General features: G+C 51.3%; 11 protein-coding genes and 1 long non-coding RNA gene across 35 annotated transcripts; 7 read left to right on the top strand and 5 right to left on the bottom strand.

Annotated features, from left to right (window-relative positions):
* Positions 1-14645: 14645 nt before the first annotated feature.
* On the bottom strand, positions 14646-23953 carry NFATC4 (nuclear factor of activated T cells 4). 2 transcript variants are annotated; one of them, XM_038544338.1, is made up of 10 exons: positions 23615-23953; positions 21465-22560; positions 19884-20046; positions 19090-19289; positions 18591-18763; positions 17970-18110; positions 16953-17008; positions 16554-16680; positions 15769-16350; positions 14646-15022 (listed from the first exon to the last, which is right to left on the bottom strand). In XM_038544338.1, the coding sequence occupies exons 1-10, from the start codon at positions 23712-23714 to the stop codon at positions 14955-14957; spliced, it is 2706 nt and encodes a 901-aa protein (XP_038400266.1). In that variant the 5' UTR covers positions 23715-23953; the 3' UTR covers positions 14646-14954. The 2 variants fall into 2 exon arrangements, with proteins under 2 accessions (XP_038400266.1, XP_038400267.1); XM_038544339.1 differs by having other exon boundaries at positions 16090-16350; positions 23615-23729.
* Positions 23954-52149: 28196 nt separating this feature from the next.
* Positions 52150-56457, top strand: RIPK3 (receptor interacting serine/threonine kinase 3). Of its 6 annotated transcripts, none has more exons than XM_038544332.1 (10): positions 52150-52375; positions 52537-52677; positions 52808-53117; positions 53722-53861; positions 53988-54034; positions 54227-54394; positions 54506-54573; positions 55044-55403; positions 55546-55606; positions 56143-56457. In XM_038544332.1, exons 1-10 carry the CDS (start codon positions 52356-52358, stop codon positions 56286-56288), a joined length of 1461 nt encoding a protein of 486 aa, XP_038400260.1. In that variant the 5' UTR covers positions 52150-52355; the 3' UTR covers positions 56289-56457. The 6 variants fall into 6 exon arrangements, with proteins under 6 accessions (XP_038400260.1, XP_038400263.1, XP_038400265.1 ...); XM_038544337.1 differs by having other exon boundaries at positions 52174-52375; positions 52541-52604; positions 52957-53117; XM_038544336.1 differs by having other exon boundaries at positions 52174-52375; positions 52541-52604; positions 52954-53117.
* Positions 56458-57314: 857 nt separating this feature from the next.
* Positions 57315-72992, top strand: ADCY4 (adenylate cyclase 4). 8 transcript variants are annotated; one of them, XM_038544327.1, is made up of 26 exons: positions 58042-58257; positions 59491-59688; positions 59778-59939; positions 60546-60695; positions 61140-61288; positions 61368-61479; positions 61585-61647; positions 62172-62299; positions 62448-62606; positions 62866-62998; positions 63201-63374; positions 65684-65727; positions 65889-65975; positions 66191-66260; positions 66611-66708; positions 67397-67481; positions 67595-67732; positions 68345-68455; positions 68717-68901; positions 69103-69187; positions 69619-69777; positions 71296-71442; positions 71662-71844; positions 71936-72050; positions 72370-72494; positions 72763-72992. In XM_038544327.1, the coding sequence occupies exons 1-26, from the start codon at positions 58099-58101 to the stop codon at positions 72913-72915; spliced, it is 3372 nt and encodes a 1123-aa protein (XP_038400255.1). In that variant the 5' UTR covers positions 58042-58098; the 3' UTR covers positions 72916-72992. The 8 variants fall into 8 exon arrangements, 7 of the variants coding, with proteins under 7 accessions (XP_038400259.1, XP_038400253.1, XP_038400258.1 ...); XM_038544331.1 differs by lacking the exon at positions 58042-58257 and adding an exon at positions 57315-57745 and having other exon boundaries at positions 61368-61647; XR_005363073.1 differs by having other exon boundaries at positions 58028-58257; positions 61368-61647; positions 71936-72046; positions 72763-72787.
* Positions 72993-74821: 1829 nt separating this feature from the next.
* Positions 74822-76993, bottom strand: LTB4R (leukotriene B4 receptor). 2 transcript variants are annotated; one of them, XM_038544323.1, is made up of 2 exons: positions 76840-76993; positions 74822-76220 (listed from the first exon to the last, which is right to left on the bottom strand). In XM_038544323.1, exon 2 carries the CDS (start codon positions 76162-76164, stop codon positions 75166-75168), a length of 999 nt encoding a protein of 332 aa, XP_038400251.1. In that variant the 5' UTR covers positions 76165-76220; positions 76840-76993; the 3' UTR covers positions 74822-75165. The 2 variants fall into 2 exon arrangements, with proteins under 2 accessions (XP_038400251.1, XP_038400250.1); XM_038544322.1 differs by having other exon boundaries at positions 76836-76991.
* Positions 76994-79710: 2717 nt separating this feature from the next.
* LTB4R2 (leukotriene B4 receptor 2) lies at positions 79711-83825 on the bottom strand. Of its 3 annotated transcripts, none has more exons than XM_038544319.1 (3): positions 83566-83825; positions 81157-81381; positions 79711-80839 (listed from the first exon to the last, which is right to left on the bottom strand). In XM_038544319.1, exon 3 carries the CDS (start codon positions 80827-80829, stop codon positions 79750-79752), a length of 1080 nt encoding a protein of 359 aa, XP_038400247.1. In that variant the 5' UTR covers positions 80830-80839; positions 81157-81381; positions 83566-83825; the 3' UTR covers positions 79711-79749. The 3 variants fall into 3 exon arrangements, with proteins under 3 accessions (XP_038400247.1, XP_038400248.1, XP_038400249.1); XM_038544320.1 differs by having other exon boundaries at positions 81157-81244; XM_038544321.1 differs by having other exon boundaries at positions 79711-81381.
* On the top strand, positions 83119-86010 carry CIDEB (cell death inducing DFFA like effector b). Its single transcript, XM_038544324.1, has 5 exons — positions 83119-83294; positions 83602-83746; positions 84663-84812; positions 85070-85260; positions 85423-86010. Exons 1-5 carry the CDS (start codon positions 83254-83256, stop codon positions 85559-85561), a joined length of 666 nt encoding a protein of 221 aa, XP_038400252.1. The 5' UTR covers positions 83119-83253; the 3' UTR covers positions 85562-86010.
* On the bottom strand, positions 85977-91496 carry NOP9 (NOP9 nucleolar protein). 4 transcript variants are annotated; one of them, XM_038544315.1, is made up of 10 exons: positions 91161-91496; positions 90300-90758; positions 89248-89358; positions 88888-89029; positions 88574-88766; positions 87814-87954; positions 87309-87434; positions 86916-87152; positions 86597-86702; positions 85977-86260 (listed from the first exon to the last, which is right to left on the bottom strand). In XM_038544315.1, exons 1-10 carry the CDS (start codon positions 91399-91401, stop codon positions 86103-86105), a joined length of 1914 nt encoding a protein of 637 aa, XP_038400243.1. In that variant the 5' UTR covers positions 91402-91496; the 3' UTR covers positions 85977-86102. The 4 variants fall into 4 exon arrangements, with proteins under 4 accessions (XP_038400243.1, XP_038400246.1, XP_038400245.1 ...); XM_038544318.1 differs by having other exon boundaries at positions 90300-90790; positions 91161-91293; XM_038544317.1 differs by lacking the exon at positions 87309-87434.
* A 68-nt stretch (positions 91497-91564) lies between these two features.
* Positions 91565-99303, top strand: DHRS1 (dehydrogenase/reductase 1). 3 transcript variants are annotated; one of them, XR_005363070.1, is made up of 10 exons: positions 91565-91776; positions 92238-92411; positions 93767-93910; positions 94063-94142; positions 95831-95963; positions 96267-96413; positions 96946-97015; positions 97321-97401; positions 97590-97860; positions 97986-99303. XR_005363070.1 is itself a non-coding variant. In XM_038544312.1 (10 exons), exons 2-9 carry the CDS (start codon positions 92262-92264, stop codon positions 97724-97726), a joined length of 942 nt encoding a protein of 313 aa, XP_038400240.1. In that variant the 5' UTR covers positions 91565-91776; positions 92238-92261; the 3' UTR covers positions 97727-97772; positions 97986-99303. The 3 variants fall into 3 exon arrangements, 2 of the variants coding, with proteins under 2 accessions (XP_038400240.1, XP_038400239.1); XM_038544312.1 differs by having other exon boundaries at positions 97590-97772; XM_038544311.1 differs by lacking the exon at positions 97986-99303 and having other exon boundaries at positions 97590-97984.
* Positions 97074-99837, top strand: LOC102157274 (60S ribosomal protein L27a-like). 2 transcript variants are annotated; one of them, XM_038544313.1, is made up of 3 exons: positions 97074-97401; positions 97986-98110; positions 99372-99837. In XM_038544313.1, the coding sequence occupies exons 2-3, from the start codon at positions 98058-98060 to the stop codon at positions 99802-99804; spliced, it is 486 nt and encodes a 161-aa protein (XP_038400241.1). In that variant the 5' UTR covers positions 97074-97401; positions 97986-98057; the 3' UTR covers positions 99805-99837. The 2 variants fall into 2 exon arrangements, with proteins under 2 accessions (XP_038400241.1, XP_038400242.1); XM_038544314.1 differs by lacking the exon at positions 97074-97401 and adding an exon at positions 97723-97860.
* An 11003-nt stretch (positions 99838-110840) lies between these two features.
* Positions 110841-117203, top strand: RABGGTA (Rab geranylgeranyltransferase subunit alpha). Of its 2 annotated transcripts, none has more exons than XM_038544309.1 (17): positions 110841-110973; positions 111284-111340; positions 111500-111610; positions 111980-112104; positions 112291-112478; positions 112721-112924; positions 113235-113318; positions 113406-113488; positions 113577-113678; positions 113786-113891; positions 113982-114033; positions 114200-114288; positions 114442-114530; positions 114633-114749; positions 115574-115687; positions 115957-116044; positions 116989-117203. In XM_038544309.1, exons 2-17 carry the CDS (start codon positions 111338-111340, stop codon positions 117135-117137), a joined length of 1704 nt encoding a protein of 567 aa, XP_038400237.1. In that variant the 5' UTR covers positions 110841-110973; positions 111284-111337; the 3' UTR covers positions 117138-117203. The 2 variants fall into 2 exon arrangements, with proteins under 2 accessions (XP_038400237.1, XP_038400238.1); XM_038544310.1 differs by having other exon boundaries at positions 110970-111065.
* Positions 116645-129168, bottom strand: LOC111096971. Its single transcript, XR_005363069.1, has 4 exons — positions 128914-129168; positions 120741-120960; positions 119832-120058; positions 116645-117273 (listed from the first exon to the last, which is right to left on the bottom strand). It is a non-coding gene; the product is annotated as an uncharacterized LOC111096971 (long non-coding RNA).
* On the top strand, positions 120311-132334 carry TGM1 (transglutaminase 1). Its single transcript, NM_001003079.1, has 14 exons — positions 120311-120628; positions 120761-120949; positions 121932-122180; positions 122587-122705; positions 122815-122922; positions 123356-123530; positions 123910-124048; positions 124182-124285; positions 125656-125744; positions 126248-126401; positions 126503-126784; positions 126910-127070; positions 127453-127589; positions 132106-132334. The coding sequence occupies exons 1-14, from the start codon at positions 120316-120318 to the stop codon at positions 132332-132334; spliced, it is 2448 nt and encodes an 815-aa protein (NP_001003079.1). The 5' UTR covers positions 120311-120315.
* The last annotated feature ends 1678 nt before the right edge of the window (positions 132335-134012 follow it).

Here is a 134012-nt window from a genome sequence, read left to right as displayed (position 1 = left end):
AATTTTCTTTTCTTTTTTTTTAATCTTTATTTATTTATGATAGTTACAGAGAGAGAGAGAGAGGCAGAGACATAGGCAGAGCTCCATGCACTGGGAGCCCTGCGCCACCCAGGGATCTGTTTTGTACCAAAAATTAAAAATAAATGCAAAATATCTTGCTAACCTTTGTCTTTAATTAAAAAAAAAAAAAAAGTCATCATCAAGAGTACCCCTCCTATTGGCCTGGACCTAAGGAGTCCCAGTAGTCTGCTTGCCTCTCCTGTTTATCTCCCCAAAAGGGAAACTTTCATTGGCAGGAGACCTATTGAGTGAGTAGAGGCCGGGATAAGCATTTGAGAGTGGTGGGGACTGCAAAGATTAGAGATGCAATGTCCAGTGTAAAATGGGCCAGTAGTTACTCAGCTTTAGCAGTTTGTTACCAAATCTCATTTTTCAAGAAAAAATAGCAAATCTGATCTTTATGTAAAATCTCATTTTTTTTTTCTTTATTTTTTTTTAATTTTTTTTATTTATTTATGATAGTCACAGAGAGAGAGAGGGGCAGAGACACAGGCAGAGGGAGAAGCAGGCTCCATGCACCGGGAGCCTGATGTGGGATTCGATTCCGGGTCTCCAGGATCGCGCCCTGGGCCAAAGGCAGGCGCCAAACCGCTGCGCCACCCAGGGATCCCTAAAATCTCATTTTTGTTTTTATGTCAGCACTGTGTAGACTGTAAAGCATGGACACAAATTTCTCCCATCCCTACATAGGCACCCTTTACAATGTGACCTTGCTGTTCCGCCCATCAAAGGTGAAGTCATCTTCACCTACTCACCTCTAATTCTGGCCTCGCCTTGTGTCTAGTGTTGATCAATACACTGGAAGTGTTGATCAATACAGTGGGAGTAAGGCATCTGGGTGCCTCAGTGGTTGAGCATCTGTCTTTGGCTCAGGTTGTGATCCTGGGGTCCTGGGATCGAGTCCTGCATCAGGATCCCCTCAGGGAGCCTACTTCTCCCTCTGCCTATGTCTCTGCCTCTCTCTATGTGTCTCTCATGTCCGGCATTATTTATTTATTCATGAGACACACACACACACACACACACACACACAGAGGCAGAGACACAGGCAGAGGGAGAAGCAGGGTCCATGCACGGAGCCGGATGTGGGACTCGATCCCAGGACTCCAGGATCACGCCCTGGGCCAAAGGCAAGCGCTAAACCACTGAGCCAGCCAGGGATCCCAATAAATAAAATCTTTTTTTTTTTTTTTTTAAAAAGGATGCAGTGAGAGTGACATTTGCAACACTGAGCCAAAACCTCAAGAGGCCTTGTGACTTTAGCTTTCACCCTCTAAAAATGCTAAGTAGCCCAGAATCACCCAAAGGAGGATGAGACCCCAATGGAAGAGGCCATTGGGTCAGAGAGAAGCAAATTAATCAGCCATTCTAGTTGTCCCATCTGAGGAGCCGTGGGAGTGAGGCCATCCAGGACCAACTAGCTAAACTGCCCACTGAGTGTGCCCAGATGGACCAGCAGAAGAACCACCAGAGTAAGCCACAGGATGGTGAGGGAAAGTAAATCATTATTGTTTTAAGCCACTAAGTTGGGATGGTTTATTATATAGCAAAAGAGAAGAGGCAGAAATTTTTTTTTTAAGATTTTATTTATTTATTCATGAGAGACACACAGAAAGAGAGGCAGAGACATAGGCAGAGGGAGAACCCGAACTCCCTACAGGGATTCCAATGCGGGACTGATCCCAGGAACCCGGGATCACACCCTGAGCCAAAGGGAGATGCTCAACCACTGAGCCACCAAGGCGTCCCGAAGAGGCAGAGATTATTAAAACACCACACTCACCAAACAAACTCTTCAAGTTACCATTAGTGATCTCTTACGTGTGAACCCCTGGAAGACAGGAATCAAATCTTACTGATCTTAGTATCCCCCAGTGTGTACCATTGCCTGGTACTTTCTACTAAATAAGTCCTTTGCAAAGAAATAAATGTGGCTGTATGATAGACTCCTACTGCAGCATGCTTGAGGACAGGCCTTTGTTATATATGCCTTTTAAATCCCAACAGAAAAAAAATAAATAAATCCCAACAGAGACCAACACTTTTCCCTACAGTTCCATATTCCTTGTCAAAACGGTGTTTGCTAAATAATGGATTAGTGGGGTACCTGGGTGGCTCAGCTGGTTAAGTATCTGCCTTAAGTGTCTGCCTTTAGCTCACCTGCTCAGCAGGGAGTCTGCTTCTCCCTCTCTTTGCCCTCCCCCCAGCTCCTCATGTTCTCTCTCTCTTTAATAAATAAATAAATAAATAAATAAATAAATAAATAAATAAATAAACAAACAAACAAACAAACAAATAAATAAATAAGATGGATTAGTAGTGTAAACTGCATACTAGAATGGAATTCTGGATGGTTAGTTAAAGATTAAGCCAACAAGAATTTTGGTTAAATCTCGGGAGAGCAAGAGAAGATCACTCTGACCAACTGCAACCTCAAAGAAAGGATGGGGAATCTTGATGGAGGCAGGAAACAGAAAGGAGCCAGGGCCACCCAAAACTGGGAAACTCCAAAACCAGACACGGTTATAGTTGGTAGCCAATGGGGTGACAAGTTAAGAAGTGTTGGGATTTTCAGGATGGAGAAAATAATCCAAAAACGAACTGAAACTTAATCTTCTCTGCCTTGGAAAACCTTTCATGCTCTACAGCGTCATTTCTGTTAGAGCTCATAAAGCATTCCAACATTTGGTTGAATCTAAGGACTATGGCTTTGCACAGCCAGGGTGTCACAGCTGGCCAGGTAACAAGGCAGGCCAAGGCAATGGCCCACTTTCTTCCTTGGCCCTTTGCCACCAGGAGGACAAAGAATGAAGAAGACCTCTCTCTGAGGCTGAGCAACATCCTTAAAGGACTTAAAGAATGGAGGGAAAAGGCTCAGTGGGGGCTCAAAACAAGTTCTGCCCCTCATCTCCACAATCCCCCACCTATGTACCTCTTTCCCACCCCACACCTTCAAAGGGGATGAGGACATCCTATTGTTTATTTAGCAATCCTGAGTGGGCAGTCTCCTTCTACAGGCTCCTCTGCACACTGCCATTTGCAACATAAATTCCTGGAGTGTTAGAATCAGAAGGGATTTCAGGTACCATTTGGACCAGTCCAACTCTGGCATTTTACTACTTAATAAGCAAATGATATTCAAACATAAGCATGAATCCGAAGACCTTTGATTAAAATTCTGAAGTTCAATCTCTGGGGCTGCCTGGCTGCCTCATTTGAAGGGAGTCCTGGATGTTTACCCCCCGCCTTTTTTTTAAGATTTTATTTATTTGAGAGAGAGAAGGAGAGAGAAAGAGAAAGAATAAGAACAGGGGGAAGGGCAGAGAGACAAGCAGATTCCTTACTTAGTGGAGAGCCTGGCACGGGGCTCAATCCCAAGGCCCCATCATCATGACCAGAGGCCAAAGTCAGACACTTAACCAACTGAGCCACTCAGACACCTCTTTGGATGTTTACTTTTTTTCTTTCTTTTCTCTTTTTTTTAGATTTTATTTATTCATGAGAAACACAGAGAGAGAGTAGAGACATAGGCAGAGATAGGACTTGATCCTAAGATCCAGGGATCACAACTTTAGTCAAAGGCAGCCGCTCAATCACTGAGCCACCCAGGTGCCCAGATGTTTACTTTTAATCTGATTTCACCTATGTGGGGGGATCCCTGGGTGGCTCAGCAACTGTCCCCAGGGAACTGTGACTCTAGACATTACTTAAGCCCTCTATGCCTCAGTTTCCTCATCCATGAAACAGGGATAAAATAGAAACAACTTGCCAAGATTGTTGGGAGAGGATTACATGAGATGATTCATGTAAAGGGCTTGAGGAGGTGCTCAGAGCAGAGTGAGTTCCCCTGTGACCTATTTGTGTCACTACTATTCTCAGAGCATCTCTCCTAGCCTTAGTTCGAGATTGCAGCAAACTTGGAGTTAAAATACATAAAGCACTCCCCTAATATGCATCACAAAATGGCAGTTTTTATTATTCACTGCACAAGAAGGCACAAAGAGTTATAAACACTGTTTCTGCTCTTTAGGACCTTACAATCTGGCAGGGGAAACAGGGAAAGCTCCCTAAAAATACAGTTAACAAGGCAAATCTCTGCTTACTGAGCGCCAAAGGACAGAGGATTCTGAGAAGTGGGAGGGGAGACAGTCTGCAAAGGGTGGTCTGAGAAAAGGCTCAAGAAGATCAGGCCTGGGGCATTGTTTTTCTGACCTTTCTCCTCCTCCCCTGCCCCCAGCCCACCCGCCTTCCACTTGGTTAGTGCTGCCCCCTGGTGTCAGTCACCTTCCCAGCACTCCTGGGTGATAATCTGGACACTGTTCACACTTGGGGCAGTCTGGAGGGAGAGGCAGCCATCTACCCAGGGCAGGACTTGAAGCTGTGCCAGGTTGCACTGGCAAGAAAGGAGGTCTCTCTTCTCTTCAGATTCTCCAGCCTGGGCACGGATGCAGACAGCAATTGCCTGGGTGGAAGAAAGGGGAGACCTGAGAATTATTGTCCAGTGGAAAGTGAAAGGCCTGGGCATCTGGGTGGCTCAGTGGTTGAGGGTCTGCCTTGGGCTCAGGGTATGTTCCCGGGGTCCTGGGATGGAGTCCCACATCAGGCTCCCTGCAAGGAGCCTGCTTCTCCCTCTGCCTGTGTCTCTGCCTCTTTCTCTCTCTCTCTCTGTCTTTCATGAATAAATAAATAAAATCTAAAAAAAAAAGATTACAGAATCACAAAACTTCAACAGCACTGCCCCTCCCTCTACTAGAGCTTCAATTTCTCTCCCTACCTGGCATCAATATATACATATAGCATGTGTTTGTCCTCAAAATGAAAATTCAAATCTCAACTCCTTTCAAGATTTGTGGTTAGATCTTTTGTAGAATGTTACCCAACTTAGGTTAGACTGAGGGTATGGGATTTGGGAAAGAATATCACAGAAATGATAGATGCTTCTCAATGCATCATATCAGAGGCATCCGATAGCAACGTGAATTATCCCTGATGGTGTTAACCTTGTTCATGCAGTTAAGGTGGTGTTTGCTTAGTTTCTCTGTTGTAAAGTTGCTCTTTTTCCCTTTCCATAACTCTATTTGTTAGAGCAGGTTGCTAAGTCCATGGCACATTCAAGGTAAGAGAAATTAAGTAAGGTCTCCCTCTTAAAGCAAGGGGTATCAAAGAATTGGGGATTGTATTTTTTTAAGATTGATTTTATTTATTTGTTTGTTTGTTCATTTGTTTGTTTGTTTATTTATGAGAGACATAGAGAGGCAGAGACACAGGCAGAGCGAGAAGCAGGCTCCACGCAGGCAGCCCGACGTCGGACTCCATCCCAGGTCTCCAGGACCAGGCCCTGGGCTGAAGGTGGCCCAACAGTTGAGCCACCCGGGCTGCCTGGGATTGTATTTTAAAACCCTCACAGTAATTAGTATATCTTGGTTTTTGTTTGTTTGTTTTTTTTCGGGGGGGGGTTGTCTTTATTTTTTTTAAGATTTTATTTTATTTACTCATGAGAGATACAGAGCGAGCAAGAGAGAGGCGGAGGGAAAAGCAGGCTCCACGCAGGGAGCGCGACGTGGGGCTCGATTCCCGGTCTCCAGGATCAGGCCCTGGGCTGCAGGAGGCGCTAAACCGCTGCGCCACCGGGGCTGCCCCACATCTTGGTTTTTTTAAAAATTGTTTTACAGAATGGAAAGAATAACTACCTACCTAAATTGTTTTTTCTTTTTAAGATTTTATTTATTTATTCATGAGAGACACAGAGAAAGAGTGGCAGAAATATAGCAGAGGGAGAAGCAGGCTCCATGCAGGGAGCCTGATGTGGGACTTGATTGATGCTTAACTGCTGAGGCACCCAGGCATCCCTATTTTGGAATAGATAGTTTGAAGCCTGCAGATATTATCTTATTCTTCCTTAAAGTTTTACCTATTGATTTTAGCATTCATCAGTGGATCTTGCCTTTAGGGATTATTAATGTAGCAATTATTAATGTGATGGTCTAATGGTGATTTTCTATTTCACTTATACCTTTTACATTTATTCACTGGAATTCTTCTTTATTTTTTTAAGATTTTATTTATTTAGGGCAGCCCTGGTGGTACAGTGGTTTAGCACCGCCTACAGCCCAGGGCATGATCCTGGAGACCCTGGATCGAGTCCGTCAGGCTCTCTGCATGGAGCCTGCTTCTCCCTCTGCCTGTGTCTCTGCCTCTCTCTCTCTCTGTGTCTCTATGAATAAATAAATAAAATCTTAAAAAAAAAAAAAAAGATTTTATTTATTTATTCATGAGAGACCCGGAGAGAGAGACAGAGACACAGACGGAGGGAGAAGCAGGCTCTTTGCAGGGAGCCTGATGTGGGACTCAATCCCAGGACTCAGGATCATGCCCTGAGCCAAAGGCAGATGCTCAACCACTGAGCCACCCAGGTGTACCCCCCCACACTTACTTTTCTCATATACATGTATAGTACAGTTAAATTCATATGTTACATCCTGAGACTCAATGATTTTCTTTATTTGAATACAATTAAGTTTGGTCTTTGTAGAGTTCTATGGATTTTGATAATAGGGTAGTCTTGTATTTACCACCATACCATACAGAACAATTCCATTGTACTAAAAATTCCTGTGGGCTGTGCCTTTATAGTCAACCATTCCATGTTCTCTAATCATTCTCCCTGGCAACCACTGATCTGTTTATTTCCCTATCATTTTTGCCTCTTCCAGAATGTCAAGCCTCAGTCAGAAGCCCCAGTTTCATGGTATTATGAGTTTCCCTTATTTTGGCATTAAACATTCTGCACTCACGCTTCTCATTTACTCTTCTATGTCCCTGTGAAGCAGTATGTCCCAAATTGTTTCAAGCAGATATTGGGTGAGTAAAGTGTCACTAAAATGTGAGCTCCATGAGGGTAAGGATATGTCTGCTAGGTTTGAAGTTGTATCCTTGGTGTCTTGAACAGTGCCTGGCATATAGCAGGCACCAGTAAATATTTGCTGAATGAATGAATAAATGGAGATTCATATTTGTGGTACCAGCCTCCTGGATAGCCCATATGACCCTCACCTCCTGTTGTTCCCACAGTAAGTCAGGGTTGGTCTGTATAACTACAGAGTATAATGAGATGACCGAAGCTAGCTTATGAAGTTTCCACCTTGACTTCTTAGATTGCTAATGCTGGGGAAAGCCAGCTGCCATGTCATGAGAACACCCAAGCAGCCCTGTCGAGAGGCCCATGAAATGAACTGAGACCTTCCACCAGTAGCCAACATCAACTTTCCAGCCTAACTGAATCACCTCAAAAATGGGTCCTCCCGGGCAGCCCGGGTGGCTCAGCGGGTTAGCGCCGCCTTCAGTCCAGGGTGTGATCCTGGAGACCCGGGATTGAGTCCCACCTTGGGCTCCTTGCATGGAGCCTGCTTCTCCCTCTGCCTGTGTCTCTGCCTCTGTCTCTCTCTCTCTGTGTGTCTCTCATGAGTAAATAAATAAAATCTTAAAAAAAAAAACCACTTATTTTTCTTTCCTTCTTTTTTTCTTTCTCTTTTTTTATTTTTATTTTTTTAAAAAGAAATTTATTTATTCATGAGAGAGAGAGAGACACAGAGAGAGAGAGAGAGGCACAGACACAGGCAGAGGGAGAAGCAGGCTTCATTTCATGCAGGGAGCCCGACGCAGGACTTGATCATGGGTCTCCAGGACCACACCCTGGGCTGAAGGCAGCGCTAAACCGCTGAGCCACCCAGGCTGCCCTCTCTTTTTTTTAGAGAGAGAGAGCAGGCTGGCATACAGGGTGCATGGGTGTGAGCAGGTGGGGTGGCAAGGGAGGTGGGTCAGGAGGGAGAGGGGCAGAGAGCGAGGTAGAATCCCAAGTAGGCTCCATGCCCAGCATCAGTTGCTCAACCCTGAGATCATAACCTGAGCCAAAAGTCAGAGCCAGACACCTAACCAACTGAGCTACACAGGCACCCCTCTTTCTCTCTCTCTCTTTCTTTCTTTTTAATATTTATTTATTTATCTATTTATTTTAAAGATTTTATTTATTTATTTATTCATGAGAGACACAGAGAGAGAGACAGAGACACAGGCAGAGGGAGAAGCAGGCTCCATGCAGGGAGCCTGATATGGGACTCGATCCCGGGATCACGGGATCAAACCCAGAGTCGAAGACATGTGCTCAACTGCTGAGCCACCCAGGAGTCCCAATATTTATGTATGTATGTATGTAAATCTCTACACCCAACATGGGGCTTGAAATCACAACCCTGAGATCAAAAGTCACATACTTTTCCTACTGAGCCAGCCAGGTGCCCATCCTTTTAGCCCCTTTTTAATGTTTTAGTTTCCTAGGGCTGCCATAACAAAGCACCCCAACTTAGGGGGCATAAACAATAGAAATTTATTCTCTCATAATTCAGGAGTCCAGAAGTCTGGCAGAGTTGGTTCCTTCTGGAGGCTCTGAGGGAGAATCTGTTCTAGTCCTTTATCGTAACTTCTCATGGTTGTTGGCAATCTTTGGTGTTCCTTGGCTTGTAGAAACATCATTTCAATCTCTGCCTCTGTCATTACATGTAATTCTTCTTGCCTCTCCTCTGTGTCTCTGTGTCCAAACTTCTCTTATAAAGAGAACAGTCATTGAATTTAGGGCCTATCCTATCCTTGTATGACTGTATCTTAACTTGAATACATCTGCAAAGACCCTATTCCCAAATAAGATCACATTCAAAAATACTAGAAGTTAGGACTGGAACATATCTTTTTGGGTGACCCAATCCCACCTACCACACTGAATTAATTTCTTTCTTTCTTTCTTTTTTTCTTTCTTCTTTCTTTCTTTCTTTCTTTCTTTCTTTCTTTCTTTCTTTCTTCCTTTCTTTCTTTCTTTCTTTCTTTTAAAATATTTTATTTATTTATTCATGAGAGACACACACACACAGAGAGAGAGAGAGAGGCAGAGACACAGGCAGAGAGAGAGAAGCAGGCTCCATGCAGGGAGCCTGATGTGGGACTCGATCCCAGGACCCCAGGATGGCCCTGGGCTGAAGGCAGCGCTAAACTGCTGAGCCACCTGGGCTGCCCAAAAAATAAGCTTCAAAGAGAGAACAGAAAGAGCTGAAAAGAATTACTCAGAGGAGCATAAAATGTCATGCCACCTACTCACACAACTGCCACCTTGCCCAACCTTGGCCCTCTGACTTACTGCCCTGCCAGGATCCTGCCTCACTGTAGTGTTTTTGTTGTTGTTGTTGTTTGTTTGTTTTTTTGTTTTGTTTTTGTTTTTGTTTTTTTTATGATAGGCACACAGTGAGAGAGAGAGAGAGAGAGAGAGAGGCAGAGACACAGGCAGAGGGAGAAGCAGGCTCCATGCCCCAGGAGCCCGACGTGGGATTCAATCTGGGGTCTCCAGCATCACACCCTGGGCCAAAGGCAGGCGCCAAACCGCTGCGCCACCCAGGGATCCCCTGCCTCACTGTAGTAGAGATCACTTGGAAATACACAGGTCTAACTACATCCCTCAGGGTTCAGGCCCAAGAGAGAAAAACATAGAGATGCTCCTTCTAATGCTACCCAAGTTCTGAGTGACAAATCCTCATTTCCTGACCCTGGATGCTCTTCATCCAGGATAACGGACATTGTAAATATCCATCCCTTCCAGGGGATGTCTTGTCCCCCACACCCCTGAAAAGGGACAGATTCAATAGATTCTCTCAAAACATAGTCCGCTACCATTACTCTAAGAGATACACAAACGGTGGGAAAGGACAGGTTCAGTGAGCTTTCTAAAAGATCCCAAACAAAAATAAATAAATAAATAAAAATTAAAAAAAAATAAATAAAAAAAATAAAAGATCCCAAACCCCCCAGTATGTCCCCACCATTACACAGTGTTCCTTAACCAGCTATTATAAACTTTGAGAGAAGGATCTGTGTTTGTCTCACTTATTGTTCTATCCCCGGTAGCTACCATAGAGGCTGCTGCATAGTAGGACCGTGATAAACATGTACGGATGAGGCAGCTAGAGCCCAATTAGGACTGGGACATGCTAGAGATCACACACAGAGTTGATGGCTGAGTTAGCGCTCCAGCCCAGGACCTCTTCTATCGCCTGACCCCCCAACTTAGCTGAACCTGTTTAGGTAAGCTAATCAGTAGGTAAAGCCCAAACTTGTCTTGCCTAAACTACTGCAATTCTGATCTCCCTACCATTATTTCTCCATACAGTTTTTTTTTTAAGATTTTATTTATTCAAGAGAGACACACACAGAGAGGCAGAGACACAGGCAGAGGGACAAGCAGGCCTCCTGCTAGGAGCCCGATGTGGGACTCGATCCTAGATCCCAGGATCATGCCCTGAGCTGAAGACAGACACTCAACCGCTGAGCCACCCAGGCGTCCCCTCTCTACAGTTTCTAAATCTTAAATCATTCAGGCATGAGCGCATGTACACGCACACACACACACACACACACATACACACCTGTAGACTCTCTGACCCATCAGTCCTTTGCATGACCTATTAGAGAGCATCCCTTGTCTGATTCCTTCCCACCAGTGTGGTTTTGACCTCACATTTTAACCTTCAGGCATGACCCCTTCTCATGCCTATCTTGTTTATTCAGAAAACTCCCATTCCCTCTTGAAGACCGAGCTCGGATCCCTGGGTGGCGCAGCGGTTTGGCGCCTGCCTTTGGCCCAGGGCGCGATCCTGGAGACCCGGGATCGAATCCCACATCGGGCTCCCGGTGCATGGAGCCTGCTTCTCCCTCTGCCTGTGTCTCTGCCTCTCTCTCTCTCTGTGACTATCATAAATAAATAAAAAAAAATTTAAAAAAAAAAAAAAAAGAAGACCGAGCTCAAAATCACCTGCCTTTGTAAAATGTTCTTTGACACTCTCTCTCAAGCTCAGTTCCCAGTGTTGCCATAGCAACATGCCATTTCTGCCTCTTGGACAGTTCAAATAAAATCACCTCATTCTCATCTCTGGGGAGGAAGGCTGCCCCTACTAGTGACTGGTTTATCTGCTCCTCCACAGTAAAGCCCCAGGGTGATGCCCACAGGGTTTGGCATAGAGTAGGGGCCCTGGGGGACATTGTGAGGATTTGGCTAAGTGAGCGATGAGACACTGAGGCCACTACAACAGCTCCCAAAAAAGCAGCCAAACCCCTTTTTCCCTTCCCACATCTGGAATTTCCAGGATTTTTTTTCTGTAACTTTCCTCAAGAGAACTGAGATTATCTTAGCAGCAAAACAGCCAGGTGAGGAGAGATGGGTTGCAGTGTCAAAAATGTGTGTCCCGGGGCTCAGTGGGTTAAGTGTCTGCCTTCAACTCAGGTCATGATCCTAGAATCCTGAGATCAAGCCCTACATCAGGCTCCCTGCTCAGTGGGGAGTCTGCTTCTCCCTCTTCTGCTCCCTTTGGCTATGCTCTCTCTCTTTCTGTCAAATACATAAATAAAATATTGAAAAAAAAAAAGAGTCTTAAAAAAAAATGTGTGTGCCCTTCCCCTCCCCTAAGAACACTTTTCCAGGTGACCTCACCCAGGACAGCCCAGGCAAGATCTGTAAGAAGGGGGTGGGGAGCTGTTTTAGAGTTTGAAATGGGAAGGAGCACACAAATGACTCTAGTCCTCAAGCATTCTTCTGTGAGTAATTACCTAGGGCACTCTTTAAAATGCAGATACCAGGGTACCTGGGTGAGGCAGGCGGTCCAGTCCATTAAGCATCCAACTCTTGATTTCAGCTCCTGTCATGATCTCTGGGTCCTGGAATCAGCCCAGCGTCAGGCCCCACATTTACACAGTCTGCTTGTCCCTCTCCCTCTGCTACTCCCCTGCTCTCTCACTCTCAAATAAATATATAAATAAAATGCTTTTTTTTTTTTCCAAAATGTAGATACCTGGACCCTGCCCCCAGAGAATATCATTGAGTATGTCAAAGTTTGCCTAAGAATCTGCATTAAAAACCAAAACAAGGGCATCTGGCTGGCTCAGTCAGAGTTTGCAACTCTTGATCTCAGGGTTGTGGGTTTGAGCCCCCCACATTGGGTGTAGAGATTACTCAAAAAATAGAATCTGAAAACAACAACAACAACAAAACAAAACAAAACAATTTTCCCAGTGATTCAAATGCAAGAAATCTTCAGATCACACTTTGGGAAACCCTGGCCAAGAAAATCTTTTTTGGCACCAGCTAAAGATCTGGCCTCTTCCTCTCTCTCTCTCTTTCTCTCTCTCTCTCCCTCTCTCTCAACTCCAGCCTCAGCGACCTGGATGTCTATAGGGATCCTGCGAAGAGACAATGAGGCAGACCCACATCAGGATTCCAATAGGAAGAGGGGTTAAGCCTGTAGAGTGTGGGCCCAGAGGGCAGAACAAGCCCCACAGGGAAGCAGACATCCGCTCAACCCAGGAAGACTTTCAAGGCAGGATCCACTGTATCACGCCCAGCTTCAGGCCTACCATCTAGTGGGAAAGCTCCCACCATCCTTGGATAACTCTAAATTCCCTGGCATGGATACAAGTTCCCTCAGAATCCAGCCCTGCTTACTTCTCCAATCCTTTAGTCTCCAGCTGTCAGAACTTAGTCTATATCCCATCCCCACCAAACAGAACCTCTCTTGCTCCTCCAAAATGTCAAGCCTTCAATTCCTTAGCCTTCCTTGTTTGCCTCTCTCCTCCAGGATTTGGCCCATTCTGGTAGCTCTGTCTAACCTGCCCGTCCCGATCCTGTCACCCTGGAATTAATTTCCTCTAACCCCACAGCTAGATGACATGTCCCTGATCTCTGCTCCTTCTATACCCCATATAGGGGATCCCTGGGTGGCTCAGCGGTTTAGCGCCTGCCTTTGGCCCAGGGCGCGATCCTGGAGTCCGGGGATCGAGTCCCGTGTCGGGCTCCTGGCATGGAGCCTGCTTCTCCTTCCTCCTGTGTCTCTGCCTCTCTCTCTCTCTCTATGTCTATCATAAATAAATAAATAAATCTTTTAAAAAAGAGAGAGAGAGAGAGAACTATTGTCTAAAAAAAAAAAATTATTTACTGCACCCCCCCTCCACAACAACAAGACCTGACATACTATCTGTACAAGAAATATTTACTGGGGCGCCTGGGTGGCTCAGTCAGTTGAGCAACCACCTTTTGATTTTGGCTCAGGTCATGATCTCAGGGTCATGAGACTGAGCCTTGTGTCATGTTCCACGTTTAGTGGGAGTCTGCTTGAGATTCTCTCTCTTCCCTCTCCCTCTGCCTTTCCTGCTGCTCATACTCTCTAAATTAATTAATTAATTAATTAATTTTAAAAAGTTTTTTTTTTAAAGAAATACTTATCCATGGGATCCCTGGGTGGCGCAGCGGTTTGGCGCCTGCCTTTGGCCCAGGGCGCGATCCTGGAGACCCGGGATCGAATCCCACATCGGGCTCCCAGTGCATGGAGCCTGCTTCTCCCTCTGCCTATGTCTCTGCCTCTCTCTCTCTCTCTCTCTCTCTCTCTCTGTGACTATCATAAATAAATAAAAAATTAAAAAAAAAAAAGAGACTGAATGCACCAGCCAGGCATCTTGAGCAGCAACCAGATGGAAGGGGGTGGGGAGAAGGTATCACCCTGGTTTTCTGGTCCTTCAATCCAGTGTCTGTCACACCTGCCTCTGAAAATATAGGTACTTGCCAGGCCGGACTGGACCCACTGGGCATAGAGAGGTCCCCTCAGCCTTAGGTGAGGCAAGTCTCTCAAGTACTAATTCTCTGAATATCTTTTGAGTATGGCCCCCTGCAACCAGGTCTCACCAACTTAGCCTGGTGGTACTCCATCCTTACTTCATGCCAGGCTCCAGGGGAGCAGGGCAGACAAGGTCTGAGTCTCCCCAACCCACTAGCTGATCCCATAGCCTGTCAGTTGGGGTAAACCAGGTTTCCAACCCTGGCCTGTCAGTGGTAACATGTGGGTGTACCTGCAAGAGAGGCCAGGAGATCATACAATGCCCTGAGCCAGGGCAAGTGGTAGCCAAAGCTGCTGGAGAGCTGCTCAGTTTCCAGTCTACCCCTGAAGCACAGTTCTTTTCAGGTCTTCACAGCCCCCAGAGGTGGGAGAATCCAGTGTAGATGGATCCATGCCAGCCCTCCCTCACCCCCAACCCTACTCCAAGGAGATAGGCCTGGGTGGGGCCTGAGCCCCAGGGGTCAGGGTATCTGAAGGTGCCCAGGAGTATGGTGTTCACCCTGCTAGTTGATTAACTATGTAACCCCTTTCCCTCTCTGAGCCTGGGATTTCTCCTCTACAAATGAGGGAGAGAGACTAGACTGGTGTTTCGTGATCTTGAATCAGGATTATCTGAGCAGCAGCAAGAGAAAGGAACTTGAAAACACACAAGTCCCTGGGCACCATCCCAAAGCTCCTAAAGGAATCTGAACCCACGTGGAGAAGAGGCCTCCTCCAGCCCTGGACCCCAACCTCACCCCAGCTGGGGAGTCTCTGGAGTCCCTCCAAATCTTCCCCAGCACCCCTCCACTGAGAAACTCTCTGGGATACAATCTTTAAGCCTTCTTGAGCCAGGGCTAGAGTAAGCTGCCCCATCTCTCTCTCTCCAAAAACTTCTGGAGCCTGAAGCACTAGTCAGTGAGCAGTTTATTATCCATCAAGTTGTCCCCAGCCTCCCAGCACCGTGGTCTGTACACAACTAGACACAGCCTTCACTCCAGTTTCAGTCTGTCCTTGCACCTGGCCTCGGGCCCCACTCCCATCCTAGTCCTCCATGGCAGCACCAGGCCCAAGGGCCACACCTCTGCTAGGGGAAGGGGAGAGGAAGCAAAAGCTGGAGAAAGGGGAGCCACGTTGGCCCCAAGCTTCTGGAACCACCACCCCGGGATGAAGGAAAGTGGGCAAGGCTGGGGGAAGCTGGGGTTGCCAGGCGATGCTTCAGGCAGGAGGCTCTTCTCCAGGAGGTGCAGGGAAGCCACTCAGGTCTCGGCCAATGATCTCACTCACTGTAAAGGAGGGGCAGTTGAACAATTGGGCTAGGGACTGGTTCCCTCCTTTTCCAGAGACCCCCAATCCATTCCAGGCAGGCCTCAGTCTAGGATGCCTCTAGGGTCCTCCTCCACTGGCTTCTCTTCCACTGGGCCTCAGTTCCCCCAATGTGTCTTGATATCTGGTCCCAATCAAATCTCGCTCAGTTCCATCCATGTGGGTTCCCAGGCCCCCATCCCAGCCCTTTCCTGCTGGCTTGGCCTGCAAGGTTAGGGCAGTTGCTGTCAGCAGGGCTGCAGGTGTGTGTAGTCAGGAGTAAGAAGGAGACACAAAATAACAAGGCTCCTCAACACCAATCCTGACCACAGTCACTATGTGCAAGGGAGAGCTGAGGAAGGGAAAGCATGCTTGACTGGGACCTCTGCAAGCCCCTGCCCCTCTCTGAAATTCAGTGCCTAAATCCACAAATTGAGGGAGCTATGCTAAATGAGCTGGAAAGTGCTTCTAGCCCTGAGATTTTGTGATCTGGGGCAGAGGGCAGAGGCAGAAGGGCTGGGGCAGGTTTTCCATGCACCCTTTGGAACTGAGTTTAACTGGATTCAGGTGGCCACATGCACCGAGCACTTGCCTCCTGAGACCCTCCGACTGGCCCTGAGGGACCGAGGATGCCCCATCTCTGGGAAGCCAAACTCCAGCCCTCAGCAAACATGCAGAGCAATCTCTTGCACACATTCACACTCGAAGCCCCCAGTCGCACACCCACCTTCCTCCAGCGTGATACCCTGGATAGGGACATTGTCTCGGAAGCCGCTGCCGTAGCCACCCCTGGATTTCTCCTGCTCCGGAGCCCCCTCCCCAGGGCCATAGCTTGGCCCTACCTCATTGTATCCCTCGGCAGGTGGGGGGTGAACACCACTCTGGGGAGGGAATGGGCCTTCAAGCGGTGGGGATGAAGGCAGTGGAGGCCGAAAGGGGGCTGGAGGAGGGAATGGCAGCCCCAAGGGAAATGGGGAGCCCCGTCCTCCATAGGGGTCACTAGGGAAGGGCCGGGGAAGGAAGGAAACGGGAGGTGGGCGGGCACAACCTGTGGCACCCCCGGTCTCAGGGAACATCCGCAAGCCAGGTCTGTAGGACGGTGGGGGCCCCGTCTGGGGGTACAGAGGGGGTGTGCCATAGCTGAAGCCTTCTGACAGGTAAGGAGTTTCATAAGCAGGGTCTTCATGGGGATAGGAGGGGTAAGGGGGCCTGGGTGGTGAGAAGTCCATGTCAGTGCCAAAGGGGGGGCCAGGTGCTGAAGGGAAGCTGCGGAGAGATGAGTCCGGTAAAGGCTCCTCCTTGAAGATCACTAGGCAAAAGGTAAATCAGGAGAACACGCTGGTGAGAGGGCCAACTGTCTCCCCACTACAAAACCTCCAACCATGTCTCTGTCCCCAGGCTTCAGTCCTCCTGTGGCCCCTCATGATGGGGCACTGCATGTCTCTCGCCCCTGCCTCAGCTTCCCACACCCCCACCTCCCAAACCCCTACCATGGGCCATCCTAGAGCGTACCAGGCAGGAACTTGAAACTCTGGGTAGGACTGCGCTTCCTCCGCCCATTGGAGACATAAAAGTAGACCTGGACCGGCCGGGATACCCGCTTGTTGCTGTACTCGGGGACAGTCAGGGTCAGCGTCACCTGGGAAAGAGCACAGGATGAGTCAGGGAGCCCTCAGGGATCCAGGCTCAACCCAGCCCTTCCAAGGACCCAAACTCCATCTCCTCACTTTTTTTCATTTGCGTAACATCAAATTCATTCCCTAGAGATGAGCCTGCTTCTACAGTAGCCAGGCCACCTCCTCCAGCAAAGGTAGCTTCTGGACTCCATTCCCATGGGTAAGAGACATAGTTGGGAGTTTCCTGACTTCTCCCACTACCCACCCAGGATGGGTGCCCTAGTGACATTGGTACCTCATTGCTCTGCAACCGGTTCACCGTGGCCTCCTCCTCCCATTGCAGCTTTCCATCTGTGCAGGAGGAACACAGAGCTCCAGCCCAGCTCCCAGCCCCTTCCCTCTGCCCCCCTGCCATTTCTCCTCCTGCTAGAGCAGAGGCCAGACTCAAAAGTCCCCTACGGGGCCTGGCTCACAGAGGAGCCCACTGCTTGTTTATTCAATTGGATGGAAGAGGTAGCAAACAGAAACCAAGAGACATGGCAAGGCCAGCCCAGGAACCAGAGAGAGTTCATGATGGAGACAACTCTTGAACCCTCCCATCCAGCTCCAAACATCCCCTCCCATGATAGTGCTGGGAGGAAGTTCAAGGGTAGGAAAGGGTCCTAGCTTGAAGGAAGGCAATGAGATAAGACCCCATTCTCAAGATCCAGGACCTCTGAACCTGCTTCAGTGTAGTCTCAGGGTGCTATATTGAGTGTAGGGGCTGGGGCTCCTGATGGGCAAGGTTAGGGGAGATTGGTGGTTTTACCTGGACCCCTCGGTCTTCCCTTCTCCAGCCCTGCAGCTGACCTGAGGCGCCTCACAGGCTTTGTAATCATGGCTGTGCCACCAGGGCCATAACTCAGGAGGGTTTCAGGAGTGGTGAGGGTATAAGTCCCCTCTTCCCTTCTCTTTACAGCCCATCCACATGGGAGTAAATTATGTCAAAGCTGACTCCCCTTTAATAAAACGAATGTGGATTTCTTACATTTGTTCATCATCTTGAGTATTTTTATTTATTTATTTTTTTTTAAGTAATCTCTACACCCAATGTGGGGCTGGAACTCACAACTCCGAGACTAAGAGTCACATGCTCTACTGACTGAACCAGCCAGGCGCCCCTCTCTTGAGCATTTGAGATTGCTGCTATACCCATCTCCCTATGGGAATCGGGACAATGGGAAGGGCAATCTATCTGTTCTCTGTTACAGGTAAGGCTCAGCTTGCTAGTTTAGTGACAGTGCCAGAGATCTTTCACCCCGTGGGTACTCACCAGGGCCCCTCTCAATGAACACCACCTTGGAGTCTGGCAAGAAGTTGGAGCCAGTGAGCACTAGTTCCTCTCCTCCTCTCACAGAACAGGCACTGGGGCTGTATGCCTCTACCTGGGGCAGCTCCTGGGCTGAGCGCTGGGCTGCAGAGCAGTGCAGGAAAGAAGCTGGCTGGGCTGTGTACCAGAGGACAGCCTCCTCTGCAAACCCCTCCGCCCTTGGAGTAACTGCCACAGGACCCTGGAGGAATCCTCCCCAGTAGCAGACACACAAGGAAATCAACAGTGTCCCTGGGGTCACACAGACCAGGTAAGGAACCTGGACAGAGAGAGGTGAACAAGGTCACCTAAGGCCAGAGTTACCCAAACAAGTACACAGAGCCACCCAGGGACAGATGGAGGACAAGGCCACTCTAGTCCAGCCCAGAGACAGAGTGTGCAGAGGAGATAAATTAGAACACTGCCTCCACCTCCTCCATAACAGAAATAAGTGCTGAGTCCTTTTCAGGGCTCCATGGGACAGACAGGACACAGAACACGATGCAGAAGATATAGGAAGCCAGACAGACCGGCAGAGAAGGAGTGGCAAGAGACATAGAGCTGGCACAGGGCCTCTTTGCTCACAGCATTCAATGGGCACTGATGCTGTCTGCACCGAGACGACCTTCCCGCTGCCTTGGGGCACGTGCACCCGGAAGACGAGCCGCACACGTGTGTTCTTGCGCCCAATGTCTGTCTCCCCCTTCCGCAGCTCAATGTCTGAATTCCGGAGCTTTAGGATTCCAGCACAGTCAATGCTGAAGGCAGAGAGTGGAAGGCAAGCCCTCTAGCTGAAGCCAGAAGAGTGATGCCTCCACAAGAGGGAAGCCCCCACCCTTCATCCAAAGCCCTGAATGACTTCCTCTGGGAGCCTGAGGGGAGTGATTTTTCTAATCACAGGTGGTCTGTCCAAGGTGCTCCCTAGCCCCCAAAGTCCTCTTCTAGATGGTGAGAAGCCTGCAACCTCCTCCTAGAGGTGAGGTCTAGCTCTTCTGGGAAGAGGAAGAGTGGTCCTAGCTTAGACTTCATGGAGAGGGTTGGCCCGAAAGCCTGAACACTGAGGGGAAATGAAGTGGGGACCTACTTGGCTGCCATGTTGTTCTCAGGAAGCAAGGTCATCTCCAACACTTTGGTACCACTGACAACAGCTTCATAGCTAGCCGTGGCCACCATCTTGCCGGTGATACGGTGCACCTGATAGAAGGCATGAGGCCGCAGGTTCCTTTCATCTGCAGTGCCAATGAACATCTGGAGGGTCAGTGGCTTCTCACTGTAGCCTAGGAGCTGGCAGAGGGAAGAGAGAGGCCACCCAGTTGAAATCCCCACTGTCTCATCCTCCATCCATCCCTGGGTTTTCAGTCTACCAGGGGATGAGGATGGTGAAAGATAAAGGATATCCTGAAAAGGATTGGGGGTAGGGGGTGGAGATTGGGCACCAGCTGTGGAGAAAACGTGGCCTGGAGTTCACAGTGTTATTCTTGGAATAAGGCCCAAACTGGGCTGGGCAAAGGGGAAAAATCTTCCAAGAGAGACTGGCCCAACTCAACAGACAACCTAACTCCCAGTGAACTTTGGCCTCAGCCTAACCCAGCCCCCACATCTGGCACGCCACCATTTTCCAGAGTAGACAGAAGGCTGGTGTCCCATGGGAAGAGTGATGGGGGTGGGGTGGAGGGACAGAGGAGTAGAAAGTATATCCGGGTCCTTGAAATGCACCCTTCCTGCCATAACTCCAGCCCCTCCCCCAGGCCGCCTGCAGGGTCATTGCTGAGGAGTGTGGGAAAGGGCACTGCCATGGGTCAGCCCAGCTGGAGCCCATCTGCAGGGATCTGGGACTGGAGAAGAGAAAGGCTATGGGGCCTGCCCCCTGCCCCTTACCTTGACTACAGGGTGACCACCAGGGGCAGCTTTGACAGCTCCTCGGCTGCCCTCAGTCTCATAGTGGGCCCGGTGGTGGGCTCTAGGCTGCACCTCAATCCTCAGCTCCAGCTGCTCATACTGGCTGGGCAGAGGCCAGTCCAGCGGGGGTAAGGCAGAGGTCCTGGATAGGAGAAGAGCACTGAGCATCTGCAGCCCCAGACTCCAGTCAGAGAAGCACTGCGCCCAGCTCCCTGCGATGTGAGGGAGGAGGGGGTGTGGGTGTGGGAGAGAGGAAATCACAGCAGAAATAAAACAGTCCAAAAACCCAGAAGCAACGGGAGAGAGGACACAGCCCTCTCAGGGTCCCTTGAGATGAGGGCGTGGAAGATGGCACCAGGCCTGAGAATCCCTTTTTTCCAGCTCTGAGCACAAGGTTTGGGGTGACAAGGGTTCATTCATCTGGATACAGAAGTGAACCTAGACCTAATCCTAATCCTAATCCTAATCCCCAGACCTGGATAGGAAGAGTCAAGTAAAGAAATACCACTTCAAACTAGAAAAGTCCTCAGAGGTTCATCCCTTTGTTTTTTTTTTAAATAAAGAAACTGAGGCTCAAGGAGTAGAATCCAGCAGGCCAAGCAAGCCAGTGACTGACTGAAGCCAAGATTGTTTCCAGCACCTTTTCTACTAGTTGGGCCTGGATAGGTTAGTTCCAGAAATTTGGGGGTTACAGATGGGCAATTTTCCTGCATTGAGCTTGAAGACATCCTCCAGGTGGTGGCTGGCAATGTCTGGAGACACTTTGGGTAGTCACAGCTAGAGGAAGGGTGTCACTAGTGTCTAGTAGTCAGAGGCCAGGGATGATGCTAAGTCATCTGTGACCACCACAGCCCCATACAATCATTATCTTGCTCAAAATATCAATAGTGCTGGGGGTGTGAAACCCTGCCCTACAAGAACCCAGGGGAACAGGCATTCAGGTTTTCCTCCCCAGGAAATTTTCCTGGATGGAGCCAGCTCCATCTGACATCCCAAGATTTAGGATTATTGAAGCTGGCAGGGTTCTTTGAGAGTGAAAGGAGTGCAAGAACTGCAAGAACTGCTTGTTTTCATCTGAATCCTTTGACTTGCCAGCTATTTTATTCAAATTAGCATCTATCCTTTTAATCAATAAGTCCGGGCCCTAGAAATTAAGTGAGAGAAGGGAGACTTCCTGCCACCCGGCATAAGGCTGAAATCCAGCCAAGTTCAAGCCCAGCCAGTGCCAACACAGAGCTGGGGGTGGGGGAAACACTGGAGGCACTCCTTCTTCACCTAAGTGATCCTTCTGGGTCGTGGGAGGTTTTACCTCACTGGTCCACAGGGAGTGATTGTCCTTTTGCAAATTCTGTCTGGAGGGGGTGGGGCTTTGATTTTGTCTTGTATTGTCTTTTAATTCTCCCCAAAACCGGAAAAATGGCAGCAGTCAAGCTGTCTCAGATTCTCTTTTGAAATACCAAGGGCACAGAACCAGGACCTTTCTTGAAACCCATCCCTTGACTTTCCTGCTCCCTCAATGGGATGGCTGGAGACACAGGTGGTGCCAGGCACAATCCTCACCTGAAGATGGGGCTGTGTCCCCCAATCCGGGCCTTGGACCAAGCCAGTGGGGAAGGCACTGCCAGGTAGTCCATGCCGGCCACCTCCTTCCGAGGACCCCCGGAAGGAGCCGCAGCCTCCTCAGCTCCTGACTGCAGCTTCCCATTGCACGGGGCAGGCTCCTCAGACCGAGGCAGGGCCACCGCCTGCTCGCTGGAAGTCCGCCGGGTCTTCTGCGGGATGCTCTCCGCAGGCGGGGCTCCCACGTAGTCAAAAGGACCGGGGGAGCCGGGGTCCCGAGCCAGAGGCAATGGGGGTGGTGGAGGTGGCTCGGGCCCCTCCTCCCCCAGGCTGCCGCGGCGGGACAGAGCTGGGGAGGCTGAAGACGGGGTTCCGGAGCTGGAATAGCGGCGCTTGCCACATGGAGAGGCGGGCCGTGGGGAAGCCGGGGTGGGCCCAGGAGCGCTGAGGAGCAGCCAGCTATCCTCCGGCCCCCGGCCTCCGGGGCTCGGACCGTACAGGTTCCAGGGGTCGTCGGGGGTCCATGGCCTGGGGGAGGCCCGAGGCGAGGGCAAGGGCGAGCCCAGGCCAAAGCGGGAGGCTGCCTCGTTCAGCTCGGACTCCACCTCGTCGCAGGCTGCGTACAGGGCTGCCTCGTCGGAAGCGTCGGAGAAGAAGCTCCACGAGGACAGGCTGCTGCTGCCAGGGCTGGGGCTGAAGAAGGGGCCCCCGCCCTGGCTCCCTGTCTCTCGGTAGCCCCCAAAGCCTTCCGGCGGGGGGTAATCCCTGGGGGAGCCGTCTCCCCAGGCATCCGGGTTGTCCTCCAGCGTGGCCGGCGGGTCAGGCGTGGGAGAGATGGAGGTGATGCGGATGCTGGGGCATTCGAGAACACGGCCTCCCCCCGCCCCCCCGGAAGCCCCTCCCGGCCCCCCCAGCCTCACTGACCGGGCAGGCTGGCTCTCCCAAGTGCCAGGTGAGGGGGCCGGGCGGGGTGGTGGCGAATGCATGCCAGGCCGAGGGGGTGGAGGCCGGGGAATGCCAATAGGGGCAGCGCCATAGGGAGGGGGCTCCCCCAGGGCCAGACGGCAGCATGGCGGGGCGTCCTCTGAGTCCAGTTCTGTCAAAATGGGAAGGGAGGGGGACAGAGAGAGGGATGCCACGGGAGATGGGGACAAAGAGAAGCAGGTGAGACGTCTGGGCCCCTCGAGTGACCAGCCCTCCAAGTCCTCTATGCCGCCCCCTCCTCAGCATGGGTTCCTGGGTGCCTTTCAGAGCCACGAAGACAAAAACAAAGTTGGACCTCGAGGAGTACAGGGATCCAGACGTCCCAGGCCTTGAGCCCCTGGCCCTGGGACCCGGGGTACCAGACGGGGCGGGTCTTAAGGTGAGGGAGCCGGCTGGAGAGGGGCTGGAGCTGGGCCTGGAGGCGTGTTTAGGGAGGCGCTGGGCTGGGCTGGGGGCGACTCACACATGAACCCAATTAGCAGCGGTTCCCAAACCCCCAAACGGTGCTGGCAGGAGCCCCAGTTGCCATCGCAACGGTGGCCAAGGGGGGGGGCGCCGGGGCTGCGGCGACGAGGGGAGGTGGCTCCTCCCTCGCTCCCCCCATCTGGCGGCAGGGGTGCGGCGGAGGGGATGCGGCGTGCCGGGCCCGGCCCCCGGGAGGGGGGCGCGGGCAGCGCGGATTCCGTGAGAGCCGCGGCCGCCGCCCCCGGCTCAGTCCCCGCCAGCTGCCTCTCCCTGCGGCCGGCGGGGGAGGGGGAGGGGCGCCGTGGCGGGGCCCGAGAGCTCCCCCAGCCCGCGGCGTCGGGTCCGCCGGCCCCGGGCCCGATCCGCCAGCCGCAGGCTCTGCCCCCCCCGCCCCTGACGGCGCCCGGGGCTCTCGCGGCCGCTCTGGCCGCCCGCGCCCCATCCCAGTGACAGACGGCCCAGCCGAGAGGCGGCGCGCAGCCAACGGCACCCCCGCCCCCACCCCAGTCACGACCTAAAAAGGAGAAAGTGGTGCCCGGCCCCCAGCCCCACCGCCTCAGACCCCTGAGCCCCGCGACTCCCCTCCGCCTCTCAGTCCCTCATCCTCCACCCCAGGCTCGCCGCCCTAAAATCCCCAGGCTCGGGGTCCCCGGGCCCTTCCGTCGCTGACCCCGAGACCCCCTTCCCAGCCCCGCACTAACCTTCCCCCGACCCCCCCGCGCCCAGCGGGGGGGTCTCCTTTTCCTCCCCGAACACCAGCTTAAATTCCAGCTCCTCATCCTCGCAGCTCGCTGCCCCCATGGAGCCGGCCAGAGCCCCCAGGTCCCGGTCTGGGTGGGAGGGGGGAGCTCAGGAGGCTGCCGTATCTTCACCCGTGGCTCCCTCCCTCCCCTTCTCTGAGACGCCCCCTCCTCCGCCGCTGCCTCCTCCCTCCGGACGCCCCCTCGTTATTATAGAAACTTTTCCAAACTTTTTTCCCCAAACTTCTTCAAAGCGCCCCCCCCAGCCTGTCCCTGATTGGCTGCCCGGGATGCTCCAGCCCCTCCTCCAGGGATGAGATGAGAAAACCACGCGCCCCTCGTCCTCCCCCACCCTCCCTCCCCCTGTCCTCGCTCCGGTCCCTCCCCTTAGAAAAAAGAGAGAGAGAACAAAACTGAATTGGAAAACGGTCCCTCAAGCGTGGTGCGACCTTACTGAAGCTTATTGGCCCGCACTCGCGACAATCACACCCCGCAGGGTGCACTACCACCGCGCACACCCCCAACTTGGTCTAAGTTCGGGGGCTCCGGGTCCGAGCGCCTTAAAGCGGCCACATCCGGGGCTCATCGTGTAGAGAAGCCCAGGGATACCCTTTCTTAAGTTCTAAAGAGTTGTGCAACCAGCCGCTCTCCAGGAAGGACACCTCGCCTCCCCTTTCGCTCCAGGCCTGGAGGCCCAGCGGGCTCTGGGGCTCAGAGTGGCTACGGGCTGCTCGGAAAAGGAAAAGGTCATCCCTCGCCTGAGGCCGCCCTGCGTCGGCTTTCTGGAAGCCCTGCCGAGTCAGCCCTTCCAGCCACCGTCTCTCCCCGACCCTCAAAGGTGAAGACCTTTTAGGCGTCTTGGGGCACTGTGCAAAGTCCATAGCCCCTTACTGGGCGGTGATCCAGGCCGGGCTTTACCGCTGCCCCGGTCCCAGCCACCCAGAGGGGCCATTAATTAGCCGCCACGGGAAGTCGGCTCCCTCCTCCCTAGAACTGTAGTCTGGAATGAATCTTCGATCCGATGGCATCCCGCTCCGACTAGCCTGGAAAGTCCTTGCCAGGTTTTCTAAGAGCCCGGAGCCCGGCGACCGTGCGGGCCTCGGGGTTGGACACCTGTCACCTGGGCGAGGGGAGGAAGGAAGACTTGGACTGGAGTTTCCTGGAAGGGCAGGCCTGGTGGGGCCCTGCTGAGTGAGAGAGTTGGAGCGGAGGTTCTGACTCGGAAGCCGCACCAGGGGGTGGGAGGTACCAGGTCGCCCCCCACCCCCGGCACCAACACCGGAGGGCTACTTCACACCTCCCTAACCGGCTGCAGAGGCCTTTAACCTAAATCCCTCTAGCTCAGGGCTGCGCCCCCAGCGGCGCTCCAGACCCGCAACTCAAGGGTTAAGTCCAGGCCCTCGGGTCAGACGTTTACAAACACTCGGGAGCCGGGCGGGGACCGCGCCCGTTACTCTAATGAGAAACAGGCTCTGCCGGGCCGAGAGGAAGAGGGGAAGAGGGGAAGAGGGGAAGAGGGGAAGAGGGGAGGGCTGGCCCAGCGAGCCGGAGCTTCGCAGCGGCCGAGGCGGCTCCCCTCCCTTCCCTCCCGTCCTCCCGCTGGCCCGCCCTGGGGACCCCCCCCCCCGCCCCCGGGGACCCCTGTGACGTGCGGAGCTGCTCCGGCTGGGAGCCCAGGACCGCGACGCTGGAGGGGGCGGGGATTAGAGGCCAGGCCGGCGGGGAGAGAAGAATGTTCCGAGGCCGAGCGGGGAGGCGGCCTGGTTTGATTTTTCTTTCTCCACCCCCACTTTGGTTGGTCTCCTCAGGTTACATTTCCCTTCCAGTTTCATCTCGGAAATAAAGGAAGGAGACCCACGAGGAGGGAGAGCAAGGAGCACCCTGAGACCCGCGACCAGCCTCCACCTAGGAGGAGGGTGCGGAGGCTGGAAGGGCACGCGTAGAGACCCTAATCCAGCGCCTGCTTCCCCACACGCCGCCCAGCGCCCCCCCCCCCCCCCCGCTGCACAAGCAGACGTGCACATTCTTTTCAAATGTCATATTTCCTTTGATCCTGGGCAGCGTTTCTCCATGTGTCTGGCTCAGCTCCTGCCCAGCCAGCCACCTCCCCCTCTCACCCGCCTTTGTATATTTTCCTGGAGAACCCTCCCCTCCTAGCATCTGGAAGGCCCCGAGGGCTGGCGTCGGCACACAGAGCCCTGGCGACTCGGGCCTCGCCTCCCAGTGACTCAATTTCCCCTCTGCGGGTTTTGGGCGGGGGGTAAGGAGGGGAACAGAGGGGAGAGTTGTTGAGCGCAAAAGTGGTACGAACGAGCCTGAAGACCGCGCAGAGTGCCAAGCTTCTCTCCGGGGCGGTGGAGGGGGGCATCCCCTGGAGTCTGAAAACCCTCCGATCTGTCTGGGCTGCGGCAAAGGGATGGAATTTATGACTTCTGCAACGTCCTGCCTGTGGAAAAGCGGGTATTTGTAGGTTTAGGTTGCCCTACGCTTCTGCTTCCAGGCGACCGCAAAGACCCAACCACCCTCCCTCCGGCTGTCCCAGGTTTCTCGCCCGCGGAGCCTTTGTCCTCGCTCCGCCGCCCCCTAGCGGGCAAACCTGAGCCCTGCCCTGCTATCTCACCTTGTGTTGGTGCAGCGCTCTCGGCATTCGGAGGGCTGATTCCGCGGCCTTGCTGACGGACGATATTATCTTTTTTAATACACAGATACATTCTCCTTGTAAACTATTCAAGCCATACAAAACTATATAGCAAACCGTGATAGACCACTATTTTGTATACGTTTATTAGCATATACGCACACACACCTACTCTTTTCAGGAACATGAGACCGCAGCTACAAGCATTTTCCTCCACTTGGTTTTGTTTTTTGTTTTTTGTTTTGTTTTGTTTTGTTTTTCTCCTTTACAAATGGCTTGGCGATCTTTTCCTGTCAGTACGTGTGCATCTGAAAATGGTGATAAAAGTGCCCACCTCTTTAAGGAAGGTTAGTGACAGCTAGGTCTGCGGGTCCTTTACCAGTGCAAATTCCTCCATGCCACATCTTACATAGAATCAGTCTTAGACTGGGATCCCCCCAAAAAGCTGAGCCTGAGGCCAGAATGACATGTAGGCAGTTTTTTTGTGGAAAGCAATCACAAGAGACAAGGCAGGTAGGGAATGGGAAGAGGGAAACTGGGAAGGCAGGCCCAAGGATGTGGTACTCAGCTGATCACTATCTGAGCAACTGGAGCATTGTCCCACTGGGAGCCACATAGAATGTGATTCAAGAGCCATAGAAGGGTTCCTGGGTGTCTGGGATGGAGCCCCAGAATGAGGCTCCATCCCATTCTGCCTGCCTCTCCCTCTGCTGCCCTCCCCCTGCTTTGTGCACTCTCTTTGTGTCAAATGAATACAATTTTTAATATATATTTTTTAAGATTTTATTTATGCGAGACAGAGAGCGATGGAGAGCATGAGCTGGGGGAGGGGGGAGAGGGAGACTCCCCACTGAGCAGGGAGCCCAACATGGGCCCTATACTAGGACCCTGAGATCATGACCTGAGAAGAACACAGAGCCCAACTTACTGAGCCACCCAGGTGCCCCAATAAAAATCTTAAAAAAAAAAAAAAGGCATAGAGAGGAGGGGTGCCTGGGTGGCTCAGTCAGTTAAGCCTCTGCCTTCAGCTCAGGTCAGGATCCTAGGGTGCTGGGATAGAGCTCCACACTCCCTGCTCAGCAGGGAGTCTGCTTCTCTCTCTCCCTCTGCCTTCCCCCTGCTCCTCTCTCTCTCAAATAAATATAGTTTTTAAGATTTTATTTATTTGGCAGAGAGAGAGAAAGCATGACCAGGGGAAGGAGCAGAGGGAGAGAGAGAAACAGACTCCCCACTTAACAGGGAGCCTGTCACAAGGGCTTGATCCCAGGACCTTGAGATCATGACCTGAGCCCATGACAGATGCTTAACCAATTTAGCCACCCAGATGCCCCAATAATTAAATTAATTAATTTAATTTAAAAATATTTATGAAAGAGACATAGGAATATTTATACACTCACTCTTACTCACCCCCCCCCCATGGTCAAAAGTTGCCCCTTGAGTGTTAATTCCCTCACTGTTCCAGGTTTACACACATGTCAGAAATGGTAGATGCCCCACAAGACTACAGCAAAAGAGTCCACAGGCAAAGGCAAAAGATAGGAGCTGTAGTTGGAAGCAGATACTGTCAGGTGACACCTGCAAAGAGTTGGTTGCCACAGTAACAGCAAGAGGAAAAAGATGATTGGAGAGTATATGAGTCAGCTAAGATATATCCTGTACAAGATCATTCAGTCAAACAAAAAATATGTATCAAAGCTCCTCTATGTTCGGAGGCAGTTCTAGGCATTAGGTACCTAACTTATAAACAAAGCCCCTAAGAATTGCCAATTGTCAAGCTGGAATTATATTTCTTTGCCCCCATAACTGTAAAGAAGTATCAGTTTTATTCATCCAGTATCTATCTACTTCCTTTCTATTCCCTTCATTGCCATCCCAGCCTACACGTTGGTTTTTTTCTGACTTAGACTCTCAATAACAGCATCTAAAATCAATGGTATACCTTACGTATTTGACAACTGAAGTATATCATTTTTAAAGCCCATCTCTGGGACGCCTGGGTGGCAGTGTTTGAGCATCTTCCTTTGGTTCAGGGTGTGATCCTGCAGTCCTGGGATTGAGTCCCGCATCAGGCTACCTGCCTGGAGCCTGCTCCTCCCTCTGCCTACGTCTCTGCCTTTCTCTGTGTCTCTCATGAATAAATAAATTAATTAAAAATAATAATAATAAATAAAAAAATAAAGCCCATCTTTTCTGTAACAAATATTATTTTTAGTATTAATTACTATATGAAGAGTAATCATGGCCAGAAAAGAAATATAGAGGGACGCCTGGGTGGCTCAGTGGTTGAGCGTCTGCCTTTGGCTCAGTGCATGATCCCGGGGTTCTGGGATGGAGTCCCATATAGGGCTCCCTGCATGGACCCTGCATCTCCCTCTGCCTATGTCTCTGCCTCTCTCTGCCTCTCTCTGTCTCTGATAAATAAATAAATAAATAAATAAATAAATAAATAAATAAATAAATAAATAAATCTTTTAAAAAAGAAATATAGAGTATAAATTTTCTTTTATTGACCTAATATGCTCATAGTAATGCCAGTGCTATATGCCGGTAATGTGTGCATATTTCATACCGTATATATATTACAGTACAAAAAAGGAAAAAAGCAATGGGTTAATAATCGTAATTATATACACATAGTTTTATTTTATTTTAAATAAAAAGGAAAAATATATATTTATATATTTACCTGTCATAGGAATAAATTATAACATTACAATTTCTGTTCCAGGTTTTAATTTTGCAAATTTGTCAACGACTTTGTAAAAACTGATCTTCCCATATAGACAATAGAGCCAGATTTGTTCATCCGTCTCACTCAGTGGTTGATCAAAGAAAACTTTTTAACAACTTTAAATGTTTTGAGATTTACCATAAAATTCACCCTTTGAAAGTGTACAACTCAATGGATTTCAGTATATTCACAAGGTTATGCAACCCTCACCATATACATCTAATTCCAGGACATTTTCATCACCCAAAAAAGGGTGATTAGTAGTCCTTCTCCATTCTCCCATTCCCCTAACTGCCAGAAACCTCTAACCAATATTTCCATAGATTTGCCTATTCTTGACATTTTGTATAAAGGGAATCACATAATATATCAACTTTCATGCCTGTCTTCTTTCACTTAGCGTAACGTTTTCAAGGTTCATCCATGCCATAGGTATCAGTACACCAATCCATGCCATAGGTATCAGTACATTCTTTCTTATGCCTAAATATCAATTTTAAAATTTTTTGAGATTTTTCCTTACACAAAGCAACAGATAAATAGTTAGAAAAAAATGTTATGTTGGTTATTGTTAAACCCTTTTTATTTGTATATAACTTTTCACATGTTTACAACTTCTCTCTCAATTAGATGATACATACCTGGAAGGAGCTACTAACTTTTGGGGTGATTTATTATAGAGCATGTGTTCAAGCTTGAGGTCAAGGAGCTAGGTGATGATGAGATTGGGCCCTTGTACCTGAGCTTGATGCCATGATGGGATGAGACTTGAAGATTTTAAGGGCAGGGGGCAAATATGGGAGGAATGTGAATTGCTATGACTAACAGGCCAACTATGACAGACTCTATTTTGTATTTATCCCATTCAACATACCCTCCTTACAGTGTAACTGCTAGTCTTTCCACCCAGAGATGAGAGGTCTATGTTCTCCTCCTTGATTCTGACCAGGGGCTAGTAAATGCCTTAACCAATGACATACAATAACTTTCAAGATTAGGTCATAGAAAGGATATAGGTTCTGTCTGGAGCTTGATGGCTCGCTCATTCTCTCTCTTTCTCTCTCTCTCTCTCTCTCTCTCTCTCTCTCTCTCTCTCTCTCTCAATGTTTGCCATGTTGCAAGGACACCAGAGTCACATGCAGGAGTCACATGTATGTGGTACAGCCAATTGCCCTAGCTAAAATCTCAGTCTCAACATCGACTGCTACACGTGTGATGATTCCAGCCTTCAAGTCCCCCACCAGACACTGTGGAGCAGATAGATAGGAACCTTTATCAAACATCTATTATGTGCCACACACCATGCTAAGCTCTGGGATACAGAGATTAATAGAATATAGTTGTTGACCAATTGAAGAGTTGGTAAGAGATGGTATTTAAATAACTAGGTGCATCAATTAGAATTAGGCTTGGCTACGTATACATACAGACCTGACCTATTAGTGGCTTAAATGAGATAGAAGTTTATTTTTCTCTCATATAAAAGCTCAACAGGTAGGCACTCAAAGGCTTTTTTTTTTTTTTTCTTCACTCAAGGGCTTATTATGGCAGTTCCACAACTATCTGGCTTCCAAGCTCCTTCTATCTTGCTCTTCCACCATCCCTAGCATTCCACTTCATGGAAGACCCATAAAGGATTCAGCTCAAGGTCCAGCCATCATGACCATATCTAAACCAAGAAGAAAAAAGAAGAGCAGAAGAATACACACCCTCTCTGTCCCCACACCATTTATACTTTCAATTGGTCAGAATTTAGTCATATAGCCACATATAGCTGTAAGGGAGGCTGGGAAGCATATTTGTTCCAAGTGTATTTATTCCTATGTCTAGCTAAAAATGTCATGTTCTATTACTAAGGAGAATGGGGGGCAGCCCAGGTGGCTCAGCGGTATAGCGCCGCCTTCAGCGCAGGGCATGATCCTGGAGACCTGGGATCAAGTCCCACTTGGGACTCCCCGCGTGGAGCCTGCTTCTCCCTCTGCCTGTGTCTCTGCCTCTGTGTTTGTGTGTGTCTCTCATGAATAAATAAATAAAATCTTTAAAAAAAAAAAAAAAAGAAAGAAAGAAAGAAAATGGGGAGACAGATTCCTGGGGCCAATTAGCAGGCTCTGCAACTAGAGAAATGGAATTTGGGGATTATCCATAAATTCCAATTATACATATAATCTCTTTCCTTTAATACAGGATATTTTCTTGATTTACTGCACAATTATCCACATTATGTATTATACGGAACAAGTTCATCTTATAATTAAGAAGAAACAGCTTTATGAGATTTATGGTTATCCTATTTTTAGAGTACTGTCCATGATGTTGTCTAAAGCAAGAGTCTGGGACTCCTGGCTGGCTCAGCGGTTGAACATCTGCCTTTGGCTCAGGGTATGATTCCCAGTGTGGGGATCAAGTCCCGCATCTGGCTCTCTGCAAGGAGTCTGCTTCTCTCTCTGCCTGTGTCTCTGCCTCTCTCTCTCATGAATAAATAAATAAATCTTAAAAAAAAAAAAATAAAGCCAGAGTCCTTACTCTCTAACCAGGGACACTATTCTCTTAAATCTCAGCAAGGACTTTGCTTCTCCTGAATAACCATGCAGAAAGCAAAACCGTAGACATTTAAAATGGGAGATGCTGAGCTTTTTGTGGGCTAAGCATTCACAATATAAGTTATAGACCATTATTGCAATTAATTTGATTCAATCTAAAATTATATTCTGTCAAGATTCTTAACTATAGAGAACAAACTGAGGGTTGCTGGAGGGGAGGTGGCAGGGGGATGGACTAAAATGGGTAATAGGCAGTAAGGAGGGCACTTGTTTTGATGAGTTTTTTTTTTTTTTTTTTTTAAGATTTTTATTTTAGGGATCCCTGAGTGGCGCAGCGGTTTGGCGCCTGCCTTTGGCCCAGGGCACGATCCTGGAGACCCGGGATCGAATCCCACGTCGGGCTCCCGGTGCATGGAGCCTGCTTCTCCCTCTGCCTATGTCTCTGCCTCTCTCTCTCTCTCTCTCTCTCTCTCTCTATCATAAATAAATAAATAAATAAATAAATAAATAAATAAATAAATAAATAAATAAATAAAATCTTGGAAGAATAAATAAATAAATAAGTGCAAAAATCTTGCCAGCAGGGATCCCTGGGTGGCTCAGCAGTTTAGCGCCTGCCTTCATCCTGGGGCGTGATCCTGGGGTCCTGAGATTGAGTCCCACATTGGGCTCCCTGCATGGAGCCTGCTTCTCTCTCTGCCCAGGTCTCTGCCTCTCTTTCTTTCTCTGTGTCTCTCATGAATAAATAAATAAAATTTTTTTAAAAAAAATCTTGCAAGCATAAAAAAATTTCTTAAATAAAAGTATGTTCTTCCTTTTTAAATAAATTCATGATCACAAACCTTTCATGGTCACATAGAATTCCCAGATTTTGGGATGCCTGGGTGGCTCAGCGGTTGAGCATCTGCCTTTGGCCCAGGGCGTGATCTCGGGATCTGGGATGGAGTCCTGGCATCGGGCTCCTTGTGGGGAGCCCTCTTCTCTCTTGGCCTGTGTCACTCTGACTCCCTCTCTGTGTCTCTTATGAATAAATAAATAAAATATTTTTTAAAAAAAAGAATTCCCAGATTTTTGCCTTAGAAATTTCTTGCAGTTCCTTCTGAGTATCATTCTTATTTACTTTGACATGTTACTGTTTCTCATCCTCTGGTTCATCCACGTCACAGGAAAGAAAGTAAGATATGGGGTGCAAAATGGTAAAGCACTCTCCCTTCTGCAAGAGGGACACGATGAAAAAAATATTTCAAAGACCATAGGATTGAGTTTTCCCAAGACTCCTAGTTCTTTTCTTATGTCCATATTTGGGGGGTGGGGGTTAAAGATTTTTTTTATTTTTAAGTAATCTCTACACCCAATATGGGGCTCGAACTCACCCCCAAAATCAAGGATCACATGCTCCACCAACTGAGTCAGCCAGGAGTCCCTCTTATGTCCATATTTGGATTGTCAAGACCTTGATCTTTTCCCAAAATCATCATTCTTACTTTCACTGCAGAATCTCTCTCTCTCTCTCTCTTTTTTTAAGTAGGCTCCATGCCCAGCATGGAACCCAACACTGGGCTCAAACCCACATCCTGAAATCAAGACCTGAGCAGAGATCAAGATCTGGGCAGAGATCAAGACTCTGACATTCAACTGACTGAACCACCCGGATCCCCCAATCACTGCAGAATCCTGATAAGGTAGAAAATTTATCTGCAATTCACCAACATGCAAGATCAGTTTCAGCATTCAGTTTATATTTGACATCTATAGAGAAAGATGCATACAACTGTGCTGTATTTTCTCCTGTGATTTCAGATGGGTGTTCTGTGTTCTAAGATTTTTATTCAGCTATCCAATACCATCAGAAACAAAATCAAATCCTAAAATTCCACATCCCTCATCATGTTTAACTTGTTCTATAGGAATTGCTACCTGGTCCCTTAGAATCTCATCTAGCTTGCTTTGCTAGGATATGGAAGGAGTCTCATTTCATTTTGCTCAATATTTACTTCAAATCTAGTTCCAAATGTCCCACATATTCCCTATATACAATCTTATCTACAAATCAGTGAAAAGGCTTATTGAGCAATCATTTAATTTACCATCACGGAGATACCATATTGAGGTTAAGTGCTCTTTGCACTTTGACCTGATGACTAATATCTGGTATTGTTTATCCGATACTGGAATAGATGGTTCATGAGAAACAAGATGTGGTAGACAGAATAATGGTCCCCAATTATTAGGTAAGAGTCTGAGAAAAAAATTTAACAGTCTTACAGTACTGAGAAAACAAAAATTGGAGTTCAAGACCTATCAAGAAGGAGGACCCTCACTGACACCCCAGGGTTTCAATTAGAGATACTGAAGAACTTACACCCTCACACTAAAGCTGTATAAGTAAGGGCTTCTATCAGGAGACAGAAATCACACAAGATTTTGAACCAGGAAAGTTTAATATAAAATGTCAACTAGGGATCCCTGGGTGGCGCAGTGGTTTAGCGCCTGCCTTTGGCCCAGGGCGCGATCCTGGAGACCCGGGATCGAATCCCACGTCAGGCTCCCGGTGCATGGAGCCTGCTTCTCCCTCTGCCTGTGTCTCTGCCTCTCTCTCTCTCTCTCTCTCTGTGACTATCATAAAATAAATAAAAATTAAAAAAAAATTAAAAAAAAATAAATAAAATGTCAACTATAATAGGATATTAGAGTACTGAGAGATTGGCTTGGTAAGAAGAAAAGAGAACTCTAAAGAAGACAGGAATAACAGATAGAAGAAAGAGCCATTACCTCTAAGGCTGGAATAAGTCAAGGAAGATCACCCACCCTGCCGGAAACTCCCAGGGCTGAGATTCAGACCTAACTTAAGAGAACTGTGACTCACTAGCTGGTGGAGGAGTCATTGGTGTGCTGAGATTCTATACCTTAGAACTCACTGCAAAGTTGTCCAGTCATGGTGGTGGCATGGAGCTGCTTCATCAGCTGCAATTCATTGAGAAGCCACCCAAGGAGGTGCCAGGTGAAGCTCTTGGTCACTGGGCACAGGTGCTGATTGCCTTACTCTGCAGGAGCCTGCACTAAACAAGTTGTACCTGCCACTGGAGCCTGGCCAAAGGAACACCAGAACTAGGAAAAGACCTCTTACTCCTCCAGTGTTCCTACAGCACCCTCTACTGACAATGCCTAACATTGTGCCAGCTGGCAAAAGAAATATTTACAGACTCTAACTCCAATATTGCAAAGCAGGAAGTGAAGACTGGATTTGGAACTGGGCATTCATTGATAATTGGCACAAAGGATAATTTAGAAATGGAAGAACCCAGACTAAGACTGAAGTGCAGCTTCAAATGAGCTTGACTCCATATTGGATGAAAGTGATTTTCCTCTATTCTAACTGCCTACCAGAAGTAAAAGAATCATCACTGAAGAAACCTAAAAGTATCCAGACACACAACTCTCTCTACAATTTTTCATAAAAAAATACTATCATTCAATCAAAAATTACCAGGCATGCCAGAAGATATCATTAAATGGCTGGAAACCAAGAGAAAAAAAATACTGAATAGAAACAGACCCACAGCTGAACCAGATATTAGAATTACAAGACACGGGTTTTGAAATAACTATAATAAGTTTGAGAAAACAAATGATAATATGGAAAAATTCAGTAGAAAAATGAAATCTATTAATAAAATGTAAAATCCAGAATGGAAACAACCCAAATGATCCTCTCTATATCTCACTTCCCATAGTAGCTGATCCATGCCCAAGTCCTACTTATTTTTTCCCATTCAGAAAAGTGCTTTACCTAATAATAATTATCTTTGAATATCAGTTATGTGTCAGATACAGTAATATATGCATCATTTATCATATCATCGTATATACTTCCATCTACCTGTTGACCGTAAGTAAATACTAGCTTCCCCATTTTATACATATGGAAATTTATACAGATTAAGGAGTTTTCCCAAAGACAAACAACTCTGAAATGGTGAAACTTAAATCCCCATCCAGGTCTATCAATATGTGTTTTTCCCACTACTCTACATTCCATCTCTCCTCCCTACTTCTCTGAGCAGATGGAAACTGCTTTCCTTCCTATATCTTCAACATAATGTAGTACCTATTTCCTATTTGGTTTGTTTGTTTATTTATTTATATATTTATTTAACTTTTTTATAAAACTATATCCTATCTCTGTGCGAGCCTAATCCTTCCACCTGAGCCCCTGAAATCCACCCTTAGCTACTACTCAGGATCCGTACTCCCTCTCTTAGGGCCTGTGACTCTTCCCTCTCTACTGCAACTCCCTCTTCTCCACAGCCCCAAGTCATCCCCCTTTAAAAAAAAAAAAGAGGGATCCCTGGGTGGCGCAGCGGTTTGGCGCCTGCCTTTGGCCCAGGGCGCGATCCTGGAGACCTGGGATCGAATCCCACATCAGGCATCCCGGTGCATGGAGCCTGCTTCTCCCTCTGCCTATGTCTCTGCGCCTCTCTCTCTATCATAAATAAATGAAAATTGAAAAAAAAAATTAAAAAAAAAAAACGTTTTTTAAAAAAAAAAAAGAAGAATAAAAGAGAGGAATCCCTTGATCCATCTTTTTGCTTAATCTAACATCTAATAGGCCTCTTTTCCTTCCTTTATTACCAAATTTCTCGATAGTAATCTCTGCTCTATTTCCTCAGATCCTATGCACTCATTAACTCACTCAAAATGAAACAAATCTTCTCTCACAAAAGTTACCCAAGTCCTCTGCTACCAAATCCCATGGGCTGTCTTTACCTTGTTTATCATTTCTAGCAGGTGTCTCTGGTATGCTTGTTACATCTCTGGGTTCAGCCACAGCTGTGGTGGACAGTTCATATGAGGTCAGACTCACCTTGCACTGCTAGCATCCTACCTCAAGTCTGTACCTTGATTTACATTCTGCTTCGGGGCTATATTAGTCAGGGCTTTCTAGAGAAACAGAGCCAATAGGAGTGTGTGTGTGGGGATCCCTGGGTGGCGCAGCGGTTTGGCGCCTGCCTTTGGCCCAGGGCGCGATCCTGGAGACCTGGGATCGAATCCCACGTCGGGCTCCCGGTGCATGGAGCCTGCTTCTCCCTCTGCCTGTGTCTCTGCGCCTCTCTCTCTCTGTGACTATCATAAATAAATAAAAATTAAAAAAAAAAAAAGGAGTGTGTGTGTGTGTGTGTGTGTATGTGCGCACATGTACCTGTGTGTATTTAAATATATATTTTAGAGATTTATTACAAAGTAGTGGCTCACACAATTATGGAGACTGCCAAGTCCAGAATCTGCAGTGTGAGCCTGCAGGCTGAAGACCCAGGAAAGCTGAGATCCCAGTTTCGGCCCAAAGGCCAGCAGGCAAGAGACCTAGGAATGCTGATGGTACAAATGAAGTCTGAGGGCAGTCTGCTAGATAATCCCCTCAACTGATTAGATAACACCTACCCATATTATAAAGACTGCTTTCAGGATCCCTGGGTGGCGCAGCGGTTTAGTGCCTGCCTTTGGCCCAGGGCGCGATCCTGGAAACCCTGGATCGAATCCCACGTCGGGCTCCCGGTGCATGGAGCCTGCTTCTCCTTCTGCCTGTGTCTCTGCCTCTCTCTCTCTCTCTGTGACTATCATAAATAAATAAAAATTAAAAAAAAAAAAAAGAAAAGACTGCTTTCCTCAAAATTTGCTGATTTAAAAGTTAATCTCATCCAAAAATACCCTCCAAGTTGACACATAAAAGTAACCATCACAGGTCATTATTCCATACAATGGGAGCTTGCTCACCAACCCTCTCTGCCAAATTCTGATGCAAACACAGCCAGTAAATGTAAGGGAGTCAGTGCCCCAGATGCAATCTTTGAGCAATGTCTACAGACCTTGACGGATGAATATTCCAACCCCCTCTCTTTTAGGTGGACAATCTTGGGAGGCAGTCTCTAAATTTGGAGGTTCTACTGGAATAGTGCTTCTATTGCCCACAACTACAATCTCAATAAAAAACACCCTTCTGTTGGCTTTTCCTCCTTCCCTGTCTTACTCTCTAGGTTCCCTCATTCCTGCTTCCTGTGAACCATTCCCAAAAGTCTACCTGAACCTAAAACCATGCTCAGGCTCTTTTTTGGGGATCCCCAAACTTAGATGCCTTTTCAGTAGTGGTTGACTCTGATGATTGTCTCCTGATTCTGTCCCTGCCTGGGATCCCCCACTATGCACGGTTCTTTGTCCTTTGCCCTCTTCTTTCTTCATGGGCTCTCCCTGGTTGATGCCATCCTTTTTAGGATCCCCAATCTCTGAACTTTTATTATTTTTTTAAATATTTATTTATTTATTTATTCATGATAGTCAGAAAGAGAGAGAGAGGCAGAGGGAGAAGCAGGCTCCATGCAGGGAGCCTGATGTGGGACTTGATCTCAGGACTCTAGGATCATGCCCCGGGCTAAAGGCAGGCACCAAACCGCTGAGCCACCCAGGGATCCCCTATGTGATCCATTTATATAAAATAGAAAATGTGCTGGCGTGCCTGGGTGGTGCAATTGGTTAAGCTTCTGACTCCTGGTTTTCGCTCAGGTTATGATCTCAGTCCTGAGGTCAAGCCCCACATCAGGTTCTGAATTTAGTGCAGAGTCTGCTTAAGTTTCTCTCTCTCTCTCTCAGCCTCTGCCCCTCCCTACCAGGCTCTCTCTCATATAAATAAATAAAATCTTTAAAAAAGAAAATGCTGGTTGCCTGACTGGCTCAGTTGATAGGGCATGCAGTTCTTGATCTTTGGATTGTGAGTTCAAACCCCACATTGGGCCTAGAGCTTACTTTAATACATAAATACATAAATGTAATTAAATAAATAAATGACATGAATGAATAAATAAATGAGTAGAAAACGTACACTAGTTTTAAGTGACAAAAAGGAGATGAGTGGTTGCTGGGAAATGGAGAATGTCATAGATAAATAAATGGTGTGAAAAAATAAATAAATAAATAAATAAATAAATAAATAAATAAATAGTGTGATAAATACATTCCTCATGCTAATCATGGTGATTGTTTTATGGGAATAAACATGTCAAAACTCATCACATCATACACCTTAAATATGTGCAGTTTATTGAATATCGATTCTACATAGATAAAGCTGCTAAAATATTTCTTTTTTTTGTAGAGAAAAAATTTTTATTCAAACACACAACTTAAATAATACGAAGGAACATACCCAATTACAATAAGCAAATTGGTTTTTGTAGACATGTAATATCTTTGTCAAGCTTTCTCCAGTGTGAAAATTCCATCCAAAGATAACAAATGTAGATCTGCACACATAGTACCATTCTCAAATCAATTCCATAGCATTTGGAGAGAGATGATTTCAAACATCTCTGCTACATGAAAGCAGGAACTAAATTCTTACCTATCTCTAATAAGTTTGTTTTTTTAATAATAAATTTATTTTTTATTGGTGTTCAATTTGCCAACATACAGAATAACACCCAGTGCTCATCCTGTCAAGTGCCCACCTCAGTGCCCGCCACCCAGTCACCCCCACCCCCTGCCCTGTTAAAATATTTCTTGAAACTCAATAGTCTCCCTTGATTCAAAGTCTTGCTTCCAGCTTCTATCAAAGGACCTAATTCGTTTTTTCTTTTTCTTTTTTTTTTTTTAAGATTTTACTTATTCATGAAAGACACACAGAGAGAGAAGCAGATAGAGAAGCAGGCTCCATGCAGGGAGTCCAGTGTGGGACTGGATCCCAGAACTCCAGGACCACACGCTGGGCCAAAGGCAGGGGCGCCAAACCGCTGAGCCACCCAGGGATCCCCCGAAGGACCTAGTTCTTAAAGGCAAGTAGCTAAAAGAGCAGAGATCTGGGTTTAAAACTTGCTCTGCCATAAAGCTGTTTCTGTTGTTGTGGTTGTTGTTGTGGTTGTAGATTTTATTTATTTATTTGGAGAGAGAGGGAGAGCACAGAGGCAGAATGACAGGGAGAAGCAGATTCCCTGCCGAGCAGGGAGCCAGATGTGGGGTTTGATCCCAAGACCCCCAGGATCATGATCTGGGCAGAAGGCAGATGCTTAACTGATTAAGCGCCCCAGGCACCCTGTCCTAAAGCTGTTGTATGACCTTGGGCTGGTTACTTAAATTCTCACAGCCTCTGGACAGCTTCTTTATCTGTAAAATGGGGCTAATAGTGATATGTCTCACAGATTTGTTGCCAAAATTTGAGGGAGTTAACAGAGTTCCTAGTACATCCTAATACCAGAATACAATTGGGCCCCATCTCTGAGGTAGTTAAAGTGTTTCTGCTCCCTTCCTTTCCCCTTTCCTTCCAAACAGGGAGGGATCCTAGTCATAAAGACAATCAGAGGAGAAACAATGAGGAGGAAACAGGGCAGAGGGCTTGGATTGTGTTCCCCTGAAAACAGTGCCAGAGACCAGAACTTGGGACTTCCTGCAGGGTGATCCCAGGGATCATCAGGAGGGAGCAGAAAATGTGCGTTAGAGAAGAAGAAAAGGCCAATCAACAGGTACATATTGAACTAGCTACTGATACGGAACTCAGTTCAGCAGGAGACCCTCTGCAGAACTATAGAAGGGACCTCAGAATTGACTCTCAAGGGACACCTGAGTGGCTCAGTGGTTAATGTGAAGGCCGAGAAAAATTAAGGCCATTCCACCTCAAGTTTGGCTTCAGCACAAGTACAGCCATCTTAGGCCCCTGTGAATAAGAGCTGAACTTTATAGGAAAAACAGAATGCAGAATGTCCTCAATGTCCTTGGCAGAGAATCCCATATCAGAAAGACAACAGAGCCCATGCCCTGGTAGAAAGTCCCATATTAGAAAGAGAACAGAGCTCAATGCCCTTAAGCCCCATATCAGAATGTAAACAAGAACTTGAGAAATTCCTCCACCCCTTCAGAAAATCCCCTAGACCAGCCTATAAAAAACCCAGCTGTAACCCACTTCCGGGTCCAAGTCCCTGCCCCGCTGTGTCGGGTGTACTTGGACCCAAGCTCGAGCTTGCTAATAAACCCTCGTGCGCTTGCATCGGTGTTGGCTCCTTGGTGGTTTCTCAGATTTGCAATCTTGGGCACAACAGTTGAGCGGCTGCCTTCTGCTCAGGTCGTGATCTTGGGGTCCTGGGATGGGGTCCCGAATCGGGCTCCCTGCAGGGAACCTGCTTCTCCCTCTGCCTATGTCTCTGCCTCTCTGTGTGTTTCTCATGAATAAATAAGTAAAATCTTTAAAAAATAAAAATAAATTGAACCTCAAAGGACAGGAGGCTGGGGCCCTGGCCCACAATTCTCTACTGTGTGAGCATTGTCCTCAGCATTAGCTCCTCTCTTCTCACCACACTTCTATTAACTGAGGCAGAGACAGGCCTGTTGCATAAGGCACTGGTAGGGTATGGGACCATCCATGCAACCGTAACCACAACTCAAATCAAAAGTGGCCCAAGGACTGCTGCTTCAGGCCCAAAGCCCACCCTCCAGTCAACAACCTGCGCTTCAACCTTGTGGAGCCCTTTGTGTCAGGCACACAACGCAAGTACCTTTCAACTAAGAAGCCCAAAAGCCAGGATTAAAGTCCTCTCTCCCCAAGACTACAGGCAGGGACACAACTGACTTCCTTAATCACTCCCTCAGGACAGAGGCCTGGGAGAAAGAAGAGAGAATACCTGAGGAGTGAGTCATTATAGGGGCCAAGGGAGGAAAGGGTGGGGCTGAGAATTTACCAGAAGAAGGAAGAGCTCTTTCACTGAGCGGTGGTTAAATCATTTTTCTCTGCTCTACAAATACACTGTGAACTAGAAATGTTCCTCAGGTTGAAAACACAGTCATGTTTATTGCATGAATGCCTACCACTAATGAAGGCATTACTGGAAATACTTTCCTGGAAATGTGCTGCATTCTTTCATTTTATGTATTTATTTTTAAATATTTTATTTTATTAATTCATGAGGGAGGCAGAGACACAGGCAGATGGAGAACCAGGGCTCCCCATGGGGAGCCCAATGCAGGACCGATCCCAGGACCCTGGGATCATGACCTGAGTCAAAAGCAGATTCTCAACCCCTGAGCCACCCAGGTACCCTGCCTTCTTTCATTTTAGCGCCACAGCAATCGGATCCAGTAAGGACTATAATTAACTGAAACTCAAGAGACGTTGAGTAACTTGCTGAATGTCAAATGGCTAGTAATTTACAGAGCCAGAATTCAATCCCAAGTAGTCTTGACCTTAGAGCATAGGCCTTTGGCCATCAGGCTACACTCAACTCTCTCTAAAAATAAATAAATATATAAATAAAGGGAACACCAGCTGAAGAAGCGATTTGAAGCAGTGGCCTGCCCCACCCCCCAGGGATGAGAGGGACTGGAGAATATCAAAATTATATCTTCAGCGTTAACTAGACACAATAAGCACAGAGAGAAGGACTCCACAATAATAGAAAGTACATCATGATTGTCATATATGCGCACTCATCATTGATGGCTGCTCAAAATCTTTTTAGTCCCATCTCACTAAGATGAAATAAAAAAAGTAGAAGTTACCCTTCCCAACTTCCCCCGCCTTGGACAATCTGCCAACAGAACGCCATTCTGATGTGCTCTGTGAAGAAACAGATGACAAATGAGCAGGGATTCCATTTTGTGGGGGCAGATGGCCCTAGGGGCAGCATGGTTCTTTGTGAAATCATCATTCTCTCAGCTTTGCTAAGGAAAAACAAGTTTGTGTTTTTTTAAGATTTTATTTATTCTTTTTTTTAAATTTATTTATTTATTCATGAGAGACACAGAGAGAGAGAGAGAGAGAGACAGGCAGAGGAAGAAGCAGGCTCCCTGCGGGGAGCAGGATGTGGGACTCGATCCTGGACCCCGGGATCAAGCTCTGAGCCAAAGGCAGACGCTCAACCCCTGAGCCACCCAGGTGCCCCCATCCTTTCGGTTTTTTTTTTTTTTTTTTTATTTATGATAGTCACAGAGAGAGAGAGAGGCAGAGACACAGGCAGAGGGAGAAGCAGGCTCCATGCACCGGGAGCCCGATGTGGGATTCGATCCCGGGTCTCCAGGATCGCGCCCTGGGCCAAAGGCAGGCGCCAAACCGCTGCGCCACCCAGGGATCCCCTTTTTTTTTTTTTTTTTTTTTTTTTTTTTTTTTAATTTTCCTTTCGGGGTTTTATGAAGCTTCATTACACAGTCACAACAGATCAAATCATCAGCCACTGATGATGGATTCAACCTCCAGCTCATCTCGCCTCTCACAGAGGTCAGGGGTGGAACTGAAAGTTTCAGTCCTCCCATTACGTGACTGGCAACCAACCCTGGCAACCAGCCCCCTCCCTTAAGGTTATCTCAGGGCTTCCAGAACGTCACCTCATTAACATAACAGAAGACACCTTTTTTCCTCTTTCCTCACAGGAAATTCCAAGGTTTTAGGAGCGCTGTTCCAGGAATGGGGTCGAATATATTTCTTATTGTGAATCACAGTATCACAGATCTCTTTCCAAGGGGAACACTCTCCCCAAAACTCCGCTCAAACTCTGGAGTTCGTGTTGTGACTTTTCCAAATTGACGGCAGCCCAGCCCCCCAAAGTGATAGCTTATTTGCCCATACTTCCCCCTTACCCCCTCTGGTGAGGGCTGGTTTTTCCGCAGCTGGGAGCAGAGATAAGGGTGCCCCTGACAGGCAGGAGCGGCCTGCCCCGCTGCCATAAAAAAAGCATCCTCCTCTCTCTCTGTGTCTCTCATGAATAAATAAATAAAATCTTTAAAAAAAAAAAAAAAAGCATCCTGATCATTTTCTGTTTGTTTTTCACATCCATACAAAAGAACGAGGCCTTTGAATTTCTATGTCTAGAACTTGACAATAGGTCCAACCTAGAACTGACCAAGCGCTTTGGGAACCATCGAGTGTGAAGAAAACCAGCTTTTATCATGGTGGATGACAGCGATGTTGATAACTGCGCTTGGGTTGCGGGCGGGGGTGCAGTTCACTCAGCTAGTCTGGACTCGTGCCTGTTCCAAAGTTCACACTGTGAAGTTTGGACCTTTGCTCACAACATCCTCTCTGACTGGAATGACTTCTCCCGGGTTTACGTCTGTCAAAATCCAACTCATCATTGAACTGCCAAGGGCTAACTTGAACAAGTATCCAAGATGATGCCAGTAGGCCTTTTTAGTGACTGCAGAAGACCAAGATTTCCAGGTTAGGGCAGGTGGCAGAGGGAAGTCCTGGGGGAAAGAGGCTGAAATGTAGTATCTGTGATTTTCAGAAAGTTAGGAAATACGAATTTTAAAAATACTAACATAAAACATAAGAAAGTAAAAATCAGGGCAGCCCCAGTGGCGCAGCGGTTTAGCGCCGCCTGCAGCCCAGGGCGTGATCCTGGAGACCCTGGATGAGTCCAGCGTCGGGCTCCCTGCGTGGAGCCTGCTTCTCCCTCTGCCTGTGTCTCTGCCTCTCTCTCTCTGTCTCTATGAATAAATAAATAAAATCTTTTAAAAAAGAAAGAAAGTAAAAATCATCTGTAAACTCACCAGTCATAACTTTTTTCTATTTGTCCATTTATTTTTAAAAATATGTATTATATATTATAATATTACAAAATGTATACATATTATTATATTTTTCTAAATATATATACTGGTGTGGGAAACAAAGGCAAAAGAAAAATTAAATTTCCTTACTCTCTGCAGCCCATGGACAAGTCCTTGAAACAGGCAGAGTGAATTCCTATAGGAACTCAGCAGCCCCCCTGTTAATACTCTAAGGGCAAAGGGCAATTTTAGCCCAACCCCCCAGGGCCCTGTAAACATAAAACTTTAACTTATAAAAATCCCTTTGGAAATTTCGTTTGTCTCTACTCTCCCTCCAAGATTTATGTTGACAATCATCCCCCAAGTATATGACCCACTGATATACATCTGATGGGTCTCATGACTCAGGGTTTACCAGACAGTGATAAATGACCTTTTCCTAACAATAGCTAGCGCCCTCAAAGTCCTGGAAACTTTGCTTCCACAATTCTTTAGAGACTTACGCTGTCCCCAACCCCCTCCCAACTTGAAAGTATATAATGGGCCACTCCTCATTACCCCAGTGCAGCTCTTTCTGCCCACAGGTCCCGACCCTGTGCTTTAATAAAGCCACCTTTTTGTACTGAAAGATATCTCAAGAATTCTTTCTTGGCTGTCGACTTTGAACCCTAACATCTGGGATCCCTGGGTGGTGCAGTGGTTTAGCGCCCGCCTTTGGCCCAGGGTGCGATCCTGGAGACCCGAGATCGAATCCCACGTCGGGCCCCCGGTGCATGGAGCCTGCTTCTCCCTCTGCCTGTGTGTGTCTCTGCCTCTCTCACTCTCTCTCTCTCTGTGTGACTATCATAAATAAATAAAAATTTAAAAAAAGAACCCTAACATCTTTCCTACATCATATATTATATATAAATATATACTTCTGCTTTCTCCCCAGTAAAGTTTAAATGTTCAAATCAAATGACTAAATGTTTATTAACGTAAATCTTCACATCTCCCTATCTAAAACATGGAACCATAATTTTAGCAGGTCTTTGTTGTGGAAAAAACATACATAATAAAATCTACCACTTTAATAATGCTTAAGTGTACAGTTCAGTGGCATTAAGTACATTCACATAATTGCATAACCATCACCATCTCCAGAGCTTTTTTGTCTTCCCAAACTAAAACTCTGTACTCATTAAACAGGGCACCTGGGTGGCTCAATGGTTGAGCATCTACCTTTGTCTCAGGTCATGTTCCCAGGGTCATGAGATCTGAGTCCTGCATCAGGGTCCCCACAGGGAGCCTGCTTCTCTGCCTGTGTCTACCTCTCTCTCTCTGTGTCTCTCATGAATAGATAAATAAAAATCTTAAAAAAAAAAAAAAAAAGTAACTCCCCATTTCTTCTCCACCCTAGCCCCTGGCAACCATGGTTCTCCCTCTATCACTAATAATTAGAATTTAATTATTCTAGGTACCTCTTGTAAGTGGAATCGTATGATATGAGTCTTTTTTGACTGGCTTATTCTACTTAGTGTAATGGCTTCAAGGTTCATCTACATTGTAGCTATGTCAGAATTGTATTCTGAGGCTAAATAATACTGTTATATGTAAATAAGCATATCTATATCCCCCTTCATTCGTGGTCACTTATGTTGTTTCTACCTTTTAGCTACCGTGAACAATGTTGTGATAAACATTGGTGTACGAATATCGGAGTCCCCACTTTCAGTTTCTTTGGGTATATACCCAGAAGTGGAGGTGTCAGTAGCAGGTCTTTGATACTTACTTGCCTTTCTTCTTTTTTAAGATTTTTTTTTTTTTTTTTTTTTTTTTATTCACCGAGAGAGACAGAGATAGAGAGGCAGAGACAGGCAGAAGGGAGCCCGACACGGGACTCCAGGATTCTGGAACTCCAGGATCGCGCCCTGGGCCAAAGGCAGGCGCTAAACCGCTGAGCCACCAGGGATCCAACTAGCGGGTCTTTTATTTTAAGAGTCTCGTGCTCGGGATCCCTGGGTGGCGCAGCGGTTTGGCGCCTGCCTTTGGCCCAGGGCGTGACCCGGGATCGAATCCCATATCAGGCTCCCGATGCATGGAGCCTGCTTCTCCCTCTGCCTGTGTCTCTGCCTCTCTCTCTCTCTCTGTGACTATCATAAGTAAATAAATAAAAATTAAAAAAAAAAAAAAGAAAAAGAGTCTCGTGCTCAACCCGCTGAGCTAGCCAGGTGCTTGTAGCGGGTCTTTTATAAGTCAATGAGCCACACCCTCCCATTTCCTTGGGTCTGATATGCTAATTGGTTTTGCAGTTGAATTTTGGGGAAAACTACTCTTTTTTTTCTTGCATTTCTTTCTTTCTTTTAAATAGATTTTATTTATTTATTTATTTATTTATTTATTTATTTATTTATTTATTTATTTGAGACAGAGAGAGAAAGGCAAAGAAGTAGGCAATGGGAGAAGCCCGCTCCCTGCGGGGAGTCTGAGACAGGAACTCAGATCTCAGGATTGTGGGATCAGGACCTGAGCCAAAGGCAGATGCTCAACCACTGAGCCACCCAGGCTTCCCTTTTTCTTGCATTTCACAAGTTCTGTCTGAGGTAAGTTTTCTTTAACTTCTTTGTTCACAACCATTAGAAATTTCTCTAGGAAAAAAAAAAAAAAAAGAAATTTCTCTAGGGATGAGTATTGGTGTTAAATTTGGTTTTCATTTATTTGAAAATATCTTTTTTTTCTAAGCCTTTGTTCTTGAAAGAAATAATTTTTCCAAAAAGAAAAAGAAATAATTTTTCCAAGTATACAATTCTATGCTGACACTTTTTTCCCCCTCCCTTTTATCACTTTCAGTCAATCTGGTGTCTCCTGGTTTCTACTGTGGCTGTGAGAGGTGTGCTAGGGGTTTCAGTTGTGTTCTCTTGTAGATGATCTATTTCTCCTTTCTAGCCTATGAGATTGTTCCTTGGTCTTCATGATTCTACATTTTACTGACAATGTATCTAGATGTGGATTTCTTTTTTTTTTTTTTTTAAGATTTATTTATTTATTCATGATAGAGAGAGAAAGGCAGAGACACAGGCAGAGGGAGAAGCAGGCTCCATGCCAGGAGCCCAACGCAGGACTCAATACCCCGACTCCTCCAGGATCGCACCCTGGGCCAAAGGCAGGCGCTAAACTGTTGAGCCACCCAAGGATCTCCTAGGTGTATTTCTTAATAGCAATCCTTTTCGGCATAAACTGTGCTTCCATATTTGTAGACTTATGTCTTTCATCAAATCTTGAAAAATCTCGGCCATTTTCTCCTCAACTATTGCCTCACCCCAACTTTTTTTTTCCCTTTCTCCTCATGGGATTCCAATTAGATAATTGAGAGATGAAGAATGAGGAGGTCTAACAATTTTTCTATCTGCTTGTCTCTTTTTGCTGCATTTTGAAGAATTTCTTCAGATTCATCTTTTGGTACACTCTTTCTTCAGCTCTGTTATTTATTTAACCAAGCATTGCAACTTCAATTTTAATATTACATACTTTTTTTTAAGATTTTATTTATTTATTCATAGAGACAGAGAGAGAGAGAGAGTCAGAGACACAGGCAGAGGGAGAAGCAGGCTCCACGCAGAGAGCCCGATGTGGTACTCGATCCAGGGTCTCCAGGATCATGCCCTGGGCTGCAGGCAGTGCTAAACCGCTGCACCACCAGGGCTGCCCATTATTACATACTTTTTAAAATTTCTTGATATTCTTTTTTATTTTTTCTAAATCTATATGGACATTTGTTATAATCTCTTCTTCCTTGCTCATTTTTTTTTCTATCCCATCTTCTATCTCTTTAAACATTTCACAGAAGCTCTTTATTTAAAAAAAAAAAAAAAAAAAAAAAAGATTTTATTTAGGGGCACCTGAGTGGCTCAGTGGTTGAGCATCTGCCTTCAGCTCAGGGTCTGGCTCCCAGGTTCTGGAATCAAGTCCCACATTGGGCTCCCCACAGGAAACCTGCTTCTTCCTCTGCCTCTCTCTCTGTGTTTCTCATGAATGAATAAATCAAATTTTTTAAAAAAATTTATTTTATTTGAGAAAGAGAGAGCATAAGCAGGGGAGCAGCAGAGGGAGAGGAAGAAGCAGACTCCCTGCTGAGCAGGGAGCCAGACTTGGGGCTTGATCATAGGTCATAAGGACCCTGAGATCATGACCTGAGCGAAATCAAGAGTTGGATGCTTACTACACTGAGCCACCCAGGTGCCCCTAGAAGCTCCTTTAAATTCCTCATCTTATTATTCCAAATTCTGAACGAAGTCCTTAAAGATCCGAATCTGTTAATTTTTGTTTCTGCTGATTCTTCCTCATGGTGCTTTGAGTCCTTATGTATTTGGAAATTTGGGGGGTGAGTCTATTCTTGGCAGAACTTAATCCAGAAGCTTGGGCTGAGCATGCTTTCCTCTAAGGAGGATTCAGTTTACTCCTGCCAGATTCCAGAAGGTATTACTAATCTGAGGCCACTGAAAATTTTCAGCTTATGATTTATTGATCAAAGGGAAAGTAAAAATTCCAGCCACAGATGCTTGTAAGAGCAGATCTCACATGGAAACCAACATTTTTATTAGTTTTAACGAGTACTGTAGACAGGCTCCCTAGTAAGTTCCCTTTGTTAGCAGATGTACTTTTTCCTTTCCACTGAGAATGTAGCCCATTTGAGGTTCCGAACTTTTTGAGGAATAAGGGTGTCTCACATTTAGTTCTTCCATCTTCCTAGGCCCTATGGCTGGCTCACTGTGGTTCTTCCCCAACCTTCCATATCCCCTTCCCAGCCCTCAAAACTCTACACTTCTATTTAGTTGACTTTCTGTTTACTTACTATTTACTTTTTGTGTTGTGTTGTTTTATTTTATTAGTTTTAAGGAGATGACCTGGGGAGATTACCTTTCTTTTCTTGAAAGCTCATTAAGGAATTTTTTTTAACATGTTGGTTATGTTTTACATAGCATTTAGGTATCCTGCTATGGGAGGCTTTTGAGAACTCTGTCATACTACTGGAAGAGAACTTTTGAAACAAACAAACAAAAATGTGATTATATGGTACATCTTGCTTTGTAACCTGCTTTTTTTCCAACTTGATATATGATGAACATCTGTCATGTTAATAAATATAGGTGTAGAGCATCATTTTAATGGCTACATAGTGATCCACTAAATAATTTATTTATAATCTTTATAATATAAATTTATCTTTTTCCTATTATTGGATATTTAGGGTTCTATTTTTTCACTATGTTAAACAATACTTCAGTGAATATCCTTACTGCTAAATTATTGCATACATATGAACTTCTTATTTCTTTAATTGTTTATAAAAGTAATATATGCTAATATAAACTATTCAAACACTAAGGAAAATGAAAATTCGCCATAATCCTTTTTGCCATCCCCTCAATTAATAAAATTTTTTTTTTTTTTTTTTTTTTTATTTATGATAGTCACAGAGAGAGAGAGAGAGAGGCAGAGACACAGGCAGAGGGAGAAGCAGGCTCCATGCACCGGGAGCCCGACGTGGGATTCGATCCCGGGTCTCCAGGATCACGCCCTGGGCCAAAGGCAGGCTCTAAACCGCTGCGCCACCCAGGGATCCCTCAATTAATAAAATTTGATCTATAATTGGAATCTCTTACTCAAATGACAGATAAGAATTTGGTGGGTTGCATGGGTGGCTCAGTTAGTTAAGTGTCTGCCTTCGGCTCAGCTCATGATCCCAGGTCCTGGGATTGACCCCCACATCAGGCTCCCTGCTGGGGGGGGGGGGAGTCTGCTTCTTCCTCTCCCTCTGCCCCTCCCCCTGCTTATGTTCTCTCTCTCTCTCAAATAAATGAATAAATAAAATCTTTTAAAAAAGAATTAGGAAAAATAAATAAATAAAAAAGAATTAGGGTAGAATATGTAAGAAAAGAAATCACGTTCTCTGCCCTCCCACCTCTACTACTAAGGATAGGGAACCAGAGCAGGTCCTAGGGATGGGCTGAAGGTAACCAAAGACAATCAGGAGCAAAGAACTGAAGAGATGAGAGACACCTAAATAGACTCCAAAAGCCTGGGCCAGGGCAGAGGCTCTGTAAGGGGTCAGTGGCACTAGGCCTCAAGAAAGGCCACAGTTCTGGGGTGCCTAGGTGGCTCAGTCAGTTGAGTATCTGCCTTTAGCTCTGGTCATGATCCTGGGGTCCTAGGATCGAGTCTCGTATCATGCTCCTTGCTCAACAGGGTGTCTGTCTGCTTCTCCCTCTGCTTCTTCTCCCTCTGCCCCCACCCCTCCTCATGCAATTTCTTCTCTCTCTCTCTCTCTCTCTCTCTCTCTCCCCCTCTCTCAGGAAAGGCTACAGTTCCAAATGCCAGGGATCAACTCTGTTTCACCAGCGAGAAGCAGAGGGTCTTCTCAGGCACTTACTCCAGGCTCCTCTCCATACCCCAACTTCTTTTAAATTGGTTTGGTTTATTTTGAGTCAAAAAGTAGTTCAGGCTCTGACACTATCCCCAATCCCACATTTATAGCTGCTTGCCCCCGATTGTCAGGGCCTTATTCCAATCTGAAGATACTTGCCATAAAAAAAGGTCGGTAAGCACCCTTCTAATGCCTTTCTGCCTGTTCCCCCTCAAGTGAAGCCCAGGGTCTTCTCCCAAAAGAGAATCATGAAAAGGATAGCTACCCTTTCTGGTGGCTCTGGACTCCTGACTTGACTTGTTTGAGGACCTGCTGCACTTGCCTTTATATTTTGTGAGATACCACCCTGTCTCTACAATAAAGTTGACTTCGGATGGGTTCTGTCAACCATACGGGTACAACTGAGAGCCCCCAAACCTTAAGGAAGCTCAACCTCCTTCTTTCCTCCCAATGAGTATGGACTGACCAAAGTTGTAAGGAAGCCCCAAAAGTCTTGGTTGTTTATTTATTAATTCAATTCAACAAATATTTATTGAGTGCCTACCAAGTCCTGGCTATTAAAAGAGACTACAGTCTTAGAATTCCCTAAATAGCTCCAAAATAGCACAAACTGACTCCACCAGAACTCATGGTATGGATCCTGGAGTTTCCAGCTGTTCCAGAAACCACAGTAACCCACTGGCCACTTCTGCTCCATCCAGCAGAGCCCAAGGACTGCTGGACAGAATGGAAAGTGCGTACCAAGGTGATCATCTTCCAGTGAGAGTCGGATCTGCCCATGAAGGACTGAGTGCCCAGTACAGAGAGTTTCCACACAGAGTTTCCACAACCTCCAGTCAGGCCTTGGGTATCCAGCCCAGGAGTGGAGAGTAGGGAGTGGGTAAAACACAGACATCTTTGTCTACCCTGCATCCTTAAGCCTTCTCAAGCTCCTGAGTTCCCAAAGGCCCTTGTCCAGAGTATATGTTTGTTGGGAACACATGTTAACCAGGGAATTTGCATGGAGACATTGGTGGGAGCGGAGAGGGGGAGGACAGGGATGTGTTTCCCCTCCAGTGTCTCTCACAATACCAGACACCCTTGGCTGGGCCAATTCATCTAACTGACCACCTTGCCCTCGGAGTCAAGTCACTACCAATGCAAGGGCTTGCCTTAGCTGTTAGGGACTGGACAGGAACACCGACAGGGACCTTCCACTGCACTATTAGACTCTTCACACCTTCTTTAGCCACATTCAGGGCGAGCTGGGAGGTAGCGCTGTGAAGCTCATCTGAAAATGGGAACACTTGAGGGTTCTGAGCTAGGCTTGAGGTCAGCTCCATACTGGCTTGGGCAAGTACCTGTGCCTGTTCTCTCATCCATAAAGAAGTAATAAAGGAGGATCCTTGGGTGGCTCAGTGGTTTAGCGCCTACCTTCGGCCCAGGGCGAAATCCTGGAGTCCTGCGATTGAATTCTGGGATCGAGTCCCACATCAGGCCCCCTGCATGGAGCCTGCTTCTCCCTCTGCCTGTGTCTCTGCCTCTCTCTCTCCTCTCTGTGTATTCTCAGAAATAAATAAATGGGGGGGGGGGGGGGGCAAAAAAAAAAAAAAAGAAGTAAATAAATAAAATCTTTGAAGGGGGGGGTGGAAAGCCCTGGGCTAGACCAAGGTTCCGCCTAGCTTCCGCCCGCAGATGCACCCCCGGGGCGTGCAGCAGCCGCGCCCGCGCCCGCCGAGGGCGGAAGTGCTGTCGTCCCTCCGGGTAGAAGTGCGAACCGGGAAGCGGAATCCGTGCCTCGGAGCCGGGCCCTAGCCCTAGAGATTGACCCTGTCACGCCGCCCTGCACCTCTGCCACAAACGGCCCGCGTAGACTTGCACTTTCTGACCCGATGTCTGGCGGCAGGTTATGGTCAGTGGAGGGCTGGCTGCGGCTCCAAGCCTGCGACCCTGCCCCTTGCGCCCTCCGGGGGAGCGGGCTTTGTGCCGGCCGCGTGGAGCCCCGGGGTCACGGAGGTGGGGCCGGTGGGGCGTCCGCGGAGCAGCTGGCAGACCAGGCCCCCCCTCTTTCAGGCAGAGCGGTCCCCGAGCCCCCGTGGTGCCTGCCGAGGAACTGGAGAATCCCGAGTTCGTCGGCGCAGGTGGGTTCGGGGCGGTGTTCCGCGCGTGGCACAGGACGTGGCGCACGGGTGTGGCGGTCAAGATCTTGGAGGGGTGAGTGGCCGGAGCTGACGGCCTCCCGGGTCTGCCCGCGGAGGAGGGGCCGCTGTGCTGGGAGCCCGAATAGGGAGGGGACGGCTCTTCCAGGAACAGAGCGCTACTCCCACTCTTTCCTGGAATGCAGGGAGGCGATATCCAGGGAGGTGAGGGCCATGGCCAGTCTGTGTAACCAGCACCTGCTGCTCCCGCTGGGAGTCACCCAGAAGCTGCAGTGGGAATATGCCTGTGGGCCTGCTCTGCTGACTCCATTTATGGAAAATGGTTCCCTAGTAGGACTGCTGCAGCCCCACTGTCCCCGTCCCTGGCCACTCCTCAGCCGCCTGCTGCAGGAGGTGGTGCTGGGGATGTGTTACCTGCATAGCCAGAATCCTGTGCTTCTGCACCGAGACCTCAAGCCCTCCAACGTCCTGCTGGACTCAGACCTGCACGCCAAGGTCAGCCTATCCATTGCCCATCCCAGCCCCTGGACACAGAACCTGGTGCAGCCCTCTCTACTCCATACCCTCAGCATCTCCCTCTGGATACAGGGTTGCCTAAAGGTCAAAGCCCACCCAGGAGCTTTAGCCCCTACCACTGACCAACATGGTCAGTTCCACAGACACACCCACCCCACACCAGTCTTCCAAAAGACCCCTCGTTAGGACACCTGGGGGGCTCAGAGGTTGAGCGTCAGCCTTCAGCTCAGGGTATGATCCCGGGGTCCTGGGATTGAGTCCCTCATTGAGCTTCTTGTGGGGAGCCTGCTTTTCCCTCTGCCTATGTCTTCGCCTCTCACTCTCTGTGTCTCTCGTGAATAAATAAATCTTAAGAAAAACAAAAAAAGACCCATGGTTGACCTAGCCCAGGAGACTCAGACCTTGACCCAGCCCCATGAAGAGGGGACCTAGGCCTCCAACCCAAAGGCCTCACCAGTCCTACCATTCCCCTAACCGTCATAACCCCCTTTATGGCAGGAGCTGTACCTTGTGGTGGGAGAGGGGCTTCTGGAAGCTTCCTGGCCCTATCCACCCTCTACCTTCTCCTTCTCTCCCTTTACAGCTGGCAGATTTTGGCCTGTCCACATTTCAGAGAGGCTCAAGGTCAGGAGCTGGATCTGGGAAGTCAGCCCCAGCCTACCTGGCCCCAGAACTGTTGCCTGATGTAAACCGAAAGGCATCCATGGCCAGTGATGTCTACAGGTAAGGTACTCACTCCAAACACACATTCCAAATCTCTACACATCTCTGGGCTTCGAGGGAACTGCATATGGGAAAGGAGACTTTGCCAGCAGGTGGGCCAGGCCTCAGTTTTGTGTCTTCTTGCAGCTTCGGGATCCTAATGTGGGCAGTGCTAGCTGGAAGAGAAGCTGAGAGTAAGACTCTGGGCAGACACTGGGATCCTTAACTCCAGATGCCCTCCTCCTGCAAGCCTCCAAGCCCTCTTCTTCTAGCTTACCCGCTCGGACTTTCTCCTCACCTCCCTTGGACTACACTCCTTTCCCGCTTCCACGATGGAACACGTGGTCCTGAATGTCTTCTCTTTGCATCTCCAACCCCCAACCCAGTAGTGGCCCAGACATCGCCGGTGCGGGAAGCAGTGTGTGAGCGGCAGATCCGGCCCCCGTTGACCAAGCTGCCCCTGCCCAGCCCTGAGACTCCTGGCTTGGAAAGACTGAAGGCATTAATGCAGCACTGCTGGAGCCATGAGCCCAAGGACAGGCCCTCCTTCCAAGGTGAACTGGCTGTTAGCTGGCAGCCAGGGTAGGCTTGGATTGGTCGGCAGGGGGCTTCTGCCTGGGAAAGTTTGGCTCACCTGCCTGCCACCCACCTTGCCTTGTCTCCAGAATGCCAACCGATCACCGAGGAAGCCCTCAATCTGGTAAATAAGGAGATGGATGCTGCGGTCTCCACAGTGAGTATCTAGTGCCACCCCCCCATTCCAGGAGCTGGGCGAGGATGGCACAACATGGTTCCCTTGGCCACTCGCTGACTCCTCACTGGCCACTGTTCAGTGTGCCTTAATCTTTGTCCCCACTGTCCCCATCTCACCACTCAGTTCCCAGGTAATAGATTATGGACCAAGATGGGGCACTTGAGTGGCTCGGTGGTTGAGCATCTGCCTTTGGCTCAGGGCAGGATCCCGGGGTCCTGGGATCGCATTGGGCTCCCCGTAGGGAGCCCGCTTCTCCCTCTGCCTGTGTCTCTGCCTCTCTTTCTCTGCGTGTCTCTTATAAATAAATAAAATCTTAAATATATATATATATATATATATATATATATATATATATATATATATATATATAATAGAACAAGAGACTCATCCCTTAGGTTTAGGCTGGTTCTCCCACCTCCATGCCCAGAAATCTCCCCTTGTCCTTGCAGGTCAAGAAGTTCCTGTGTGAAAATAGAGGCAGCCGGATATTGTCTGCCCCCCAGCCAGGCCCAGGAGGGATAGAAACAGAAGGCCCTAGGGGGACCACAGGAAGCCATGATATCACAGCCTCTGAAATGCTAAGCAAACTAAGTCTGAAGGAGTCCCCCAGCTCTGCTCCTAAAAAATGGACAAACCTTCCTGAGACGACCAGGGCACAGGGAGATAAGGTTCAGCCTGCCCGGTTAGCAGGGCTACCTTCTGATTCAACAGCCTCATCTCCCCAAACTCCAGAGACTTCACATTTTGAAAATCAGATGGCCAGCCCCAACTTGGCTCAGACCCCAGGTCCTGGACCTGAAGGGAATCAGGTGAGACACTGGCAGGACTAGAGGATGCGCTAGGACTCCCATGAATCCTGTGTCCCTTGCTAGGGAAACTTGAGACTAAGGGGGTTGCAGCAGGGGAACAGGCCCCAGGAAGGGAAGACTCAGAGAGCTGTGTCGTTCGCAGGGGGCTAGGAGACGTGGCACCAACTGGCCTCCCAGGGCACCAGGGCCTAATCCAATACCAGGTACCTGCTCCCCACTTCTTCCTTTCTCCTACTCAATTCTTCTACTGGCTTCCTCAAGACTGTATGTAGATCCAGGATACCTTGAGTAGTGGGAGGACTAGTGGCCAAATCCCCCAAACTTCTCATTTCATAAATGAAGAGACTGATGCCCCCTGGGACTGGATCCTGCTGAGGTGACATAGCAGAGACTAGATGTGCCTTGGGCCTTCAGACTTGTCCCAGAATCAGCTCTGTGGACCCTTAACCTGCTGTTGTTATGTTGGTCCAGAGGGGCTCCTAGAAGGAAAGACCCAAGTGTCAGGGTCTCAGACATTAGTTGCCACTCCCTTTGAGCTTCTACAAACCCAGGTCTGAAGGGGCAGCACAAAGACCAATGCCCAAGGCCCACTTTGACTCAGTCACAGCCGGCCTGGAGACCCCATGCTTGCATTTCCCCAGGGTGGACACAAGGTGCCGCTGCCCCTCCACCCTGTGGCTCCTAATTTTGCATTTCCAATTACTTAACTCTCCCAACACCACCACAATTTCTTTTATAGGTAGCCCTATTACCATATGTGACAGCCGTGCGGTGCAGGTGGGAGACTACAACTATTTGATTATACAAGAAGGAACTGCCTTGTCCACGCAAGGACAGGCACCTTGGGGCATGGGTAGAGGCTGGCAGTGGGCCTCGCACAAGTAGGTCGGAAAAGAGGACCACAAGAACCAAGAAGCCTGGAGAGAGCGGCAGGGCTGGTAGGAAGAAACATCTAGCTACTTCTTGGACTCGGGGCAATTAGCTGAGACTTTCTTTGGGGGCTGACTTTGTGCACACAGCAGTCAATAAACATAGTGGATTGTTTCTTTGTAAAGTTTGTTTGTTTATTTATTTATTTATTTGAGAGAGAGAAAGAGAGAGAGAGCACAAACAGGGGGAGCAGCAGAGGGAGAGAGAGAAGCAGGCTCCTGCTCAGCAGGGAGCCCAGGCGTCTGGGATCATGACCTGAGCCAAAGGCAGATATTTAGCTGACTGAGCCACTCAGGCACCCTAAACACAGTGGGTTTTCAACCAAAGTGCCATATTTGGAAGCATATTTGGAAGCTTAAGGCTTAGGCCAGGGTCCAGGGGTGGAGACCCTGGTAGGAGACTGGAGAGCTGACACTGAAGGAGGCAGGAGGCAGAGGCCCTGCCTGTAGCTGAGGCGGAAGCGGGATGCTGAGGACTGGGGGGTGGGCAGTGTGGCACACAAGGTCAGGCCCCAGCTGGCGGCAGGAAGGAATCTGGGAGGCCTGGCTCCTGGGGTAGCTCTAATCTCTGGGCGGAGCACTTCCTCTAGATCCCGTGAGACCCCACCCTAAACCAAATTTTCCTCTGGGCTATGGAGATTCCGCACTGGGGTCCTGGGGGTAAGGGCTCTCCATGGGCACCGAAAGACACCACACACCTCTTGCCCTGCACGATGCCCCCAGCCTCTTATTTTCCTCCATTACAAGCACTCAACACCTCCACTCCCTCGCACCTTGCTTCCCAGGTGGAGCCCTTTGACCCTCAGCTGGTGTCTGGAGTGGAGAGCTATGGCCTGGCAGAGCTACACAGACGTGCCCCCTCCCATGGGGCTGGACGGCGCCACAGGGACAGTTCAGACCGCACAGCAGCTGCATCCAGGCTGGAGGGGAGAGGAGGGGAACGGTGGCAACCCCGTCCACCCCGACCCAAGTCCTAGTCTCCGATTGGGCCCCACATTCTTCCCTACGTTCTCATCAGCCTTTGACTCCAGCACCGCTGCATTCTCCCCGTGGCCAAGGGTTCCACTCCCATTTTGACACTTGCTCCTGCGCCCAGCCCAGCCCACCCCCTCGCATCTCCCACAGTCCCATTCCCCTTTCTCAAGGGGACTGGAGGGGGGAGGCGACGCCAGTGTTAGGGGAGACAATGAGGGAGGGAGGAGGCCTGGGGAGTCCGCCACCGCGCACGGGAAGGGGCCGGGCAGTCCGGCCGGGGAAGTGGGAGGGGGCCGCGGCGCGGGAGGGAAGCGCCTGCCGCCCGCGGCTCTAAGCCACTAGCTCCTCGGCGGCCGGGACTCCACCACCGGCCATCGCGGGCTCCCTCCTCGGCCTCGGCCTCGGCCTCGCCCAGCAGCCGCGGCAGCCTCGCGGGCCGTGAGTTTGGGCGGGGCCGGGGTGGGGTGGGAGGGCAGGAACCCGAAGCTCCCTTGCTTCCACCCCAGCCCGGTCCCCTCCGGAGACGAGGCTTTTGCTAGGACACCTCTGCGGGCTGGGTTTGAGGGAGGAGGAGCGAAGGATCGGGCAGGCAGCCCTCTCCAGCCAGCTGGGAAAAGGCGGGGAGGCCCCGGGGAGTGCCGGGCGATGGGGCTGGCGGCGGGGAGGCCGCGCGGCGAGGCTAGACCCAGCGAGCCAGGAGCGGCCCCGGCAGTAACGCGGGCCCCGGCGCTCCCCAGCCCCGGGTTCGCCCTCCGCCGGCGCCGGCGCCGCAGCCCCGGGCGGGGGCGAGCATGGCCCGCCTCTTCAGTGCCCGGCCGCCCCCCAGCGAAGACCTCTTCTACGAGACCTACTACAGCCTGAGCCAGCAGTACCCGCTGCTGCTGCTGCTGCTGGGGATCGTGCTCTGCGCGCTCCTGGCCGTGCTGGCTGTCGCCTCCGCCAGCGGCAGGGTGAGGGGGCAGCGTCTGGTGGCGGGACTCCTGGGGGCGGCGGGGGGCTCACTGCCGAGAGGGCGCTTTCGGGGTGAGGATCTGGGAAGAGGTCTTCTCTTCGGTGTGCGCTCTTTGCTGGAACCCAGGAGGGAAGTGCCGAGCCTTGCTAGGAAATGTAGTGGTCCTGGACAAGTCCCTGCACCTCTCTGGGCCACAGTCGCTGGGCCGCTGGGAACAGGCTGAGCTCCGGGGGCTTCTAATTTCTCTCAGGGCACTGACAGCCTTTCCGCGATCTCCTCCTTCTAGAGTGAATTCAGCAGCGGGTTTTCCCATTTTCCAGAAGGGAAATTACACTGGGCCCCGGGGGAATCCGCTTCCTGGTTTTCTCTCTCTCACGGGGGCTGTGGGGCGGCCCGACCCATAGACTCCCAGAAGACGCCTTCCATTCCACTCACATTTAGTCCCCAAATAAAGCTATTTCCAGTTTCTTTTTTTAGGAGAAAGGGGGTCTTCAATTCCATTTCTGGAAATATCCTGCTCCCAAGTTTTTTCACGTTTCGGAGGCAAGTTGGGAAAGCTGCTAAACTGACCAATTCTTGCCGGGCCACCTCGAAGCCCAGGAAGAGGTGGGGACGCAGGGCAGGGACAGCAGCAGGAGGTCAACGCCCAGAGGGCCAAAGTGTGGTGCTCCTCCCTGGCCTGCCAAGGAGAGGGGTTCCAGGTGCCCTCGGCCGCTGGGGCACTTCTTGGAGGGTGGGGGCAGGGGCTATTCCCAGCCTTGTGCCCAGAGCAGGGAATCTCCTGAGCAAATTGGCCAGGTTCAGATACACTCATTCCTAAGTGCCTTCTGTGAGGTAGGATTTTTCACTTGCTTCAGGACCCCAGGAAGGTGCTTGAATTCCTGTTTGACAGACAAGAAAGCAAGCTCAGAAAGTTCCCAGATTCACAAATACGCAATATGGGTTCTAGCCAGAGGCTCTGGGTGGGTGGCCCAAGGCTCAAGCCCTGCTGCCACATAGCAGTGAGATATAGGTTGAACCCTATGAGATAGCTCTGCAGATTCTAAACAGATTATTGGCAACATCCTATGGTTCAACCTAACCTGAATGACCAGCCCAGGTGCCCTGTCTCCTTTTCCTACTTGAGTTTGAGACACTTTTCAGAAGTGTCCCAGGGGGCTGCCTTTCTTCATCTTGGAGGAGCTCCCCAACTCTGCACTCCAGTCTTGCCGCAAGCAGCCCCTCCCCACAGGATCTAGCCTCAGACCCAGGCTTCCTGATCACTGTGCTGTGTGCGCTCGGCGGCTTCTCACTGCTGCTGGGCCTGGCATCCTGCGAGCAACGGCTACAGCGCTGGACCCGTCCCCTGTCCGGCCTCGTGTGGGCAGCGCTCCTGGGGCTGGGCCATGGCTTCCTCTTCACTGGGGGCCTGGTGAGCGCCTGGGACCAGGTGAGAGGAGCGAGCGGCAGGTGGAGCAGGGGGCAGGAGGACTCCCAGGCCAAGAGCAGCTGGCAGCTTCCCATGCCCCTCTCCCTCAGGTGTCCTTTTTCCTCTTTGTCATCTTCACCGTGTATGCCATGTTGCCCTTGGGTATGCGGGATGCCACCGCCGCGGGCCTTGCCTCATCACTCTCCCACCTGGTGGTCCTTGGGCTGTACCTTGGGCCTCAGCCGGACTCCCAGCCCGCGCTACTGCCGCAGGTGAGAACGCTAGTAGCCCAGTCTGAGCCCGGGGACGGCTGCGCACATTGGCTCCTCTGAGCATGCACCAGCCGCTCACTGAGCTGTGACTCCATTGAAGGGCGCAATGCTAAGCACAGGTACTAACACATACGCCCAGACAGTGCCCTCATGGAGCGGGTACACCAGTGCAGCATAATGCTGCAGACACCAGAAGACGCCTGGGCCCGCGGGGAAGGGACTTCACCAGGGAGCCAGAGTTGTGGGGACAGAGGTGGATGATGGAAACTTCACTGGGAATATAAAATTGGAGCTTGAGTAGTCTTGTGCTGCAGCGGACGCAGAGGGAAGGTAGATGGTGGAGTGGTATTCCAGGCAGAGGAAACGTATGTGCAAGGGTTTCTAGACCTAAGAGGCCTCGTTGGTGCACAACCAAGTCTAGAGCAGGGGTACTGCAGGGGAGGAGAAGCCCCCCTACAGACTCCCCAGTGTGGCACCAATTGCCTGGAAATTCTTAGATCTCTAACTGTAGAGTCCTCCTCAACCCTCTTGGGGACCAACTCCAGCTATACACTTGAGGACCCCCACTCCCACAGAGCGTCCTCTGAGGCTGACCCTCTCCCACAGCTGGCAGCAAACGCGGTGTTGTTCCTGTGTGGGAATGTGGCCGGAGCGTACCACAAGGCGCTGATGGAGCGTGCGCTGCGCGCCACATTCCGGGAGGCACTTCGTTCGCTGCATTCGCGCCGGCGGCTGGACACGGAGAAGAAGCACCAGGTCCTTGAGCCGACAGGGGGGCTGGGCAGGACCCGGGTTTGAGAAGGGGGTTGTTTATATCACCCAGCTGGGCTCCTTAGCAAGCCAAATGACTTTGGGCAGGTTACCTGCCCTTCTCTTTCCTCCTTTGTAAAACGTGGCTACTGTGCACCTTGGAAAGTTGTGTTACGTCTCAAAAAACCTGAAGCTTGTAAAAGCACTTTTTTGATACGAAACGAAGAACTCTAACCCTGGCATTGGTGCTGGGAGTTAAGTCCCTAAATATGAATGGTGCAGGATGGGGTGCTGAGGCCCAGCTTTATGTGAAGGGGGAGGTCTGGAGGGGAGTTCTCTGGGGAGCATCTAGTGGGGCTGGAGAAGTGGGTGAGCTCCTAAGTGGTTGGAAGGCTGGGACTCCTGGCTTTAGGTTGCAAGAGGATTGATGTTCATGGTGATCTTCTCCAGGAACACCTTCTCTTGTCCATCCTTCCTGCCTACTTGGCTCGAGAGATGAAGGCAGAGATCATGGCCCGGCTTCAGGCTGGACAGGGGTCACGGCCAGAGAGCACCAACAACTTCCATAGCCTCTATGTCAAGAGACACCAAGGAGTTAGGTATGAGAAAGGATGGCCAGAGGGGAGGAGGGGCGTGGGCTGAGATCTTGACCCCAGTGATGCAATCTGCCCTCCCCAGCGTGCTCTATGCTGACATCGTGGGCTTCACACGACTGGCCAGTGAGTGCTCCCCTAAGGAGTTGGTGCTCATGCTCAACGAGCTCTTTGGCAAGTTCGACCAGATTGCCAAGGTCAGAGGGGGCCTCCCTCCCTACCCAGGGCCCTTCAAATGCTCCACCCTGGAGAGCCCCTTCCAAGGGAAACTCCTGACACCTAAGATCCCAGTCCCATTTCAGAGCCCATGTATCCCAATGGAAGATATTCCAATGGAAGTAGGAAACCCTCTCAAACAACCCCAGGTATGGAGCTGTTCACCACACATCTCAAACCTGGAGAGACTTCTCAACATCTCCACAGATGCCTCAACCACAACACCCCCAAATGTGCTCAGAACCCCCAGTGTAGGGGCCTGTGGACACTATACCGAATCTAGAGAGATTTTCATATGTTTTAATCTTAGGGAGCCCTTCCAAGGGAAATCTCTGCCCTGTACAACCTCAGCCCAGCTCAGCCCAGCCACCTGTTCAGACCCCAGGGATGCCCCCAACAAACCTAATTTTGGGTGTCCCCCAGAAAACCTCAGTCTCGAGGGTATTTTCATGTGCTCAAATCTGAATACACCTTACACATGCCAAAGCTGGGGGAGACCCACAGACCTCAGCCAGCCCCATATCAAGTTAAGGGAATCCCTAGATCTGACCGAGTCTCCCAACTGCAAAATTCTTCAGGAATATCACATTTGCTCCCACTTTTCCCAGCTGCCCAGTGCCTCCTCTGACCTCTAACCAGGTGCCCCCCTCCCCCTGCATACACACACTCCCAGGAGCATGAATGCATGCGGATCAAGATCCTGGGAGACTGTTACTACTGTGTCTCTGGGCTACCGCTCTCCCTGCCAGACCACGCCATCAACTGTGTGCGCATGGGGCTGGACATGTGCCGGGCCATCAGGTCAGCTCAGGTGGGTGGGCAGGAGGGGTACCAAGGGCTGGATGTGGGTGAGCAGCAGGCAGGGTAGTGGAAGTCCTCTTGGAGAGAGGGAAGGGTGTGGCATGCATAGGGCCAAAGGCAGCTTTCAAACTGTGCCCTACGTACTCAGGAAACTCCGGGCAGCCACCGGCGTGGACATCAACATGCGTGTGGGGGTGCATTCAGGCAGTGTGCTCTGCGGAGTCATCGGGCTGCAGAAGTGGCAGTATGATGTCTGGTCCCATGATGTCACCCTGGCCAACCACATGGAGGCGGGTGGCGTGCCAGGGTGAGAGGTGGGGCTGCAGGAACGCACAGGAAGAAACCAAACGGGCCCCTCACATGCTGCCACCCGATTCATAATTCCCTAAAATGAGCACAATCCCACGTGGAACTCAAGGGAGATCCTAGCATGCCGGGAGGGGTGCTGGGAGACATATCCTGTAGCACAGGGCCTTGCTTAAAGTCAGGCCTCTGGAAGGATCCTTGAAAAAAACTGAGAGGTTTGCAGGCCCTCCTTCCTAATTCCCCCTCCTTCCTCTTTCCAGAAGAGTACATATTACAGGAGCTACCCTGGCCCTGCTGGCAGGGGCTTATGCTGTGGAGGACGCAGCCATGGAACACCGAGACCCATACCTTCGGGAGCTAGGGGAGCCTACCTACCTAGTCATCGATCCCCGGGTAAAAGCCCAGCCTGGCCCCCAGGGGCTGGCCCATCCTAACCACCCACAACAAATAGGCCTGATCTTCTCTCCTATGCCAGAGATTGAATTCCTGGATCCCAGTGTGTGTGTTGAGGGGGAGGAGACCCCATCTTCTAGGGAGTGTTGGGAAAATGTAGAAAATGTTTGTGATCCTGACTCTCAGTCCTCATATGCCCCAGGCTGAGGAAGAGGATGAGAAGGGCACTGCAGGAGGGTTGCTATCCTCTCTCGAGGGCCCCAAAATGCGTCCCTCAGTGCTGATGACCCGCTACCTGGAGTCCTGGGGCGCAGCCAAGCCTTTTGCCCACCTGAGCCACCTAGAGAGCCCCGTGTCCACCTCCACCCCTCTCCCGGTAAGTGCACCTCTGGCATGAGCCCTAGCACTTACTGACTCCACCCCCACTGCCCTCCCAACTTCCCCACACCCACCACCCATGAGTCATTTGATGACATCTCAAGATCCTGAACTGTCTGGTTGCTCCCAGTCACTGGCTCAGACCTTTCCTTGCCCTTCTTTCCAGAGAAAGAGCAAAGATGACTGTCTTCTGAGCTCACTTGAGTTGCAAAATCCTGTAGCACTATGTCCATTGTTCCCCAACGTCCACTCTGGAATCCTCTTCCATCAGTACCACAAAGACCTAGACGACACTTCTGGCTCCAAAGCCAGTGCTCACAACCATTCCCACCAGAAAACATCTCTATCAAATTCCATTCCTGAGACTGCACACTCTCTTTTAATCCCCACTAGGATTGGGAAGGTGGTGCAAATCAGTTATTGCCCCTCCTCTCCAGCATTTGTGTCAGGATAAGATGAGATGACAGTGAAAATCTCCCATGGTCTTGAAGGAAGTCACCCTGAGCAGTCAGGGGTTGGGGAGAGAGGGAAGAGAGAAAACCAGCCTTCATCCCCCACAGCAGCTGGTTCTAAGGGTTGTTGCTTGGTCACAAGCAGTCAGAACCCTCTCTTGCAGGAACTGAGGCCATGATCCAAAAGGCTTGCCCCAGGATTAAGTTTCTCAGCCTGCTTTCCTCCATTTTATCTGATCTTCCAGCCACCTTTCTGCAGATCATCCTCTCAGAATCTTCTCTACTGGGTCAACCCAGTTGGATATATGGGATGACTTCAGAGTACCCTTTCTATGATCCATCTCCCCTCCCCACCCACCTAGCAGGAAAGCAGGCCAGAGATTAGTAGACACTATGGAATGGGGGGATGTCGCAGCAGTGATTCAGGAGAATACCTAATTCAGAGCCTTAACATGGGGTAGAAGAAAGGTCAAAAGGGCTGAGTGAGCAGGAGAGAGAGAAAGAAAGAATCTAAGACCCTGCTGGCTATTGCAGGATTCCCCCACCCCCACCCCAGGTGGAGGTAGAGTAGAGGGTGGGCTTTGGTGGGAGCCTGGGGACTGTGAGACAGTGCTGGGTGCAATGCCCATGGCGAGATGCCCCTCAGAACCCACGCCAGACTCCCCCAAAACCCCACTAGTGTGCAGACTAAGAAATGTCAGGATGGAGAAGTAGGAACCCCTAGTTCAAGGGTATCTCCTGAGGCAGGACCTCATCAGCCCAGAATTCACTCCTCAGCCCCTGAAGTGCCAAGCCCTCCGTCAAATGTTAGAAATCCTGAGAATCACATTAGCTTACCCTTAAACAATGGGGAACTCAGGTGGCAGGGCAGTGTTGGTGCTAGTATACACCATCCATCCATCCCTCCTGCAATTTTAAAGAACCTACTATGTGGCAGGGGCTGGGCTAGTTCTTGAGAAGACAGAAATGAATAAAACGTTTTCCCTGCCTTCGAATAACATACAGGCATCGAGCAAGATGGAGAGGCAGGCAGGTAGTTTGAAAAAAGTTGGGCTCAGACCTAGAGGCATAAATGGGCTCATACCTAGATCATCCCTCTTAATCTCCCTTTTCCTCCCCTCTCCCTCTCCTATATTCTAGGTTTGGGCTTGGGGGCCCCTGTGACCCTGTGGCCTTCATATAAGCCAGAGGAGCAGGAAAGAACAGTCACCAGACCCCTGGTCCTGGGCAGTGGCCACTGCTCTTCATTCTTTTTCTTGGGACTTGTCTCATCTGCTTTACTTGTCCTCTCGCTTTCATATCTTTGCACACAGTGCACCTTCCTTCTGGTGCTGAAAAGAATGGCTGTGACCAGGTTTGTTTCTCTTCCTTCCTCTTTCCCTTTCTTCTCCATTTTTTGTTTTCTGCTCCCACCACCTCTCAGCTGTGGTCATAATCCTGACCACAAGGGAGTCAGAATGTTCTGCTGCTTCACTTCAAACCAATGAGGATTTTTTGGCATGCTGGGGTGATGGGCAAGTCCCTGCCTTTGGGATTTGTTCAGTCCTTAGGGAAGATGACCACTCCTCAAGCCTATAGGGTTGTCTCATAAGTGTTAGGAACCAAGGATATAAGAGCATAAGGACCCTGGGTGTCTAAAGAATCAGGAAGAAACTTTAAGGAATAAATGTGGTTTGACCCTTCCCTTAAGGGCAGGTGGGATTTGGTGGAAAGAGGAAGTCCTTAAAGGCAGGGGGAACTCACATCAAATACTCAAGGCCAAGGACGTATATAGACATGGAATGCCTCATGGCAGAGAGGTTTCAAGGATGCTCAGCATCTCCTCATCTCCCCCTTTGCTGTGGTCTCCCCACAGGAGAAGACGCTGGCCTCCTTCAGCCCCCAGTGGAGCCTGGACCGGTGAGGAGACCCCAGCAACTCTGACAGCGAGGCTGTCGGCTGTCGGCTGTCGGCTGTCGGAGTGACCTGCCTCCATCCTCCCTGGGTGGGGGGCTGCTCCTGCTTCACCCACCTACTGTTGAGAATCTCCTATGGTGACAGGTTGGGCTCTTACTGTGCAGGAGCCGTACCCCCCGGGGACTAGATGATGACCTGGACACTGGGGACGCCAAGTTCTTCCAGGTCATCGAACAGCTCAACTCTCAGAAGTATGGAGAACAAAAGGCAGCCGGGAGGGGCGGGAGGGCTGGGCCCTTGCAGTAAGGTAGAGGAGAGATGTGTTTCCTGATGTCCTGGTGGGAAGGGAAGGGCTTCCCTGCTCCCCCCAGGAAAACACACATCTGTCCATCCTCCCGCCCTCACCGTCTCCACCCTGCCCTGCTCTGCCCTTCCCTTTCCTCGCCCGCCCCCTACCTCCTACCAGACAGTGGAAGCAGTCAAAGGACTTCAACCCACTGACACTGTACTTCAGAGAGAAGGAGCTGGAGAAAGAGGTGGGTGTGGGGGGTAGCAGCGGAAAATCCTCTAACCTTAGGTCCTCGGCCTTGGGGCAGGGGCAAGCCCCGTGGACGCACCTCACCTCCCAGGTCTGCCCAGTTTGTGATCCTGGGGGTGAGGGGCTTGTGTTTCTCTCCAAATGGACATCACCCTGTAAATTGAATTACTAGTTGGGGATGGGAGGGAGGAGGGCAGCTCCTTGGAGAACCTGGAGGGGCTACCAGAGACTGCACTGGAGGGTGAGGCCATGAGGCCCGGACATGCACTTCTTGCCTCAAATTGGCACCTCCAAGGTGATGGGCAGCCTTGGTGGGCCCTGTCTCCATACTGACCCTTGCCCTTCCAGTATCGACTCTCTGCACTCCCTGCCTTCAAATACTATGCAGCCTGCACCTTCCTGGTTTTCATCTCCAATTTTGTCATCCAGATGCTGGTGACCAACAGGTGAGAGAGTGCCCCAGGCAAGGGGGGCCCTGACTCACACACATACCACCAGGCTCCTGCTGGTCCTTGACCCACACTTTCTTCCTTTACCCACTTCCCCTTGGCTTCAGGCACTGACTGACCCACAGAGGAAGCGTGTGTTCTGGGGAAGCAGTGATAATCACAGCCTTCATTTTATGATCATACATCCTGTGGACTTTCTACATAATCCAAGCACTTTCACATGCCTGTCTCTAGGTCCTAACAGCTTTTCCATAAAACAGGTTCTGTTTCCATTGAGAAGCTCAAATCTCACAGCAAATGAACTTAGAAAGCAGGTCCTCATTTTTAGTTCATGGCTAGGAGGGGCTGCAAGGAGTTGTCCAAAACTCAGCTAGGTGGAAGGCCTTTGGCCTGAAGGCCCAGAGATTGACCTGGTGCAGCCTCGGCCCCTTCATGAGCCCCCTGCCCTTTCCAGGACTGTCCTTACCTCATTAGTTCCTGCCACGCCCCACCACTGCCTTCAACCCCCTCAGCTTTCCTGGATCATCAGTGTGTAATGCCTTTGTTCAGCTCAGACCCCACTGGGGGGTCAGTTCAGATCCCCAGGACTGCTCCTCCTCACATATCCCGACCCGGTTGCACAGCACCCTCCTGACACACAGAGCCTCCTCTGACCCGGCAAGTCCTCTCTCTTGTCTCCCTTTAGGCCTCCAGCTCTGGCCATCACCTATAGCATCACCTTCTTCCTCTTCCTCCTCCTCCTCTTCGTCTGCTTCTCAGAACACCTGACGGTGAGGTGGGCTAGGGGGTGGAAGCTTGGTGAGCTGGGCCCTTACCACGACCTGGCCCAAGGGATGGGGGTTCCCCCAGCCCCATGGCTAAGATTCCTGTGCTCCTTCCACAGAGGTGTGTCTTGAAAGGCCCCAAGATGCTGCACTGGCTGCCCACACTGTCTGGCTTGGTGGCCACCCGGCCTGGACTGCGAATTGCCCTGGGCACTGCCACCATCCTCCTCGTTTTTGTCATGGCTGTTACCAGCCTGGTGAGGGCAGAGGGGCCCCTATTCACCCCCATCAGGGCCCATTGGACCTGTCAGAGGTTGAACAGGTACTCCTGGATTTGGGAGAGCAGCTGGACTGAGGCCAGGGGATTCTGGCAATGTTGGACAAGTATAAAGAAAAAAAATCAATCTGCCACCTGCGTAATTGTTTATAGCACTTCGGTGGACATCCTATCTTTCCTATGTAGGCAGATCTTCATTGTGTGCTCACTCACTATGATTTTGTAGCTGAGTTTGGCTAATTTTTCAGAACTTATAATCATTACTAAAATTCTATCCCTGAAAGACACCTTAGGAATCATCCCCAGCCAAGTTACAGAAGAGGAAGCTGAGGCCCAGAGAGGTTAAGTGGCTGACGAGATCACACAGTGGATCCATTGGCAGACTAGTGCTCAGGACACCCATTCCTCCATCCCTGCCCACCCAGCAAGGACCCCAGTCCTGGGGCTCCCTCACCAGCCAGAAATAGCAGACTCCTCCCCTTTGGAGGAGTCTGGCCCTGACTCATCCCGAGGTCAGCTGAAACCCAGCACAAGCCACCGTTATACCCAAGTGAGCCGACTGCCCACCTCAGCTCTTCACCTCTTTCTGCAGTTCTTCTTACCGGCAGCATCGAACTGTCCTTTCCGGGCTCCCAATGTGTCCTCCGTGGCTTTCAACCTCTCCTGGGAACTCCCTGGGTCCCTGCCTCTCATCAGCATCCCAGTGAGTGTTCCTCATAGCCCTGAATCTCTTTCTCCAGAGCCTTCTTTGGCTCCTCCCCCTACCTCCTTAGTTGAAGAACATTCCATCAGGTGGATTGGGATAGACATAAAACACACTTGATGTGTGTTTGTGTGTATGACACCCCCGTCCCCCGGATAGGACCTGGGCCCTGTGAGGGCAGGGCAGGGAGCCCTGGGATATTCTCCCCCCCACACCTGTGGCATATGCCATGCCCCTTGACTGCCCTGCCTGGCCCCACAGTACTCTATGCACTGCTGCGTGCTGGGGTTCCTGTCCTGCTCCCTCTTCCTGCACATGAGCTTCGAGCTGAAGTTGCTGCTGCTTCTGCTGTGGCTGGGGGCTTCCTGCTCCCTCTTCCTGCACTCCCATGCCTGGCTGTCCGACTGCCTCATCTCCCACCTCTATCCGGATCCCTTGGACTCCAGGTGCGCACGGCCACTGGACAGGGTGCTCAGGCCCTCTGGGAGCAAAGCAGAGCTGTCCTCACCTCATTGGCCTGAAGCAACCACAGGGCAAAGGGGGAGGGTGGGGGAGGGTGGCTGAGGGCTACATGAGCCCTGGGGGTAGGGAGGAGGCCATCAGGAAGAGGCAGGGCAAGGGGCAACCCTGATCCATGGCCTCTGCAGGCCAGGGGTACTGAAGGAGCCCAAACTGATGGGAGCTATCTCCTTCTTCATCTTCTTCTTCACCCTCCTTGTCCTGGCTCGGCAGGTAAGTCACCCAGTTCAGCCTTCTAGGGCTTCCCATATTTGTGACTTGGTCTTTCTCACCCTTTCTCTCAATCTTACATCTCCAGGGTTGAGCCCAAACGGTGTGCCCATTGGAAGCTTCTACGTGAAACTTCCTGTTCCCTTTCTTTCTCCTTAACTACCCAAGGGAGATGCCCTCAAATCCTTCCTCCCTCGTCCCTCCCACCCTAAGTCCAGGAAAACCACCCACAAGAAAGCATCCACTGCCAATTCTCCCCTAGTTTGAATCTCGTTTCAGGGGAGCCTCCCTGGGGATAGTTGCCCCTTGAGCCTTCTCTCTAGACTGGGGAGTGGTGCAGTTTGGGGCATCATGTGTTTGGGGGGTGAACACTCAGGAGCTGAGGCTCTCCCTGCACTGCGCATCTCCCCATGGGCCTTTGGCCACCTTGCCAGAATGAGTATTACTGCCGCCTGGACTTCCTGTGGAAGAAGAAGCTGCGGCAGGAGCAGGAGGAGACAGAGACAATGGAGAACCTGACTCGGCTGCTGTTGGAGAACGTGCTCCCTGCTCACGTGGCCCCCCAGTTCATTGGTCAGAACCGGCGCAACGAGGTGACTCCCACCCCAGACTCTGAGCCCCAGATGCCATAGGGACTAGTTTCAGATGAGAGTCTTGGCCCTTGGCCCCACATCTCTGGACTCCCCAGAGCCCCTGGTGGGTCAAGTGGCTGCCTGTTCCTGTCAGATAGTGCCTCTATTTTCATGAGCTCTTAGGCTTCATCTGGTGAGCACAGAACCTCTGAGTTCTAAGTTCTTACTTAGAAGGAGCATCCTCTCCAACTCATGGCCACTCGGTGCCTTCGAGTGTTGATGGGAGTTGTGTGGAGGACACAGTCCACAGTCCATGCAGCTTTCTGGCCCTGCACTATCAGGATGGTAGCCACTAGCTATGTGTGGCCATTTACATTAAGATTAATTAAAATAGAACCTTCATTTCTGCAGCCTCACTGGCCACATTTCAAGTGGCTGAGAGCTGCTTATGGCCAGTGACTGCCATATTAGATGTTGCATATATAGAACTTTCCAACACCATGGGAATTTCCATTTGTAGATGTTAATCGCCATCCTCAAATATCGTGCTATAATCAGACCATCAGAGAAGGTCACCCACATATTTGCACCATTTTAGTTGTACCACCACCACTTCACTCTGTCTGCTATAGAAATACTCTTGGCCTCTCTTGAGGAATGTTAAAAGAAACAGGTCAGGGGCTGTTTCACAGCTTCATGCCCTCACCGGTTTCTTTCTTTCTTTCTTTTTTTTTTTAAGATTTTATTTATTCATTCATAGACACACACACACACACAGAGAGAGAGAGAGAGAGAGAGAGAGAGAGAAGAGAGGCAGAGACACAGGCAGAGGGAGAAGCAGGCTCCAAGCAGGGAGCCCGAAGTGGGACTCGATCCCGGGTCTCCAGGATCATGCCCTGGGCTGCAGGTGGTGCTAAACTGCTGCGCCAGTGGGGCTGCCCACCAGTTGCTTTCTGTAGTCAAAATTGGCAGTGGTTCTACATCTCCTGGTTTCTTCTCTTATTTACACTGGGACTCTTGTAACTGCTCCTGTTTCTATCTTCACATTGGCTACTAGAAAGCCCGGAGCCAGAATCTAGGACGAACAAGGACTTCGTGTCACCCATTTTGTGAACCAACCTCAAATAAGATTCCATCTTTACCAGCTTACCTTTATTTTCTCTTTGTCCCATTTTCCCTATTATTTGATCTTCCAAATAGTAGCCATCTTTGTAAACTGACTTAACACCTTTTAGCAGTAAGATATGATAGAAAGATGATACCCATTGACACCATTTCCATTCTTGAAGAGACTCCTTTCACATTGCTATAAGGTGATCCTGAGTTCAAACCCCGTCTCTCCTCGAATCATCATGAGACCTAGTCTTTTACTCCCAAGTCACACATCCCTGGGATAACCTGGCCCTACCCCCTCCCTCCTTTCCAATACTTCTTAAATACAGGGGTAAGAGTATGGACGCAGGGAGAAGGGCCCATGCAGACAGACCCACAAGGAGAGGAACGTGGCTTGCTCCCTCATCCCAGCGTCTCCCCCCCTAGGACCTCTACCACCAGTCCTACGAGTGTGTCTGTGTCCTCTTCGCCTCAGTTCCAGACTTTAAGGAGTTTTACTCTGAATCCAACATCAACCATGAGGGTCTAGAGTGCCTGCGGCTGCTCAATGAGATAATTGCTGATTTTGATGAGGTGACAACTCCAAGGGTCCCCCAGATCCTTTGTTCTGAATGCTAGAATTTCCCACCAGTCCCTCCTGCCCATTTGCTCTCCAGCCAGGAGCCCATCCTTCTCTCCCTGGCCCTGCTGCTCCTTCTCTGATCCTCTAGCTCTCCAGAAACTCTTCCCACGATCCACTCTCCCTCCCACCACAAATCCTGACCCCACAACCTGGTCCTTTCATTTCCAAAGGCCTGGGGCTGGGCTTCTGAGAGGGAGGAGGGAGAGAGCAAGAAAGCCTGGGGACACAGCCTCCTTTCTGTACAGCTGCTCTCAAAGCCCAAGTTTAGTGGGGTGGAGAAGATCAAAACCATTGGCAGCACCTACATGGCAGCTACAGGCTTAAATGCCACCTCTGGACAGGACGCACAGCAGGTACAGCACCCCTTCCTTACCTATCAGCCCATGAGGGGCTCACACTGCTGGGCCCTCACTGACCCATCTTGTGGGGCCGGCTTGTTGCTAGGATGATGAGCGAAGCTGCAGCCACCTGGGCACCATGGTGGAGTTTGCAGTGGCCCTTGGATCAAAGCTGGATGTCATCAATAAGCACTCATTTAACAACTTCCGCTTACGTGTGGGTGAGGGCCCTCCCTTGTTGGGGCGGTCTGGGACTTCCTCTTCACCTTCCCAAGCTCTTCCTCCCCTAAGTCCTTTATTAGCTACTCCCCAGCTCACCCCCAGCCCCCTCCAGCCTCCTCTCTGGGGATGGAGCATGAAGCTGCTGGGCCAGGAGCTCTGGGGCTCAGCCACTCCTTCCCTGAGCCACACTTCTCCAGGCCCTCTTTTCCTCTAAGAACTCTAGGCCTTTCACCCCAATTCCTGGAGCTTCCCCTTCCCCTGTCCCTCCTCAAATTCTGCCCACCACCCAGGGCCTCTCTTTACCATACCTCTTGTCAGGGTTGAACCATGGACCTGTAGTGGCTGGAGTGATTGGGGCCCAGAAGCCACAGTATGACATCTGGGGCAACACGGTGAATGTGGCCAGCCGCATGGAAAGTACAGGAGTTCTGGGCAAGATCCAAGTGAGGAGGCCACATTGGAGGCATGGGATGGGGGGATCAGATAAGGCCACCCCCACACTCCAGACTCACTTTTTTTTTTTAATTTATTTATTTATTCATGAGAGACACACAGAGAGACAGAGACACAGGCAGAGGCAGAAGCAGGCCCCACGCAGAAAGCCCAATGTGGGGACTCAATCCTGGAACTCCAGGATCACGCCCTGAGCCAAAGGCAGAGGCTTAACAGCTGAGCCACCCAGGTATCCCGACTCACACCTTTCAATCGCAGGTGACTGAAGAGACAGCGCAGGTGCTGCAGTCCTTAGGCTATACCTGCTACAGCCGGGGCATCATCAAAGTCAAAGGCAAAGGGCAGCTCTGCACCTACTTCCTGAACACAGATTTGACGCGAACTGGCCCTCCCTCGGCCACCCTAGGCTGAGACTCCCAACCACCCTCTCTATTCTAAGATCCTCAATAAAAGGACTCAGGGGGCACCTGGGAGGCTCAGTCTGTTAAGTGTCCAACTCTTGATTTCGGCTTAGGTCGTGATCTCAGGGCTGTGAGATGGAGCCCCGCCGTGGGGTCAGCGCTGGGTGTGGAGCCTGCTTAAGATTCTCTCTCTCCCTCTCCCTCTGCACTCCCTTCTCCTCTCTTTAAACAAACAAACAAAGAAACAAACAAACAACAACAAAAAACCCGACTCTGGTACCACTGAGGCCAATTGATGTCAGAAGCTTCTCTGGTATAGCTGCGGATCACTTCCTGCTTGCCTCTCAGCAGGATGCTTCTTCCCAGGCTAAACTGAGTGTCTGTGTGTATGCAAGTATGACCATGAATGTGTTAGAAAGGAGTGATTCTTCTTCACAAACTGAGGACTGCCTCAGCCTCCCTGCCTGATTCCAGTATTTAGTACACTTTGGAAAGATAAAGAATTTTAGCCACATGACTCAAAATAGGATTTGTCCTTTCTGTTTCCACCCACAAATATTGAGAAGGAGTAGCTAGGAAAATGTCATTTGACCTTTATTCACTCAATAACCACTAAATAAGCACCTGCTCTGTGCTTCCTAGGCAGCATGGGTGAGAGGTCTGGGAAATGACCTGTCGGGTCACTCCCTGTTTCAGCTGCTATCGTCAAACTGACCCACGCTTTCCAGCCAAGACCTGCAGACAGTTTTGAGATTCTCTTGTTCTCATGTCCCTCAGATTCCTGTCGGTGCAGGTGCTTATATTCTGTGGGACTGGAAGCTTCCATGGTTCATTCCTACTTGTTCATATTTGAGGGTTTGTGAGTGATATCTTGATACCCTAAGTTTGTTACAGATGTTGCACATGGATTCTTGTTTTTTCTCCAAGAATAGGAGAAATTCAAAAAATATACTGCTGTTACTTCTACTACCATCTTCCTAAAATGCAGTTGGAACAGAGCCAGTCTGAGGCTCTCTAAAACAACAGTCACCCCTCAGAAAGTATGACTTGTCCCTCTCACTTCTGGGAATCCTCATTTCCTAAGAGTGACCACGGTCACAGAAGGCATCGGGCTGTATTTGGGAGCAGGCAGAGTGCTGACATGCAGAATTCCAGGGCCTAAGGTCTGATGACTTTGTTCTCAAGTAATACCTCCTTGGGAGATGGAGGGAAGGAAGGCAGTGACCTAGAACATTGCCCACGGAAAGGACAAAGATGAGTAGCAGGAAGTTGGAGCCATGGTAACAGTGATATCATCACCAGCTTCAGGGGTAGAGGTCCCCAGCAGTGCCACGTGTTCTCAGAACGTCTGCTGATTCAGGGAGTCTGGAGTGAAAGCCCACGTGGGTGGTCTTTGTTGGTCAACTTCTTCAGGAGTCTGTAGACCTGTGTTGTTCTAAGTATGATCTGCAGAGCACCTGCCTCAGAATAGGGGAGGGGAGGAGGGCCTGGTTTCTGTATCTTTGTGTCCCTTCCAAAACCAAAAATCATGGGAGGCCAAAGGATGTGCCTCTCAGCCATTGAGAAGGACCCCAATAAGAGCACCCAGTGGCAACCCCACCCCCTTGCCCATCACACAGGCAGGCACCCCCAACACAGGATTGACCCAGCTTGAGACTTCTGTTTTATGTTTTATTTTATTTTTTAAAAAACATTTTATTTATTTTTTCCTGAGAGAGAGAGACAGAGGCAGAGACCCAGGCAGAGGGAGAAGCAGGCTCCATGCAGGGACTCAATCCAGGGACTCCAGGATCACGCCCTGAGCCGAAGGCAGACGCCAAATCGTTGAGCCACCCAGGGATCCCCGTTATTATTATTATTATTTTTTAATAAAGGTTTTATTTATTTACTCATGAGAGACACAGGCAGAGGGAGAAGCAGGCTCCCTGCGGGGGGCCTGGTGTGGGCTCCGTCCCAGGACAACCGGGATCACGAGCTAAGCCCTGAGCCAAAGGCAGCCGCTCAACCACCCGACCACCGACCGGAGCCACCCAGGTACCCTCAGACTCGTTTTAATTGCAGAGCTGCTCCGGGCCCTCACTCGCCCTCACCTGCCCCGCCCCTCCCCCCGCTGGCGTCCCCCTCCTCCTCAGGGTACAGAACCAGGTCAGGCCAACGTGGGGGGCGCTCTGCCACGAGAAGAGCCAGAAGAGCCGTTGTCCTTCCCCCACCAGCAGCAGCAGCAGCACCAGCAGCACCTCCCAGGCCTAGTTCAGTTCGCTCATTGGAGAGGGTTGGTGGAGTCTGCCAGGGTCTCGGAGGTGCCAGGCTCGGGAGGGGCGGCGGGGCCCCTCACCGTCTGGGCCAGGGTGCCCCCGCGGCGGGTGCTGGACGCCTCGGAGCCGGTGCCCTCCAACAGCTTGGCGACGAAGCCCACGCCCGCGGAGCGCAGCAGGCCGCCGCCCGCGCACGCGTACAGCACGGGGTTCACGCTGCTGCTCAGGAAGGCCAGCGCGATGAACACGGAGCGGGCCAGGCGCAGCCACACGCCCGCTGGCCCCGAGCCCTGGCCCGCCAGCGCCCGGCCCGCCTCGGCCAGGTTCACCACGTGGTAGGGCAGCCAGAAGGCGGCGAAGGCCAGGATGATGAGCGCCACCAGGCGGCCGGTGCGGCGGCTGCGGCGGAAGCGGCGGGCCTGCAGCCTGCGCCTGATGTCCCAGTAGCTGGCCACCACCACCAGGAAGGGCAGCAGGAAGCCGGTGAGGGCCTCGAAGAGCAGATGGAAAGCCCTGAGTCGGTCGCTGGAGTACTTGGTGAAGCACACCAGGCTCTGGTTGGTCGGTGCCAGCACCGTGCGGTACATGATGACGGGGATGGCCAGCAGAAAGGACATCACCCAGATGCTTGCCAGCACCCACCAGACAACGGACTTGGTACGAAACTTCTGGGACACAAAAGGGAGGGCCACCGCCAACGAGCGGTCCAGACTCATGGCGGCAATCAGCAGGACGCTGGCGTACATGCTGACGCCGCAGACATAGTGAAACAGACGGCAGCCAGCCAGTCCAAACACCCAGGTGCCCCGGCCCACAGAGTGCAGGAAGAAGGGGGCAGTGAGCAATACAGCCAAGTCGGCCACAGCCAGGTTCAGCACCAACAAGGCAGTGACAGAGCGCTTCCGCATCTTTACCAGGATGCTCCACACCACAAAGCTGTTGCCGGGAAGCCCCACAGCCAGCGCCACTGACAGTAGGATGATAGTCAACGGAATGACGAACATGACACCTAGTGAGGAGGTGCTGCTCACGATGTGGTGTCCGTGGCCACTGCAAGGACCTGGAGAGTGAGGGCGAACACGAGCATGAGGGTTGGGGACCAAGGTTTCCTGAGACCCTGGACACACCCAGCTTGAGTACTCTAGCCTGTCTCCAAGATCAGCAGTGTCAGTTGCCCCTCTGCAACCTCCTGCCTTCATCGCTGCCAACAGACCCATCCTCGGGGGATCTGGCTGAGCAGAAAGACTAATTTTCTAACTGGGCCATGGGGCTTCTTCCTACACACAGACCCCACTGCAAAATAGAGAGCAGTAGCAGCAGTAGTATTTCCATAACCTTTCTGCCTCCTTCCCTTCTGAGACCCAGAACAAAATGGGGGAGAGGGGCCTTTCTTACCAGGGCTGCACCCCTCAAAAGGCTAGCTTCTCTATCACTTGCCAGGCCCTTAGCCTGCTCAGTCCCATTGACTTCTTCAATCATATACCCACTTTCTCCAGAGATGCCCAGAGCCCACCAGGAATAATAGGGATGGCGAGCAGTTTGTGGATAGGAGACAAGAAGAAATCCTCCCCAGTCCTTTTCCCACTGGTCAGGCTTTCTTTGGAAATTCCTCTGCACCTTCTCTCACCATTGTATCCTGCTCTACCACTACCTCCCCAACTCCCAGGATACTTACTTACAGGCTTTGCTGGGTAGTGGTTGGAAACTGGTGCCAATCCCAAGGTCAGGGCAGAGTGGCGTAGCCTATTCCCAGATCTGCCCCAGTTCCAGGGTCCCAGCCCCAGGTCTGGGTGCTGTCCGCTAAGTCTGCCAGAGAGGAAGTACCGAGAAGCCGAGGAGGGGGAAGATACATCTTCCTGAGGGTGGGGCTGAAACTCCTAGCCCTCCCTTCACTTGGGGGGGGGGGGAATAGTCTTTGTGTTCCAGAAGAGCCTAGCAGGGAGGAAGACTCCTTCGGGGTGGGACCAGATGAGAAGAGCCTAGGAGGGTGTAGTGAGAGGAAAGAGAGGGTGAGGGGAGTGAATAGGCTCGGGTGTGGCCTTAAATGCAGGTCTAGACTGGAGAATTGGAAAGAGTAATAAACTGTGTCATACAGGAGAAGGAGGGAAGGAAGCCAGAGACAGGAAATGGACTCAGATTGGGAGGCCAGAAGGTTGGGTATCTTTATATGTTGTATAAATATTGTAGATTTTTAGATTAACAGGAAGTGTAGGTTAGACGTGTGGCTTAGTTATGGGTTTGGGTTTAGGTAACATCAGGACTTAAAGAGGACAGCACCCTGTCTTTGGCTTGGGTTCAAACCATGAGTGACTTTGGAGAGGGAGGGCTCTCTTCCAGCACTCCCACCTATTCCCTCATTTAAAAGGGTTGCTTCAATTCTAAGTCACTCAACTCTCCCTTCCCTTTGGCAGAAGCCAAAGTCCAAAGGATCTCCTTAGTATGGTACAGAATGTCAATTTCTTCCTCCTTCCCTGGCCACTTGCCCTGTGCTTGCCCATGTGGCCACTGCCACATGGATTTGAATTTAATATCTGAGCACTGAGCAAAGAGGTCAGCACGACCTCTTTCCTACCTTCCTGTAGTTGGCTGTCCAGTCCCACTGGACAGAGAAAGTAGAGGCTGAGCATAGAGAGAGGAAGTGGGGGCAGTGATGCCCCACATCTGCCCTGCCAGGAGGGGAAACCAGGAATGTGCAAAGGCAAACAGCCCCCCAAAAGGCCACTCTTCTCCTTGCCTGGAGGGAGGGCAGTTTCCCCCTTTGACCTCTCCTGCAGAAGCTAAGATCTGACAAGTCTTTCCTTTGGTCTGCCTGTGAGCCATCCTGCTTCCCTGCCAACTCTCACTTGTGAAGAGAGATGTGGCATAGAAGGATGGTCATTGAGGTCCCTTACCCTTATGCCCACTTTCTCTGCTTCGAGAAAGGCCACCACAGAGTTGACCCAGAGGCAGAGGATGTGATGCAAAGAAATGTGCCGAAACTGCAGCAAGAAGGCAGAGTTGAGGAAGGGCTCTCTGACCACAGAAGTTGTGTGAGACAGGGGCTACGGAAGAGAGGAAGTTAGGGAGCCTCTGCCCCGGCACATGAGAACAGGAAAAAGCCCCTGCCATCGGTGTCTGAGGATGAAAGTTCTGGCTTGCTGCTTCAGGGTCAATCAGAGGCTCCTTCTGATGAAAGCTGTGTTGTCTTTGCCTCCTCTAACAAACTACTCCCCATCCCCATGTCTCTCAATGGCCTTTCTTCCTCCATCTTCAGACTAGATACTCTAATCTAGGTACTAGATCCAGAACTCTAGACCGCCGCAGTTTGGGTGGCCCTGGGTGACCCTGAGGCCTGAATTTCCTTTGCTATTTCTAGGCCTCTGCCTGGGTGATGTAAACATCACCAGAGTAGAACTTGTGGTGATGGTCTGAGGGAGCACTCAGGTGACCAACCATCTAAGTTTGCCAGGGACTGAGAGGACTGGGACAAGAGAATTTTCGGGACTAAAACTGGGAAAGTCTTGGGCAAACGGGGATGAGTTGGTCACTCTAGTGACCACACCTGTGTGTGGTCATCCACTAAAAACAATCCTATCCTACATCCCCAAATGCAAAAGGGCCAGGATCCAGAACAGTCTGGGGAGCTAGAGATGGAGGCATTCCAAAAGACAGCAGCCAAGAAGTATGGAGGGTGCTGAATAACAGCTAGCAGGAGGAGCTATGGAGGAGCAATAACTTCTCCTCTTGGGAGGAGTCAAGACTTGGTGGAGAAAAAAAGGAGACAAAGGAGAGGTGGCACCTCCCTGAAAAATCCTTCCTGTCCTCCAACCATCCACACCATTCCCCAGACCTGCTCATCTCAGCCCCAAATGTCCCCAGGGTGAGCATGTGCCTGCTCCCGAACTCTGGTGAACTTTGGGAAAAAAGTTGGCTTCAGAGAGGAAGACAAATCTGACTCCCAGGGCTCCTCCCCGACAGTACCAACTGCAAGACAGGAAAGCTTTCCTTTCAAACTCCAAAGATTGTCTTTCCCCTTCCAGAGTCAGGGTTTTCTTCACTCAGCTCTTTCAGACCCCAAAGAATGGATCCTATCCTCATTGCTCATTCAAGCATCTATACCTTTCCTTCCTCTTTCTTCCTTTATTTCCAGAGTGGTTCAGTAGGTTGGCCTGAGGGAACCAGGCCACCCAGGCTGAGGAGGATAAGTCAAGATGCCACTGAAGGCTGGCAGTGCCCAGCTTTGGACTGACCCAGCGGGGAACCAGGTGGCTTCAGTACAACTCAAGCATGATGGACTACCAGTGGGGGCATGCTTAAGCCATCATGGAATGCCCCCACTCCAGTGTATTTCACAGTAGCTATTGGCAATAAGTAAGCAGCTCTGGTACATGGGCACATGGCAACCCGCAAGCACACAATACCATCACCGCTTGCAATCCCTCAGTTTGGAGGAAACTGGGCCTGCCCCAGGTATATAATTCTGCCCAGAAAGATCTAAACTGTGGCCAGAGAAGCATCCCCCAAATGCTGCAGAGTGGTTCCCTGAGTTCTGCAGGGAGGGACGATGGAAGGGAATAGGGAAGAGGCAGGCCCGGTTGTAGGGTTTGGAGTCAAGGGTCCCATCTCTGACCGTCCTTCTCCATCCCGTCCCCGGGGTCTCCACCGCCTCGGTGGCCCTGCCCCACCACTTTGAGCCGAGGGGTAGCTCGGAGCTCCATGGTCCCCTCCCTGGAGCGGCCGCCACTTCGGGCGTCTCCTGAGCCCTCAAAGAGCCGCGTGAGGAAGCCGGGGCCTGCCCGGGGCAGCAGATCCCTGGCGGTGAAGACGTAGAGCACCGGGTTGACGCTGGAGCTGAAGAAGGCCAGAGCGGTGGTTCCAGCTCGCGCAGCCTGGCCTGCACCGCCCAGCCTCGCCAGGGCCCCTCCCGGCGGAGCCAGCGCAGCCGCCACCTGCAGAACGTTGACCGCGTGGTAGGGGGCCCAGAGCAAGCCAAAGGCCAGCACGATGGCGCTCACCAGGCGGCCCACCCGCGACCCCTGCCGCCCAGCGCCCCAGCGGGCACCCCGCAGCCGCGCCAGTGTCAAGCCGTAGCAGCCGAGCACCAGGCCGAAGGGAAGCACAAAGGCAGTCAGGGTCTCCAGGCTCAGATGGGCGGCGGCGTGGGCGGGCGACGGGTGGCACAGCTGGCACACGCGGTCTCCCCACAGGTGGCGGTAGACGGCAGCCGGGGCGGCGAGCAGCAGAGCGGCCAGCCAGACGGCCAGCAGCAGGCGGCGGGCCAGGGCGGGACTGCGCAGCCGGGGCGCCAGGAAAGGCCGGGTGACAGCCAGGCAGCGCTGCAGGCTGAGCAGGCTGGTGAGCAGGACGCTGGCGTACATGCTGAGCGCGCACACGTAGTACACGGCCTTGCAGCCCGCCTGGCCCAGCGGCCACGCCTGCCCCGCCAGGAAGGCCACGAAGAGGGGCGTGAGCAGCAGCACCGCGCCGTCGGCCAGCGCCAGGTGCAGCGCGAGCGTGGCCGCCAGCGGTCGCCCCCGTGCGGGCCGCCAGCCCGCCAAGCTCCACACCACGAAGCCATTGCCCGGCAGCCCCACCAGCGCCGCCAGCAGCAGGAAGGCGGTGCCGGTGACCCGCGAGGCCTTCCAGCTCAGCAGCGTTTCGTTCCCCGGGGGCCGATAGCAGGCCAACATTCTTCAGCACCTACCGAGGGGGAAGGAAAGGGCCAATGGAAGGCATTCAGGGGTCGGGGCAAAAGCCCACGGTACCCCTTCTGCCAGATGAGAAGGGACTGTGTCTCCTCCTGCTTCTGTCTCTTCTGTCTAGGAGAGAAGACCCTAGCCGCAACGCAAACATGATTTCTTGGAACCCAAATCTCCTGCCCCAGTCCTGACTCCCAGGCTCTCCCTTACCTCCACCTCCACCCATTTAGCTGGGCCCCTCCTCTGGCCAGCCCCCTTCCTATGCCTGAGCTCAAAGTGAGCAGTGGGAAGTAAAGGTCCCTGAGCCAATCTACTTACCCAGCTGGGAACTAGTAGGCTCGGAGGCCTACAAGGGGCATGGAGAAGCCGAAAGGCACAGCAGCAGCAGCGGGTGAGGTGCCTACTCCTGTCAAGTTTGCAGTGTGAGATGAGAATGAGGAGCGATGAGGTGGAGCTCTCTCTTCTCAGGCCTTTCTTGGGCCCCCTCGGGCATTCTACTCCTTCCCATCACTAACACGTCCAGGCCTGTGAGAGGCCGCCTCCCTGGGAAACAGGAGAAGCTGAAGGGTACAGGTAATGTTCTCTGTGTAGGTGAGTGGGGACACGGCCGAATCCTGACTCTGGGTCATGCATCTGCACTCATCCCTCACCCACTTCTGGCCCCAGTTACCCCAACCCTGCCGCCGCCTGTTATGCTCTCAGGCTTCCCTGACCTGCACTCAGCAGAGAAGGTGACCCAAACTCAGCTTCCTCACCTTCCTACCTACACCTCTCATCTCTTACCTTAGGCCCTGCCCCAGTCATCCCCCACCCCCCTCCCCAGGGCTGTTAGTGACAGCTTCCAGTCTTGGTGCTGAGTTATGGGGGTGCACGGAGGTACAAGGAGCTTATAACCTCCTTGAGGAATCATAACACATAACCTCGAAGAGACCCTAACACCAGGCCACATCAAGATACAAGATAAGAAGAAAGGAAATGGTGCGTTAGTAGAGATATACTGACAAGAAGTCTCCTCTAGGTGAAAAGGTCAGGCAAAGCCTGGAAACGGAGAAATTTGAGGGAGACCAGGTACATTGATAAAGTTGAGGTAAGGGGAAAGACCCCTTCCCAGTCAGCAGCTGGAACTGGGGACTCCTTGGGAGCGAGGACAGTATTGTCTCAGTTTGGGTTATTTCCAAAGCACAGCCTGAATTAAGGGCGTGGGTACAGGTAATCCTGCAACTGGAAGGTCTGCTCAGGGAGCAGGAGTGAGGGAGCAGGGGAGAAGAAGGGAAAAGAAAGCGAGGAAGAGTATGCTCTTGAGTCTCTTCAGTAGGGATCAGGAAGCTCTCAGAATTACACAGAATGCCTTCCAGAAAGACAGAAGACCGGGGCATTGGTGCCCAGCTTGTATCCCCCATGGTTTGAGGGCTGTCCCAGAGGCATGATACACTTGTCAGGAGGCTGAGTAGGCTGCCACAGCTTCAGACACCTAGGCAGGAAAGCAGATTTACACTCATGTGATGGGTTCAGTCTTAGTGAGAGTCTGGGCTTCCATACAAACGTCCACCACAACTGTCGCTGAAATCAGAGATGGAACTCAGAGCACCAAAAGTTAGTCTTAATGCCCTCAGAGGACGTCTCCCCTCTTCACATTTCCTTCATGCCCATTAAGTGGCCAAAAGAGAAAGATGAGAGAGAAAGTGCCTAATTCAGTGTGGCTACAAAGAGCAGTTCTGGAGAACAAAGCCAGAGAAATGTTGAGCCAGCCCCTCCCCTAGATCAAGGAGGAAGAAGCAGGAAAGCGGGAAGCCAGGGTCCCCGACAGGATCCTGGTGATCCTGGATCCATGGAGCACAATCCATCCTCCCCTCACAGCCCACCCTGGCACACTGCCTCACTCCTCATTGTGTCCAAGCCCTACCCACGATCCCACCCTCAGCCTGGCCCCTATACTCCCAAAGCTGCAGTTTACAGCTTTCACAGTAGGTGGCAGCAAGTACAGCACACATCACGTACATGCAGCTTCTCCAGGATTGGGAACCAGAAACTATCCCTAGAAGTTCTCTCCATAGAAAGACCAGAGATCACATCCCATCCTCTTATATAGTTCCCATTTATCCTCAGCACGCACCGCCACCAGACACACACACACACACAAGCTTCAAGTGACTTTTTCGGGGAACTCTGGGCTTCAATCCCACCTCCATGATCCCATCCAGGCCCCTCCTTCCTCTTTCCCTCCCCCTTGGACTTTGCCCTTCTTACTGGCCTGGCAGGGGGGGGCAGAGTCCGGGTTGACTCATCCCCCACCTCCCTGGGGCTGAAATCCCAGCTCTGTGACACAAAACACCACCACTATTGCACTGGAGAGAACCACCCAGCCTAGAACGCACCGCACCGGGAGAGGCAACTCCCCTGCTCCTTCCCTCCACCATGGAGTACCTCTCAGCCCTGAACCCCAGTGGCCTGCTCAGGTGATTTCTAACCCTCCTTTCTACCCTCCAACTCTGACGATAGTGCACGGTAACAAAATTCCATCCAGCCCCTAGGAGACCCAGACACTCATGGACTACTCCCCCTCCCCGCCCTCACTTTCTACAGTGGGCCTCTCCGGCTATGGAATCACCACTCACCACTCCCACTCCATGGTTTCTCCCTCTCTCCCTAGGCTTCTCTGATCTCCAAACCTAGATCCCTCCCTAACTCTCCAAGCACCCTACTTCCAATCACCCCCATCACACTCACCAAACTCATTTCTTGACCTTTCTTCCCAACTACCAGGTCAGTATCCAATATGAGCTCTGAGTTTGGCCGGAAAGTCTGGACTTCACCTCCACCACCCCAGCGACCCTTCCGAGTCTGTGATCACAAGCGGACTACCCGGAAAGGTCTGACAGCTGCCACCCGCCAGGAACTGCTGGACAAGGTAAGTGAGCCAGATCCCTAAGTTCCTCTTGTGGGGGCAGCCAGGGGGCAAGAGAAGAGTGAGAACTTGGAGTGAACCGAAAGGCTGAGGTTAGTTACATGGCTGCCCCTCCCTCTGAGGGCAGAAAGAGGGGGGAGGGGGATGGTCAGCCCAATGACCCTGCTGTATTTGGGTCAATTCATTTCTCTTCCAGTGGGTAGAGGAAGGAATAGATGGGGGCGGAGGGCGGGTGGGGGGTGGCAGGAGGGAGGTCAGAGGATTGGCCTTCAGAAATCAGTATGGAAAGGCAATTTGTATGACAAATCAACTTAAAGTCCTGATCCTATGAAGACTTGTTGGTTTGCTGGTATCAACCTGTAGAAAGTTGTTCGTTCTATCAAATCTTGTTTCTTCATGTACAAAACGGAAATAATGATACACCTTCCTCACAGGGTTGTTGAGAGGAGTCAAAGAGGGCCACGTATGTCAAGTGCTACGTAGATATCTGGCACTAACAAAGACTAAAAAGGTTAAGGATCATTGTTGCAGGAAACCATTCTGGAGGGCTCTCCAAGGGCAGGGGGACAGGGAGCTAGGTCACTGGAGAGAAGACTGAAGGATGGTCCTCAACAGAAGCAAGATCGCTTTTCAATTCCAAGCCAGTAGAGTGGCTCAGAGGGGAATAGGGGGAGAAGACAATAATGTGGACGATGACATTGGAACAAAGAGGAAAAAAGTCAACCCTTATTGAGGGACCCCCAGCAACTGAACAATACCAAGATCTGGTGCCATCTTAAGGGTTGGCAATTTTCTGGGAAGTGGAGTTGGGATATCCACCAGCATCTAGAGCCAACCAATGGGTGCGAGGTAGCTGGAGAGAGAGAGAGAAGCATGGCTAAACTCCACGCCTTTCTTCCTGTTTCCTGGGGCTGGGCAGGCAACAGAGGCCCTCCTGCTGAGTGGGATGCTAACATTGGTGCTGGAGGAGGATGGGACCGCTGTGGAGAGTGAGGACTTCTTCCAGCTTTTGGAGGATGACACGTGCCTGATGGTGCTGGAGTGTGGGCAGAGCTGGAGCCCCAGCAGGGTAAGAGGCCCACGGTGGGGTTGCTGTGGGCCACCAGTCCTTTACATCTTCTTCAAGCTTCTCGGGCCCAACCATGATCAGAGGTACCAAGAGAGGCGAAGAGTTGCCAGGGACACCTCATAGGGGACACACAGTCCAGGTGAGGGTGGGTCTGACCCAGTGCTGATGGGGAACAGTGGTGGGTATCCACAAGTCGGAATGCATTGCACTGATGGAGGTGCCCTACAGAGTGGGATGCTGTCATATGTGCCCTACAGAGTGGGATGCTGTCATATGGCCTGGGCCGGGAGAAGCCCAAGCACAGCAAAGACATCGCCCGCATCACCTTCGACGTATACAAGCAAAACCCTCGAGACCTCTTTGGCAGCCTCAATGTCAAAGCCACATTCTACGGGCTCTACTCCATGAGTTGTGATTTTCAAGGACTTGGCCCAAAGAAAGTACTCAGGTCAGAGACCAACATGTCATATTTCCCCATCCCCCTACAGTCACAGCCCCCCTAATTCCTGCATTTACCTATCTTATTAGGGCTCCCTTGTGGAAAATCCCCTCTATGGCCTCCTCCCAGGTTCCCCCACCCACCCAACTCCATCTTGTCTCTGCCCTTCAGGGAGCTCCTCCGCTGGACATCTGCACTGCTGCAAGGCCTAGGCCACATGCTGCTGGGAATTTCCTCCAGCCTTCGCCACCTAGTAGAAGGGGCCGAGCAGTGGCATTGGCAGCGGCAGGGTCGCCTCCATCCCTACTGAGAAGGGGCTCTGAGCTGCTCTCTGCCCCTAGACTTGTTCCAAGACACACTGTAAGGACTCTGACAGCATCAGCTTTGGAGATCTGAGGATAGTGCAGATGAGAGAACTCACCCAATTTCCCCATGGTCTTCTGACCCCACTGCAACAGGTCCCATCGGCATAAGGCCTTATACCTCTAGCCTATACCCTTTCCCGAAGAATACTGTCTCTTCCTAGCCATCTTTCCAGCTTCCCCCTTACCCTAAAAGGCCACAAACCCATCCCCAAGCATCTTGATTCCACTCTGACCATTGCTACATCTAGATTTCTTGCAATTCCTCCTGTCCCTAAGCTTCCCAGTGCACTGGATTCAGCCTTTGACTTCACCTTGAGATCTCAATTTCTTTATATCCTTCTCCCCAAAATAACAAAAACATTTCCAATAAAAATATAAAAATACTTATTATTAAGACTTTTGACTCCAACTTGAACTACAAAGGGGAAAGGACAGATATGCCTTTTATCCCTCCCCCATCAACACCTAATCCCAGATCCAAAGGCCTCAGTCTTCAAGTATTGAGTTCAAAGCCCGCCTCCGCTTGGCCACTGCCCCTTGCTGCTGTTCCCAAGCCTCTCGGCGCTTCAGGAAAGTAGTCAGTGCCACGTTTCGAGCCACATGGTGGCCAAAAGGGTCTCTTATCAGCTCCTGGTCCCGTTCTCCTGCAAATGGAACCACTCACGTGAAGTATGATCATGCAGTCACCCACAAGCTCAAAGGGACTCTCTCTGGGTGAAGGTCCCTCTATTTTCCCTGAGCTCTGGGTTGACCTTGGAATAATTAATACCTCATTCTCCAAAGTGGGGAAGTGAGAAGGGGTAGGGGCACAGGGCTGCATACTCAGCAGAGGAGAAGGGAAGGGGAGCAGACTGCTAAGAACCCATAGCCACACCACCCTTTAGAACTGAAGTCTGCTGAATTTAAGTCCCCTCCCCAGCCACCCAGCCATCTGGAGCGAGTCAAGTTTGGAAAGGTCAGAGAGAAGTGCTGGTACTCACCCAGCTCAGCAGCAATTTCCTTCCGGGCCCCCAAGGCTGCTCCACTCCAGATGGCATCTAGTACACGACTGCCATGGCGACTGCAGGCCAGAGCCACATACTGTCCCTGCAGTAAGACAAGCAAAGTAGGTCCCCCTATGGCAGTCCACAAAGGTATGCTGGGGAGGGCAAAGGTGAAATGAAGTTTTAGAAGTTTACAGTCTGAGTCAAAAGAGTCTGGGAACTATATATTCTCTCTTTGACTCTGAAAGACAGTCTTGGGGCAAGCTCATGTTCTTTTAATGGATGTCAGTGGGGGAATCAAAACAGAAACTAGAACCTTTAGGGTCTTCAGCACACGGCGGCGCTGCTTGCGTGTCACGGAGGGACTGGTTAGGACAGCATCAAGCACGTGGGACCCAGCAGGGCTCTGGGCTAGAGTCAGAAGTTGTGGTCCCGTCAAGGCACCCAGACTTTGCAGTATAATACCAGGACTAGAGAAGTGCAACAGATGCTGGAGCAGCAGAGATCCAAGGACTGTCACTTCCCCCAGGGCCTGGGCCATGGCCATTTCCACCTGGAAGGACAGACAGAAGGAATCAAGAGGCAGCCACCAAACTGCCACCTCTGCCTAAATGAAGCCAGAGATCTCACCACCTGCAACACCAGAATGAAGGACTTTTTAATTCTCGGTTCCCAGTTAGTCACTGGCTTGGCTCCTCCCCTACCTCACCTGGTGCTCTGTGGGCACTACCCCCTCCTCCTCGAGCAGTCCATAGTACACCTCATAAGCCATCAAAGTGGCAAAGAGAGGCACACAGGCCACTTGCCGGGAAGAGGGCTCTGCACAGTGGAATGCCTACAGGGGAAGACAAAACACGATGAATTTGAGAACCAACTCCCTCATCCCTAACCCCAACTCTCTTGACAGGGGAAAGCATTCAGAAGACATGAACATGTAAGTTGCATGAGGGCAGAATCTCATCTGCCTTGCTATATTCCCAGTCTCTATACACATAATAGGGTTAAATAAACATTTAGTCCTTAAACAAACTGCTCTCTTAGTTCTGGGAGACAATTTTCATTCCAGGGCTATGAGATGGGTTTGGCTTCATTTCTCTATCTGTGAACTTGGGCATTAGACCTCCTGAGTCCAGAGATACAACCACTGAAGCTCAGAGAAGCCCTAACAGGTAGAATTTGAACTAAGGGCATAAACAGGTTGCAGGTAACATCACCTCCAACAACAGCTGCAGGACCTGGGCTTGGTGGGCCCCAACTCTGCGGCAGGCCCCCACCAGGGCAATGACCACCCCTGAGTGACCTTGAGCCAGCACAGCTTCCAGGGCAGGGCTCAGCTCCTCAAACACAGGGGACAGCTGAGGAGAGACAGAGAATGAAGAATCTTTGGCATTCTGTAACAGTGGATTAAGTTATTCAGAGATATCTTCCTCCAGAAAACAAATAAAAATGCTAGATAAGCATTGCTGATATCAGGACTTTGGTTTTGCCACATAAAGTCTAGGACAAGGGGGCAGTCTTAGAGTACTGCCTCACTTGGGGGAAGCACAAGATAAGGGGATACTAGAATTAAATCCATTCTTCTACCCCAACTCCCAATCCATGAGATCACAGGCAAGTATGCCTTCGTGCTAAGCAGTAAAGGAAAAAAGAAACTATGTCAATAGGTCCAGCACTCATACAGATTTGTAGCCAAGTACCCAGAGTCTGAATGGGCCATAGAACCTCAAGCTGCAAATCTGGATTAAGCCAGTCTCCTGCTGGTACTGGCACCTGAGAAGCCAACACAAATCCTTTCTGGGAAGAAGGCACTTTTGTCCTAAGCTCTGAGAAGCCCCCAGGAATAACCTTTCAAGGGAATGGCCAGCACACCACCAGAGACACCGGGGCAGGCACACAATAAAATAAAGCCCAATGAACAAAGAGTAGCAGAAACAATGGAATACACGAACAGATCCAGCCCCGTTCCCAACTCACCAGCTCACGGGTAGTAATAGCATCCAGTAAACGCTGCAAAGGAAAGTTGGCAATAGGGTGTGCAGCTAGGGCCTGCAGCTGCCCCTGGAAGTGATCCTCAAAGAGGCTCTGGAGCCTCAGGGGCTCCAACACCAGCAGAACCTGCTCCAGGAGTCTGGAGCTCGTCTGATCCCGCAGAAATAGCAGTAGGGGGCTAGGGACAAGGAGAAGGTCACCAGGCAGCCTTTACTGTACATCATCTAAGACACCCACACCACTCCATTCACTTCACACAGCCTTATCAACCTCGGAGGATCCTGAGGTCCTGAACATACCTGCCGTCTGCTGAGGAGTTGCGGCTACTCAGATAACTGATCACAGCACTGCAGAGATGAGCACAAAACTGGGGCAGTTTGCGGTGTAAGATTTGCAAGGCCACTTGAAGGCAGAAGCTGGAGATCTTGTCAGTGATAAATACTGTGGAAGAGGGCAGAAATAATAAAAGCATTTCTTCCAAAATCCAGACAAACTTCAAACCTCAAGCGATAAGGTACCAGGGGCTATAGACCTAAAGGCTCTAATCAGAGTCTTCGAAATATCAAACCAGATCAGATTTGAAGAGGAAGACTGATCTAAGTAAGGGCTTTGCATGATGACAATCACCTCCAGAAAAACAGGTCCTAGACCATCCTTACCAGCAATGTCCTTCAGAAAACAAGAGCTCAGGTCCTGAAGGTGATTCAAGAAGGTTTTAGGGACCTCAAAATCAGTTGGCTTACACTCCCGAGCTGGGGCCCTTTGTGTGTCTGAAAGATCAAAAACATGTGCAGTGCTGGGATCACAGACTACCATCCAGGAGGGAAAATAATTCCAGAGATGATGAAGGGTTCAGCTCGGAGATGCAGAACACGTATGAATTATCTCTTCACATCTGGAAGACTGAACGGAGTTTTAATTTTTCGAAGGAATTTCTACCAGCTCCCCAGTGGTCCATAGGAGATAGGCCAACTCTCAGTCAGGAATTTAAGGTGTTCCAAAATCTGGCCTCATCTAAACTCTCTAACCTTATTTCCTGAAGTTTTTCAAAATGTAGGTCACTGCCTATGAGTACATCATGAAATCACTTTAGTGGATCTTGACTAGCACTTTTTCAATGGAATAGAACAGAATAAAAAAAAAAAAAACAGAGAGGAAAACATTGAAGTGGACTGCATATATTAAGAGTATTGTTTCTCAGGACGCCTGGGTGGCTCAGCGGCTGAGCGTTTGCCTTGGGCCCAGGGCGTGATCCTGGGGTTTTGGGATCGAGTCCCGCATCAGGTTCCTTGCATGGAACCTGTTTCTCCCTCTGCCTATGTCTCTGCCTCTCTCTGTGTCTTTCATGAAGAAAGAAATTAAAATCTTAAAAAAGAGTGTTGTTTCTTGAAGTTCTGTTTGCGTCCAGTATAGGCAAGTTCAGTGATGTTTCAAAAAAGAGAATTCTGTAAGTTGTGGTCTAACAAAAAAAGCCTGACATCCACTGCTCAAAGGAATCACCTCTCACCCCTGGCTCATTCTACTAGCTGTCCCCCCAAACACACTAACACACTGGGCCTCTGTGCGCACTAATCTTTGCTTTGTTAAGCCTCATCCTCATTTCTCTGCTAATTCTTCAGTCATGAAGAATTACTCTTCTGCTTACTCCCTTCTTCTGGACTTCCTAAGCTCTCTTCTCCTCTAGGTCCACTTCCCTCCCTCATATACTTACCAGGTGACTGAGAGCCACGGTGTCTGGCTCTCTCAGACTCCAGAAGAGTCCCTCCCAACACCTGCAGCAGAGTTCTGACCACGAAGCTGCCATGTGTGTCTCCACAGTAGAAAAGAAAATCGTCACACACCTCAGAGGCTAGTCCCAAAACCAGCTCCTCCAGGTTCTCCAAGGGTCCATCCTTGCCATCCTCCTCCTCCACATCCTCCTCCTCTTCCTTCTCTGCCAGGCTCCCCAGCAACCGAGGCAGCTGCAGCAAAGCACTTTGCAATACATGCACCCCACATCGATGACAGGCCACTAGGCGTAAACTGGGGCGCAAAGCGGCCCAGATTCGACACAGAGATTTCAGGGGACTGAATCCCAACAGTTCCTGCATAATCTCACTGCCAGTCCTGTTTGTGGCCAAGGCCAGGGCCTGAGCCTCCACTTCCTTCAAAACATTGTGCACCATCAGTTCTGGGTAGACAAGAAAAGAAATATTTTAAAGACTGAGAGGAGGATAAGGTTATGTTCCATTAGAGGCCCCTGGGTGGCTCAGGTCATGATCTCAGGATCCTGGGATGGGCCCTGCGTGGGGCTCCCTCGTCTGGAGAGCCTGCTTCTCCCTTTCCCTCTGCCCCTGCCCCACTAGTGCTGTCTCTCTTGCTCGCTAATAAATAAACAAAATCTTAAAAAAAAAAAAAAAAAAAAAAGGTTATGTTTCATCAGCCGAGAGAGGGAGAAGCGGGGAGCGATGAAGAGGACATGGCAGAGGAGACTCAGTCCCTATGCCCTGGGGACCCGAGAAAATTTCCCTGCCTGTCCTGGAACTTCTGCCTAAAGACTCCCTCTCAGTCCCACCCGGCAGCTGCTCCCCACCTCGTTCTGCTCCGGGCTCGGGAGCCTCCTTGAGGGCGGACAGCGCCCGGCGGAAATACCCCAGAGCTTCGGGGCTCAGGTGCGGGTGCGCGGCGAGGGCCGGCTCCGAGCTCCCCTCCGCAGGAGGGCAGTGCCCGCGGCCTGGCGGGGGGCGCCCCGACCCCTTGGCCCCGCGCCCTCGTTTGCCGCCTGCTGGGACCCCGCGCCCCGCCCTGTGGGGGGAGCGCGGACCCAGCCCCATGAGGACTAGAGCCCCTCGTCCGTCCGCGAAGCCTTTCCCAAGCCACAGGGCTCCTCCGACAGCCGGGAGCGTGCGAGGCCCGACGCAGACCGGAAACGGCGGCGCGCTGGGGCGCAGCGCACACGTCACAGCCCCGCGACGGCCCCTCGCCCGGAGGCCGCGCCCCCGCTCCTGGGTCGCCCCGCCTCCGGCCGCCGTTGCCTGTGCCCGCGGAGAACCGTCCGGACCGAGCCTCTCCTCCACGTCCCCGGCTCATCCTGGGCCGCCCTCTGGCCCAGTTGCGTCACCGCGTCCCGCCCCCGGAGCTGGAGTCGAAGTTCTCGAGCCCAAAGACTTTCCGGGCTTGACGGCGCCGGGAGAGAGCACGGGCGTCAGGTAGGGGCGCGAGCTCCCTCTCCTTTGGACTCGGGGTCCCCGGGGCCTCAGGCTCGCCCCCGACCCGGAAGCCGCGCCCTCGGGCTCGGCCTGCCAGGCCAGGCCAGAGGCCAGAGCTCTAGACAGCCGGCAGCTTGCGTGGAGCTGCCGTGAGGGGCCGCCGTGCCAGCATCCCCCACCTCTTAGGGTCCCAGTATGTATCTAACCGGGGACAGGCCCACCCAGCCCCTGGGGTCATAGTCCTAGTCCCAGGACGGTCCCTTCGCAGGAAGGCAGTGGCCAACTCCTTGGCCTCCCAAAAGGGACCAACAGCCTTACCCCGGGGCCTGCACTGTTGTCCCGTTCTGAAACTTCTCTCTGCTCATAGGAGTCCAACCTTGGCTCCCCCCACCACTGTCCAGGTCACCCTTCCATATACACAGTTCGTAGGCTTTCTCTAGAGCAAGTCTTTGCTTCCACAGGTTTTCCCCCTTTGCTTGTGAGCCATGGCAGCTTCTATGAAGGGCAAGGTGTGCGTGGTGACTGGTGCTTCCAGGGGTATTGGCCGCGGCATCGCCTTGCAGCTCTGCCAAGCCGGCGCCACAGTTTACATCACAGGCCGCCATATGGACACACTGCAGGCCACTGCTGAGGAGGTGGGTGCTTCCTCTTGAACCACAAGGCCCAAAACCACACCTTCCACTGATCCCTTACCTGAAGCCATGATATTCCTCAACAAAATGTGAATACTTAAACTAGAATAAGTAAAGCCCTTAAATAACTTGAGGTCAGATCAAATTTTGCCGCTGAGTTTTATGAAAAAACTTTCTGTCTGAGACCTTCAGGGGTTTAGGAATTGCAACTGAACGGTCGTAGACCTGTGCTTTCCTCTGTTTTAGGCAAGACTTTATTGAGTTGTGTACTTCACTTGACTTTTCTACAGGATTTCAGTTAAATAAATATGTGGTTTGCCAGGCACTGTGTGAACCACTGAGGTTAACCAAGACTGGTAAAATGTCACTTCTGCTTTTAAAAGATAGGGCCCAGCAGGCAATCAGAGGCAGATGCAGAATGCTCTGGGAGCATGGGTGAGCAATTAGGAAGCAAGGAGGTAAGAGGGTGGGACCCAGAGCATGGATCCGGAGAATAGGAGGATTGGCCTTGAATAAGGAATTTTTCTTCCTGTGAAGTTAGAGGATGGGGACACATCTGTGGAGGGTGTGATAGAACGGAAAGTAGAAATAGCTGAGAGTTTTGATTTTTCAGTTACCAGGTGGGAGCACTGGTGAGGTGACAGTCAGAGGGCTGGGACTGAATGAGAGTCACCATCGTGAACAATAAAAAAGAGACCCAACTGGTGTATCATGCTAGGCGAACCCTGTGTGCTGTGTTTCATCTCACTCCCGTGCCAGATGTATGTGTCACTCTGACGTGGGACACATACATCCTTGCCTGTGGATCTGGAGTGAGGATGTGGAGGCCAAAATGGCAGGCACTCACTTTTACTGACCTTCTCTTGATCTAAGACGAAAGAATTTCTTCCTCTAAATATTTTTGTTAGTGTCAACTACAGTAGGGGTTACATGGTGAATGGTGAAGGGTGGGAGCTCAGGGCATGAGAGATGGAAATGACCAAGGACAAGGAAAAAGAATGATACTCTTGTCCCAGGAGCAGCCCCCCCCCCACCTCCCCACCCCTGCTTTATTTGTCCCTTGCCTTCCACTAGCAGAGTTCAAGGCCTTGCGGCTGGTAGGCCTCAGTGAATGTAGATTTTAAACCTGGAATCTCAGTCCTTTGGGTCTTTAGGGAAAGGACCTAGCATTCCTGAAGCTCCTCAAACAGGCACCAGAGGGCAGTATTGCTCACCATCTTCCCTCAGCTGCTGGTCTCCATTCCTACTCTTACCCGCAGGCACCCCCCCCCCCCCCCATGCTGGGAATTGAAGAGAGTTGCCTTATGTCTCACACTCATCTGCAACTATAAACTCATACACCCTCTGTCGTTCACCAGGCACAATCTCGAGGGGGCCAGTGTGTGCCCGTGGTGTGCGATTCAAGCCAGGAGAGTGAAGTCCAAAGGCTGTTTGAGCAAGTGGATCAGGAACAGCAGGGGCGTCTGGATGTGCTAGTCAACAATGCCTATGCCGGAGTCCCGGTACCCTTTAAACTTTGATTCCAGATCCACATTCCTAACCTCCCCCTCTGACCCCGGGGTCCTCATCCTGGGCTCACTGTCCCTTTCACTATCCAGCCCTCATACCTTCCTGCCTTCAGATCATCCTTCATCACACTCCCTGTGTCTTCCAGGCAATTATGAAGAACATTAACAAGGCATTCTGGGAAAGCCCAGCCTCCATCTGGGATGATATCAATAATGTTGGATTGAGGTGAGTGTTCCCTTTGTCCCACCCCAAGAGCTGAGTTCTCCTCCCTCACTCAGCTGAGGGCCTGGACCTTTCCCCATATGCCCTCTCCTTGTCCCTCTGCCTTTCCCATCTCCCTTTTCTCCTTTTTGTCCCATTTGTCTCACACCTCTGGAGAATTTCCATTCAGGTAGATCTGTACCTGAGAATATTGACTTTTACCTCGTTTCTATCATGAATTTTCACCTGAACTTGCTCTTGGCCACTCTCCTGCCTCACTCTGCACATCCAAATGCATGGCCCAGAAGGGAGCCTCCTTTCCTCAGTAAGGCATACCACCTGTAGCTGTCATTAACAAAAATATTTAGGGAAAGAAATTCTTTTGTCTTAGATCAAGAGAAGGTCCATAAGAGCGAGTGCCTGCCATTTTAGCCTCCACATCCTCACTCCAGATCCGCAGGCAAGGGCATTCCCACGTCAGAGTTACACATACATCTGGCACAGGAGTGAGATGAAACACAGCACTCAGAGTTCGCCTAGTATGACACACTAGTTGGGTCTCTTTTTTATTGTTGGAATGATGGTGCCCTCTTGGAAACTGTACTCCGTGGATGTGATCAGCCACCTGTGGGAGTAACTAAGAGATTATCTGAAAATCTGTGACTAAAGCATTGAAGAACACCCACAGCTTCTAGTGGCAATCCCAGGGAAGCAGGATTAGAATCCAGCTGTGATTTCCAAGGTAGAAGAAAGATGATGAAGATACAGAGGGATGGTTAGCCAAGAGGCAAGAAAAGAAAGCCCAAAGAGCTGATAATTGGCAACGCCACACACTTAGCCCTCAAAAGAGAGAGGCTCTCCACAACCTGATCTCTTTTGAGTCAGAGTTTTGAACCTATAAGGCAGAGAGGCTCAGACCTTGGTCCCTGAGCCCTGATGAATTTTCCAAGATAAAGGCCACTTTGTGAGCCTTCTGGGAGTCTAGCAACACGTTCTCACCCCCACCCCCCCACATTCACATACACATTTACTGGTTGAGCGTCTGCCTTTGGCTCAGGGCGTGATCTCAGGATCGAGTCCCACATCGGGCTCCCTGCATGGAGCCTGCTTCTCCCTCTGCCTGTGTCTCTGCCTCTCTCTCTGTGCCTCTCATGAATAAATAAATAAAACCTTTTTAAGATTTATTTATTTATTTATGATAGAGAGAGAGAGAGAGAGGGGCAGAGACACAGGAGGAGGGAGAAGCAGGCTCCATGCCGGGAGCCCGACGCGGGACTCAATCCCGGGACTCCAGCATCGCGCCCTGGGCCAAAGGCAGGCGCTTAACGGCTGAGCCACCCAGGGATCCCCAAATAAAACCTTTTTTTAAAAAAAGAAAATATAACTCCCTCTACTTGTTTCCACTTGGAGGGTCCTGTTTCCCATGCAAATGAAGTACTTTTCTGGTTACTGAGTATGTGTGTGCTGGGTTTTCCCTACAAAAAAGGTGGAAAGCTGAGTTTTTGCTTTGCACTCATCCATTGGTGGTTTGTTTTACAAGTGTTCCTCTCAGAAAGTGGCCTCTAGCCCTTCATTCTCCAGCTCTGCAGCCACCCCCATGTGGCCCTCCCCCAGCTGACGCAGCCACTAGAGGGCAGAGGAAGCTTCCAGGGCTACAGCAGCTAGGCCAAAGAGAACATCATTTATTCCTTCTTCCTTGCCCCACCCTCTAGAGGCCACTACCTGTGCTCGGTGTATGGAGCACGGCTCATGGTACCAGCTGGCCAGGGGCTCATCGTGGTCATCTCCTCCATTGGAGGGCTGCAGTATTTCTTCAATGTCTCCTATGGTGTGGGCAAAGCTGCGGTGAGGACCCAATAGCCGCGGGTTAGGGAGGCATCAGACAGTGATGGTACCTATAGCTCAGGAGACATAATCCCCAGTGGTCAGAGTAGTACAGCCCACTGGCCCCCACGTCCTCCTCTGCCGCTCCACAGATAATTCCTCTGTCAGGGCTCTTGGGTGGCAAAATACTGGGGACCACTGACAGCTGAGACAGGGCTCCTGGGAAGGGCAGGGGCTGGGCATCCCAGCAAAAGCAGGGAAGGCAGGGGAGGAAGGCGATATGGCCAGGTACCCTGCTCTCACCCTGCCTTCTGTCCTTTACAGTGCGACAGGCTGGCTGCTGACTGTGCCCAGGAGCTGCGGCGCCATGGGGTCAGCTACGTGTCTCTGTGGCCAGGGATGGTGCAAACAGAACTAGTGAAGGAGGTCGTGGTGAAAAACGAAAATACTGACGATCCCCTGTTGAAACAGGTTGGCAAGAGGAGGGTGAGGGAGGTAGAGAATGCAGAGGACTCAGCCTCTCCATCCTCAATGACAAGACAGTAACCAGAGAGCCAGTCCTCCAGTGCCTACTACAGCAGGCTGAGCACTGGACACATGCTGTGCCCTTTCATCCTGTAAGGGAGATATCTCCATTTTACAGATGGCAAAACCAAAACTGGAAAGATTAGAAACTTGCTCAAAGTCATGTATGCCATAAGTGGAAAGGCCTCGTGCCCTGAGGCCTCTGCTTTTGACCCCTGCACTAAACTAACCTAGGAGGTCCAGACATAGCTGACATCCCAGGATGCTTCCACTTAGGAGAGGCAGTGGGTCCTGGTGCCGGAGTACAGGGCTCACCTGAATGTAGGGAAAAGTGGTTCCAACACCTTCTAAGATTCTGAGTCCTGCAGGTACAGTGATGAGGGCCTGTCTCTCCTGGAATAGAAACTGAAAGTGGGGAAGAAATGTGGGCAGTTCACTTGGAGATTAACCGTTCACTTCTCTGACCCCTGTGTTTCAGCTCAGATCTAATTTCTCCTCTGCAGAGACCACAGAAATGAGTGGCAAATGTGTGGTGGCTTTGGCAACAGGTAAAGAGGTTGGAGACAGGTGGTAACAAGAAGGGCCTGAAGAATCTGCAGGGTGAGTCCTAGCTCAGGAAGTGGTTGAGGAATATGCCCTTCTTTTCTCTGGCTTCTGGAGACCCAAAGCAGCCCTGTTTGAGGTTTGGGAGCCTCAGGAACTGGCTTACAAGAAGTATAGGAAACTTCCTAGGAATAGGGAGAAATAATTCTGGGCACCCAAACCTGTCTGAGCGCTACCCAGTCCCATCGGGCCCAAACCTTGTCACACTGTGTCACTTCCTTGCCTTCTCAGCTGTCATTTGTGCTCACAGACCCCAATATCCTGAGCCTGAGTGGGAAGGTGCTGCCATCTTGTGACCTTGCTCGCCGCTACAGCCTTCAGGATGTGGATGGTAAGAGCTCTGGCCCAGCAGCCAGCCTGGACCTCCCTTCCTCCATTGCGTGCTCACTCCTCCTTCTCCCACACTCTCTCCCTATTCCTTCTTCCCTCACATCCCACTTGGGCTCTTCAGCCAGGGTAGAGGTGTTTATGGAGTGGGAAGTGAGGTTCTAACCTTCCTCTTCTTCCTGTGGTCCACAGGCCGCCCCATCCAAGACTATTTGTCTTTGAGCTCGGTTCTCTCCCATGCCTCTAGCCTGGGCTGGCTGGCCTCCTACTTGCCTGGCTTCCTTCGTATGCCCAAGTGGATTATGACCCTCTACGCTAGCAAATTCTAACCGTCCTGGCCTGATGTCACAACTCTGTTCTCTCTCAGGCTACATGGTATGGCAGGTCTCAGTGAAACAAGGCAGGCTCTTCTGCCTACCACATACCCTTGATAGGAAGAGAAAGCTTCCACTGTGTTTCCTGGGTGAGCCCTGGGGCCCCTAAGGGATCCCCCTTTATGCCTTAATTTTACCTGCCCCTACATTTTACTCTTTGCCTTAGTGTTAAAAAATATTCTGGGGGCTAATAAAAGTCTCATTTCTCTTTCAGTGAGTTTTGACTGTTGATTCTGTGCTCAGCAAAGTGTTAAGTACTTGAGAGAAAGACTACAAGATATGCAAAATGTTCGGGTCCTCAAGGAGTACCATTCCCAGGACAAAGCCCCTTTCCTCCAGGTGTGCTCATGCTCTTCCCTGTAGAGCTGCCTATCTCAGGGCACCTGCCCTTTGACTGCGAGGACTGTTTCCACACCCTCAGCTGGGGAACAAGGTCCCTCCACAACCAGAACCAGGCATACTCCTGTCTCAGGACTTTCCCACCCCCTCATTCCACCATCTCTTTGGGCGATGGCTGCTGCCTTCTAGCTGGGCCTGATTTCAGGGCAGCTAGGGCAGATTCTTTAGCATTTATGATTTCCTGGCATTTGGGAGGAAAGTAGTGTCCAAATCCAAGTGAAAGGCAGAGGAATAGCTGATGGTGCTGACATACTTTCATCCTTCCTCTTGGGATGGTATCACCTGAATTGCTTCCTGAGGAACTGACTGCAAGAGCCCTTTAGGCCCTGCTCCAGGGGCTGTCCCAGCCTGAGACAAGGCAGTAGGGTGTGTGTGGCAAGGAGGAGCCAAGAGCCACTCTGAGGGAGCCTTTGCAGCAACAGCCTAGATGGCCATCGGTGGAATGGGATGGCTGCTGTCAGTCAGAGGTGCAAAAATCATTTCTAATCTTTGGAAAATGCAAAGTGAGAGCTGAGGCTTCCCAAAGCTGCCATAGCATGTGCAGAGCTATGACCTTCCTGTGGCTTTTGGGAACGGCTCTGCTTACTGTCCCAGTGATGTGCTAGGGCAGTTCAGCGGCTTGTGAGTGCTGGCTGTGCTTCTCTTCCAACTCTGCAATCAGTGGTAACTTCACGTTTGTTGCTTGAATTTAGCCACAGTGAGAGTATAGAAGCCACAGAAACCAACAAAGGCTGCTAATCAGGGTTTTTATTTTTTTAAAGAGCTGGCTTAGCACATGACTAGAACTATGTACCTAAATGCCACCATTTGCCCAAGCACTCTATTTAGATCACAGTGGTCAGATATTCTTAGCACCCTCTCACCCCCTTCCACTCACCACCCAAAGTTCCTATTATCTCCTAAGGCTGGTGATGGATAGAGGCATTGCCTAAATGCAATATGAATAAGGGCTTCTAGACCTCTTGCAGCCTTCCACAGCTACCATTAGAACAAATCCTTGCTTGATGGTGTTGTTTTCTAAAGACCGCAAGGGATTATGGAAAGAATATGGGCCTCAGAGTCATGTAAATCTACATACAAATTTTGACCCCACCACTTTGGGAATAAAATGAAATAACATGTATAAAACACAAGGCAGTATGTAGCCATCTAAGTTGTCAGTTCCTCCCTTTTTTCTCTGGGCCGCCAACATACCATCCAGACTGAGGAAGACCCGGAAACTTCGGGGCCACATGAGCCATGGCCACGGCCGCATTGGCAAGCACCAGAAGCACCCAGGAGGCCAGGGTAATGCTGGTGGCATGCATCATCACAGGATCAACTTTGACAAATATCACCCAGGTTACTTTGGAAAAGTCGGTATGAGACATTACCACTTAAAGAGAAACCAGAGCTTTTGCCCAACTGTCAACCTTGATAAAGTGTGGACCTTAGTCAGTGAGCAGACACAGGTAAATGCCGCCAAAAACAAGGCTGGAGCTGCTCCTATTATCGATGTGCGATCGGGCTACTACAAAGTTTTGGGAAAGGGAAAGCTCCCAAAACAGCCTATCATCGTGAAGGCCAAATTCTTCAGTAGAAGAGCTGAGGAAACGATAAAGGGTGTGGGGGGTGCCTGCGTTCTGTTAGCTTGAAGCCACATAGGGGGAGGTTCATTAAATGCTAACAAGTGCTAAAAAAAAAAAAAAAAAAACCAGTTCCTTCTCTTGACAAATATTAAAGAATGTGCGCTGCTCCAATCACCACCATTCTTGGCTTTGGGAGGAGCACAGAGCACAAGACAAACCAGGCCCTGGCCCACAAAGGACTTTCACTTCAGCCCCAGAAGACCTTAGGAGCCATCTAGATTTTCCACTGACCAGAGGAAGTGGGGGAGCTGAGGGCCCCAGGGTCCACATCACATGGAGTTAAACCTAGTGGGTTTTTTTTTTTTTTTTTTAGATTTTATTTATTTATTCATGAGAGACACACACACACAGAGGCAGAGACATAGGTAGAGAGAGAAGCAGGCTTCCTGCAGGGAGTCCGATGTGGGACTCAATCCTACCTCAGTCCTGGTCTAACTGGTCCTCAGTTGCAGGAAAACAGAGGGCAGTGTTCTTTCTGGTACAACACCCTGCTTCCCCCTAACAGGCATCAGTTACTCTTCAAAACAAGCAATAGAGTAACAGTGCTCTGAGGGAAAGAAATGTGGACAGTGAGTTTTGATTGGAGGCACAAGAGATTCAACATCTAAGAAACCCAGTAACAGTCTCAGGACATTGAGGGGATTGACATTTCTTCTAAAAACTGTGTATTAAATGCCTACACTCTTCCCAGCACCATGTCAGACACCAGGAAAGACTAGTTAAGTTTGTGAGACAAGTGTGATGGCCAAGTTTACACGGAGTACCCTGAGAATACTGGAGGAAGCAACTAGCTCCATTAGAGAACCCAAGGAAGTGATACTAGCCAGAGACTTAAAAAATGGGGAAGGGGAGGCTTAATTCTTTCTTTCTTTCTTTTTTTAATTATTTCTAATTTAAAAAATAAGTGGTACATACGAAGGCATAAAGGCAGTCCTTTTCTCTCCTAGACTCCCTCATCGTCACATGAAGCACAAGCAGCTTCCAGTTCCTCTGCTCTTCTAGCACACAAGTTCAGGCAGGCCCCAGACCCCCAACCTCGCTCCAAGCCAGCTGGCCCACTTCTGAGCTCCCAAAGCACCTCAGTACAGAGGGTAGCGGCGTTCACTCAGAGAAGGTCCAGCCTGTCCCCTCCTCAGCCCCTGCTCAGGGTGGATTCTGCATCTGCAGCTCGGCGTGAGCACTCCGGGCTGGGTCAGCCTGGTCAAACGGGAAGCCCCGCGGCTGTGTGAACAGGCCCGAGCAGTGACCCACATGATTGCATGCAGGGTGGGGTGGTTGGCCAAGGTGCGTATCAGGGAGGGGCCAGCACAGAGATGAGCAGGGGTGACCCTGGATGCCTGGAGGCAGGAACCGAGAGATTTTGCAGGGAAAGGCAGAGATGAGGATGTCGTAACACTCCCAGGAAAGTGAAGCCTGAAAGGAATGAGAGTTGTGTGGCCTGGGAGGCATCCTGGCTATGCTGACCTCTCCTGTTTCTTTGAGTCCCCACCCTGGGTCTCCCCATGGTCATCTCATTGTCTCCTGGTGATAACTGAAAGCACTTTGAGAACCAGATCTTTGTTTTATGAGGCCTGCCTGCACCTGTCACCTTTCCCTGCCCAGGGCTGGGTACAGAGGAGGCTGCAGCTGACGCCAGATGACCAGGAAATTGAAGGGCAGGGAGAAGACTCAGCACAGGGGCCAGGGAAGGAGCAGGAGAGGATGGGCTGTGGTGCCAGGAGGAGCAATGTAAGGATGGGGGCCTGAGAGGGCCTAGGCAGAAGGGTCCAGAGACAGGGCTTTGTGGAGGAGTAGACTAACCAAGTGGGTGAGGACCAGGGACCAAATGGGATGGGGGCAGGCTGTAGCAAAGTGACTTCTGAGGTTACCATGGGATCTCTGCCCAGCGATAGGGAGACCAAGGAGCTGGAGGGGCCTCAAGAAAGATCTCAGAAGAATCGAGGCCTTGGAAGACTATGGGTAGGTAGGAGCGAGAAGAAGGAAAATGGGCAGCCCTGCCCCCAGCTACTTCATCTTTATTCCCCCACTGGGCTCGGGCTCCTGTGGGGCCCTCATGTGGGCTTTTCTTTCCCCTTGCCTGAATCCCCATCCCACTCTCACATCACCCACAGGGGCCTTCAGGAACTGATGGGAACAACTCCCCAGTGACTTGTCCTGAAAGCCGGAATCTACCCCTCTACCCAGCCTTTGCTCATCTCTGTGCTGGCCCATCCCCAACACACACCTTGGCCAACCACCCCACCCCGCATGCAACTGTGGGTGTCTGCTCTGGCCCATCCACACAGCCGCGGGGCTTCCCGTTTGACCAGGCTGACCCAGCCCGGAGTGCTCACGCCGAGCTGCAGATGCAGAATCCACCCTGAGCAGGGGCTGAGGAGGGGACAGGCTGGACCTTCTCTGAGTGAACGCCGCTACCCTCTGTACTGAGGTGCCTTGGGGAGCTCAGAAGTGGGCCAGCTGGCTTGGAGCGAGGTTGGGGGTCTGGGGCCTGCCTGAACTTGTGTGCCAGAAGAGCAGAGGAACTGGAAGCTGCTTGTGCTTCATGTGACAATGAGGGAGTCTAGGAGGGAAAAGGACCCCATTTTAGGCCCCTGGAAATGGAGGGGCCTGTGAGAAATGCTGGGGAAGAGGCAGAGGGAGGAAGGAGAGTCAGCTTGCTGCTATCTCTGTTAGCAGATGCAGACTCAGATGCACCTGTCCTCCAGAGTGAGCAGGTCTTGGCTCCCCACTCCTTGGAGAGGTGGTTGCAGAAGAAACAAGGAAAGCCAGAACTCCACAGACAATGCTGGCATCCCTAGAGGGGCTCATGCCGGTGGGAGCAAAGGTAACTCAGTGTTGGACTTTTACTTTCTCTTGAACAAAACTAAGCCAGCCAGAGACTTGCATTACGGTAGGAGCTGAGGGAGTTAGCATCCACTGAGCACCTGCACTGACCTAGACCATCCGCCTAGGTCTTACTTAATCTTTTCACATCTGCCACATGAGGTCAGGTACTGATTACAGCTTTGGAAACTCAAAAAGGCTCACAAATTTGAGGAACTTGTCTAGGTTGCAAGTTTTTATAGCAAAAGTGTCTAGCTTCAATGTATGACTCCAGAGTGTGGGCTCTTTCCCCACTGCCTCTAATGCTTGGGTTGTTTGGTTTTGTTTGGTTTTGTTTGGTTTTGGTTTGGGAGGATCTTTTCTTTTTAGCAGAGAGGGTTGGAGATTGGGCAGGATGGTGAAAGGATTCCCAAGTTCACTCAACCCAAGGATACCCTGGCCAACTTCACAGTTGCTCTTCCCTCACCTTGACCCTCTCCCTTCTTTGCCTTTGCTCCAGCTGATCTGCTCCCTAAGGTGCCATTGCCTCCCAGCCCCAGCTCCATTACCACTTGCTAGAATTGTCTTCACAGGGCCCATTTCAACCAGAAACTTCTGCCTTCTTCCATCGTTCCTTCCCTTTTCTGGGAACATCTGACAATCACTTGGCTCTTGACTAGTATCAGAGCCACAGATGTCCTCATCCCATCCCCTAGATAAGGTTGACAATCGCCCCAGGTCAGGGGTTGGATCTTGAACCCTTCACCTCTCCTACACACACACACACACACACACACACACACACACACACACACTCACAGAAACTTTGAACCCTACAGACAGATTGGAACAGTGCCTGGAGTGTCCACACCACCCAGAGGGTGGCTGAGCTCACAGGCCCAATGGGAGCCCCATGGAGAGGGACTCCCTTCCCCACCTGGTATCAGATGTACCAGTCCGCCTATGTACCCAGGACTGACCCTCCCCACACTACTGCTCTCCATATTCCTCAGCCCTTGGCCTCAATCCCACTCATCACACACATCTCCAAAGTCTCTTTACCCCCTGTTCAGTGGCCTGGGCCTGGGAGAGGACTGCCTGGCAAGGCTGCCAGCTGTGGGGACCCTAGGGAACCCTGGGAGGCTGGCCAACCCAAGGCAAGTTCCTTGAATCTCAACTCCAGGCCCTTCCTGCTCCACCCCTCCCCTCAGAACTCAAACCTGTCATGAATGTGCACAGGAGACTGGCACATGGTGCTACTGCTGTCAGCACTTTTGGGTGTACTCGTTCCTTATTCAGAGCACTGAGATCCCACAGCACTCCCTGTCCCTTACCTCCCACATTACTCAGGCCTGCCCATGAGGCCTGGAGTGCAGCCACCCCTGACGACCCCTCCCTACCCAAGCTCCCCACCCTGGGATCTGAGAGTCTTGGCTCCCCTCCTAATCCCTGCCCCAGTCCAGTGGAGCACAGTGTGCATCCTCTGACCTAAACTGCTCACCATTTATTCATTCACTCTTTCATTATTCCCCAGGACTCCCACCACCACCACCAACTCTTTGTCAGTCCTTTCTTTAATTCTCCTTGGGGCACTTATAACTGGCTAAAATCACTTCTTGTATGTATTTGTTTCTACAAGGTGTGTCTCCCTGACTCAAGTATAAGCTCAATGACAGCAGGGGCGGTCTCCGTCACTGCTGTGGGGTGAGCTGTTCTGGGGCTCAATGATTGCTGCTTGATGACTGGCTGGATTGTGTAAATGTTCATTGAGCAAGCGCTGTGGCACCAGGCTAGGTGAGGGGACATGCGATCAAACCAGCCTCCTTGGGTAGTTCACAGTGAGAGTGGAAATGGGGATGCTACACCCCATAGACCTCACTGATGGAGTGGCACAGAGGAGGTGTGCAGCCAGCCACAAACCCAGGGTCCTATCCCATACTGACAGCCCCAGCCGTGAGCTCGCTTCCCTGGGAAATCTCCCCACCCTAGAAGGGCAGCTCCCCTCAACCATAGGACACATCCAGCATACACCCCTCTCTATAAGGGCATGACTGTAACCTTACACTTGCTTATACAGTTGTCCGCCTCTCTACAGTATTTTCATCATCCAGAAAGTTCTACTGGACAGTCCTACACTGGGCCATAAGCTCCATGAGGGCAAGGACTATATCTGTGTTTTTCTCAACACTATGACTCCCATGCCTGTCACTGTGTCCAGCACAGAGGACACTTAGTTGCTATCTGTTGAATGATTGAAGGGAATAAGGAAGGGGTAAGGTCTGGGCCTATCCCCAAGGAAGCAGTTCCTTCTTTCCCGGACTAGTTAGTTTGTCCCCTATGTTCATCTATCAACTCGAGCATCTAACCCTTTCTGCTCCAGGTACACACAGTCTTACCTTGTTCCACGGCTTTTTTTCTCATGTGGGTATAAAACCTCAGGGCTGCTGCCTGGCACTACTCACATTTTATATGCCCTATACACAAAGGGCCCCCTGGAGTTGTGCAATGGTGGTTGCCTCTCAGGCCCTGCCAGGCAGTGAGGTTCTTGGCCACATTCCTAACGCCACCAGTGCTCTTGATGTAGGCAGGCTGGGTCCAAGGACCTGGAGGGGGTTCCACAGCACCAGCCAAGAGGGTCCTTGGCTTCATATAGGATAAAATTCAAACTTGAGTCAGGAGGAGGTAAGAGCAGAGTTTACTGAATAGCATAAGTGACAGAGTATGCAGATGGAGTGTCTCAGAAAAGGAGTGGGTCTCCCCATTGCTTGGGGTTAAAGGGTTTATATTGGAAAAAGGTCCAGGGCACATGTTCTTTCAGGCATCCAGGGTAGGGCCCAATCAAAGGCAAATGTCAGGTGTTATTCCATAAATCATTGAAGATAGAAGGTTTTGACACCAATGTCCACAGTGGTTTGTTTGAAGCTAATATCCTGCAACATGCTCAGGATCTGGTTCTTCTTAGATGTTATCAGGTGTTTAGGGACCTGGGATGAAACTCAGGGAATGACTAACTTTCTAGCCTCCCTCTTGGAGTGGGAACAAAGGAGTCCTTCTTTAGTTTACTCAGATGCAAGGTGAAATATAGAGCATAAGTAAATGAAACCCATGTTTCTCTGGAAACAGAAGTGGAGCCCCCGCCCCAACCTTTTTAAAGGATTTTATTTATTTATTCATGAGAGACCAGAGAGAGAGGCAGAGACATTGGTAGAGGGAGAAGCAGATTCCCTGAGGGGGGGCCAATGTGGGACTCCATCCCAGGACCCCAGGACCACAACCTGAGCCAAAGGCAGATGCTCAACCACTGAGCCATCCAGGATCCTAGGAGTGGAGCCCTTCTACAATGGAGTCCCTTCAGCTTCCTGTCTCACTCTGAGCAATTTTAAGGCAATGCTGTCATCTTCACGACCCCCTGTGTAGTGCCTGGCTCCTGCAACAGAGGCTCCAGTTCTGGCTTGGGGAGTTTTTCCAGCTTTTCAGCCCAATTCCTGGATGCTTTCCCTGCATCTCTTCCCCCAGAAATGACAGCATGAGTCAGCACCCACTGTGCCCTCGGTGAAATATGAGGCTCTTTTGTGGGGACTTTCCCTTTGGGGTCCTTCTGTCTTTTGGGTCTGCCCTCCCCTATCATCAGTGAGCCTGATTCTTCCTTTTCCCCAGTCAGGAAATGTGCTATGGGCATATGGTGGCACTGTGGGCCACTGAAGAATCTTCCTAGCCTGGCAGGAGAAACTGGGGAGCAGAGAGAAGAGAAAAAAGTCCAAGCACTCAGGCCAAGTGCTCAAGGAACTCCAGGACTGGGGGAATCGGCAGCGTAGAGGATCTTCTTGGGCTTTCTGTCACTCTGGTCCACTGGTCTATCCCAAGGATTAGAACCTTTCAGGACTTTGGGATGGGTCCTTAAATGTCTTCTACCACATTGTCCAAAAGTGGCTTAATAACACCTGTTTGATTACCTCCCATTATGGTAAACTCACAACTCACTCATTCCATCTTTAGACAGCTTCAATTATTATAAAGTCTGTCCTCATAATGGGTCCATCTCCACTCACTGACTGCCCCCTCCTCACATTCCTCTCTACTCCCTGTATTTCTACATGATAACCCCTTTCCCATACCTGTGGCTGGAGAGTTTAAAGTAGGAGGATCAAAGCTTTACACTTTCAGTATATATGTTGTGCTTAATGAAGCACAAGTTTCACAACAAGAAAAAAAAATTAGGAGTTTAAGAAAACAAACTATAAACCATTATATATCACCAGATCCAGAACAAATTCCTCTTGACCTCAGTCTGGGTCAGCGCCCATTCCTCATGGGCCCCTGATCTACCCTAGCTTACATGCTGACATGTCTGTCTCACCCATGAGACCTGTTCTGTCCAATACTAGCCTCTTAGCCCCATGTAGCTGTTGGAACATAAATTAAAACTAGATTAGTAAAAAAAAAACAAAACAAACAAACAAAAAAAAACTAGATTAGTATAAATCAACTGCACTAGGCGCATTTCAGGTGCTCAATAGCCACAAGGCGCTAGTGGTGACCATACTGGATTGCACAGACATTGAACATTTCCACATTGCGGGAAGTTCTGGCCTAGTAAAGCACTGTATTAAGTCTAGTTCCAGGAAGACAGAAGCCAAGTCTTTCTGGTCCTGCACCGTATCCCTGGCACCCAGCACACTCTCAGGTCCAGCTCTGATCCTAAACAAATATCAAGAGATTTCATTCATGGTCACACTGCACGAGGCCTACCACCAGTGCCAGTACCCACCTCTTCTTTAGTCTCCCTGCCTCCAGACTATGGCTTCTAGCCAAACTTTGATTGGGGCCCTGACCCAGGGCTCATGATCTCTTTCCTCCCTCCAACCAGCTCCGGTCCATGACTGGCTCAGGTTTCTAGGAACAGTGTCAGTGTGTGTGTGTGTGTGTGTGTGTGTGTGTGTGTTTGTGTGTGTGTTAGGGAGTGGTTGCAAATAAATAACTGGCACGGAAGAGGTGGTCAGCATGAAGAGAACCAGAGTTCTAGGCCTCAAGAAGCTCAAATCTGAGCCTCTAGCAATGGCTGTTCCTACCTATGCGGTGGGCAGCCACCCGGGCTTTGGTTTGAATTCTGGCTGTGTTTCCTCCCAACTGTATGACATTGGGCAAGCAACTTAATCTCTGTGAAGCCACTGTATGCATTGTTTCCTTGTTTTAAATAAGGATAGTAATACCAACTTGATATAGGCAGTGAGTATATTATTATTATTATTATTTTTAAATATTTTATTTTTTCATGAGAGACACAGAGAGAGAGGCAGAGGGAGAAGCAGGCTCCATGCAGGGAACCCGACGTGGGACTCGATCCTGGGTCTCCAGGATCAGGCCCTGGGCTAAAGGCGGCGCTAAACCGCTGAGCCACCTGGGCTGCCCGGCAGTGAGTATATTAAATAACATGTGTGGGATTCAGTTGGTACTCAGTTATTGCTTGTTCCTTCCTCGACATAGAGGGCAGGAAGATCTCTTCCTTAAACATTATTCAGATCACGGCCCTCAGACACCTGTGTGGTTCCCATCTCCCACACAGGAAACCAGATATAACTCCTGATAGCTCCCTTTGCTTTAAAGCAAGGGGCTTGTCATTAATTCCATTGTTCTTGTCTCCAATTTATCTCCAAAGGTACCTGGCTATCTACCACCCAGGTCTGTTCTCTCCCCCACCTCCACATCCCAGTACATGCCTGAAATGCCCTTCCCGCCCTCTCTTTCCTAAACCCAGCCCTCTCTTCTCAGAAGTAGATTCTTTCATGAGACTCACTTCCTTTCTCAAGCCAACTTGATTCAACCTTCCCAGTTTCAATCACTAAAAATTATCACTAATTTTTAGCTAATCACTAAAAATTATCTCAATCACTAAAAATTATCACTAATTTTTAGCTAATCACTAAAAATTATCTCATGCCTGATTTGGCCTTCAACCACCCTCTTTCCTCTTCTCATAGTGACTAGGATATAAGACTACCTGGAAAATCTGCACCTGTGGGTATCTGTGGTCCCAGGTATCTGGTTGTACATGTGAGTCTGTGTAGAGCATGTGTAGAGCAGGAAGCAAGAGCAGGTAGTGATAAAAAAAAAAAAGGAAAGAAAGAGAAAAGAAAGAAAAGAAAGAAAAGAAAGAAAGAAAGAAAGAAAGAAAGGAAGAAAAGAAAGAAAGAAAGAAAGAAAGAAAGAAAGAAAGAAAGAAAGAAAGAAAGAAAGAAAGAAAGAAAGAAAGAAGCAGTTGGTGAGGTGGGAGAGCTGGATCAGACCAGACACAGGTCCTATATGGCCACTTACTACATGGATGGCCCTTAATCTTTCTGAACCTCAATGTCCTGTTTTTCATGACGATTAGAAATAATGATAATAGGGATCCCTGGGTGGCGCAGCGGTTTGGCGCCTGCCTTTGGCCCAGGGCGCGATCCTGGAGACCCGGTATCGAATCCCACGTCGGGCTCCCGGTGCATGGAGCCTGCTTCTCCCTCTGCCTGTGTCTCTGCCTCTCTCTCTCTCTCTCTCACTGTGTGCCTATCATAAATAAAAAAAAAATAATAATAATGATAATATTACTACCATCACTGTTCACTGAGCCCTTACCTGATATAGGGATTATTCTAAGCTAAGCACTTTACATAGATTCTTTTATTTTTATTTTTTATTTTTTTAGATTCTTTTATTTAATCTTCACTTCAACTCTCACGGGTAGGTAATATTTTTCCTATGATACTGTTGGAAAAAGGAGATACAAAGATACAAAGTCCGTTGCCCCAGATCTCACAGCTAATAGGTGGCAAAACCAGGATGTGCACCCAAGCACCGAAGGGTCTGTGTTCACAAGTACTCTGCTTACTGCCTCCACATATAATCAATCCTGCGTGCACGCAGAGCTCCTGTCACAATGCCTGACACAAAGCTAACTAATAAGTGGTATGACTCTTTCCTCACTAGGACCACAAGTACACAAGGCCAGGAAAAGTGTCTCTTTTCCTCTGTGATTCATTATAGGGCCTAGGAAAGACAGACTATATAGCGGGCACTATACATACATTTGCAGAGCCTGAGAAAGATGTGGAAGAAATATAAAGAATTTAAAGCCATACTTTCTTAAATGTGAGCTATAAACACAGGGCACATGGACACACACTTCTCACAAATACATCACATAGGCTCAGTCACATATACACACTCACTGGCCACCTTGAACCCCAGGAAGGCTCTCTAGGAAACCTTCCTGAGCTGGTCCAGGAGCCACAGAAGGCTTTAGGCAGAGATGTGATATGATCAAACCTGCATTTTAGGAAAGCTGATCCAGCAGCACAGATGATGAATTTATAATGGAGATGACAGAGTAGAGATTGGGGAAACATTGAAAAGGCTTTCAACACACAGGGAAGAAATGAGCTTGGATTCTAGTGCAGTGTTTAAGAGTTACTACAGAAATTTGGGGAGAGAATAGTGCCATTCCCTATAGTAGGAAACATAAAGGCCAAAGTTTAAGAATGGATGGAATACAGTGAAACCTTTTACTTTAGGAGGCTCAGATGTCTCTGGAACACCCAGGTGACGACGTCCAATAGGCTGATGAATGTGTACATATATATGTTCATTTTTACAGCTCACAAGACATCTGGGCTGGAGACACAAGTTTGAGTGTTATCAGCTTACAGGGAGTAATTAAAACCATGACTGTGGATGAAGTCACCCAGAGAAAGTGTGAGGCCAGAAAAATCTGTGGGTCCAGGACAGAGCTCTGGGGAGCTCCGACTCCAAACGGGAGAAGGCTTGGACTTGTGAATGTTCTCCCAGGAATAGCGTGTGATGTGAAAGGGGGTGAGGAAAGGGCCCTGGCGATCACCAACATCTACGGAAGAAGGTGCACAGCGAGGAAGAGCGGTTCAGAGGCGCAGGAGAAGCCAGGAAAGGTTGTCACGCGGCAGGAAGTCGGCTACATAAAAGCTACAGACAGGAGACTCCACCCGTTCGATGTGGCAACTAGGAGGCGGCCACGGTGCCCAGAGTGATGTCAGCGGGATGGTGAGTGCGTGAGCCCCCCGCTGTCTAAAAAACTGCAGTTTGAGCAGCTGACCAAACGCAAGGCCCGACAGCTCCCACGCGCGCTGCAAAGCCGCGCATGCGCACTCGGAGGCACCAGCGGGCTAATCACAGGGCTGTGGCCTCTTGGGCGGGGACGGGCGCACGCGCCTCCCGAGCCCGCCTACTCCGCCCACGGCCCCTCCCCGGCCTGCAGAGGGCGCTGCGCCTCGGAGAGCCGGGCGTGGAGCCGCTCTAGCCTACGCCCGGGCTCGGTGGCGGGCGCCGCAGCTCCGCGCGCCCCCCAGACACCTCCCCTCGGCGCAGGTGGGTCCGCCCGCGGGGGGCGGGAGCGCCCGGCATCTGCGGGTGGGCGGGTAGCGGCAGCCCGCGGGCGCGGAGTGGTCCCCGTCGCTCAGGTGCCCTGGCGTGGGTCCGGCCCGGAGGGTCGCGCTGCGGCAAGGCGGCACGGGCGCGAGTGCCGGTCTGGGTGGGCGCCTCCTCCCGGACAAGCGCTGCGCGTCCCGGGACCCGCTCTCGCCGGGGTCCTCGGCACAGGCTCGCGTGCGGCTTCCGGGGACCAGCTGGGGGCGGGGCTAGCGGGCGGGGCTCCCGTGATTGACACTTCTCTCCCCAGGTCTCTCGGGCTTTCTCTGGACCCCTCCCCTGTCCTGAACCCTGAGCCGGCACCATGGTGAGAACCGTCCAGCCCCTCACCTCCGCATGCCCGCGGACCGCGTAGCCTCGCCTCCGTTGCCCTCTGTATAGCTAGGGCTGCGCCGTCGGGGGCTCGGGGGTCTGCCCCTGCGAGGCAGCCTGCACCCCTCCAACCCCGCCCCCGCGATCCTTGTAGCACGGGCGCCTGAAGGTGAAGACCTCGGAAGAGCAGGCGGAGGCCAAAAGGCTAGAGCGGGAGCAGAAGCTGAAGCTCTACCAGTCAGCCACCCAGACTGTCTTCCAGAAGGTGGGGCCCTTAGGGGTAGCCCCTTTTCCAGGTGGCCTCTTAGTATAGCACAGAGGCCAGGAGCTGGGCCTTAGAGTCAGACTGCCTGGATCTATATCTCGGTTCTATGACTTACAAGCTAAGCTGTGCGACCTTGGGCAAGTCCTTGACTTTTTTTAAGTTTCAGTTTGCTCTTCTGTAAAATGGGCCTTACTGCATAAAGTTGTTGTGAAAATTCATTGAGAGGATACCCAGAAGCCCATAAAGCATTCTGCGTGGTACCTATTGTGTAGCATGTGTTTACAGAATATTCAGGAGTTCTGATTATTGCTACTTAACCTCACAGTAGGAGAATGATTTGATCTCTGACCCTGCTGCCTGTCTTCTCAGCGCCAGGCTGGTGAGCTGGATGAATCAGTGCTGGAACTGACAAGCCAGATTCTGGGAGCCAACCCTGACTTTGCCACCCTGTGGAACTGTCGGCGTGAGGTGCTTCAGCGGCTGGAGGCCCAAAAGTGCGTAGGAGTTCAGGGCCCCAGGAAGATGGTGCTGGCCCTGCCCTGCCTGGGTCCAGGGGTAGAGGAAGAATGGGGCAGCCAGGGGTATAGGCAGAGGGTAGTGGAGGGCTGGGTGTAGAAAGGCAGAGGTGAGCTGAGGTTGAGTGCTGGAGGGCCCTGAGTCCCATTTCCCTCTGGGTGCAGGTCCCCCGAGGAGCTGGCAGCTCTGGTGAAGACAGAACTGGGCTTCCTGGAAAGCTGCCTGCGGGTGAATCCCAAGTCCTATGGTACCTGGCACCACCGCTGCTGGCTGCTGGGCCGCCTGCCGGAGCCCAACTGGGCCCGGGAGCTGGAGTTATGTGCCCGCTTCCTCGAGGTTGATGAACGGAACTGTACGTGTCTGCCTGCTGATCTGCCCTGCATTCTGGTTACTGGGGCCTCAGGAAGGCCCAGAGTTGGGAGGGATGGCCAGGATGGGCCTGCGAGCTGATGGCAAAGGGGCTGATGGAGACAAACCAATACCCTGTAGAACACACATGGGAGTTTCTTGAGGGCTTCTAAGAGAACTTGAGGGGTTCCAGCTATGGAGCTCCCCTTGCCCTACTTCTGAGATGTGCTGTCACTGTTCCCCTAGTTCACTGCTGGGATTACCGGCGTTTTGTGGCCGCTCAGGCAGCTGTGCCTCCTGCAGAGGAGTTAGCCTTCACTGACAGCCTCATTACCCGAAACTTTTCCAACTACTCCTCTTGGCATTACCGCTCCTGTCTCTTGCCCCAGCTGCACCCCCAGCCAGACTCTGGACCACAGGGACGTCTCCCTGAGGATGTGCTCCTCAAAGGTTAGCAGGGTCAGAGGGTGCTGGGGCAGACTATGGTGCTGTCTTTCCAGCCTTGTTACCTAACCCTGTTCCTGAACCTGCTGCTTGGGCTTATTGAGCACCTACTTTGTGCCTGGCTTTGGGGGTGTGTAAGATTCAGCCCCAGGCTGCAGGGAACACAAGTGTCCAGTGGGAAAGATGCAGCTGCTGTGCAAGGCCAGCAGATAAATGGAACCGAGGGCTGGCAGCACTCCAGGGGGAGGGTGGGATGCTGGGGTGGCCAGGAGCCACCAGGGTCCTGGCCATAGCCCATGCTCCTTGGCCCCTTCAGAACTGGAGCTGGTACAGAACGCCTTCTTCACTGACCCCAATGATCAGAGCGCCTGGTTCTATCACCGCTGGCTCCTGGGAAGAGGTGAGCAGTGGGGAAAGAGGCTGGGTCTTTAGGGTTTTGAAAGAACAGAAGAGGATATAAGGGGAGCTGAGTTTGTGTCTTCCCCAGCTGACCCCCAGGATGCCCTGCGCTGCCTGCACGTGAGCCGAGATGAGGCCTGTCTGACTGTCTCCTTCTCTCGGCCTGTCCTGGTGAGTCCTGCAGCTTTTCCGAGAAAGCATCATGGATGTGGGTCTGGTGCTGTGGGGCTGACAGGTCTGTCTTTGTCCCCTGGGCCAGGTGGGGCCCAGGACAGAGACATTGCTGCTCATGGTGGACGAGTCACCCTTGGCTGTGGAATGGAGGACCCCAGATGGCAGAAACTGGCCTGGCCACGTCTGGGTATCCCAGGATTCGAGGAGCAGAGTGGGGGGAACTGGGGCAGGGCTGGAGTGGGATAGTCAGAAAAGTGGTGAGGCTCAAGCATTTCCTTAACCCAGTGCTCCCAGCTCTGTGACTTGCCCGCCACCTCCCTCAATGACCAGTTGCCCCACCATACATTTCGTGTCATTTGGACAGCAGGCGATGCCCAAAAGGAGTGTGTGCTTTTAAAAGGTAACACAACCTCTGCCCGTTGAGGCAGCACTTTCATCCCTCTCCTGCTCTCACGGGGGCCCCCTTTCTACTACCCATTCTTGTTCTCAGGCCACCAGGAGGGCTGGTGCCGGGACTCAGCCACGGATGAGCAGCTTTTCAGGTGATGACAGAGAAGCACACAGACAAGGGGAGGGGCTCTGGACTCTGGGCATCAGGCAACTGGGCTGGGAGGCTGGGGGCTTGGGCACATGGTCTCAGACTGGATACCAGGGATGACTGGTACCCAGAGTAGACACCATCCCCTCCCCCGCCCTGTCCATCCTCAGGTGTGAGCTGTCAGTGGAGAAGTCCACGGTGCTGCAGTCTGAACTTGAATCCTGTAAGGAGCTGCAGGAGCTGGAGCCTGAGAATAAGTGTGAGGCCCCATTCCCTACCATTCCCTGAGATCCTGCTCTTCTGAGGAGGTCCTTTTCCAGGAGGGCTTCTCGGGGAGAGCAGGAAGGGTCTCAAGAGATGGGAGCACAGGAGGATCTAGAAGAGACAGTCCTTTTCCTCACCATCTCCTCAGGGTGCCTGCTCACCATCATCCTGCTGATGCGGGCACTGGACCCCCTGCTGTATGAGAAAGAGACACTGCAGTATTTCCAGACCCTCAAGGCAAGTCAGGCCTGTGGGAACAGGACAGGGGTTGCAGGAGAGGCCCAGTGAGTGGCAGGAAGACAACTGATGGGCTTTTCTTGTCATCCCCCTCCCCCCCAGGCTGTGGACCCGATGCGGGCAGCGTACCTGGATGACCTGCGCAGCAAGTTCCTGCTAGAGAATAGCTTGCTCAAGATGGAGTACGCCGAGGTGCGCGTGCTGCACCTCGGTCACAAGGTATGGACTGCCTTCTTCCTCCTGACCTGGCCAGCTTTGGTGTCTGCTCCATGGGCTTGAGCTGAGGCACTCTGGCCTCACCGTGCCCCTGGCTTTGGCCTCAGTCTCAGGTGCCTTTCTAGGCTTTGTTCCTAACCAAGATGGCATTCATCTCCCTTCAAGCCTATCCCCCTTCCTCATCTTGCCTTCTGTCACTTGCCCCATCGTTCGTGCTACCCAGTCTCAAATCCTGAGTCAGCAGGGCCTCCTCATGCCACCCTCTTCTCTGGGACCAGTCACATCTTCATTTTTCCCTCCCAGTGAGCCCTCCTTGAAACCCCCACCCCCCGCTCCGATGCTTCTCTCCCTAGAGCAGGCCCCAGCACCCGAAGCTGGGTAACTTCCAGAGATGTTTGACAAACTTCCCGGGCTGTTTTCCTGCTTTGTAGTCTTTCCCAGTCAGTGTTTCCATTGCAGCAGTTTGGTCATATCCTTGCAGCCTTCCACTGCCCCCAGACGGACCCCCCAGACTCAGCAGGTCTGCTTCTGGCAGCGGCTGTGCCTACCCCAGCACCCTCTGCCATCCCCTGTACCTGCCTCCACTCTAGGCTGCCTCCCCCCATCCACCTGCCAGCCACCCCACCCCAGCACTCCCTCATCTGTCCCTTGTCTTTGATGCAGAGCGTGTATTGCTGAGGGTCGTAAGGTAAGCGTCTCACCTGCTCTGTCCTGTCCTCGGCCAGTGCCCCCAAGGGCCTGTGTGGGACCCAGAGGGTAAGTGCCGCGTGAGCAATGGCTGGGGACCCTCCTCCAAGTCTCCCTGGGTGTCTCATCCTCCTCCCTAGGATCTGACGGTACTCTGTCATCTGGAACAGCTGCTCTTGGTCACTCATCTGGACCTGTCACATAATCGTCTCCGAGCCCTGCCCCCTGCCCTGGCTGCCCTGCGCTGCCTTGAGGTAAAGCACTCCTCCACCACTGTCCTGGGTGGTCCTTTTCCCTCTCCTCTCCCTCTGAAGTTGGCCCACCCTCCAAAGAGCTGTCCACATCTTCCCTGCCCCTGCAGGTGATCCCTTGCTTTCTCTGTCCCCGTGACCTGACCTGCCCCCAGCAGCCTTTCCCTTCACTGTAAGCTGATCGCCCTGAGCTCCCCCCTGCTTGCTTACACCAGTCCCAGGCTGACAGCTGCCTGCCCTGCCTTGACTTCCTTGCCCTCCCTGCTCCTCAGGTCCTGCAGGCCAATGATAATGCCATAGAGTCCCTGGACGGTGTCACTAACCTGCCCCGGCTGCAGGAGCTCTCGCTGTGTAACAACCGTATCCTTCCTTCTGAGGGCCCTTCAGACAGTGGGAGGGATGAGGTGCCACGCTGGGAAGGGACAGCCAGCCAGCGGGGTGAGTGGGAAAGGGGGGTCTGGCAGTCTCAACTAAGGAGAGGTAGCCTGGGGCTATGTGGGGCATCGTTGAGTTGCGCTGGTGGTTTTGCCAGGTGGGAGTGACTTCTTCAAGCTGGAGTTCACAAACCAGCGCCCTGCAGATACTCTTGGATAACACATAGTATTTTTTTTTTTTTTAAAATATTATTTTTTTTTCTTTTTCTTTTTTTTCTTTTTTTTTTTTTTATTTTTTTTATTTTTTTTATTTTTCATTTATTTATGATAGTCACACAGAGAGAGAGAGAGAGGCAGAGACATAGGCAGAGGGAGAAGCAGGCTCCATGCACCGGGAGCCTGACGTGGGATTCGATCCCGGATCTCCAGGATCGCGCCCTGGGCCAAAGGCAGGCGCTAAACCGCTGCGCCACCCAGGGATCCCAACACATAGTATTTTAAAAATCAAGAAGTTTTGTATTTAAAAAATCTAGAATTCTGATTTTACTTAAAAAAATTAGAGGTTAGGGAGGCCTTGCTCGGTCAGTTGGTAGAGCATATGACTTTTAATCTGAGTCTTGAGTTCAAGCCCAATGTAGGGTGTGAAGTCTACTTAAAAAAAAAAAAAACAAAAAAAACAAAAACAAAAAGAAAGTTAAAGCAGGCCTTAGTATATATACCACGCCTGCCCGCCTTCTGGGCTTCCTGCCTGGCCCCATGGGCAGGGGTTTGCAGTCTGGAGCCTTACTCCGTCCAGGGAAATGTGCAAGATGCCTGTCAGCCAGACTTCCAGGCAGCAGTCCCCATTCTTGAGGGAAGTTGGTGATGGGCACCCGGGAGCACGTGGGTCTGGGGGAACCTGGCACGCTTTCCTTGACTCTCCTGCCCAAGGCCTCCAGCAGCGCATGGTGCTCCAGCCTCTTGCCTCCTGCCCCAGGCTGGTCCTCCTCAACCTGCAGGGCAACCCCCTGTGCCAAGCAGTGGGCACCTCTGAGTACCTGGCTGAGCTCTTGCCTTTGGTTAACAGCATCCTTGTCTAGGAGACCCTTCTCTGCCCTCGTTCTTTAACTTATTGGGACTGAATAAACAATGGAGAGGCTCCCTCAGGCTGCTACGCTGCTGCTGCCACCGCCACCACCATCACCACCATCACCACCATTCCTTCTGCCATCTGTTCTGGAAGAGAAAGGGAGAGAGTTAGGGTGTGTCAGCTTTCTCTCACACTTTCATCTTATGTCAAATCCAGCTGTTCTTACCACGGGGAACCAAAGTCTCGGTGCTGGGGCAGAATCGGCAAAATCTGAGTTTACCTTCTAGTTGGGGCTGGGACTGGGATTGGGTTTGGGTTCAGGTTCTGGTTGGGGCCGGGCTACAAAGCAGCTGTAAGTCTAATTAGAAGGACTCAGAAAAGTTTTCCCGTGACTCCTGCCCCTTCCAGATACCTTCTGTGCCCTGGCTCATTCACCACAGCTCAGAAAGCCATTCCCATGAGGAGCTGACCAGAGTGTCCATGCTCCACCCACGGGTTACAACAGCATTTGTCCTCTGGAGTAGCATCCTGCGGTTGAAGAGCCCTCAAAAATCCTCCATCTCAGCTGGCCCTCCCAAGTGCTCAGGGATGAGATGGTCAGGCCCATTGTACTAACGAGGAAGCCGCTATTAGGGCATGCCCAAGTTTGCTGGGCTTGCGTGCCGAAGCCCCAGCTCCAGCTGTCTCTGCACCTTGGTCGGGGATTCCAGACTTGTGCCCTTTCTTCCGTGTTGATGCAGAGTGATGGGCAGAGCTTGGCCTCCACACCCAGGCACTGAGCTGGGTGTCTGCTCCCTCCCATGGTGCCCCCCCCACCCCGACTATAAAGCCCTGAGGCACTTGAGTCTCCTGAAGGGAGGAGAGGGGAGCAGCTCAGGGGCTAGGGCACTGAGTCAAAACTGGTTAGGTGGGGAAAGGGAAACAGAAGGGGGAGAGTATGACAGGGCATTTCCCAGCTCTCTGGGAACCTACGGGGGCCCTGCCCCTTCCCATGTTCTTAGTGATGCACAGGCAGGCAACCTCAGCAAAGCCCTTTGGCTGACCCACCTGACACCTGCTTGGAATTTTGATTTGTACTTGTGCGTTCCCTGAGAGTGTTAGAGGTGGAGGTGGACTCCCTGCCAGATCTGTGGCTTGGAGCTGGGCAGGCATAGGTCAGTGCGGGTGTGAAGGGCTCCCTGCCAGGTCCTGGAGCCTCAGTCCCCACTCCCCGAGGCCCCTCCTAGCCCGATGCATCACCAAACTCTGCCCTTCCTCAGCTCTGCTTCCTTGTGTCATCTGGCCCACCCTGTTGTCACTGTCTTCTCTGCAGTGGCCCATGGGCAGAGCTAGGGCAACAGCGGGATGGAGGGAAGAGACCCCAAGCAAAGGGCCCCACCTTCCCAAAGAACTTTCAGGAGAGCCTCCCCAAAGATGCCTGGCCTCCTCTCTGCCTAAGGGCTCTCTCTCAGGGGCATCCCCGGTGTTCTCCGATGCCAGGGTGGAGTTGGGATCCACACAGGGGCAGGTGCCTGGAGCCGGTTGGTCAGGATTTCTGGGAAGAATTCCAGGCTGGAGAATCCTGGACTCCAGCTGACTGCCACCACTCGGTGAGGGGAGGGGGTGTCCTGCAGTCTAGGGAGGGGGCCTCGGTTCCCACCTGTGCCTCAGAGCCAGGGCCTGAGCCTTCACCCAGTTCCCAGGCTGGGGCTGGAAAACAAGAAGCTGCTCCTGCCCCGACTCACCCCCCAGTCCCCAGTCCAGTCCCAAACTTGCAGGGACACAGGAAGCTGGGGGCAGTTCATTCATGCCAGGGGCTGTGAAGCAGCCCGAGGTAGAAGGAAGGACAGGGGTGTGGGGGTGAGAAGATCTGGTAGAGCCGGCAGGTCAGGGGCTGGCCGGTGGAGCCAGTCTGAGGGCCTGGCTGCTGATGTCACCAGTGATTGCTGATGCCACCAATCCTGGCAGCCTAGGATTCCAGGACTCCCTGGGCAGGACCAGGAAAGGGGGCCTGGGAGTGGGGAACACTGCATAGGGGCGTGGGTGGAAGGCACCCTGGCCCCTTGCCCACCGGCTTCTCAGCCAGGAGAGGGGCCCTTTTTGCACCAGTCTGGCAGGGAGTGGGGTCCATCTGTGGGGCAGGCTCACCAAAGCCTTCCACTTTCCCCTCAGCTTTGAGTCCTGACAGACCTTGGCCCCACCCTGTATCATCACATTTCCACAGTTCCTCGAAATGGGAAAGGGGACGTGCCTAGGTCCCATTTCCTGCCCCTACCTCCAGAGACAGCCCCAAGAGGCCGGCCTTTGTGTGGGGGGATGGAACAATCAGGCTCCCCCTTCTCTGCGCCTCAGCCCCGCCCTCTCCCCCTCATAAACCACGTACCGCCCCGGCCCCACACCTTCCACTTGCCAGCCGCCAGCCCCGTCCCAGCAGTCCCGACCTGGCTGCTGGACTCAGCGCTGCTGTCGCCAGCACCGCCACCAGGTGAGGCTCTGTCGGGGATGGTGGTGCTGAGCCCAGGGGGCCGAGGTCAGGCCCCAGCAAGGTGGGGTGTAGGCCAGCCCGAGCCTGCCAGCCCTGGTCAGGTTCCCAGACACAGAAGCTCTGCGCCCCGGGGACCACGGGCTCCCGCACCTGCAGCACCCCACCACTCCTGCAGCTCTGTGTGGGTGCTTGACCCAATGTGGAGAATGCCAAGGACCCCGAGTCCCACATGTCACCCACCTGTCTTCTGCAAGGAGCCTTGGATGGGGTATCTGCTAAGAATGGGTCCTAGAGGCAGGCAGCTCCTACATCCAAACTGAGTAGCTGTCAGTTTGTCAGATGGTGGGAGCATCTCCCAGGGATGGTCTGTGTTCTGGGTCCTGAGGCTGTGACAAGTGTCCACTCCTTTCTGGGATGGGTCCTTGAGAGCAGGTTTCTCAATGGGGCATCTGGTTTGGTGGATGTCACTGTGGGGGTAGGAGGGAGACGATTTCTCGGCATTGTGGGTAGTTTCTCTAGGTGAACCTGAAAATAATCTTTGGGGAGGATCTCTGGTTGGGTCTGGGGGAATCTCCAGGGCAAAAGATCATCTCAGTCTGCTGGATGGGACTGAGTCAGCTCTCTGGATGGAGGGAGGGCTTCTGTGTGTGCTGCCTGGGGCATTCGAAGTACAGGAGACCTGAGTGAGTGATCAGAGACTCACTGCTTCTTCCACTCAGGCGTGATGGATGGTCCTCGTTCAGATGTGGGCCGCTGGGGCGGGAACCCCTGGCAGCCCCCTACCACACCTTCGCCAGAGCCAGAGCCAGAGCCAGAGCCAGAGAGACGGTCTCGTCGAGGAGGCCGTTCCTTCTGGGCTCGCTGCTGTGGCTGCTGCTCCTGCCGAAACAGGGCAGATGATGACTGGGGACCTGAGCCCCACCGAGACCGAGGGTCTGGCTCTGGGAGGCGAAGACCCGACTCCCGGGGCTCAGATTCCCGCCGGCCTGGCTCCCGGGCCAGCGGTGTGAACGCAGCTGGAGATGGCACCATCCGAGGTGAGGCCCTCCTATCCACCTTCTCTGAGAGCTGAAAGGCCTTAATGGGGCCTGAGACTCATCCTGACATCTCTGGGGGGCCTGGGAGGCTAAGGATGGGGGCTTTGCTGACCTAGTGCCGTGGCCTTGCAGAGGGCATGCTGGTGGTGACTGGTGTGGATCTGCTGAGTTCGCGGTCAGACCAGAATCGCCGAGAGCACCACACAGATGAGTTTGAATACGATGAGTTGATTATACGCCGTGGGCAGCCTTTTCACATGGTTCTGCACTTCTCTCGCCCCTATGAATCCTCTGATCGCGTCGCCCTGGAGCTGCTTATTGGTCAGTGGGGCCTGCAGTGGAAGGGTGAAAGCCCTAGAATTGGGTGGGGGGGAGGAGGAGGCGCTGGCTAGCAGGGCCTCCCAGCTCTGGTATTAGGGTCAAAGGGATATCTTTAAGTTCCTCCCTCACCACACTCCTCACCTCTGCCAGATAAGACAGGTGCAAGCATAGGAGTGTGTTTCAGAGTGCTGGTGTCCCATTTCCCTAAGCTCCCCCTCTTTGAGCCTTCAGGAGCATCTGTCTCAAAATACTTTCTCTTCAGGTGGTCGCTGCAATCAATGTCTTATTTATTGTGGCTTCTGTGTGTCTTTCTCTCTGGGTCTGTTGTCCTTCCCCAGGGTGTGGCTGGCTCTCTCCTCTCTGTCCAACTCTATTTCTCTGTCCCCATGGCCCAGGGCAGGTGCCTCCCTCACCGCGTTGCTTGGTGGCCGTTGACTGCACAGGCTGGTGATTATGCTGCTGCCGGGGGCGGGCGACTCCTCATACCCTTTGATTAGGACCTAGCCTGGCCCACCCCAGCCTCTAATTTCCCAAGTACCCCCATCACCGCCACCAGGGATGCTCTAGGCTCTGGAAGCTACAGCCCCACGGTGTAGGCAGGGTTGGCCTTCGGGATCTGGGCTGCCGTTTCACATGGGGTAGAGGCATCTGGACCCAGCCAGGGTGTCTGTTCCTCCAGCCCAGGCACTGGGACAGTCAGACAGGCGAAGGTGATGGTGGCCTCATCTCTTCTACCCACCCCTGAGTTCAGTGTCAGGAGAACAGGTTTGGGATGTTGGACTGAGGCTCTGCCCTGGCATGCGGGCAAGCATCGGGTGGGGACAGCTGCTCTCAGTGACTGTCACAGACTAAGGTGACGGCCCAACTCAGGGACACACACACACCTGGCTCATTCACATTCTGGGTGGGGCTGGGAGAAGTCTAAGGCTCTGTCTCCTCTCCGAGAGGCCTCACCAGCTAATTGCTGCTTCCCCTACTCCAGGAAACAACCCTGAGGTGGGAAAGGGCACCCACGTGATCATCCCAGTGGGCAAGGGGGGCAGTGGAGGCTGGAAAGCCCAGGTGACCAAGGCCAGTGGGCAGAATCTGAACCTCCGAGTCCACACCTCCCCCAATGCCATCATCGGCAAGTTTCAGTTCACTGTCCGCACACACTCAGAGGCTGGCGAGTTCCAGCTGCCTTTTGACCCCCACAACGAGATCTACATCCTCTTTAATCCTTGGTGCCCAGGTGAGTCTGCTGGAGTCAAGAGCTCGGTGTGGATGGGAAGGTAGGCGGGTCAGAGTTTTCCTCCTAGAATCCTAGGCTAGGTGCCTAGGTGCCTGGCTCTAGGAGAAGCCAGCCTCCTATTGTCCTCGTGAGGGAACACAGGTCCAGCATAGTGGACTGCATGAACTGCATGACAGTTCAAGGTCATGCAGCCTTGCCTCTCCTGGTGAACGGCCCTGGTTCCATCACCTTCCTCCCACCATCTCTATCATGCTCTGTTCTCCCTCCCAGGGAGGAGGTATCAGGCTTGAGGTGTCCCCCCCCTCCTCTGTGGACAGTAGTCCTGCAGAACTGGCCCAGGGGCAGGTGGCAGGTGGGGCCCAGGCAGAGGGCTAGAGGGGACCAGGCCTGTGTTTTGGGGACATAGAGGACATCGTGTACGTGGACCATGAGGACTGGCGACAGGAGTACGTGCTTAATGAGTCTGGGAGAATCTACTACGGGACTGAAGCACAGATTGGTGAGCGGACCTGGAACTATGGGCAGGTATGGCTGGCCAGGGCCAAGTGTGCTTGCGGGAGTAAAAGGCAGGTGGAGTGGGGTGAGGGGGGTTGCTGGCTAAGGGGTCACCTCTGCTCTCTCTCCCTCCCTCCAGTTTGATCATGGGGTGCTGGATGCTTGCCTGTACATTCTGGACCGGCGGGGCATGCCATATGGAGGCCGTGGGGACCCTGTCAGTGTCTCCCGGGTCATCTCTGCCATGGTGAGCACCCCCGTGTTTCTGAGTGCTATTATGTATCTGCCTCTCGCCTCCCCTGCCCTCTGCTCCTGCCCTTTCTGACTTCTACAGGAACTTAGCCCTATCCTCCTCTTGCAAAGGGTATTATGGGAGGGGTCTCACTCCTTCTCTTTCCTCCTTGTGTGGCGCCACCCCACGCTTCTTGGCTTTGGTCCCAGCTCTTGTGGAATGTAGGGCCAAGCCCAAAACTTGGCACACCCAGGATTCACATTACTGTGTCAGATCTGGTGGGGGGTGGGGGGTGAGGGGGCAAGACTTGATGTCTTTGGGAGGGGCGGGCAGGGCTTAGGCTGCTGGCTAGATCCTGAGGAGTGGTGGCAGGGGCAGGGCTGGGGACCACATGGGAGGTCCTGACCCTCCCCTTCCGCTCCACCCCACTCCATCCTGTCCTGGGCAGGTGAACTCCTTGGATGACAATGGGGTCCTGATTGGAAACTGGTCTGGTGATTACTCTCGAGGCACCAACCCTTCAGCGTGGGTGGGCAGCGTGGAGATCCTACTCAGCTACCTCCGCACTGGCTATTCTGTCCCCTATGGCCAGTGCTGGGTCTTCGCCGGTGTGACCACCACAGGTAGTGGAGGGACTGGGACAGGAGCAGCCTGGGCCCTACACGAAAGAGGGAGGGAATCCAGAGCCCCAACCAGCGGTGACTATAGTGCAGGGACAGATTGAGGGGGTGGTTGGTAGGCTGGCCTTAATTATCATTAATTAGTGTTAACTACTTAGGCCTAGGGGAGAGGAGAGAGAGGGCCAGGCAGGAAAAGGTCGGGCAGGTGTCCTGGCTTCCCCTAACTCCCAGTGCTCCCTGGTCCAAAGGCCTCCTGACCCCTGACCCTGCTTGGGAACCCCAGTGGCCTTGTCCCACTGCTATTCCTCACCTGATACCTCACTCACCTGCCTCCACCCCATCCCTGTGTGGGATGTGAACCCCAACCCTGGCCCTTCCACAGTGCTGCGTTGCCTGGGCCTGGCTACCCGCACTGTCACCAACTTCAACTCGGCACATGACACAGACACATCCCTCACCATGGACATCTACTTTGACGAGAACATGAAGCCCCTGGAGCACCTGAACCATGATTCTGTTTGGTGAGGCTGGGGCCAGGGCTGGGCCGCCCATCCCTGTTGAGGGATGGTCACCCCTAACACCTGGATGTGGAGAGGACACGGGGGAGGCCCTGAGCAGGTGGCTCAGACCCAGCCGCTCCCTGTGTCCATCTAGGAACTTCCACGTGTGGAATGACTGCTGGATGAAGAGGCCAGACCTGCCCTCTGGCTTTGACGGGTGGCAAGTGGTAGACGCCACGCCCCAGGAGACCAGCAGCGGTGAGCCGGGGTCCTGCCTTCTCCTGTGCCCCACCGTGGCCCCATGCCCGTCTCCCAGCCTGAGGGACAGACCCCGGGGGTCAGTGCCAGTCTGGCCTACAGAGCCAGGCCCTTTCACCCCTATGTTTCTGTAAACAGGCTTACTGGCAGCATCACTGATTGGACTTTAGCTGATTTTCACCTTTCTGTGTAACTCTTTGCCTAGATTTTCTTTATTTATGATTTATTATGATTGTTATATTGAGATGGCTCAAAAGTCAAAAGATTCAAGAGAGTTCAGTGAGAGGTTTCCCTCCCTAAGACACCCACGCTTCTCATTTGCTTTTTTGCTTACATATCCCAGAGATAATTAATTGAAGGATCCTTTGATTTATGTATAGTTTTAAAGCTAGAAAGGTCATTATAATAAGTAATACATGCCTGCAAGGAGGGAAAGAGTATAGAATTGAATAACACAAAATGTAAAATTTTCCCTATTCTCTCAGGACGCTTTTGTTTTGTTTTGTGTAAATGTCTAGGTCCCATCCCAGACCTGACACATCAGGCACTCCAGGGATAGACTGATGTGAAGAGTCTATGTTTCTGAAAGTCTGAAAATTCCCCTGGTGATGCTGAAGATCAGCTGGGATGGGGACCACTGCAAGCCTTTGTGGGACCCATGGGTACTGCTAGCCCAGAGAAGTGGAGTGGCTCTCACTAGGGCACAGAGCATTAGGTCAGCGGCAGAGCCCCTCCCGTCCCTGACTCCCTCCCTTCACACATTCTCACTTTCACCCAAGTTCCCCTCTTGACTGTTTCGTTGCTCATTTTACGTTGTATGCATAGTATGGAATGAAACCAGGGTTCAAATAGTTCGAAGAAGAAAATAGCCCCCATTACCCAGCCCTCAGAAATCATCGCTGACAACATCACCTTTTCCCCAGTGCACACATTTCTGCAAAAACTAGACCTGCTATCCACTCTATTCTCAAATAGCCCTCCCTTCCCGCCTCAACATTCCAGCTCCAGGCAGCCAGACTGTGCTCCCTGCTGCCTTCTTCCCCACCTCTCCCTTCTTCTGGGTTTGTCTTGATGCAGGATGGTCCTGACCTCGGGGGGTCACAGACAGCCAACATCCAGCTTCAGACAGTGGAGGAAGGATGTGCTGATGATTTGGTTATCAAGGCAGGCTTGTCCCACATTTAGCCCCGCCCTGGTTGGCTGAGGCCCAAATCGACCTGAGCTCTTCCTTGTGCTACTTCCCTGGGTTGGACCAGGTGGCACCTGCCCCTGAGGCAGTGGGCACTGCACCTGGCTGGGTGGGCCTCTCCCCAGGATCACAGGGTCCCCTTGGCCTCCTTGGATCTTTCACTTCTGTCCTGCTCCCCCAGGGATCTTCTGCTGTGGCCCCTGCTCTGTGGAATCCATCAAGAATGGCCTAGTCTACATGAAGTATGACACACCCTTCATTTTTGCCGAGGTGAGGGCCATGCTCCAGATGCTTTCTTGGGCTGTCTGGTAGAACCACAGCACTGGTGTCAGGCCTGGGCTCTCTGGTCCTGATTTCACTGCTGACTGACTAGCTGTGTGACCTTGGGCAAGTCACTTATTCTAGAGTCTAGGTTTCCTCAACTGTAAAAGGGTGATAATAATGGCTGCTGTGCTTCCTGTACTCAGGATCAAAAGAAATAATGGGTACGAACCTGCTTTATAAGTTGTAAAGTCCGTGAAGGAGCATAAGGGATTACTGTTATTAATGCTAAAACGCACTGCAAGGACCCTCCCAGTTTCTTCTCTGCTCTCTGGCTTCATCTGGCTCAGCTTGGAAAGTCTCCCGGTTTGGCTGTGCCAGGAAGTTCCCAACCTTTGGATCCTGCCCTCCCTCCTGCTGGAGGTCAGGAGAAGGCAGCTGGGGGTTAGGCCTACACTCAGACCCTCTGGCCTGCTCATTCTTGGCTTCCACCCCCTACACTCCCCCAACAGGTCAACAGTGACAAAGTTTACTGGCAGCGACAGGACGATGGCAGCTTCAAGATCGTGTATGTGGAAGAGAAGGCCATTGGCACGCTCATTGTCACAAAAGCTGTTGGATCCAACATGCAGGACGATGTCACCCACATCTATAAACACCCAGAAGGTACCATCCTTCCAGCCTCATCAACTCTGGCCTATACCAAGGGTTTCCACTGAGCACGTGCCCACCCCGGAAGTGGCTATAACCTCACCCTTAACCCCCAGGCTCAGAAGCAGAGCGCAAGGCGGTGGAGACAGCAGCTGCGCATGGCAGCAAACCCAACGTGTACACCAACCGCGACTCGGCTGAGGATGTGGCCCTGCAGGTGGAGGCCCAAGACGCAGTGATGGGGCAGGACCTGACAGTCTCCGTAGTGCTGACCAATCGCGGCAGCAGCACCCGCACTGTGAAGCTGCATCTCTACCTCTCAGTCACCTTCTACACTGGTGTTACAGGGCCTGTCTTCAAGGAGAGCAAGAAGGAAGTGGTGCTCGCGCCAGGGGCCAGTAAGTGCTTCTTCCCCAGCCCTGCCCCACTGATGGCCAGGCATCCCATGGCCATGGGCCTGGAGACCCCAGGAGGCCGTGCCTGTGTAAGCAGGTCCTGGTGACACCTTGAGTCTCCTCCCCAGCGGAACGCGTGTCCATGCCTGTGGCCTACAAGGAATACCGGCCCCAAATCGTAGACCAGGGGTCCATGCTGCTCAATGTCTCAGGCCACGTCAAGGAGAATGGACAGGTGCTGGCCAAACAGCATACCTTCCGTCTGCGCACCCCAGATCTCTCCCTCACAGTGAGTGCTGGTTGCTGGATGTGCGGGAGGCTCTAGGGCTGAGGGAAATACTAGGGGAAGGGGCGAGAGCAGTAAGCTGGGAGAGGCCTGGTCTGGCGAGCAGTTCCAGGAGAAGGAGGTCAGAGACTGGCTTTGGGCTCTTGGGCCTGTTTCCTCATCTGTAAAATTGGATCTCATATTCTCAACCCTGCAGAAGCTTTGGTGGGGGAGCAGGTTGGAGTTGCTTCTCTGGCTTTTGTGGAGCCCCATTTCTCTCAGTGACAGAAATGTGGGACTTGGGGAGGTTTGGATGCAGAGAGTTTTCCCTTGTATGGTGGAGTGTGTGGTTCCACTGTATCTGGCGGGGGTCTCTGATGTGGAGGTGGGCCTCTTTTTCTCCTAGTTATTGGGGGCAGCTGTGGTTGGCCAGGAGTGCGAAGTACAGATTGTCTTCAAGAACCCCTTGCCTGTCACCCTCACCAATGTCGTCTTCCGGCTTGAGGGCTCCGGGCTACAGAGACCCAAGATCCTCAATGTGGGGTGAGTCTCGCCTCTCCCCTGCCCCTATCCTTTCCTGCCTCCCAGACTGCCCCGGGTCCCACACTGCTTTCTCTCTTGGTCAGGACAGTAGTCAGCCAGGACCCAGTAGGGCCAGCCAGCAATACCTCCTGACCCAGTTCAGGGCCAACAGCATTTAAGGAGACCTGCCCTGTGCCTACGGCTGGGCTGGTCCTTCCTCACTAGGGAGCCAACACTTCACTTAGGAATCTTAGCAACTCATCACCAACACGTGCCCAGCACTCAGGAACCGACTGGGCACTTGAGGATCATTATCTCCTTTGCAGACCACAAAAAACCTTTAAAGTACAGTCACGATCATCATGTGATTAAAAGCAAAGCTTTGGGATCCTGAAGACTTGGGTTCAAGTCCTAGCTCCAGCACTCACTGGCTCTGTGCCCTGGAGCAGATGACTTGTCTCTTTTAAGTCTATTTTCTTACCTGGAAAGTGGGGGGTGATAACTGTTCCGGCTCCAAAGGTGGCTGGGAGAGCTGGGTGAGATACTCATGGAAAGTAGTGTCAGCCTTGGCACACAGCATGAGCCTCTATTGGCCATTCTTATTTTTAAGTATGGCCACCATCACCCCCACTTTGCGATAGGGAAGCTGGCAGCCATCCCTCACAAGGTCTCCCAGCCCAGAAGGGGCGGACTGTGCTCTTCCCACCAGGGCACATCCGACAGGCAGGCTCTCAAGCCTATTGCTTCGTTTGTGCCATGAGGGCTGAGCAGCAGCTCCCAAGGAGAGGGCCTTGTGCCTCAGGCCCTCCACCTGCCCCCCTGGGCCACCCTCCACCCTGCCCCGGCCAGGCGAGGCTCTGAATGCAGTGAGGACACACTGAGGGCTTGTGTCCCTGGGCCTGTGCTGTCCTCTCTGACATAGACCCACACATGCTGGTGTGTCCCTCCCTGGAATAGCACAGAGGGAAAGCAGAGAAGGCCAGAGGCTGACCTTTAAATCAGACTTCTGGGGACAGGGGCAGGTACTTTCCTCTTTTGACAAAGAGTGCCTGAGGGAAAGGGGTGGCCCCTATGGAGGAGCTGGGTGGGGAAGCAGAGGGTCCCTGCCCACCCTGCCCATTCCTTGACTGGACACACAGTAGGCTCTGCCTGCTGGCGGCTCCCGCTTTTGCCAACAGACCAAAGCTGAAAAGTTGCCTTCTTGATCTTTGCCCCAGCCTTGACCCTGGATGATGCGATATGCCACAAAGGAGTGCTTTCCCCATTTTGCCCTACGTGGGTCTCTGTCACCTTAGAGAGTGCAGTCTGGGGCTCCCAGGTAGCTCACCCTACAGGCATCTCTCACCTGCAGATGAGGTCCCCCTGTTCCAAGGGAACCCCGAGCTGGAGTCCCCTCAGCACCTCCACCAGACTTTTGATTCTTGCCCCTGCCTAGGAGTAAAGAGATGTGCTGAGCATGGGAAGATCCAGCCCCTCTCTTTAGCTGTGGGGCTTCTGTGAGCCTCCCCTTAACCCCTGCCTTTAAAGGCCCCAGTCTTCCCTCCAGTAAACAAGAGGGTTGGATGATGGTTTCTCAAGGCAGGTCCTCCCTGGACATTCTTTGGCTCCTCACTACTTCGAACGCAGTGTGGGGTCTACAGAACAATTGAGAACTCCAAGGGGGAGGTCCCTGTGCGGGTGGTTCAGATATATTAGATTCCAAGACGGGTGCTACTTTGCTCTTGTTGGCACATCAAAAGCCGTGGAATGGAAACCCATTAAGCATAAGGTGTGCCACCCAGTGGGGTGACTGGCCACTTAATAAACATTCCAGACTTACTCCTCCAGGTGGCTGTTGTCACCGCCAAACCAGTCACCAGGGGAGGCTGGAAGTCTGTTCCAAACTCTTCTGGGGGATTTCCCTCGCAGCCTGAATCATAGTCTCTAGAATGTCTTTAGAGGGGCCTTCTGGGGCAGGTTTGACTTTGGGGAAACAGTCCGAAGCCATTTAGAGCAAAGACTAATTAATAAGGCAAGTGGACAAGGGGGTAATAGTGCTTTTTTCCATCAAAAATAGTGTTCTTTTCCATCCTCCTTGGCTGTAAAGGAGGAACAGGGTGTCTATGGGGCATTGAGGGGAGAGGGACAGAGAGAGACTAGACTGGGTGCACATGATGTACCTGTGGATTTCGGTGGCTCTGAAGAAAACTCTGAGAGTTTTTAAAAATGTTTCAAGCCTTGGCAACATGGTTGAACAAGTACATAATTGAAGGACAGTGCTCATTTGGATGTCTAATTCCTGGTGTCCTTGTCAGAGAGTTGGTTTCATTGACTGCACTCAGTTTCAGGCACATTCCAGCCATAGCAGGTGATGTGCTTGCAGACGTGGGTGTGGCAAGGTCACAGCTGACCCAAAGGCCAGGACTGGGAGGGGTCTTGACATTGCTAGCTGGAAGCTGGAAAGCAACTTCTCTTGGAAATAATGGTGCAAGTAAAGGCTTTGTTCTGAGATAGTACAGTTTGATTCTAGTCTGAATGAAGTAGACTTTGGAAGGCTGGCCTGAGCCTAAACAACTTGCAGCTTGTATTCATGGAAAAGTAGACACAAGTTAAAAATGCAGATTTGCAACCAGCCACAGCATAGCCTACCTATGAAGTTATAGATGTAATGTCCAGTTATATATTATGATAAGTCTGGATATGAGGTCTGTAACTTAACAGGTAGATCATATCTCTCTCCCCACCTTCCACTTCTTCCCTCCTTCTTTCATGGAGCTTAGAGGCATCTGCAAGACCATCTGATCCTGCCCCTCATTTTACATTCATTCCCGTTTTACAGACCAGAAAGTGAGAATTGGAGAAGTTTAGTAACTTGTAAACCACGCAGCTAACAGTGGTAGAAGAAAAGAGTACAGGTGGTCCAGAGAAGCCCTTTGGAAGCAGGTTCCAAGCTGAATGTTTTGCCCCAAGGAGAGCTCATCTTTGAAATTGGGGTGGTGGTGCCTTCTCTTGGAGGACTGAGGTGTCTGCACAGAGTCAGGCTCCAAAGAAGATCCCCAGGGTGGGCTTGGGTTGAAGAGAGGGCTGGAGGCAAGGGTTCGGGGCAGAGGCAGGGGAGGACAGATGCTAACAGACACAAGCAGGCATGATGGAAATGCAATTGTGTTCAGTGTGTAAAGCGCACAAGCAGACTGCTGTGGGAGCTCAGGGCAGGATGAGGTTCATTTCCAAGGGCAGGAGGTGCTCAAGGGAGCCCTCACTGAGGGGGTGGCGTGAGCGGGGCCTGGAACCAGCCCAGGAGCAGAGCACAAAAACAGAGTGAGTTCAGGGAGGGGAAGGAGCTGGCTGTCAGGGCTGGTGGGCAGGAGGAATGGTGGAGGGTGATGAGGCTGCACAGGCAGGGCTGAGTCAGAGAGCCTGTGTGTCGGGTTAGGGAGCTGCAGTCTCATCCCATAAGCACCAAGGAAGCCAAGCCCTCGAAGAGTTCAGTTCACTTCCAAGTGACTAGAGACTAGAGTAGAAAAATAAGAGAACATAGGAGGCAAGGAGGCCAGTTAGAAGGTTGGTGAAATTGTGACTCCCAGAGGGATGGTCTGGGACTAGATTTCCAGAGGTCCATGAAGAAGGGAGAAAATGAAGATGCTGTAGTATGTGTGTGGAGAAAATGAAGACGTTGTAGTATGTGTGTGCACACAGACACACGTATATTTGTCTCTCACAAGCACACAGGTGTTTGTCACTTTAAAGATGCCACTTGTCTGCTCTTGGGGAGAATTTTTCTTTTTCTCTGAGATAGCATCTTTTCAATGTTTTGGGGTATTAAAAATGTGCCTTCTGGTTTGGAAAGATGATCATAGCAGAGGATAATTTTTTTCCACTTTCTTTCTTGGCAAAACTGAAATTATTTGGCAATACTGTGTTGAGCCCCAGAGTCTTGTGTTTTGTTTTGTTTTTTTGAAGATTTTACTTATTTGAGAGAGAGAGAGAGAGAGAGAGAAAGCAAGAGAGCACAAGCAGGGGGAGGGGCAGAGGGAGAGGGAGAAGCAGACTCCCCACTGAACAGGAAGCCTGACTTGGGGCTGTATCCCAGGATCCCAGGAACATGACCTGAGCTGAGGGCAGATGCTTAACCAACTGAACCACCCAGGTGTCCCCAAAGTCTTGTTTTGAAGTTTCCTTCATCCTGGAAACCCCAGATGGCTTAGGGATGGATGGTGTGGTTAGGGCAGGAGCACTGGTGATAGAGAGGTGAGGGAGACAAGACAGCAGTCTCTGTCCAGGTGTTTCTGAGGGGGTGGTAGAAGAGTCCCAGGATGACCAGAAGATTCCCAGCTTAGGCAGCTGGGAGAGTGGCTGCTGACCGGCTATGCAAAGGCAAAGGCCAGGAGGCCTTGGGGCTTAGGCTTTGTCCTGGCTGTGGGTATGGGGGTTCCAGCTGAGCCCAGAAATGCCAGAAGGGCTCCATCTCCTGCTCCTTCTTTCCTGGCTGGCCCATCATTCCTTCCTCCAAACTCTACCGCCAGTCACTCCAGGCCTATGACCCTGTCTCTCCCCACAGGGACATTGGGGGCAACGAGACAGTGACACTACACCAGAAGTTTGTGCCTGTGCGGCCAGGCCCCCGCCAGCTCATCGCCAGCTTGGACAGCCCACAGCTCTCCCAGGTGCATGGTGTCATCCAGGTGGACGTGGCTCCAGCCCCTGGGGGTGGGGGCTTCTTTTCAAATGCTGGAGGCAATAGTCCCTTGGGGGAGACCATCCCTATGGCATCTCGAGGTGGGGCTTAGCCCCTGGCCGGGAGCAATGGGACTGGAGTCAGATGAACAAGGACATTGCCTCAAGTGCACAAGTGCACTCAAGTGCCCACTGCACAGCTGCTCCCCAAAGGATCAGGTGGGGAGGCCACGGCATCTGGGGAGGGAGCCAATCTTCACTTGCACAGGGCAGCACAGATGCTAATAAACTTTTTTAATGAACTGTTTTTAATGAAACTGTCCATCCATTTGTGAGTTCATGGCAGGCCAAGGAGTGTGGACTCACAGTCTGTCCTGGGGATGCAGGTGGCATTTCTGGCACCCCTGGTTCTGAGAAGTCTGGCTGACAAGTTAAGCGATGATACCAGCTCAGCAGTTCTTGAGATAGTGCCTGCTTAGCGTCAGGACAACCTTGAGTGTTTGACTCAAGGCACCCCCCCCAGCCCCCCCAGGGTTCATCTACTGACCAAAACCCTTTGGCAGCCCCCTGGAGTGGGGTTGGACTGCCTCCCTTCCATGGCATCTACAGTAGGAGTGAAGGATCTAAACTGCCTTTTGTAGATACGTATTTGAGGTACAGATAGTCTGGAGTTCTCTCTGAACAGCAAAAACCACTTTCCAATATTTATTTTCAAATGTCCTCTTCTGAGAGTTTTCACAAAAGTAATACATGTTCAATGTTGAGAATTGAGAAAATATAGAAAATTGTAAAGAAGAAAAGAAGCCTCAAACACCACCAGGTATGGAAATTAGCTGTTAATGTTGCATTTCATATGCTGTTTCCTACCCACCCCACCCCCCCATGCAATCTGGGGTGAGCATTTTCTTACAGCAGTAAATATTCTCCCAAACCTCATGTTTACACTGGATAGTAGTCTTGGCTTCCAGGCCATCCTCATGGCCTGCTCAGCCCCGGTGTGTTAGAGTGTCTCAGGCCTTCACCCAGGAGCTCCCCTACCTGGCTACACTCTGCCGTGGCGAGCCCTGCCAAGTCTCATGATTTTAAGGACTACTGGGTCCCCAGATTGTATCTGTTTTCTTTGGACTTCAGTACTTGCTTATCTACTGCTCTCTCAGCATGTCTACTGGATATCTCATAGACGCCCCATGTATTGTGTCCAAGATTGAATTCCTGACTTCCTCTAGCATATCCTCCCACGGGCTTCCCTCTATCAGCAAATGGCAACTCCATCTTTCCAGGTTTCATGGGCCCCAAAGCTTGGGGTCATTCTTGACTTCTCTTACATCCCATATTGATTCTATCAGTGAATCTTGACGGTCTGTCTCCCGTACAGAGATGTCCAGCATCTTCCACTACCAGCTACTAGAGCTGCCTTCAGCTCTCACCTGGATTGCTCCCCAGCCTCCTGATCACTTCCCCCACTTTCACTCTTGCCCTCTAATCCTCTGCTCTGCATGTAGCAGCCAGAATGGCCAGGTAAATCTAATTGAGTCAGTCCTCCGCTCAAAACCTTCTACAGGCCTGGCCCCTGCTTTTCCTCCTGGAGGAGCACAGCCCCCAGCCTACAAGGCCAGCTCCTCCCTGTTATTCAGGTCTTAGCTCAGGCTACCTCCTCAGGGAGCTCTTCCCTGGCCCTCAATCTGATTTGTTTTCCTGCCCCCTGGTCTCTTTAGCTTTTGTCATCCTATCTTTTTTCATGTCCTGCCTAGCACTCATTGTTTGACATTGGAGTATTTATTAAATTGTCTC

This window comes from Canis lupus, chromosome 8 (genome assembly GCF_011100685.1).
Source record: "Canis lupus familiaris isolate Mischka breed German Shepherd chromosome 8, alternate assembly UU_Cfam_GSD_1.0, whole genome shotgun sequence".
In the NCBI taxonomy this organism is placed as follows: Eukaryota; Metazoa; Chordata; class Mammalia; order Carnivora; family Canidae; genus Canis; species Canis lupus.
The sequence above is the reverse complement of the archived record's forward strand: the minus strand, read 5'-3'. Positions and strand labels throughout refer to the sequence as shown.

Excerpts from the sequence above, each read along its gene's own strand:
- NFATC4 (XM_038544338.1), bottom strand. The coding sequence starts at position 23,714 with ATGGGGGCAGCGAGCTGCGAGGATGAGGAGCTGGAATTTAAGCTGGTG. Across the intron at positions 18,764-19,089 it reads GAGAACAACATGGCAGCCAA|CATTGACTGTGCTGGAATCC; the intron begins GTAGGTCCCCAC and ends CTCTGCCTTCAG. Across the intron at positions 16,351-16,553 it reads GAGTTTCAAGTTCCTGCCTG|TGATCTTCAAGGAGGAGCCT; the intron begins GTACGCTCTAGG and ends CCTTTTGCCTAG.
- RIPK3 (XM_038544332.1), top strand. The coding sequence starts at position 52,356 with ATGTCTGGCGGCAGGTTATG. Across the intron at positions 52,678-52,807 it reads GCGGTCAAGATCTTGGAGGG|GGAGGCGATATCCAGGGAGG; the intron begins GTGAGTGGCCGG and ends CCTGGAATGCAG. Across the intron at positions 55,607-56,142 it reads AGGGCCTAATCCAATACCAG|GTAGCCCTATTACCATATGT; the intron begins GTACCTGCTCCC and ends TTTCTTTTATAG.
- ADCY4 (XM_038544325.1), top strand. The coding sequence starts at position 58,099 with ATGGCCCGCCTCTTCAGTGCCCGGCCGCCCCCCAGCGAAGACCTCTTC. Across the intron at positions 69,188-69,618 it reads TCCTTGTCCTGGCTCGGCAG|AATGAGTATTACTGCCGCCT; the intron begins GTAAGTCACCCA and ends CCACCTTGCCAG. Across the intron at positions 71,443-71,661 it reads TAATTGCTGATTTTGATGAG|GCCTGGGGCTGGGCTTCTGA; the intron begins GTGACAACTCCA and ends TCATTTCCAAAG.
- LTB4R (XM_038544323.1), bottom strand. The coding sequence starts at position 76,164 with ATGTTCGTCATTCCGTTGACTATCATCCTACTGTCAGTGGCGCTGGCT.
- LTB4R2 (XM_038544321.1), bottom strand. The coding sequence starts at position 80,829 with ATGTTGGCCTGCTATCGGCCCCCGGGGAACGAAACGCTGCTGAGCTGG.
- CIDEB (XM_038544324.1), top strand. The coding sequence starts at position 83,254 with ATGGAGTACCTCTCAGCCCTGAACCCCAGTGGCCTGCTCAG. Across the intron at positions 83,747-84,662 it reads GCCAGGAACTGCTGGACAAG|GCAACAGAGGCCCTCCTGCT; the intron begins GTAAGTGAGCCA and ends GGGGCTGGGCAG. Across the intron at positions 85,261-85,422 it reads GGCCCAAAGAAAGTACTCAG|GGAGCTCCTCCGCTGGACAT; the intron begins GTCAGAGACCAA and ends TCTGCCCTTCAG.
- NOP9 (XM_038544315.1), bottom strand. The coding sequence starts at position 91,401 with ATGGGGCTGGGTCCGCGCTCCCCCCACAGGGCGGGGCGCGGGGTCCCA. Across the intron at positions 90,759-91,160 it reads CGAGCCCGGAGCAGAACGAG|AACTGATGGTGCACAATGTT; the intron begins GTGGGGAGCAGC and ends TTGTCTACCCAG. Across the intron at positions 89,030-89,247 it reads TTTTCTGAAGGACATTGCTG|TATTTATCACTGACAAGATC; the intron begins GTAAGGATGGTC and ends CCTCTTCCACAG.
- DHRS1 (XM_038544312.1), top strand. The coding sequence starts at position 92,262 with ATGGCAGCTTCTATGAAGGGCAAGGTGTGCGTGGTGACTGGTGCTTCC. Across the intron at positions 95,964-96,266 it reads ATGGTGTGGGCAAAGCTGCG|TGCGACAGGCTGGCTGCTGA; the intron begins GTGAGGACCCAA and ends TGTCCTTTACAG. Across the intron at positions 97,402-97,589 it reads CAGCCTTCAGGATGTGGATG|GCCGCCCCATCCAAGACTAT; the intron begins GTAAGAGCTCTG and ends TGTGGTCCACAG.
- LOC102157274 (XM_038544313.1), top strand. The coding sequence starts at position 98,058 with ATGTTCGGGTCCTCAAGGAGTACCATTCCCAGGACAAAGCCCCTTTCC. Across the intron at positions 98,111-99,371 it reads ACAAAGCCCCTTTCCTCCAG|ACTGAGGAAGACCCGGAAAC; the intron begins GTGTGCTCATGC and ends CATACCATCCAG.
- RABGGTA (XM_038544309.1), top strand. Across the intron at positions 113,319-113,405 it reads CCGCTGGCTCCTGGGAAGAG|CTGACCCCCAGGATGCCCTG; the intron begins GTGAGCAGTGGG and ends TGTCTTCCCCAG. Across the intron at positions 114,531-114,632 it reads AGTATTTCCAGACCCTCAAG|GCTGTGGACCCGATGCGGGC; the intron begins GCAAGTCAGGCC and ends CCTCCCCCCCAG.
- TGM1 (NM_001003079.1), top strand. The coding sequence starts at position 120,316 with ATGGATGGTCCTCGTTCAGATGTGGGCCGCTGGGGCGGGAACCCCTGG. Across the intron at positions 122,706-122,814 it reads GGACCTGGAACTATGGGCAG|TTTGATCATGGGGTGCTGGA; the intron begins GTATGGCTGGCC and ends CCCTCCCTCCAG. Across the intron at positions 123,531-123,909 it reads CGCCGGTGTGACCACCACAG|TGCTGCGTTGCCTGGGCCTG; the intron begins GTAGTGGAGGGA and ends GCCCTTCCACAG.